The 110,713-nt window shown below is 52.2% G+C and overlaps 4 protein-coding genes and 1 long non-coding RNA gene across 38 annotated transcripts in view; 1 reads left to right on the top strand and 4 right to left on the bottom strand.

The window, feature by feature from the left end:
• Nucleotides 1–1,499: 1,499 nt before the first annotated feature.
• LOC145541196 (uncharacterized) lies at nt 1,500–10,022 on the bottom strand. Its single transcript, XR_014078860.1, has 4 exons — nt 4,942–10,022; nt 3,681–3,790; nt 2,590–2,675; nt 1,500–2,502 (listed from the first exon to the last, which is right to left on the bottom strand). It is a non-coding gene; the product is annotated as an uncharacterized LOC145541196 (long non-coding RNA).
• Nucleotides 7,334–19,426, top strand: SLC16A3 (solute carrier family 16 member 3). Of its 3 annotated transcripts, XM_081576939.1 has the most exons (7): nt 7,334–7,453; nt 11,287–11,540; nt 14,436–14,572; nt 15,620–15,867; nt 16,310–16,453; nt 16,744–17,508; nt 18,408–19,426. In XM_081576939.1, the coding sequence occupies exons 4-7, from the start codon at nt 15,645–15,647 to the stop codon at nt 18,659–18,661; spliced, it is 1,386 nt and encodes a 461-aa protein (XP_081433065.1). In that variant the 5' UTR covers nt 7,334–7,453; nt 11,287–11,540; nt 14,436–14,572; nt 15,620–15,644; the 3' UTR covers nt 18,662–19,426. The 3 variants fall into 3 exon arrangements, with proteins under 3 accessions (XP_081433065.1, XP_081433066.1, XP_081433064.1); XM_081576940.1 differs by lacking the exon at nt 11,287–11,540; XM_081576938.1 differs by lacking the exons at nt 7,334–7,453; nt 11,287–11,540 and adding an exon at nt 7,961–8,015.
• On the bottom strand, nt 18,701–55,258 carry CSNK1D (casein kinase 1 delta). Of its 24 annotated transcripts, none has more exons than XR_014078858.1 (12): nt 54,861–55,258; nt 48,304–48,414; nt 41,287–41,420; nt 40,417–40,585; nt 33,234–33,382; nt 32,735–32,963; nt 32,230–32,400; nt 31,616–31,764; nt 29,510–29,681; nt 28,808–28,947; nt 19,563–19,716; nt 18,701–18,849 (listed from the first exon to the last, which is right to left on the bottom strand). XR_014078858.1 is itself a non-coding variant. In XM_081576956.1 (12 exons), exons 6-12 carry the CDS (start codon nt 33,330–33,332, stop codon nt 24,588–24,590), a joined length of 1,011 nt encoding a protein of 336 aa, XP_081433082.1. In that variant the 5' UTR covers nt 33,333–33,382; nt 34,633–34,880; nt 40,417–40,585; nt 41,287–41,420; nt 48,304–48,414; nt 54,861–55,258; the 3' UTR covers nt 22,503–24,587. The 24 variants fall into 24 exon arrangements, 16 of the variants coding, with proteins under 16 accessions (XP_081433075.1, XP_081433077.1, XP_081433076.1 ...); XM_081576956.1 differs by lacking the exons at nt 18,701–18,849; nt 19,563–19,716 and adding exons at nt 22,503–24,638; nt 34,633–34,880; XR_014078859.1 differs by lacking the exon at nt 40,417–40,585.
• A 40,606-nt stretch (nt 55,259–95,864) lies between these two features.
• Nucleotides 95,865–99,115, bottom strand: CD7 (CD7 molecule). Of its 2 annotated transcripts, XM_081576936.1 has the most exons (5): nt 99,055–99,115; nt 97,715–98,029; nt 97,327–97,460; nt 96,877–97,015; nt 95,865–96,316 (listed from the first exon to the last, which is right to left on the bottom strand). In XM_081576936.1, exons 1-5 carry the CDS (start codon nt 99,104–99,106, stop codon nt 96,288–96,290), a joined length of 669 nt encoding a protein of 222 aa, XP_081433062.1. In that variant the 5' UTR covers nt 99,107–99,115; the 3' UTR covers nt 95,865–96,287. The 2 variants fall into 2 exon arrangements, with proteins under 2 accessions (XP_081433062.1, XP_081433063.1); XM_081576937.1 differs by lacking the exon at nt 96,877–97,015.
• Nucleotides 99,055–110,713, bottom strand: part of SECTM1 (secreted and transmembrane 1) — a 13,828-nt gene continuing 2,169 nt past the window's right edge. Inside the window, exons 2-7 of one of the 8 annotated variants that reach the window (XR_014078850.1) lie at nt 104,635–104,788; nt 104,135–104,449; nt 103,508–103,540; nt 103,096–103,256; nt 102,557–102,697; nt 100,256–100,397 (exon numbers count right to left, since the gene is read on the bottom strand). Coding sequence is in view for 7 of the 8 variants with exons in the window: in XM_081576928.1 (XP_081433054.1) it covers nt 100,224–100,397; nt 103,096–103,256; nt 103,508–103,540; nt 104,135–104,449; nt 104,635–104,722 (771 nt within the window). In the remaining variant the exon portion in view is untranslated. Of the gene's footprint in view, nt 100,398–102,027; nt 102,698–103,095; nt 103,284–103,507; nt 103,541–104,134; nt 104,450–104,634; nt 104,789–110,713 lie in introns of those variants that run through there. The other 7 variants (XM_081576928.1, XM_081576932.1, XM_081576929.1 and 4 more) reach the window with 7 other exon arrangements.

Raw genomic sequence — 110,713 nt, 5'->3', positions numbered from 1 at the left:
AAGCATATATATGATAAGGCTCTAGAACATAAAAAGATTCTTAAGACTCAACCAAAAAAGACAATCCACTTTAAAAAATGGTACAAGACTTGAATAGATATTTCTCTAAAGAAGATATACAAATGGCTAATAAACTCATGAAAAGATGTTCACTGTCATTAGTCATTGTTGTTGTTCAGTGGCTCAGCTGGGTCTGACTCTGCAGCTCCATGGACTGCAGCACGCCAGGCTTCCCTGTCCTTCACTATCTCCCGGAGTTTGCTCACACTCATGTCCATTGAGTCAGTGATGCCATCCAACCACCTCATCCTCTGTCACCCTCTTCTCCTGCCCTCAATCTTTCCCGGCATCAGGGTCTTTTCCAATGAGTCGTCTCTTCAAATCAGGTGGGCAAAGTATTGGATATTCAGCTTCAGCATCAATCCTTCCAATGAATATTTAGGGTTGATTTCCTTTAGGATTGACTGGTTTGATAACCTTGCTGTCTACCGGACTCTCAAGAGTCTTCTCCAGCCCCACAGTTCAAAAGCATCAATTCTTTGGCCCTCAGCCAAAGCTGAGGCCAGCTCTCACATCTGTACATGACTACTGGAAAAACCATACCTTTGACTAGACGGACCTTTGTCAGCAAAGTGATGTCTCTTCTTTTTAATATGCTGTCTAGTTTGTCGTAGCTTTTCTTCCATGGAGCAAGCATCTTTTAATTTCATGGCTGCAGTCACCATCCACAGTGATTTTGGAGTCCAAAAACATAAAGTCTCTCACTATTTTCATTTTCCCTCCTGGGAAAATGAAATGGGACCTGATGCCATGATCTTAGTTTTCTGAATGTTGAATTTGAAGACAGCTTTTTGACTCTCCTCTTTCGCCTTCATCAAGAGGCTCTTTAGTTCCTCTTGGTTTTCTGCCATTAGAGTGGTGTCATCTGCATATCTGAGGTTACTGATATTTCTCCTGGCAATCTTGATTCCAGCTTGTGTTTCCTCCAGCCCAGCATTTCACATGATGTCATTAGTCATAGGGAAATGCAAATCAAAACAATATGACACCACTTCTATAAGATACCACTTCACACTTACTAAGATGACTTTGATTTTTAAAAAATGAAAGTTAACAAGAGTTGGCAAGGATGTAGAAAAATAAGAACTCTTATACATTGCTGGTGGGAATGTAGAATGGTATGGCTAGAAAACAGTTTGGCAGCTCCTTAAATAGTTAAACATAGAATTATCATATGATCCAGCAACTCCACTCCTAGGTGTATGCCTAAGAGAAACGAAAACATAGGTCCACACAGAAACTTTATAGGAAAGTTCATAGTGGCATTACTCACAACCTCCAAAAGCTGGAAATGACTCAAATGTCCATTAACAGATGAATGGACAACTAAATGTAGGTTATTATTCACTCATAAACGGGAATGAAGTTATAAAGACAACAATGTGGATGGACCTTGAAAACACTGTGCCAAATGAAAGAAACCAGACACAAAGGCCACATACCGTGTGATGCTTTTTATGTGACAGACGTGAAACAGGCAAATTCACAGAGACCCAATGCAGGTTAGCAGTTCCCAGAAGACGGAGGAGGAAGAAATAGTAAATGATGACTTAATGAGTACTGGATGGGTTTTTTATGGGGTTTTATGGGTTGATGACCCCTAGAGTAGGAAATGGCACCCCCACTCCAGTATTCCTGCTTGGAAAATTCCACGGGCAGAGGAGCCTGGCAGGCTACAGTCCATGGGGTTGCAAAGAGTTGGACACGACTAAGCGACTGACAGAGAGATGAGCCACAGAATTAAAAGATGCTTGCTGCTTGGAAGTAAAGCTACGACCAACCTAGACAGTGTATTAAAAAGTAGAAACATTACTTTGCTGACAAAGATCTGTATAGTCAAAGCTATGGTTTTTCCAGTAGTCATGAATGGATGTGAGAGTTGGACTATAAAGAAGGCTGAGTGCCAAAGAATCGGTGTCTTCAAACTGTGGGGCTGGAGAAGACTCTTGAGGGTCCCCTTGAACTGCAAGAAGATCAAACTAGTCAATCCTAAAGGAAATCAACCCTGAATATTCATTGGAAGGACTGATGCTGAAACTGAATGTCCAAACGCTTTGGCCCCCTGATTTGAAGAGTTGACTCATTGGAAAAGACCCTGATGCTGGGAAAGATTGAGGGCAGGAGGAGAAGGAGGTGACAGAGGATGAGCTGGTTGGATGGCATCATCAACTCAATGGACGTGAGTGTGAGCAAAGTCTGGGAGATAATGAAGGACAGGGAAGCCTGGCGTGCTGCAGTCCATGGGGTCACAAAGAGTCAGATGCGACTTAGCAACTGAACGACACTAACAACATCTCTCACCTATGGGTAGAGAGGGGACCTCAACACCAGGCTCCTTGTCTTCTCTTGTTGAGATCTACCCCGGAGCTGAGTCTCCATATGTGTATATAGATGTGGGTAGAGGGAGGCAGGGCATTTTGACACCAGTGTTTTGACAGAGTCCTGGAGAAGGGAAGTCATGGCTAAGTACCGGGCACTTTGGGACACCTCAGACCTGACCCCCCCTGGCCAGGATCCTCCCGCACTCACCTGGCCCCTGAGCTCTGGTCCCCAGTCCCACCTGGGGAGGAGCCACATTCCAGGTAACAGATCCGCAACAGGCTCACTGATCTCCCCTGGGAAGAGAGCACAAACAACACATATACAGAGGCCTGGAGGAAAGCCTGGACAGGAGAGTCCTGGGAGCCTCTCAGTCTGGCAGGGTCAGGGTGGGCACTGCTCTACCGCATCCGTGGTCTCCACCTCTCACAGACATGCCATCCACACCTGACCAGGCCGGTGGCCTTGTGCCCACTCCCCATGCCCTGCCTCTGCCTGCCCTGCCTCCTGTCTCCCACATCCAGGCTCAGGTCTGCACTTGATTCCTTCCTCCCCCGGGGCCAAGCCCGTTTCCCCATCTATGATGCGGGAAGGGGAGAGGAGAGCTCCTGAGGGCATCACAGGGTACCACAGGGTGTGGCAGTGGCCCCAAGGCTGAGGCTACTGTCCTCAGAGCCCATGGCCCTAAGAGTTCCCCTGTTTGCCCCCTGAGGGTGCCCCAACCTTGATGCCCTCACTGGCCACCCAAGCAGAGCTCAGTGGAGGACGGGGGTGGGCGTCAGGGGTGCAGGGTGATGGGTGGCTTTGGGAAGAATGGAGGGAGATGCCAGGCTGGGACAGGCCTTGATCTGAAAGCCAGCAGATAGATGTTAGTGTGGGAGGGGGCGGGGCAGGCTTGTCCCTATGGGAGTCCCGGCCTGGACCTAACCAATCCCACTGGACGACAGGCAGGAGGGGGATGTCCCTGACAGGTGAACTGGGAGAGCTTTCAAGCCCTCCCAAGAGTGGTCACTTTACAGGCAGGCACTGAGGCCAGAGCGTGTCAGGGTTGACCTGGGCCACGTGCAAGGCTCCCTCTCTGCTGGGCCCCTTCACCCCACGAGATGAGTCTTGGGCACACCGGCCCAGTGGCCCCACTGACCTTGGGTTCTGAATGCTCTGGGAGCAGCATCTACCCCCATCTCAGTCCTATCTCTTAATGGCATGGGCACTGTGGCCACCGAGGAGAGGGGCCGTTGGCCCACCCAAGCCTCGTACCCCTGCCTGGACCCAGCCCCCCACGATGCGCTGCTGTTTCTCACCTCTCAGGTGATACCCTCCCTTCCGGGCCGTTGAAGGGTCTGGAGAAGTAGGCAACTGGGGCAGCCCCTCTTGGGACTGAGCTTGGCCCAAGGAACAGCACCCAGCCAGGCTGCAGGAGAAAGTCAATGGCTATCAGAGGGATCACCCACCAGGACCCAAGGCAGAGCCCACCTGACCCCCAGTCACAACCCCCACCTCAAATTCCTGCTACAGGCACCCCTATTTCCCCATAGAACCCCACTTCAGACATTCCCACCCCACCTGTTGTGGTTCAGTCGCTAAGTCATGTCTGACTCTCTGCGACCCCGTGGACTGCAGCATGCCAGGCTCTCCTGTCCCTCACTATCTCCCAGAGTTTGCCCAAGTTCATGTCCATTGAGTCGGTGATGCTATCCAACCATCTCATCCTCTGTTGCCCTCTTCTCCTTTTGCCTTCTGTCTTTTCCACCATCAGGGTCTTTTCCAGTGAGTTGGCTGTTCCCACCCCCACAGACACCTCCAAACCCTACCCATACCCTCACCCCCCATGCCCAACACTGGGTGGGGAGGGCAGGTGAGTCAGGCTGGACTGGGCAGGGGTCTGCCCTCTGCAGCCTGTTTCTATCTCTGCCCACAGCCTGGGCCAGCCAAGTGGTCAATAGGTTAATTTTTCAGGGCTCTTGTTCGGAGAAAAAGCCAAAGGGCAAGCAAGGAGGAAGGGGAATGGCCTGCCTTAAGGAGGGGCCCGTGCACCACTGGGCTCGAGTCTTCTGGAAAGGCGGGCTTCCCACCCTGCACTGTGGAAGGTGTGGCCCAGGGGTGCTCTCAGTGAGGACCGGCTGTGACAGTCCTGTCTCCAGGTCCTTAAGGACTGTGGGGTACAGGAGCTAGACCCCACAGCAGGTGGCCCTGGCTCAGGCATCAAGCCTGTCCCGTGACTTGGCTTTCCTCAACTGACCCAGCCTGCGCTGGCCCCAATCCTGACCACAGGGTGGTGGCAGCCAGTTCTGGGTGGCACAGGCAGGCCTGGGGCAGGACAAATGGACTAGGTGGGGCCTGGAGTCAGGTGGGGTGTGCCCAGGGCTCAAGGATGGGCCATCTGCATGGCCCCATCAGGCCCAGGAAGGCTCCCTCTTGCCTGCAGTCAGGCTCTGTGTAGGAGCAGGAGGCCTGTCCCACACCCTCCCTGGGGGTGCTACTGCTAAGACCATCAGAAGTCTCTCCAGGTTTCAAAGATCATTTTCGGAGACAGTGGCACAGTGGAGCCTGGTTCCCACCTACCATGTGGGTGGGAACTGGAGCTCAGACACCGGGAAGAGGATGGGCCTGGCAGACTTCTTCTCCCCTTGGGGACAGTGGAGTGCAGCCCACCCCCCAGGAGCTGCAGCAGCTGGGGAGGGGGTGCAGGCAGCCCTGGATGCTCTTCAGTGCACGTTCCAGGGCCTGATGGGACCTGCAGCTGTGATTTGGAACAACTGGAAGAATTAGAATCCAGGAGATGGGGCAGGTGGGGGCACTGGCAGGGGCGTGGTGGGCCACGGGGAAGGACAGGACCAGGAGCAGTTTGGGTCATGAGGCAGAGCGTCCCCCAATCTAGCCAGGGGTGGCTGCACCTCCCCAGGTCACCTCCCCTCTTCCCTTTCCACCCACTCCTTTCTCAGAGAGGGGCAGCCTAGGGTGAGGGGCTAGCCCAGGGTGACTATGGGGGACCAGGCACTGGAGCTAGCCCTGGGATGGGTTGCCACTGGCCTTTTCTGCTCCTCCCCTGCACTGCAGAATGGCACCCATTCCTTCCCTCCTGTGCTTAGGGCTCCTGGTCCTGGAAAGAAGACTGAAGCACTCAGGGGGAGGTCGGGGCTTGGAAGGCCGAGGGTCTCAGGTGGCAGAGGTTCCTGGCCCTCCGTTGCAGGGCCCTGGTCCAAGGGAGGGCCTGGGGGGAATCTGCTCTGCCCTTCCGCTGACTGGCAGCAGGTTGGTTTCCCATGCAGAGCCACACACAGCAGCCATGACTCTGCCACCCCGCTTTGGTCTTCTTTCGCATCCCCAGTCAAAGCTAGGGGGACTTTCAACCTCTGGGTGAAACAGTCCCTCTACTGCTGGGGGGAGGGGGTGGGGTCTGGTAAGCAGGTGCCTGATCAGCCTGCCCCCTCCTTCCCCTCTGGTCTCCCATGGGAGACCATGTCTGAGGGGCCCTGGGTCTGGGAAACTGTTCTCTCCCTCCTTGGGGCTCCTGCAGGGCCACAGTGTCCCCGGATAACCATCCCCAGCCCTCCCAGATGGACCCTTGAGGTCTCTCTCCTTCTGCAGGAGCAAGGGTGGACCCCAGGGACTCTCTCAGATCACTGGGTGGGGGACCTCCCCGGTCTCAGAGTTCAGAGAAGACCCAGCCCTAGTCTAAGGGGCGCTGGGAGCAGTCAGGAAGACCCCAGCCACCCCACATCTGTCTCCCCTCGTTGGCCACTCTGAGCTCTTCCATTTGGGAGCAGGAGTCGGGGGTTGGGGGCTGTAGGCCTGGGGCTCTGGTCCCTGTGGTGGTGGTGGGGCACCAGCTCCCAAGTCTTACGAAGATGGGGTAGGGCATCCCCGGGATGGCAGGAGGGGCCCACGCAGGGCAGGGTGTGGGTCTAAATGATCTGAGGCAGAGCAGGGAGATGCCCCACCCCAGAGGCTGGAAGTCTCAGTACAGGGGTGGGATTCTCTTCTGTAGCTCCGCCCTGCACCCCCACGGATGCCCTCCCAGGTTGGTGTACCTTCTACTTCCAGCTGTGAGGAAGCCAGCGATCATTGTTGGTGCAGGCAAGTGGGGGTATCACCTGAGACCCTATGGGGACCCCCTTCCTTCCCAAGGGCCCCTACAGACACACAAGGTCCAGGCCAACTCAGTGGGGCTTCTCCTGGGAGGGCTAGGCAGAGTTGCTGTGGGAGGACTTGGGCTGGGCTCCCTGCTGTCTTGTATATGCATGCCTGTGTGGCAACCCCTCTAGCATGTGGGAGTGAAGGTGGTTGGGCCCCAGGCCAGGGTGGCAGCGACACCTGGCCCAGCCTCTGTGATTGCCAGGACTGTTTGGACAGGGGATGGTGGTGGGGTGGTCTCCCAGCATTAGGAAGAAAAAAAAAGATCAGAAGTCCTCAGTGGACTTGGTGTCTCCGAAGGGGTGGTTGGATGGTGAACTCTGGGCTAGAAGGCCCACATCACCCTTCTGCCCACCCCTCTTTACTGTGCCAAGGGGGGTGGGCCACCCGACTGGCCTCTGGAGGGGGTTAATCCTCCAGAGGATGGCACCCAGGGATGCTCATTCTGTCACCCTGTCTGGGATGAACAGGAATCTTTGAGATAAACCCCAGAGACACCATTTCTTGGCCTCCTGAAGTCCCCGAACACTTGGGTGTCTGGGTGGAAAGTGTCCTGTGACTTGAGACCGGCCACCAGTGGCCACACTCTGTGGTTCCTCTTTAAACCTTAGTTGTTTCCATGTTGCAGATCAGAAAAACCGGGTTTGAAGCACCTTGCGTAGGACCAGCTGCGATTAAATCTCCCCTTAGGGGAGGCTCTGCAGAGTATGGGGTTGGGGAACGCGGCTTGGGGCCTCACCATCCCCCAGCACAGCCACGTTCTGGGAGCTCGAGAGGAGGGGCAGCGGTTGTATTTGGCTCCACAGGGGAAACGGAAGTCAGAGAGGATGACATCTTTGCCCAAGATCACCCAGGCGGGGTGGGGGGACGGGCCACGTTCGCCTTCTCCCTCCTCCCCAGCCCAGGAAAAGGGGCGCCGCCTGCCCTGGAGAAAGCAGAGGTTTGGGCGGGGGCGCAGATCCCAGGGGGCTTGGCTAGGGTGGCCTGCAAAGTCCCAGAGCTGAGTTGAGAGGCGAGAGTCCCACGGGTTCCGAGTACACTTGGTGGCGTGGGGTGTGGCTGGGTGCGCGCTCACTTGTCAGAGTGCGCGGCCCCGGGCGCGGGGGGCGACAGGGGTCGGTGCCTCGGAGAACCTGGACCCAGTCGAGCTCGGTACCAGCCCGGGCAGAGAGAGGCGAGAGCGCAGAGAGTGGGAGATGAAGGGGCGGGAGGGGATGCGGGCCAGGACTCCCAGCTCAGCGCCAGGGGTTGGCGAGGCTGGGGGGCCGGTCTGAGGGCGCGGGGCAGCGGGACTGATCTGGCGAGAAGGCTCAGCCCGCGCCGCTGTCTGCGCCGTCGGGGAGCACTGGGTCGCCCCTCCCGCGGGGTCCCGGCGGGGCGGCGCCAGGCGGCGGTGACGTGCATTGGGGAAGTGCCGCGCGAGCGGCCGGAGCACTGAATCGCCCCCGGCGCGGCGCCTGGCAGCGAGGCGGGCAGAGGCGCGCGGCGACCAGCGGCAGCAGGTAGGCATGGCCCGATGCTCCGCGGCTTCGGGACCGGGACTCTCCCAGCCGCCCCGGCGCTGAGTCTGCGTCCGGCCTGGGGCGACCTGAGGGTCCGCGCTTTTTGCCTTTCACTCTCCTGGTTCGGGGGCACGCCAGGCACATACGAGCCCCCCACCTCCGGCGGCCCTCACTGAGGAGCCCAGGGAGCCAGCCGTACCCCTTTGAGCCCTCGGACCTGGGTGGCGCGACCTCGACTTCCCCGGCTCCTCCGGGCGCCCCTCCGTCGAGCGACCCTCGGGAGCTGGGCACCGCCAGGAGGCGGCTCTGTGGGGCAGATGAGCCGGTTCCGGGTATAAATAGCTGATTTCGCTGCGTATGGCCCGGGCGCGCCGGCTATATTTGGTGGAGTTAACGCCTGGCTCGGGCCCCCTTCCCAGGGCGGCGGGGGGGAGGGGGGGAGACAGGGAGCATTATTCTCCTGGCCGGGGGTGCCGGGGGTGGGGTGGGGTGGTGGTGCCCGAGGGCTCACCTCCTTCCTGTTCTCGCTGCCGCCCTAAACACTCACCAACCCACACCTGCCCTCAAGCAATGGGTTCTGATCGAGAACCTGGGTAGAGAGATGGGGAACCCGCTCCCGGATCAGACTGGACTTCCCGAGCTCACTTCACCCTCCTCCCAGGCCTCGAGCTCTGGGAAAACCAGGTGGGGCCTCAGGGGCCTTGGTTTATCTGAAAAGTGGGTTGACAACTCACCTACCTGGATGCTGGCCCAGGCCAGTGGCTGGCAGGCCTGTGAATGGGAGGGAGGCAGTGGGGGTCATGGCTGCGGAGCGGGGGTAGGGGGTGCTGTCTGGATTCTGGGTGAGGGGCAGGCACAGCCCCTGGGGCCAAAGTGCTTCTCTGTCCCAGAGGCACTAGGCTGCACATCCAGAGGTGCTTGGGACGACAGGATCGCTCTGTGTGATGATCATGGCCAGGCTAAGTGGTCTGTGGGACAGCAGATGGCACCCCGGATGCAACCCAAGTCAGAGAGGCTTGTCCGAAGTCAAGAGGAGGAGTGAGTGCGGTGAGGGTTGGAGGGTTCTGGGGTCCAGCGCCTAGTTCTGAAGGCCCAGGAAGTCTTCAGCTGTCAGATGGGTGCTGGGAGGGACAAGGGTAGTTGGAGTGTGTCCTGGAGGATGGACTCAGCCCCTTGACTGATGGACTGAGGCTTGGGCTCAGCTTAAGGAGTTGCTCCCATGGTGGGAGGTCTGAGGATGGCAGTGGCAGTGCCCAGACAGGTGTGGCACCTTCCTGCCCAGTCTGTGGTATAGTCAGTGCCTGGGGTGGACATTGGGAGGCCCGATCCCAAGGCAGGCTCTGTAATGACCCCATGTGACCTTGGGCAGGGCCTGATACCCAGAAGGCAACTCAGTTTTCACTCACTACAGCTGGACACCTCTGCTTGAAGGGCAGCAAGGAGGGGCAGGCATTCATGCTCCTCAGGAAAATGACCAGGGAGAGCGTGTGGAGCAGGGTCTGTGGGGTCCCACTCACTGGTTGGTGGTGTCCGCGGGACAAGACTGGCTTGCTCCAGGGCAGGACTCGCAGGGACCTAGCAGGTGTGGAGGGGGCCAGTGCCGCCCCTTCGAGGTCAGGAGCCCAGTAGAGCGACCCCAGGGCCCCCCGCGGCCCTTCTGGGAGGAAGCCAGTGGAGAAGAAAGCCACACAGAGCCATCAGTCCATTGGACGCGCCTCCGGATCAGGCGGGATCAGGCCTCGGCCCGGACGCAGGGGCGGGGCGGGGCGGGAGCGGACAAGGCCTGGGGCTCCTGCTGGCGTCGTCTCGGCGAGCGCAGACCTCCCGGCTTCAGTCTCCATCTGTGCGATGGGCCTTTTGAGGAAGCCGGTTACGGAGACCCAGCGTTCTCAGTCAATGTTTCGAGCGCCGAGCCGCGCCCACTTGGCCCACCTCCAACGCGGGGACAGTGAAGCGTGCCCCGCCCGGGGGGAACCACAGGGTCCCCTTTGGCGCGCTGGGATGCCCAGTGCGGCTCAGGGGTTCGTTAACCCTGGTAGCCTTACGTGTTGGCCCTCCGCTCTGGCCAATACGGTAGCTGACAGGGAGGGCGTCTACACCAGGCAATACGGCGGCGGCTCCTCCCTTGGCGCGGTCACGTCCCCCACGTCCAGCGCGCGGCCTGGCAGCGGGGCTTGGGCGGGGCCGCCCCCGGGGCATCCTCCCTTCCCACCCTCACCCGCCCCCGGCGCCCCCCAGGGTCGGCCGGATTCCCACCTGCCCAGCCAGAAGCTGGAATAGGAAAGAGCATCCATCCTGCTCCCAGGGGTGGGGGTCGGGGGGACGGCCAGGGTTCCGCTTCCCCCTCCCCAACCGTTCTGACCTCCTCAGCCAACTCCTCCACCTTCTACTTGCTCCAAAGCCCCCAGGTTGTGGTGGTGGGAGCTAGGAACGCAGTTTTGGTGGAAGGGTCCCTTCCTGGCTGGTGGGGCTTGCTGACACAGAGATCACCTTCTGGGCCTTGGTCTTATGTGACAGTTTAGGGCTGGGGGGCTGCAAGGAGTTGAATGGGACAAGGTGGCCACGTGGATGGGCAGGCCAGGCAGGGTCAGGCTGGGCACGGTTGGGTCCAGGCCTGAGGGGGTTAGCTTGGGCCTGCTCAGCTACCTTCAGGCCCCTCCCCATTGCCCTCTGAGCTTCCTAGAGGAGGGGGCCCCCCAACAAGGTAAACAAAAAAACATCCCCAGGGCCACTCTCGAATGGCCTTCTTGTCATAACTGGGTGATGGAGGTGGAGAATGACTCAGAGCTAGGGGCTGGCCTGGGCGGCAGTGTCCAGTCTGGTGAATGAGACCATTGTTTCCACCCCACGGGCCCCTACAAGACGTGAGCCCACAGGAGAGCTTGTGGGAGCACTGGGCATGTGCGTGGTCAGTGAAGGTGGGGTGGAGGGCCCAGGCCAGGCTCAGGAGGCCTGGATCAGACTTTCACCCACTGCCCAGCTCCCACCTCCCCAGAAGAAGCCCCAGGCACTTCCCTCCAGTCACAGCTCCAAACACCGATGAGGGCAGGGCTGAGATGGGTCCTCTCCCCCGTCTTGGAAAGGAGACAGGCACTCTGATCAGAGTGTCCTGAATCCTCTGGTTACCTGTTTGCACAACAGAGGCTGCAGGCAAAAAAAGAAGGGGAGCCCCTCCCTCCTTCTGAGGGTGCAGCCACCCCTATGGGCTTCAGGGGCCTTGAGGCCTGAGGAGCCAGGAGCTAGCCTCATGGGCTGTTTCCCTGTTGCTCAGGCATGTCTTCCAAGCCTCCTGGTGTGGGAAGAGTCAGGAAGGAATGTAATTGCCCCTTTCTTGCCCCGCCCACCTGGAGCTGGTCTCCAAGGACTAGAAGTCCCGTTAGGTAACTAGCCAGGCTGGAAAGTGCACCGACTAAGGACGTGGGACAGGCCACAGGCTCTGGGGCTGGAGGCCCCCTGCACTGAATGCCCCTTCCCTGGTTCATGGCCTGCCCTGGAGACTGACAGGCCACCGACCCAGGACCCGAGGTGGGTGAGGGAATTGCCAATATAGAGGCCTAGGGGCAGCAAGCCTGTGGCTGGAATGGAGTGGCAGAAGGGGCCCGGGAGGTGATGAGGCCACCAGGATGTGGTCAGAGCTGGCTCTAAGGTGGGGGTGTGGGGTCAGGTTGGGAACACGCTGGTATGAGGTTTGCATTAGCTCTTTGGGCGGAGATGTAGGGCTTGGGGTGAGGCTGGGCACTCTCGCCACCAAGGACATTCGAAGCCGGTGAATGCAGGCAGAGAAGGGGGCCACGGGAAGAGTGGTGATGCAGAAGTTTGGAGCCTCACCCCAGCTAGGACCCTCACCCAGATAGCCAGTGGGCCCCTGAGGCAGCAGCTGGCAGGGGCCCCTGATGTGGGAGGGCATGAGGGACGGGTCATTCCGAGGGATCTCTGTACATGCGCCTCTTTGGGCCAGGACCTGGGGTCAGCCCCTGGAGCCTCACCTGACCCAAAAGTGGGCACCCACCTGGGAGATCGGCTTTCCGAGGCCTGGAGGGTGGGTTATTTCTGGGCTGGGAAAGTGGTTTGCGTGCTTCCCTGTGAGAGTAAATGTCACTGAAAGGACAGCCAGCCGGCATGTGCTAACAGATGTGCTGGTGCTACCTCCCTCTGCGTTGCACTGAGGGTCCCTGACCAGTCCCCAAGGGGGCCGCTCCTCCCACCCTAGGTTTCCCTTGGAGTTATCAGCCAGCCTGTGCCCCAGCCTGCCTCCTCCACAGGACGGGCTGGGCTGAGGCCATTTTACACTTGGAAATCTTAGCTTCCCCACACCGCCCCGCCATAAATACACAGAGCACTTCTGAGTGAAATCCCTTTGCCCCCAACCTAGAGACCCCTGCTCTCCATCATCTTCCCCTGCTTGCCCACCCTCCCCCATTGCAAATTGAAGTTCACTAGAAATCTCCCTTTGAGAACCATCTGGTGTGGGGAACAGGGTGAGAGTCATCTCAGTGTGGCTGCAACCTGGGCTGGGGGGTTAGCCCGGAGAAAGCAGTGTCTGAAGAAGAACTTCTGGGGTGTTCAGGGGATGGTGGGAGAGATGACCATACAGGACCTTGATCCAGGCATACGAGATGGCCCCCTCCTCGTGTGAGCCTTCCCCCCTACAGATCCTGGAACACGGTGTACTCGCCTGCCTCTGGGCCTTGTCACTTGTCCCTCCGTCTCCTCACCCTCCCCGATGCTCTTTCTCCTCAAGATCCTGGAGGCCTCCAGGGAGGACCCAGCCCTGGCAGGCAGAGAATGGGGCTTCAAAGGTTGTGGTGCCCATGATTCCCTTGGTGCCCCATGTCTGGCTGGTGGAACCAGGGAGATCTTAGAGGGAGGCCCTGTCTTATAACCATGGGTTTATAAGTGTCTGGCTATTCCTAATTGCTCACCCCAGACACACTCTCCTCTTTGGCCTCCGCATCACCCATTTGATTTACTTTACAAAGCTCACAACCCCAAACAAGCTGGGATACTGAGGACAACCAATCCCTCAGTGTCCCCATGACCACAGTCACGACCACTGTCTGGGGTCCTGCGTCAGGGATTCCTGTGTTTTCTGCCTTAGTGTCACTGCATCGCAGAGCATTCATATTCCTAAGAATATACTTAGTTGTTTTTTCTTTGTTTTAACATCACTCAGCTGCACGTACCTTAGAGACCCTTTAAACTTAGTGCTAACAAGGGGAAGGACAGAGGTTCAGTGCCCCCACGGCACCCAGTGAGTTTGGGATGACATTTGTCCACTTGTCCCATACCAGGCTCAGGCATGTGGCTATGTGATCCAAGGCAGGGCTCTGGAGAACCTGGGGGTGGGCCACTCTGAAGCTGTGCTCCGACTGTCCAGGCACAGAGGCCCTTGTCTTTCCTCCAGTCCTGTCCCGGGTTCTGTGTGGCCTCAGAGGCAGAGGTGGCCACCCAGGGGGCTGCGCCGGGTCATGGGGCTGTGCCTGTGTCTGCAGGAGGACAAGGGCTCCCTTGACTGGGGTGCCCCCGTGCACCTTTCGGCTGTGTCCCCAGATGGCTGCATGGCTCTTGGCCTCAGACACACCCTCCATCCTGCTCACTGAAGTCCAGGTGTCTTCCGAGCAGCAGGGTCTGAGTTCAGGGAGAGGTGAGGGCTTCTCTTGGGTTTCCCAGTGGCGCCTGTGGCTCTAGCCCAGCTGAGAACCAGCGCAGGCTCTGAAGGTGGACCTCTGGCCCAGTCTGGGGGTGACGGCAGGGCTGCTGTTCTGCTCCAGTGGGCTGTGTCTGCCTTGTCATCACCCTGATAGCCAGCTGGCTCCTGGGGTCCAACTATCAAAGGGTGGTGCTCAGACAGCAGCTCCTGCTTGCAACCATCTACAAAGCCCCTAACCCCGCCCCCGCCCAGATACCCTCCGAATCAAAGCCCAAGATCCCCCCTCCACTGCTGGATCACAACCTGGACACCCCTTCCCCACACTGAATCAGAGTCCGGATCCCTCCAGACTACTGAATCAGGGACCCCGGAGGGCACAGCCCCTGTGGCCAGGGTGCTGGGGGGCAGGCTGGAGGTGGAGGGGGGTGGGTCTTATTCCCCACATTTCTTTGCTCTGCACACTGAAGCTGTGCTCAGACAGGCCGGGCACAGAGGCCCTTGTCCTCACTCCAGAGTCCTGTCCCAGGTTCTGTGGAGCCTCAGAGGCAGGACTGGCCACCTGGAGGGCTGTGCCAGGTCAAGAAGGATCCGAGGAAAAGGGGCAAGGGGTAGAGCCAGGGCAGATGACGAAACACAGGCGCGCAGGCTGACAGGAGGGTGGCAGTGCTGCTTGTGCAGCTCCCTGGTCAGGAGGTCCTTGGGCGTCGCACAGGTGGAGTCTTTACATCATGGAATCGGCAGATACTACCTATCAGGGCTTTCTCCACCAGGGAGCTGGCTTATAGTTCACTGCAAGTGGGGAGACACAGAGCTTCAGTGGGCAGCAAGTGGCTGGATCCAGCAAGCCCTCCCCTCCCCACGCCCGCAGCAAGGAGGCCTACTCTGTCCTTGGAACAGCTTCTGCCAGGTAAGGCTGATCTCTGGGATTTGGGGATTTCTGGAGGGAGGATCAGGGAAGGGTGGGGGATGAAAACGGGTGGGGAGGGGAGGATCTCCAGGTGGAAATCAAGTTCCTGGGCCTCAAATGAGCTAAGTTCCTGGGGTTTAAAAGAGGGAAGTTGACCCCAGGCTTCTGTGGGTTTGGGGCTGACAGTGGGTTTGGCCAGGTTCCACTGGGCAGCCTGGGGGCTGGAATGGTTTGCTTCAGTGGGCTGGATGGAAGCGTGTTCTTCCCACCGTTCCCTCACCAGAGGAGTTAAACTCCAGCGGCCAGACAGGCACCTTCTACCTTGGGCTCCCGAGGTAGGTGGATGATAACAAGATGGGACAAGTCGGGGCCAGCACAGTGACCCCCACCCTCCCCGTCTGCTCCCCCACTCAGTCCCTGCACAGCACAGTCTTGTGTGTGCCTCCTCCTCAGACTTTCACTTCTGGTGCAGTGTGATCAGAGTGGGAAGGACAGGGAAGCCCTGTCCCCCTGGGAGTGGGAGAGCAAGGCTGGCCACATCTAGACTGAGGTCTCAAGGGACAGCACTCTAGACCGGGCCCCAGGTCCCCACCAGGCCTGGCTTCACTGCCCGAGGCGCTGGTGGCTAGAACCACGGCTTCCCGACACAAGGTCAGGCGGGAGGCCGGAGCATGGCTGATTTCCCCACTGGGGTCTGCCCTCCTCAGGAGGTAACCTGAGACCTGGCTGAGCCCAAAAAAGCCACTGCCCTTTAGAGCCAGTTGTGTGGGAGCAGGCCAGGCCTGCGCGGGGGAGGGAGGAGGAGCCGCAGCTCTGGTCACCCCACACCCTGCTGCCCTGCACCCAGCACAGGTGAGGGGCAGAGGCAGGGCTCTCAGGTAACATCAGGCGCTGGCCCAGCCCAGAGCTGAGCTCCTGCTGGGGGATAGGGCCTGAGGGGAGGGGTGGCCCGTCCGGGTGCCTGCCCTCAGCTACATCATGTCCCCACGCTGCTGGGCTGCATCTGGGTGACTGACAACTGAGTCAGCCTGGCTTCCTCTTTCTCAGGGACGCGGAATCAGCCCTCCTGGCCATGGGAGGGGCAGTGATTGACGAGGGCCTGACTGGCATCAAGGCCCCGGATGGGGGCTGGGGCTGGGCCGTCCTTTGGGGCTGTTTCGTCATCACCGGCTTCTCCTACGCCTTCCCCAAGGCGGTCAGCGTCTTCTTCAAGGAACTCATGCGAGAGTTTGGGATAGGCTACAGTGACACGGCCTGGATCTCCTCCATCCTGCTGGCCATGCTGTACGGGACAGGTGAGCAGGGGCTGTCATGCCGGGTGACCACCTCTGTGTGTTCACCAAGTTCACCTCTGGGCAAAACGGCCTGGGGGTTGGGGGCTGGGTGGTGCATCCAAGCGTCTGCAGCCCTGGTCCCCAGAGGCAGCTGGTGGGAAGCCCTCGAGGGTGCCATGGGCAGGTCAGCACGGCCAAAGCTGTCTGAGACCCTGTCCAGAGGGCCGTATCTGCACAGCTGTGCTGGATCCCAGAGCCGTCCTCGCTGCCTGCACAGACCAATCAGGAGAGATGCCCCCAGTGGGGACCGTTCCTCATGAGCCATGCTTTACTTAGGAAGACACGCGAATGTGGTGCCCCTGTGTCTCCTGCGCCGGGCTGAAGGGGCATCGGGGAGGGGCAGGTCTCCCTGGGCATGGACAGCCTCGGTCCCGCACCTTAGCCACCACCCCTCACCCTCCAGGCCCACTCTGCAGTGTGTGTGTGAATCGCTTTGGCTGCCGGCCAGTCATGCTTGCAGGTGGCCTCTTGGCGTCCCTGGGCATGGTGTCCGCGTCCTTCTGTGGAAGCATCATCCAGCTCTACCTCACCACAGGGGTCCTTACTGGTGAGTGAGGCCCCGCCAGGAGTGGAGTGGTCGGGTGGCGGTGGTTCCTGTTGACAGAAGAGATAGGGCCTCCTGGGGGAGGCCAGCTGTGGGGTGTCCCTGCCAGGCACCCGTCTGTCCCTTGTTCCCCATCTCTCCTGGACATGTGGGCTGGTGACGGAGGCTCTGGACACACACTGAGTCCCCTCACTTGGATGCCTCAGGTCCACACATGAATCATTCAGGCGGGTGCCCGTGCCTGGGAGAACCTGGGCCGGGACACCTGCACTCACCTGCCTGCTCCCCTCCAGGCTTGGGTTTGGCGCTCAACTTCCAGCCCTCACTCATCATGCTCAACCGCTACTTCAACAAGCGGCGCCCCATGGCCAACGGGCTGGCAGCAGCAGGCAGCCCGGTGTTCCTGTGTGCCCTGTCCCCGCTGGGGCAGGTGCTGCAGGACCACTACGGCTGGCGGGGCGGCTTCCTCATCCTGGGTGGCCTGCTGCTGAATTGCTGCGTGTGTGCCGCACTCATGCGACCCCTGGAGGCGCCCCGGCAGAGTTCGGGTTCGGGGCCTGCACCCCAGCGGCCGCCTCGGCGGCTGTTGGACCTGAGCGTCTTCAGGGACCGTGGCTTCGTCATCTATGCCCTGGCCGCCTCCATCATGGTACTGGGGCTTTTTGTACCACCTGTGTTCGTGGTGAGCTACGCCAAGGACCTGGGGGTGCCCGACACCCAGGCGGCCTTCCTGCTCACCATCCTGGGCTTCGTCGACATCTTTGCTAGGCCCACTGCTGGCTTCATCACGGGGCTCAAGAAGGTTCGGCCCTACTCTGTCTACCTCTTCAGCTTTGCCATGTTCTTCAACGGCTTCACCGACCTCACGGGATCCACGGCCAGCAACTATGGTGGGCTGGTGGTCTTCTGCATCTTCTTCGGCATCTCCTACGGCATGGTGGGGGCTCTGCAGTTTGAGGTGCTCATGGCCATCGTGGGCACCCAGAAGTTCTCCAGTGCCATTGGCCTCGTGCTGCTGCTGGAGGCCATAGCGGTGCTCATTGGGCCGCCATCTGGAGGTGAGTGCTGGGCGAGGCAGGTGGGGCGTGAGCGGGCTCCCCTCCCTGGGCCTGGCTCGGCCCTTGGGCAGTTTCCACACCTGCTCTTCCTGGGGAGGGGACTCACCATGGGGAGCTTTTAGCTGGAAAGGCTTCCACCACCACTCCCAGCCTTGTCTAGCCAGGTCACCATGTACCTCTGCACATGGGCAGCTGACCTCAGTGGGGGAACACGGCCTCTTACACGGCCCTCTTACACGGGTCCTCTTACCAGGACCCGCTTGGTTTCATTGTGGGAGGAAGTCCATGGGCCTGAGCCATGGCGATGGCTCTAGGGTGGAGTCCTGGTTCTCCTTTCTGGCGGTCCCCACACCCCAGGGACAGTCAGAGCTGCCAGGGTCGGCTTTTGTTACACTGGGCTTTTGCTTTATTTTTTGATAGCTGAGAAGATAATGGTGGGGACGTGGGAGCAGTGTGGCCAAGGCCCTGCCAAGCCTCTGCACCCGGGTTTGGGTCTCTCCAGACAACCCTGTAGGCCCTCTACCTCCCACTTGACTGTGGGCCTTTCACTCTTCCTGCCTGGGGTGGAGGAGCGGGGTTCTGGTGTGAGGAAGTGCCTGAACTGGGGTCCCAGGGTCTTTCCGGGGTCCAGGTGGTTCCTGTGAGGGCCATTGCGGCAACAGGCAGCAGGGTTGGACCCCTCAGGAGGCCTTGGATGAGGCCCCTACTCAAGGCTCTGATCTAAACCCTTGTCAGATCCACTCTGCTTTAGCCTCTGGTCTCTGCTGCCTGGGGCGGGGTTGGGGGGTGGTGGGTGGTGAGGGTGGCTGCTTTAAGGGTCCCAGGCTGTCCTGGTGACTGGGGGTGGGGTTTCGGTAGAAGCTTCAGCCCTGGGCTGACCCTGTCTCCCTGCACTGCAGGCAAGCTCCTGGACGCGACGCACGTCTACCAGTATGTGTTTATCCTGGCGGGGGCCGAGGTGCTGACCTCCTCCCTCGTGCTGGTGCTGGGTAACTTCTTCTGCATTAGGAAGAGGCCCGAGATGGCCACGGAGGAGGAGCCCCACAAGCCCCCGGAGGATGTGAGGGTGGACTCCCGGGAGGTGGAGCAGTTCCTGAAGACGGAGCCTGAGAAGAACGGGGAGGTCGTTCACACCCCGGAAACAAGCGTCTGAGCCCAGGGAGGACAGCAGGGGTGCAGGGAACTGGACAGAGGCCATCAACGCTCGTATTTATTTCACAAACAGGACCAGCTTGGGCGGGGCCTTCGGCTCCGCGCCGGCTGCCCGGGCAGTGGATCATCACCCGATCAGTGTTTTTCAGGGAAAGTGGCGGGGTGGGAACGTGTCATTCCGAGGCGGATCTGCGGTGAAGCCAAGCCGCGAGGTTATGAGCCATCTGCACCAGGGATCCCACCTGCTGACCCCAGGAAGCCCAGTGCCCACCGCTGGGCTCAAGGACCCAGAGACCCACGCTTTGGAGACAACATGACTTTAATCAGGAGGCGAGGCTGGGGACAGCTACGGAGTGGGCACTGCCACAACAGGCCTCCCCATGTGCCCGTGAGCGCCCTGACCTACCAGGTCTCCCGTGTGCCCCAGCCCACCCCTCTTTTGAGCGTCTTAGTGGACAAAGCTCCCTCCTTCACCTCTGAAAGGTTTTGAGATAAACCTGCTCTCACTTAGGGACAGCGGTCTAACCATTGACCCCAAATCTTTTTCTCAAAAAACAGCCTGCTTATTTTTACAAAGTGGTTACGGCCCTCGTCAGCCTTCTACGTACTGCTTGTTCTGGACTCTGTCCTGTTGGACCTCAAACGGCTCAGCATGTTCACACAGCACCCTGGTGGTCGGCAGGGAAGGGGCCACACTGCAGGGATGTGGACACTTAGGCTGGGATGTACATGTGGTTTCTGTTCACTGGTGTGTGTTTCAAGAAAATGATCTGCCTGCTTTTGTTTATTCACCCCTTGGTTAGCTGACAGTCATCTCACGTGGTCAGCGCCCAGGGCTGGTATCTGGTCCCTGTCCTCTTTGAACAGTCCTGCTTCAGCCTTGCCCTGGGTACCTCACCCACCTGCCCTCGTGGCCAGTGGCGGCCTGTGTGGCTGGGAGCCCGGTCAGAGGCCGCTGGGGCCGCCTCAGTAGGTGGTGCGTCGAGGGCGCTGGGGACGGCAACGGGCACCCTGGCGGGCCGCGTGCAGCCGGAGAGACGCCACATCCCTGCTCCTCTGAAACGAAAAGCAAGCAAGAGCTCACGTCCTGGGCCCCCTCCAGAAGAGGTGTTGCCCTAAGGGGGCTGCTGGCTCCCTCCTCCATCTGCCCCTTGAGCTCTATGAGGGAGCCAGGCACCTGCCTGTAGCACCCTGCCCCATCTCATCCTTTCTGTCCTTCCCTTCTGCCAGGGGCCTGGGCTGTGGGCAGTGCTAGCAGTTGCAGGGGTCAGGTGGTAGCCCTGCATCCACTGACCTCACCCTGTGCAAGGTGGGCCAGGCAGGGGCTGGCCCCTGGGAAAGCTGAGCCACCAGCACCAACTCGTCAGCCCCACCTGTGGTCTCTGAACTGGAGTGGGGCAGGGAAAAGGGCATGAGTGGGCAGCCTGCTTGTGCCCCTCCCCCACCCCCCTCCCAGCCCTCATCACGACACCCCCTTCTTTCCTGGCAAGAGCTTGGCCTGGCTGCCGCCAGTCATTCAGTTTTCTTGGGTCTCTTGGAACCAGCTGTGGGGGTGACCAAGGCCTCCGTATTCCACACCACCCCCACTTCACTCTCACCCAAAGCTGCCTCACTCATCCCCGCTCTCTACTGGGACCCTCTACAGCCACACTGGGTATACCGTTCAGTGATTGAGATGGTGTGGGAGTCCCTCCCCTGGGGGTGGGACCCACGGCTAATCTGGTGCTGGATCCATGCACCCCAGGGTGCACCTGAGGCCCCCTGCCCCCACGTCAGCTGGTTAAAGCATGCAGGGGCTCTGCCCAGATTGGAGATTGACCTGCAGTCTAACCCTAACACTGGGGAGAGGGTGACCAGATGGTCTGGTCTGCCTGGTTTTCTGGTTCCAGATGTTTCCAGCTGTGCCCAAGACACAGAAAGAAAACTTCCTGTCCTCTGGAAGCTGTGGCTGCCAAGGGCCAATGGCCCTAAGAGCAGTTAGGAGAGTGGTCAGTGCCCTGGAATAGACAGGGCTCTCCCTAGTCCTCCAGATGTCCCACCGGAGGAGGCTCACACTCAGCTTCCCAGGAAGACACAGATGCCTGTGCTAAGCCCACTCTCACAGGCCCGTAGCAGCTCCTTGGAGGACACATACTGCTGCTGCTGCTAAGTCGCTTCAGTCGTGTCCGACTCTGTGCGACCCCATAGACGGCAGCCCACCAGGCTCCGCCATCCCTGGGATTCTCCAGGCAAGAGTGCTGGAGTGGGGTGCCATTGCCTTCTCCGGGAGGACACATACATATCAGTCTAAATCAAAAGCGGGGGGTACATGAGCCAGGCGCCCTGGGGCACTACCCAGACCTGCCAGAACTTGGGGGCACCTGCCACCCTGTGTGGAGAACACCCTGGTACACACGTGCAGGCCCACACTGGGAGAGCCTGGCAGGAAGGCAGACCCCGCTGCAAGGGTTCTGCCAATGGCAGTCTAGGAGGCAGCTGCCTAGACCTGCAGGGCCCCCTCATGGTTCCACAAGGGACACTCCCCTGTAACCCTAAACACCCTTGCAAACAATGGTGTCAAGGGGTGTGCTGCTTTCATAGCTCCCAACCGATGGGGGTGGGCATGGTCCCCTCCTCCAACACGGGTTTCTAGGAGCTCCAAGCACCCCATTCAGAGGTGACAGGGCCCGGGCGCAGGTGGGAGGTGGAGGCTTGGACCCAGAGCTTGCTCTCTTGAGCACGGAACCTGCCAGGCAGGTCAAGGGGTAGAGTTCTCCATGTTGGGAAGACAGAGGTGGTGAGGGGGCTGGGGAGCAGGGCAGGCAGGCTCTGAGTGAAAGGGGCCAGGGTCCCTGTTCTGCCTGTGACCTCCCTTCTGGCAGGAGAACAAGAGGTGGTTCAGGGTTCACCTCATCACCATTCTAGCTGAGTCCAAGTGTCAGCAGGCTGAGGGGAGGAGGGGGAACCCATAAGGAAGAGCTCAGGCTCTCACATCCTCAGGGACCATCTGGCACAAGCCTGGCACACCTGGCTTGTGAGGAGTAAACACAAACCAGTGGCGGGTGGGAGATCCACCCGCCCCACTTGTTTCCCATGCATGAGGGTGGCATCACCAAGAACTTCCCTGTAGTACATGCAAGGCTGGCATACTCAGCTCCAGGACAAGTGGGTGTGGACCAGAAGGTGCTTAGTTACCACACCTATGCAAACACATCTGTGGTCCCAGTTCAATAGGGAGGGACTTTCCTGCGGGGCCACACCTTCTCACTCGGCTCCATCTGGAGCTCCCAGGGGTAGGGGTGTCTTGGGCTCCAACAAATCCAGGAGCAGAGGGAAGCGGAGGCCATGAGCCCAACAGCTGGAGAGACGATGCCCCCTTCTGACACTGCCTGACTAGAAGGGACAGCACCTGGGGCGTGAGGAATGCAGGCTGGTGCTCACACTGGGATGGTGACTGCCAGGCCCAAGCCCCTGGGTCCCAGCAGGTGCCCCCCTGGGAGCCCCTTCATGGGTACCATGAGCACCCCCCCATGGGCAGTAGGAACATGGCTACGGGCCAACTACCATGCTCTTCACTCCCCAGAGAACCCAAGGTGAGTGGCAGCACTTCCTTCCCACAGAGGTGATTAAAGAAGGGGACTGGTGTGTGCGCACGGCCTACACCGGCAGCAGCTCAGCCACATCCCTGTCACGCCCCACAGGCTCATCCCACCTGTTCCCGATCAGCTTACAAAAGTACACCAACAGGCTTCCAAAGGACAGACACGAATGCCCAGTCTCAGAAAATTTGTTTCACATCGTTATTCTACACAAATCAAAACTCAAAACTGATGAAATAAAGACCACATGGCAGGGGCAGGGAAGAAAGGCAGAAGTCATCATGAATTTATTATTTACATGGTGGTTAAGGACACAAATACAGTGGTCATACAAAAGCGCAGTTCAGAGACTGGCCACTGATACACAGGTTGATACAGACATTCCAACTATGTTTCCTGCAAGTAAGGATGGGGAGTTAAATATGGGGGGATGGGGGGGACACAACTGTCCACAACCACACTGCTGAGGACTCAGTTGGAGTCCACTTCTAAAATGCCATCTGGCAATTTCAGGTGAAAACCTGGATGCAGAACATCGGGGCCGCAGCTGCTAACAGCTCTCCAGGAGGGGGACGCCCACCTCTGAGGAAGGCACTGGGCCACGATGAAAGCCCCCAACTCACTGACCAACCTGAGCTCCCTCTACACTCCCAGAAACACAGCCCCACCTGGCCAAGTGTCCACACCCCGAAAAAAAAGAGTAGCCAGCTCAGGATTCAGAAAGAAGCAACCAGCTGCATTCTGCGCCATTAACACAGCAGTCAGGGCATCCTAGGACCAGCATCCCTGTGCTGGGACTTTGGGGGCAGGAAGGGAAAACACAGACATGGACACCTTTCAGGTCCCTAGCTTCCTACCAGTGCCTGTTTCTAAACAGAACACACTGCAGGGCAATGATGGGAAGAAATGTGAAAGTACCTATGAACATATATATTGCACCTCATTTCCAGAGACAGAGGCTCCTGTCTACCGGCCGCCACTACCAGCTGGTGCCTCTGTTACTGCTACTGCAAAGCGAGGGGGAGCGTCTCAGGACCCCACCTGGAGCCTGGTTGCCCCAGAGGGTCTTTATGGGGGAGACTCGGCCCTGCTCTGCCTCTTGGCCTCTGTGGGGTCACTACGTCCCAGGGAAGGTCACAAAAGCGCGTGATCTTTCACTCTCCTGGACATCAGGTCATCAGTCACCTGTTTCTTGGCACTTCAGAGTGGATTCCCTTGGGCCCTCTGGCCTTTCTGGGCAATGCTGGCACACAGGGCGGACACCACGGCCCTTGGTTTTGAGCAGAGATCTTAACACAGACTGGGGGCCAAACTGCACTGGTAATATTGACAGCCTATTTAGAAAATCTCCCAAGTTCAAAAGCACTGAGGCAACCACCACCAACATAACCAAACATGACTCCATGGAGGGGCCCAAGTCTGTTTGAAATCCTCTCCCGAGGGATCAGCAACATGACGTGAAGCCGTGGCTTTTGCAGTCTTCAGGCTCGGCTTCCTTCTCGTCACATCTGGGAAGGTCAGATTGATGGGCCGCTCTGTCGGAAAGCAGCCGCTGCGCCTTTGCATGTGGCCAGCACTTTCTAACTGCCCTGATGATTCAAGAATCCCAGCGGGTCTGCAGTGAGCGGGCATTTCATTTTACAGTGGGGAAGGGAGTGTGACAGCCAAAACTAGATTAATGAAGTCACGAGACACACGGCACACAGACACACACGTTACTTACACACGCATATATACGTGATAGAATTTCTGATGAGAAAATCCCTTCTCCACAGTGGACGACATAACAAACCACGAGACGCAGACCACAGAAACCCACGTGTGCTCTGCTCCCTGCCTCACTCCTACACAAACTCCACACCAGCACCTGCTTCAGAATTCTTTAAGTCAGCATCTTTAAGACCGCAAAAACAGACATGAAAGAAACAATAAAAAGACAGATTTCTTTACACAGATTTAAGCCAATAATTTTTAGCAAAATGATACAAAACTGTCTTAACCAAGTAGAAGATCGGTAGTTACAGTAGACTCGGCAGGGACATGGGTGCGCCACCACGGAGGGGACTGAAAGGCTCTTGGATGGGAGTTTGATTCTCTCTGCAACCGTCTCACTGCTTTCTTCCCAGCCCCGCTAGAACCGAGTTCACGGGGGCTCAGTGCAGCCCCTGGCGATGGCAGCGCTTGGAGTCTGTCCGGTTGGGTTTGTGTTTTGTTTCCCCCATGGGCGTCGCTGGGTGGGTGGCCTGGAGAGCTCCCGGTGTTAACATTTCGGTTCTAGACCGGGGGCGTGTCACTAGTAACAGAGTAGATCAGCCATGCATTGTCTGCCCTCAGCAAAAAGGAGAGTTCTCATCGGTGCACGACAGACTGCAGACCACTGGACGCCACCCGACCGGGAATCTGTCGGAGCCAAAGCACAGGAGAAGGTCAGCGTGAGGCCAGAGGAGTAGAGCCGGTTAGGCTTGAGCACAAAACACCAGTGACAGCGCCCGGGGAGGAGGAAGGGACAGATGCCGCCTAGCCCCTTTGGACATGTGCCCCCCAGCTGCTCTGGAAGGTCCCTCGAGGCCAGGACACGTGCAGCAGAAAGAGTGACAGGAAGACGGGGAAGGAAGAAGAGCCATGCAGGCAAGGAGGCCGCGGGGCCGCGAGCTCATGATCAGTCAGGCCGGACGGAGTCCAAGCAGGCAAGAGATGCCCAGCAACCCCTTCCTAGAAAGTAGCCTGGTGTTCCGAAATAGAGGACCAGGCCCCGAGTGGGCACTGGGACTCCACTTGGGGCAAGACGTGAAAGCACTTCCCATCAAGATGTCCCCCAAGAGTGCAGTCACGTTACAACTGCAGCCGGTCTGCCCCGCGGCGCCAAGTGGACAGAAGCTGCAAGCCCTCAGCTGGGAGGAGCCACAAGAATCGCCACCGAGAGGGGAGCTGGGCTTGGAGGCCCAGCCATGCACCAACGGCAGGGAGCAGGCGGCTGTGGCTGATGGGTTAATACAGACGAGAGCGTGGACAAGATGCTAGGCAGAGACCAAGTTCAAAAAGAAAAGCAAACCAGGAGGACAGAAATCAATGCTAAAGGAAGAGAGATGACAAAGCCAGGACAGCAGAGATCATCAGGAGTGTCTCACGCAGCAAGAGCGCAAGAGCCCCCACCAAGCGCGGCCCCCACAGCCAGCACAATACAATACACGTCCGGCGACCAACCTGGGACCACAAGGCCCCAAGCCTTCTGGGGCCACTGGAGCCGAGACTGGGCTCCTGCTCCCCATGCCAGCTCCTGACTAGAGACCACGGCGAGGGCCAAAGGCCAACGGACAGGATTCTGGGGTCATCCCAGACTGGACTGCCCACGGTAGCTGCTCTGGAATCCACGTGAGGAGAGGACCTGGGCCGGGGCCTTGCTCTACCTGGGGCACCTGGCATGCAAGCCCGACCCCCTGCGTGCTCCCTCAGGCTGGCAAGTGGGCGGCAGCTCCCACCCGGCCCGGCACCTGCCAAGGAGCCCCGCCGTGAGCACACTCACCCAGTGCTGCCTTCCGACGGGGAGACGTGCAGCTACTTGCCGTGATGTTCGAAAGGAATGCTATTCTGAGGTGGGGGGAAAAGACAGCTGTTGGTAAGGGTTCCACTGGCTGGACCAGCACGTAAGGCCCTCCTGTTTCCACAAGTGCTGCCTTGCCTTGCCTTGCCTCAACCAGGTCCAGGACCCCTGGCTGGGGCTGCTCGAGGGGATCCCGGGACCACACAAGGAACTGGGTCCCACCTTTCCAGAGTGGCCCCTGCTCCTTGAGGATGGATCCATCGGGGAGGCCAATGAGGGAGATCCTTCCCAACTCCTTAAGCAGTAAGAGAACTGGATGCCCAGACAGCAGCCCCTCCACAGGGTCTCGGCATCAGGAGCTCCTGACACTTGTGCTCAGCAGGTGGAGAGGACACCACCTCCCCATGACACAAGGACTGGATGTATTTTCTCACTGACACGAGGAAAAGGACAGGGCTGCGGACCTTATTTGGAGGGCCGGAATTAAAACAAGTCAGCCCACCCGTAGGAAAAACTGGTGCCATGGGTCAGTATTATGTTCTATTAACAGCGCTGGATGGAGAAGACACTTCTCACAAAGAGAAACCTCACACACAGGTTCAGCCACCAGAAGCCTTTCAGTCTCCGTGACATTCCAGCAACAGAGGCCAGATTCGCAGGCTGGGGTCGGGGGTGTGGGGACTGTAGTCCCTGGAGAAGGACAAGCGGGTGCGGAGGAGTGGCCAGGACAAAGGACATCTGTGTCACGTCCTCCCACCCCCAGCCGAGAGGGTCAGCAGAGCTGTCCCCCAAGCAGGCGGGTGGCTCCAGGCACTCGTATGCTGACGATGCGCTACCTCCTTGGCCTGGGTACACTGGCACAGGATGCAACCTCTCCAGCAAGAGGAAGCTGCTAAAAAGAGGCTGGGGTCTGTGCACACGTGGTGCTGCCCCCTGGATCAGTGTGTCATTGGCCCTATTCCTGCTTGAATCTTTTGGCGGGGGTGGGGGGTAGGGTGTGTGAATGGAGGCCACAGAGTCATAAAAGCTGGAGCAACTCTGATCACACCCTTGGTGGACAGCAGTCTTTCAGAGTCTCTAAGGAAGAGAGCCTGTGGGATGATCAGGAAAACCTGAAGGAGAGAGCTGTCCAGCTGCCCTCAACATGAAGATCATAAGGAAACTCCCAGGGTGACTAGGGTGTTTCTTTTGGAAGGGACAAACACACATTTCGAATCTCTTCAGAGACCGGCCCTCCCACCCCACTGTTCAGGCCCACTTCTTCGTATAGAAAGCAGAGAGAGAACCAGAGGGCAAGGACATGCAATTGTGATGGAAAGACTTTACAGGAAAGGTCTTGAAGCTGTGTATTGTCAATGTTCAGGGGTCACGGGCTGAATGAAGATGGACACAAGGTGGCGAAGAGGCTGGATTGAAACCGTAACTGCCTGGCACTCTCAGGACTCTTCTTCCACTTCCCTCAATGATCGTCAAAGCAAAACACGTTTTCTTGTGTTAAAAAAGAAGTTAAGCCTGCCCCTTCCTTGGTCCTTGCTGGCTGAGGTGTCTGGAGCCCTCTGCCAGGCCCGCTTGGCCAGGCATGGTGAACACCTCCAGGGACCTGCTTCCAACCGCTAGCTCATGCATTCCAGGGTTTGTGGGAAGAAACCTGTTAAGCCCCTTCTGTGCCCTGTGGTGACAGAGGACAGGTGTGGGGCTGGGAGCCCTAAAAGGCCCAATCTCATTACTGACCCACTGAGCCGCACAATTTGAACTACCTGCATCTTCAGTCTCTTAGAGAAAGTTACCATATAAGAAAAACCCATTTCTAGTAGACTTGCTAGTAAATTACTAGTAAATTTGGCAAAAACATTATTTCACTTGATTCAAATGTGCCTGGGCACACCTTGTTCCTCTGCCACAAGACCAGCTGGATGCCACAGGACTGAGGTCTGGGAGTTCTCACAAAATGCTCGACCCACCAAATTCACCAACAATCTACGCCCACTGTGCAGCAAGCACCGAGGAGGGCAGGACACAAAGTGTAACCCTGAGGCATCGTGGTGAAGCAAAGGGCCGCTGCCCCAGCACATGGCCAGGACCCGGGCTTCGGACATTCCTCAACCCGCCACCTGCCCACTGAGTAGACACCAAGGGGTAGTGCCAGTCCCCACAGGACACTGGCTGAAGCAGGAGAAACGGTCCACTTGGGTTGTTCCTGACCCCGTCCACCCCCTACTGCCCTGACTGCAGGAGGAGACTCTGAAGCTACTTGAGGAAAAACGTCCGCATGTTGGCAAAGAGCTGCTCTGCTGAGGGAGGCACGGTAGCAAGCACAGAAGGACAGCGCGGAAAGCCACAGTGGGAAGAGAACATGGGGGGAGGGGGCCCAGAGACCAGGCCCTGCACCTCTGAGCACACCTGCCTCACCAGACACAAGACAAACATCAGAAGGGGCACCAGAAGACAGGAACCCTCGCCCCGAAGCACACTGCCAAGCACTGGGCTCTAGAAGGCCTCTGCCCACGACACTGCACAGGCACGGCCGGCAATACGCCACCCCTGCCACCCCCCCGGCACTCTGCTGGGGGAACACCTGGCCAACAAGACCGAGAACAGAGTCTCCAAGGCTGGATGTGCCCACAACAAATGGTGTGAGCAGGCTGGAAGCACCAGCCTGCCCAGGGAAGATGGCCAAGGCTCCAAGGCTGCCCGGGAGCTGGGAGCCACATGGAGGGCAGCAGGAGAGAGAAGACCCCATGGCACATCCCAGCACAGCCTGAGGGGAGGGGTGTAGAGCCCTTACCCCGCACAGCTCATCAAGGAGGCTCCCAACCAAGGGGCCAAGCTGCATCGAGGGGCACAACATTACCCCATCAGTTAAAACACCCGAAAATAGGAAGAAAGGGAAGGAAGGAAAGAAGGAATGCTTTTGAAACTATGCCCTCACTCTGCTTGGAGCCCACAAGACCAGACCAAACATGGAGAAGTCAGAGGCCCGCAGCACTTGGCCTGGGCGAGCTCAGGTGCCAGCCCACGGGGTGCATACCTGTGAGGTGGACATGCGGGAGGTATCTTGCCGGCCCGTGAGGTCGGATGAGGAGATGTTGACCGGGGCACCGCGGTGCAGCCGCATACTCACTTTCCGCTCTCTTTCCATGCCGGACACGGGCCTAGGAGAGGTGTTCGCTGGAGGAGAGAGAGACAGGGGCAAGCGTGAGGCCTCGGAATGCAGTCCCACATTCCAGCACAGGGTCTCTCCTTGAAAACCACGTCTAACAAGGACCCTCAGCTGCCTCAGTTTCAGGCACAGGACAGCTTATTGCACCCTAAGATTAGGCCGGCACCAGAGGCTGATCCCCGGGAGTAAAGCACCAGGAGTCTAGTGGGAGGGTGGCTGGAGCCTATGCCTACAATGCCTATCTCGACAGGCAAGGAAGAGGCTAAATGTTATGTCATGAGAACAAGAGGCAAAGCAACAGAGCTCACAGGGAACATAATCCTTCAACAGGCCAACTTCTGAGAAAGAGATATTCTGGAAGGCACTATCCCATGTGGCCCTGGCGTGTCTAATTTCGGGAGTAAGAAATGAACAGAACGAGGACGCACATGCTTCACCCAAGAGGCACACCCGCCCAGACCCCATGAGGTCACACACTGGAGTGGTCCAGAGCAAGGACACACAAAACAGAACCCCTACTGCCTGCAGAGTGGGGACCGGGGTGTAAGCTGCAGCCCCGGGACCACTCACCAGTGTGTGAGGTAGGGGTGAGGGGGGTGGGAGGAGCCACCTCCTGTGTCCCCCTCAGCCGGCCCGAGGCCGTGGAAGGGAGGCCGCGGGTGGCTGGATTTCGGGAGTGTCTCAATCGCTCCTCTCGGTCCCGGCGTTCCCGCTCAGCATCGTCAGCTGCCCGGCTGGCTCCCTATGGAGTAAAAAGGGCGACACCAGAACTGAACTGGGTTTGGTGAAAAACCACCTGAGGCCCTTGGCCACCACTTGAAAAAACATGGGGGCGTGTGCAACAGCCCCCCCTGAAAGTCTACAGCCTCACAGCAAGTCAGGTGCTCCTCCCTCCAGGTGCACGCTGGACCCATCCCACACCCGTGGGCGAGTGGAACCGGGCTTGTCTCCTTTTCCAGCACAGCAGAGGAAACCTCCACCCAGTCGCCTCATCACTCCTCAGAACCCAACCATCAACAGCACCTGGTGACCCTCTTCTCTGTGATTATTCACATGGGGATGGGAACCAGCCTAGTTCAGAGGTGGCCCAATGTGGCGACAGCTGGCGGAAGGTGCCTGTGCAACGGGCAGGAAGGACAGCATTCGGTCAGCAGAAGGGGCCAACCAGAGCCCAGACGCCCGGCTCGTGCTGACGTCCTGCAGGTGCGCGTGAGACGAGGCTAACAGCCAGGCTCGTGCCGGACGGCCAGACAGTGGGCACAGCCTCAGCTAAGCTAGCTGCTTCCAGAACAGCTAGTTGACACTTTCAGAGAGTATTAAACCAGGAGCACAGGGACACTGGATTTTAAGTGGTGACGCCAGGATACCTGTCCTAGTAAAGGTTATGTCCTAATCACCAGCGCTGTAAGGCACGAGTCTGCAAACTGCAGCCCACGGGCCAAATGCAGCCACATTCATTTGTGCAAATAGTTTTCTTGGCACAGTCATGCCTGCTCACTGAAGCACTGCTTTGGTGGCTCTACAGTTACACACAACACAGAGTCAAGTGGTCACAATGCCACACAGATGGCAAAGATAAAACCATTTATTGTCTGGCCCTTTATAGAAAAGGTTTGCCGAATCCCTATGAGTGATGACAATGTAAGAACAAAAAATTTGTTAAAGTGGCTCTGGCAGGAAGTGCACCCTGATGTGCAGACTCCAAGTAACCTGCAGCACCACCCCCAAAGGTTGTCCTTAGAAGACCATCCTAATAAAGAGGTCTGGCAGGATGGCACGCGCCAGGTCCAGGGCAGGCCGGCTCTGCAGGCTGGCCCCAGCTTGAGGAGGCTGTGGCTCTCCGCCCCCACCTGGTCCCTGTGTGAGCACCCATGCACCCGTGAGGCCACGGGATAAGGCTTCCTGTTTTGCACTCTGAGGAGGAGGTTCTGTTCCTCCATCAGATTTTGTCACCCTAGAAAAATGCCAATTTTTGTTTTAAGCTCATAGAACACGTTTTTAATGAAAGAGGAAGTGCAAATTAAAAAAACAAACAAACTGGGATTCTGGCTGTAGTGTCAGAGATTAAACAAACTCCTACAACAGACTCAGAGACAGGTGGCCTGTTTTAGAGGAAACAAACTGAAGTCCAAGCTCCCACCCTATCCCACCCCGAGTCCCAACAGTGGGCATGCACACAAACGTAGGCTCATACTTAATGAACAAACTGAGTGACAAAGGAAATCAAATGTTAAGTCTAGCTCCTAACAAGGCCAAACGGAGACCTAACACACAGCACCTCCCAGTCCACCCACCCCCTGGGAGGCTGGGCCTCAGCACAGCCAGGTGAGGGGAGGAGGGGAAAGTCTTCGCCCTACCCGGCGGGAGTCACATCCCCTTGACAAGGAATTCACAGACCAGTGCAGTGACAACATCCTGAGGACCGCAGAGTTCCAATGAGAGCCCTGGTCTGGGCAGACCTGCACTGTGGACTACATCGTGGCCCTCAGGCGCCTCCTTGGCTTGCCCTCTGGCATTTTGCTTCTCAGAACCCCTTGTGCTCCCCATGTAGTAGCCATGCCTCGTGAAGCCCCACCTCGTATAGCTCCCAGAAAGGGATGGTGGCAGCTGGCGGCCTTCTGCTGACAGGCAAGCCCCTTCCACGCTGAGTGGTCAGTGAGCTAGGGGAACACTTACAAATTTGAGCATGTTCCAGTCGAACACGTAGTCATAGGAGAAACCCTGGCGATGGAACAAGTTCCTGAAGAGCTGTCTCAGGTATGAGTAGTCAGGCTTATCGTCAAAACGCAAGGAACGGCAGAAATTTAGGTACGTGGCAAATTCAGCTGTAAACACCAGAAGACTCAGAGGTAACCAGCAGTATTCCTGACTGAGAGCCAGAATGCTGTCTGTCCACAGAACCCATGACCACCCATGGCCACAGAGAGAGGCTGTGAAAGCTGGAGCCTGAAACATCAGGCATGCTTTGAGGAAAGAGGATGAGAAAACTGAGCACCACAGAGCATAACATAGTTTCATCTGAGACATTTACCCCAGGAGAAGTCTCACAAAAACAAAAGGAAACCTCCCTGAGTTACGGCTCAGGAAGGCAGAGGAGCACTAGGGACAGAGGCTGTGGCCATTCGAAGGGCAGGTCACCTGCCCAGTCTTCACCTTCCCAGCTGTGCAGGATGCTGAGGGGGCTTCAGCCAGCCAGAATCTGGGGGGCTTCCCTGGTCCTTCTTCCAGACCTCACAGGCTCCTGCCCTCCCACAGAACTACAGCTGGCTCACTGTCCACCGGACACTCACAAGGGTAGCCTTTACACAACACCTCGATGGGAGTGGACATCTTCTTCTCACTGATCCTCTCATATTTCTGCCTCTTGGTAGCAGCCTTCAGGCCCTGCCAGGGCAGTGAGCCCAGGTTGAAGTACATGAGTACGTAGCCCAGAGACTCCAGGTCATCCCTTCGAGATTGTTCTGCACAGAGAGGAGAGCAGGTCAGGGTGGCATGCCTGAGCATGCACAGCAACACCCCACAGACGCTGCCTGGGGATAAACTCAGAGCCTCAACAAGGACACGTGGAGTCTTTGCTTCCGCAGAAGCAACCCTGCTGTGCTGTTAGGAGATGCACTGCCACCCGTGAGGAAGCCCCAGCACATGTTGTCCCCCACGCCCCACAAGATAAGGTCTCCAGGCCCAGATGCCAGCCTTTGCTACGAAGGTTTGATGCCAGCCTCCATACCCAATGTGCCACAACCAAACCTCAGGGCCCCCAAGAGGCTACAGGACAGCCAGGGCAGGAAGGCTCACCGATGCCAAGGTGTGTGTTGATGGAGGCGTACCGCGCCGTCCCAGTGAGGTTCTTGTTCTCGCGGTAGGGGATGTGCTGGTGGGTGCGGGCATCCCGGTACTTCTTAGCCAGCCCGAAGTCAATGATGTAGACCAGGTTGCCCTTCTTACCCAGCCCCATGAGGAAGTTGTCCGGCTTCACATCTCGGTGGATGAAATTCTTCGAGTGTATGTATTCAATACGACTAATCTGCAGGTGGAGAAGCAGGGGTGACAGGTTGAATCCCAGGCTGCAGCCTGGCAGAAGGAACCAAGGGGAACCCTGGCCCACTTGCAAACACGCCCTGCCCTCCATGGGTCACTATGTCTTGCACAGTTAACAAGCTTCTGTTTTCTCCGTATGAACGCATGGCACAAAAAGGAAGCGAACAACACTGAAGGCCTCATCAGACTGATGAATCAAACCAAGCCTGTGCTGAGCATGTGGGCTGCCCTTCAGTGGAGAAAAATGAAGTCTTACCATCTGGTCAGCAAGGAGTAGGACGGTTTTGAGACTGAACTTCCTAGAGCAAAAGTTGAAGAGGTCTTCCAGGCTGGGTCCCAACAGTTCCATCACCATGACGTTGTAGTCGCCCTCAGCCCCGCACCACCGGATGGTGGGGATGCCCACTGCAAGAGAGTCTGCGTCAGTCCACCTCCCGTGGACCTGCACTGAGGACACCCAGGCCTGTGATGCTGATGGGGGGCGGTTGGGCAGGAGCAGTGAGAAGTGACATGGGGAGAGGCTGGAAGGCCAATTTCACAGTGGGGGTGGAGTGAGGGGCTCAGGAGGAAGAGCCACACTGGCTCCCACAACCGGGTCCCAGTCTCCCTATGACTGACACCCTGCACCAGTGTGGTAAGGTGTCAGAGTTAATGACCCAATGCTGATACACTGTCATTAACTAAAGTGTATACTACTCAGGCTTCCTCAGGTTTAACCTCATGCCCTCTGGCTGCTCCAGGACCTGTCCCGACCTCACATGACGAGTAGTCGTCACGTCTCCTTCAGCTGCTCTTGGCCAGGAGGGTCTCTCAGACTTTTCTGGTCTGAACAACCCCGACAGTTTGGAGGAGGGCGGGGCAGGGATGCACAGATTGTCCCTCTGCTGGCCTGTCTGATGTTTTTCTCATTATTAGTCTGGGCTTGTGGGTTTGGGGAGGAAGACCACAGAGGGAAAATGCCCTTCTCATCACGTCCCGCCAGGGCTGTGCTGTCAACATGACTCCTCACCATGGCTGTACCCTTGGTCACCTGGCTGAGGTGTATCTGTCACGTGTCTCCACTGGGGAGTTTCTCTTTCTTCCCCTATCCATCCCGTTCTCCCTGTGGAGATGGCACTACACATGGGATGGGCCACACTTAAGAGGGGGTTTGGGGCCCCCTTCCCAGAGGGCAGAGCATTCATATATATGACTCAGAATGCTTCCACACAGATGTGTCTCTTCTCCTCATTTACTTATTCGCTATTTTTTCCCAACAGTATGAGCCCACGAGTGTCTGTGTTACACTCTGGTCTGTATTCCAGCACTGTATCACTTATTCTGTTGCTTCAAGCATCCAAGCCTTGCTTGCTTCTCAGCGAGCAGCTCCTGGGGCCCTTTAATACCCCATCACTGCAGGCTGTTTATTTTGAGTACTGCATTCCTTTCTGGCACTATAAGATGCTAAATACTTTTGATTTTGATATCAACAGGGCAACTTTTCATTTTTACAATTAAATATTTTAAAAATACATTTTACACATGACATGAGAACAAACTTAACAAAGTCCATAGGTTATAAGGCATAATGTAACAAAAGCTTGTGGCCTACCACGAACACAGAAGCTCAACAGGGCCCAAGCACAAGAACCATAAAGAACACAACACTGACATACCTGACAGTCAGATTGCTCACTAGTGATAAACAGAACACCTTGAAAGCAGCCAGAGAAAAAAGCACAGTGGAGGAACACCTTCCAAGAACTGAGAAAAAAACTGGCAATCTACTGAAAAACACCTCAGCAGAGACAAAATGAAGATATTTTCAGATATAAAAAGGGTGATGAATCAATCACCTCCACCGTGACATGTTATAGGATGTCCTTCAGGCAGGAGGCAAACGATGCCACATGGAAGTGTGGGGCTACAAAGGAATGAAAATAACAACATAAGTACATAAAAAATTATTTAAATTTAAAAAGTATGACTGTTTATGGGACTTCCTCGGTGGCACAGTGGTTAAGAATCTGCCTGCCAATGCAGGGGATACAGGTTCTATCCCTGCTCCAGGAAGGTTCCACCTGCTGTGGAGCAACTAAGCCTGCACGCCACAACCACTGAGCCCGAGCTCTAGGGCCCACAAGTCGCAACTACCGAGCCTGTATGGCACAACTCCTGAAGCTCAAGTGCCCTAGAACCCACACACCATAACTACTGAGCCCCAAATTCTGCAACTGCTACTGATGCCTGTGTGCCTACAGCCTGTGCTCCACAATAAGGGAAGCACCACAATGAGAAGCCCACACATGGCAATGAAGAGGAGCTCCTGCTAACCTCAACTAGTGAAGCCCAAGCAAAGCAACACAGACTTAGAGCAGCAAAAAATTAATTAAGACATGACTACTTAAATAAAAATACAATGCATTACAGCATTTACAACATGTAAATATAAACATATGACATTATCACACAGGCAGGCAGGCACTAGTCCACGAGGTCAGGTTCCTCTGCATCCTGCTCAAGAGATGATAGACCCTAACTGAACCACTAAAGTAACAACACAAAGATAGTGAAAGAATTCAACAGAGGACGTCATCACAAGAAAAATCATTTAGAAATGTTAAAAAAAAATTCAAAATAAGGTTAAAAAGGAGGGAAACTGAAGCAAAAACCAGATGACACAAAAGTAACAGCAAAACCAATCCTGTCATTAATCACACTGAATGTAAACCCCACAGGTAAGGCACTTTCTCAGACTAGACAGAAAAGAAAGGATCCACACCAAACACTCCTCAGATTATAACTAGGTCACAAGAGACAGTGTACCACACCAACATCGACGAGAAAGCAGAAGGGCTGTGTCAGTATCAGACAAGGTAGACTTGTGCAGAAGAGTATTTCCAGGGATATTATCAGTCATCTCACAGTGATAAAGGCATCAACTGATCAAGAAAACATATATTCTAAGTGTTCCAACAGCTAACAACAGAGCTTCAAAATACATGAAGCAATATTGCAAGGAGAGAGACAAATCCACAACCTGACTAGAGATGTCAATCACCCCTCACAGCAGCAGAACAAGCTTTTTTTCCCCCCAGGTATCACAGGGCATTTATCAAGACACATCACATTCTTGTCAGAAAACAAGCTTCAATAAAGTTAAACGGATTCAAGTTATGCAACATATATTCTCAGAAACAGTGGAATTCATTTAGAAATAAATAACAGTTCTATGGAAAAAAATCCTCAAATATCTGGAAGCTAAATAATACAGTTCAAAATAAGTTATGTATCTAGAAAGAAATCAAAAGGGGAATTAGCATTTTGAACTACAAGAAAAAGAAAACTCATCTGGATTTGAGATGTTGCTATGGTAGGGGAAAACTTTATAGCCACTAAATGCCTATACTACAGAAAATACATCAGTGATCTCAGCTTCCACCTTAAGAAAATACTTAAACCCTAAGCAATCAGAAGTGAAATAAAAGATCACAGCAGAAACTAATGAAACAGAAAACTGAGAAACAACAGAGAAAAGACTGAGACCAAAGCTGGTCCTTTCAGCAGACCGTTGATAAATCTCTAATGAGACTGATCAGGGTAAAAACAGAGAAGACACAAATTACCAACAGCAAGAATGAGGGAATTCCCTGGAGGTTCACTGGTTAGTACTCCGTGCTTTCACTGTTGAGGGGCCAGATTCTATCCCTGGTCCGGGACCTAAGATCTCACAAGCTGCATGGCACAACCAAAAACAAAACAAAATGAAAAACAAACAAAACAAACAGTAATGAGACAACATCACTAGATTCAGGCTTCCCAGGTGGCTCAATAGTAAAGATTCCACCTGCCAATGCAGGAGACACAGGAGACGTGGGTTCAATCCTTAGGTTGGGAAGATCTCCTGGAGGAGGAAATGGCAACCCATTCTAGTATTCTTGCCAGGGTTTCGAAAACCCCATGGACAGAGGAGCCTGGGGGGCTACAGTTCGTGGGGTCACAAAGAGTCAGAAATGACTGAGCAACTGAGCACACACAAACATGGGGAAATATAAACGCTTTATGCCAATACATTCAGTAACTTAGGTGAAACAAACAAGTTATTTGAAAGACACGAACCAACAAAGCCCTTGGATGTTGCTGGTGGGAACATAAGTACAAGCGGTCTGGCAGTTTCTTCAAAGAGAAAAAACATTCACTACTTTTGGTTCAGCCATTCCATTCCTAGTCACTTACCCAGGAGGAAAACGAAATGAACGTCCATATAAATACCTACATGAAAGTTCACAGCAGCTTTGTTTGGAGTGCCTGACACCTGGAACAAATCCATGTGCCCATGAACAGGTGCAGGGATAAAGAAACTAGGCACCCAAGGGAATAATTCTCAGCAATAAAAAGGAGTAACCACTGACACACAAATTCTCAAAATAAAGCACACACAGTACTACTCCTCGCACAGGAAGCTCTAGAAAACGCAAACCAACCTATAGTGACAGAAGCAGATGACAAAAGGCGGGGGTAGAGGAAGCACAAAAGGATCCAACAAACTTTGAAGAGCAATGGGTATGTTTGTCACTTTAATTATGGCAATGGTTTCTTGAGAGGACACGCGTGGTAAAATTCTCAAATCACCACACTCAAAATACATGCAGCTTGATTCCTCTCAATAATGCTGATTTTTTAAAAAAAGGTTTTAGTTTTCTCTTCACACTAAAGTCACCTGAGCCATCTGAAGTGGATTTTGGGGTGAGGGGAGGCAGGACTTTCAGCAACCTCAGCCACGTGTGTTCACAAGGCCTCCCTCACTGACCCTAACACCTCCTCCAGTGAAGTCAGAATCCTGTGCCCATGAGGGTCTTTCTGTACCTGGAGTGTGGGTGACACAGTACTGCAGGTGACACACATGATGCACCACAGACAGACAGAGTCCACATTCACACTGACCCAACTGCAGGTCCCAGTAATGTCCTTCACAGAAGTCCCCTGCCTAGGGTACAATCTAGGACCATGCACTGCCATGAAGTCGTCATGGTCAAGTCTAGAACAGTTTTTTAATCTTCCATCAAAGAGAAATTTTTGTAGATTTCAGGTCAATTCTGAATGTTTCTCAATTTTGGATTTGCCTGATTGCTGGTTTTGATCACCTGACAGATGGAAATCTGCCAGATTTCTCCAACAAAAAGTACTTTCCTCTTTGCTATTGTAAGTTATTTTGGCTGTGCTGCAGGGCATGTGGGATCTTAGTTCCCTCAGCAGGTTCTGAACCTGGGTCCTAGGCAGTGAAAGCGCAGTCTTAACCTGTGGACCACCAGGGAATTCCCCTCTGTATTATTAATATGTAATCTGTGAAGAAAAAAAAGTAATCTGTGGATGAAGCTTTGAGGGTAGTGTCATTACTTGAACTTGTATCAGGTTGGTGTAAAAGTAATTTACACCAGGTGGTTTTGCACTGATGAACTTGGCCGTTTAATGTTGGAATACATTCTTCAATGTGGTTATGCTACACATCACTTTAATGTGCATTTCTCACTTTATGTTTTTTTGCTAATGACTTATTACTTGCTGTTTATTTCACATTTATTTTAGACCATGGAAATGATGCTAGACAAAAAGCAAATTCAAGCAATCTTATTTGAGTTCAAAACAGGTCGGAAAGCAGCGCAGACAACTTGCAACATCATCACATTTGATCCAGGAACTGCTAATGAATATACGAGATGTTTTGCAAAGGAGACAAAGCCTTGAAGATGAGCGTAGTGGCTGGCCATCAGAAGTTGACAATGACAAACTCAGAACATCATCGAAGCTGATCCTCTTAAAAGTACATGAGAAGTTGCCAAAGAACTCAATGTCAACCATTCTATGGTTGTTTGGCATTTGAAGCAAATTGGAAAGGTGAAAAGGCTTGCTAAGTAGGTGCCTCATGAGCTGACTGAAAATTTAAAAAAAATTGTCGTTCTGAAGTGTCACCTTCTCTTATTCTATGTAACAATGAACCACTTCTCAATCGGATTATGACGTGCAACGCAAAGTGGATTTTATACCACAACCAGCGACAACTAGCTCAGTGGTTGGACTGAGAAGAAACAGAAGTTCCAGAGCACTTCCCAAAGCCAAAATTGCACCCAAAAAAGGTCATGGTCACTGTTCGGTGGTCTGCTGCCCATCTAATCCACTACAACTTTCTGAATCCTCGTGAAACCCTTATATCTGAGAAGTATGCTCAGCAAATCGATGAGATGCACCGAAAACTGCAATGACCGTGTTGGTCAACAGAATGGGTCCAATTCTCCACAACTTGCCCAACTGCACCTCGTGCAACCAATTCTTCAAAAGTTGAACAAATTGGGCTACAAAGTTTTGTCTCATCCACCATATTCACCTGATCTCTTGTCAACCAACTACCACTTCTTCAAGCATCTCATCAGCCTTCTTTTGCAAGCAAAATGCTTCCACAACCAGCAGGAGGCAGAAAACACTTCCAAAAGTTGGTCAAATACTGAAGTACAGATTTTTATGCTACAGATTTGAATGAACAAACTTATTTCTTGTTTGCAACAATGTGTTCATTGTAATGGTTCCTGTTTTGATTAATAAAGATGTCTTTGAACCTAGTTATAATGATTTAAAATTCATGGTCGGCAGCAATTTACTTTTGTACCAACCTGATATGTTTGTATCCATCCGATTACCCTTTAAACCAATCAAGTTACAAAACAGTGTCCACAAAGTGGCTAGTTTCCATTTGATTGTTCCTTCCGCCCCTCTGTGGAGCTTAACTTAGCGCATGCGAGTGTGTGTAGAGCACTGTAGACTCATGAACTCTCCCCTCTTCCACGTGTCATATAAATTTTAGGACTGTGTGTGTGTGTCTATGTGTAGAGCATTGTGGACTCATGAACTCTCCCCTCATGTGTCATACAAATCTTAGGATTGTGTGTGTGTGTGTGCTGAGCACTGTGGATTCGTGAATTCTCCCCTCTTCTATGGGTCACATAAATTTTAGGATTATTTGTTCTGGTTCTGTGAAGAATGTCATGGGTAATTTGATAGGGGTCACATCCACTCTGTAGATTGCTTTAAGCAGTATGGCCATTTAAACGCTATTCATTCTTCCAATCCAAAAGCACAGGGTATCTTTCCATTTCTTTAAATCATCTTCAATTTCCTTTATCAACGTTCTATCGTTCTCAGTATATGTCTTTCACCCTCCTCGCTTAGGTTAATTCCTAAGTATTTTATACTACTTGATATAATTTTTAAAAGGACTGTCTTTTTACCTTCCCTTTGTGTTATTTCGTTGTTAGTGTAAAGAAATGAAATAGATTTCTGTATGTTACACTTGTACCCTGCTACCTTGATGAATTCATTATCAGTTCTGGTAGTTTGTGTGTGGAGTTGGTACACTGGGTTTTCTATACATCCATCTGTACATAAAGACAATTTTACCTTTTCCTTACCAATTTGGATACCTTTTCTTTTCTTTTGTCCAAAAGAACTATGGTGAATAGAAGTGTTGAGAGTCTCTTCCACATATTATAATCCGTTATTCGTGCCAAGGCTTTAATTGAACCCACTTCAAGCTCATTCCTGTGTCCTCGGGACTCTTGCCAGAGTACCTGTTAGAGGCTAAACACGTCCTTCTTTTCAGCCACATGCTTCAGACTCACCTTCCCTCTTCCTGCCTCACCCTGGAATCTGGGCTCCTCTTGGTGGGGAGTGATACTAGAAGCTGCCATCTGGGTGCTGGGTGAGTGTGTGGCATTTACGTCTCAGTCAACCTGGCCCTTCACTGCTCTTCAAATCCATCAGCCTGTCCCGTGGGAAGAGGGCCCTGCTGGACTGAGTGGAATTCCCCGAGCCCTCTCTCTGAGCTGCTCTGGGACACATCTTGCTGAGTCATCCTCTCCATGAACAGAATGTCTCTGCTTACTTGAGTCCTCATCAGTATCCTCCAATGCATTTTCTACATACAGGTCACACCTGGCTTAGGATTTATTCCTCTGTACCTTATGGTTTGTCTTTCACTACTGTAAACAGTATTATAAGACAACACTTTGGCCTCTAGACTTCTCTGGAGCCAACAGCAACCTGACCAGGGATCTTGGTTCTCTGTCTAACTAGATGTTTGCAGGTGGCTGTGGCAAGGTGCCAGTGGAGCTACTGTGCAGTACTGGCAATTAAAAGGGGTCACTATGCGCCAGGTTCAGCTTCCCATCCATGACCCCTGGGGTCATACCTGACCTCCAAGTGGATGTCTCTAAGCCTTAAAGTGAGCTGTACACAGAGAGCTTGTGGAACTTGAAGGAGGGCAAAGCAGTGGAGCTGACCTTTTGAGAAGTTCCCCAAGGGCGTGGAGTGTCTCCAGTCTCCAGTCCTGGTAGGTGTTCTGTAGGTGGAGTGAGAGGCACCAGGGAGCTGAAAGCAGCCACAGTAGGTGGGGCTATCTTTTTGCAATCCAAGGCTTGAGGAGCAAAGTGGCAAAAGCAGGGAAAGGGTGGGTAGGGGCACTGCCATGGACCTCAGGCAGGGTCTATGGCATCCCCCTACTTTCTTCTTGGCAGGGGGAGGGGTGAGACAGAGGAAGAAGGCTCTGGGCAAGTGCTTGCGGGCGTGGGGGAAATCCCTCTAGAACCTGCATACCTCTTGGTCTCCACTCCCAAATTCCCAGCTTTTGCAAGTGGCCAGGACATGGAAGTGTTTTCCTGTGGAAGGCTATGTAGTAATAACACTTCCCGTGTCGGAGAAGGCTGAGCACAAGACCACAGGACACGCCACTGCTCTCTGGGACCCCCCCTCTCTCAGGGCTGAGGCAGGGCTTCCCCCGCTGGCCTCCTCCTGACCTGTTCTTGGGATAGGACATGGGACTGAGGACAGGCAGAGACGGCTGGCAACAGCTGCAGACCTGCTAGCCCTCTCCCTCCATCGAAGCCAGCACCACTTGTTTACTGCTCCCTGGGGGCCCACTTTCTCAGGATGCCAAGCTGTACTAGCTATGTGCAAATGAACCATCTGCATTTTGACTTTTTCCTTCATAGAAATGCTCCATTGTGTATTTCATCTCGAGCAGTGCATTGTCTACCATCAATGCTCCACAGAAGACAAGGTTTTAACTGTTGCCCCATGACTTGATGATCTCCTACTCAAAGGATGGAAATCAGTTTGCACAGGAAATGTGGTGTAGACAGGTCAGGAGAGGCAGGGCCAGGTGACAGCACCAAGAGGAAGCCATGGTTGGGTAAGGGCTGTCTCTATGTGTGATGAGGGAGTCCCGTTTCGGACCTCCCATCCCAGGCACAGACTTGCCTCACCTCCCTGAGCCTTCACCAGGGTTCCTGTGTGTCTGTAAAAAGTGGGTTCAAAGGGCACCTCTGCACCCAGCTCGAGCTTCCAGGTGAAGATGAAGCAAAATCATGCTTTAATAATGCTGAGCTTTCTTGCCCTGGCTTCTCAAGGCCACAGGCAAGGGCTTCTTCCTAGTGTCTGGCATCAGCAACCTGCCCCCAGCAGCAGTGGTCAGTGTTGTGGCAGCTGAAGGACAAAGGGCTCAGTTCACAAGCTGGGACTCTCAGTGCTGGAACGGGGTGGGTACACTGGAACACATGGAGGGATGTATGTCTGATGCTGGGTTCTGTCACCCCAGTGTCTGCCCCTCTACTTACTATTTGTGGGGGCTTCACAGGACTTCATGAGTCACTGCTCTGGAAATAACATGAGGTAGCCTAGTTGCCTAGTGTAAATATAAGGCAGTGGCCTTTTCTCATGTTCTTCTGGGGTTTTGTTGTTTATAAGCTTCCTTGTATTCAAAGAAGAGACAGATAAAAGGCTGTGCACCAGGCAAAGGATCTGAGACACAAATTTGGGGGTGCCACACCCCCATCTCAAAACAGGGGTCTTAAGACCTTCTTTCTTTTGTATTCCCTTCCCCTATTTCAGACCAAATCTTCTGTATTAAAAAGTTGACTCCTATTCTACTCCCTTCTCCATCCTCACCAACACACCCGTACCTTTAGTCTGTGGGGTAGCTCCAGAACTCAAAAGGTTTGTGCACAAGTACTGAAGCAGCTAGTAACACTCCATCCCTTGTTCCCAACCCCAAATCAAGTGTTACTTGACATGATTCATTACAAACACACTGCTGAATTTGCATGCATCAAACCTACTTTAATCTCAAATCCTAGGGAAGAGACAAGCAAGGTGGGGCGGGGGGCTTCTTTGTAGAAAGTGAGGTTGGGAGACCACTCAGGGGAAGATGTATGTATCTCCAGGTCACTCAAGAGCTTTTGTGCAAGTCCAAGAAACTTCTATCAAAGTGGCCACATGACTGTTTAACAGGAAACAAATATAACTCCATGTTCACTGCTAGACACCAAAGCTTTGTTTGAAATCTTGAATTTACGAGGAAGGAGTAGTTTGTCTTCTCCTGGTTCCCGTTCCCCTTGCTCTCGAACTACAGGAGACTTCAGCCCTGGGGCCGCAGGGACCTCACCCCCGGAAAGCAAAGACTCGGTGGCTGACTCTGCTGTGCCCCCACTTCCTTTCTTACTCGCCATGTCCTGTCACATGGGCTGGCCCTTTCCCTCTTTTCCCTGTCAAATGTAAACAATAAAGACTCGCTTGCACTGAGGAGAAAAAGATTGTATTTCCTAACTGACTGTTGTTGGTGTAATAAGATAACTAATTTTATACTTTGATCCTCAGTATCTGGCTCACCGCTCTAACTTGTTTTGTTGGTCTCCTATGTAGGAAGTCAGATCATGCACAAGTTTTGTTTGTTTCTTCTCCATCCTTATTCTTTGAAACTTCCCCTTTTGTGCTGGCTGAGACACGCCAAATCACACTGGAGAAGAATGATTAATGGCAAGGTTGAAGATGATGCGGATCTAATAGGAGTCCCCTGAGACTGCCCAGGTGAAGGCAAATGTGGGTAACCACCTGGGAACACATCCCTGTGCCTGAGGTGCCACCCTACAGGCAGAGCACCTGCCTGCTTCACAGAATGCTATTCCACCAACAGGCTCTGCACCAGCGGATGTGGGCGAGGGAGTCACTGTGGCACCATGCTTAAGAGCAAAACCCTAGAAACCAGCCAGGGCTCCTCCTCAACATAGGGAGGTCTGTTAATGGAGACACAAGAGCCTATAAACTGCAACGAAATCCATCGAAGCACAACTGTGTCAACGATGAAGAACCTCAGGAACACAGTAGGTCAATGAGGAAAATTGTAGAATACACACAGTAAGACTGTTATTACTCGTGTTCAGAAGCGTGTGAACTAGGAAGACATGGGGCATGGACTTGCCACTCATCTGCTCTGATGGTCCATTTCACTGGTAGTACCGTCTCTCTTACTGGCGACACCAACACACCTTATCACCCTAAGATAAGTTGCAGTAGAAGCAGGGTGCTCCTCTTCTCAGTTCCCTGGCCAGAAGAGGAAGATGCTATGTAGCCTGCTTCATCCTTAGCAGACTGTCTTGCAAACTAAATGCTGAGGTCCAGGCAGCAATCAACTCTAAAGCCACTCACAAGAATAACCCAGCTCCCTGTGCACAGACAGCTGCTCCATGACCTCAGAGGTGTGGTGCAGCGAGACCAGAAAGCTGAAATGCCCCTGGGATGCCAGCGTGCCACTCCTGGGGCTGGGGCAGGACATGTGAAGCCACAGGTGAGAGACACAGCCACCAGAGTGCTACCCGGTGACCAGCCATGCCAGGGACACTTAGCTGCCCCTGCCCACTCGCCCTTAACATGGAAAATGGGTCACCTGGAATGTTATGTGCAGCTCTGGACACTTGATACTTTTTCCCTCATTCAGTCCAAAGATAACCAAAACATGTCTGGGGGTGAAAAAGGAGGGATACCACCAGGTAAATGCTTTCCATTGCATTTGTGGAAAGTTTCAATATAAACATGGGGACTCAGTATTAATGCAAATACAATTGTTCATTAAGTGTTTGGCAATTCAACCTTAAAACAACTGTAAAGACAATGGCCAAATGTTTCTGGGAAATGTCATTAGATTTTAAAAAACTAACTTCTTGCAGGATAATGGAGGAAAAAAAAATTTAAAAACAAACTAAGCAAGGGCATGGGGAGACAGGCTTTGGGCAGCTGTAGAGAAGTCCTGGGGTGGGCACACAGGTGCCGAAGGCCTTCCTGCTCTCTCTCTCAAGCATATGGGAGTTCTGGGGGTTCATTTTAGTATTCCGATAGCCATGAGCCCTACATGTTCTTAGGTACTGTAAAACCTTTCCTAATAAAAAAGGTCATAACTGTCTTAAATATACTGTGGGAACTGACCAGGCATGTAAAATGAGAGTGAACTTCGGTGAGGCCACCTGTTTCTACTGCCCATGTCACTGGTGGCATTCACCCACCATCAGCGCAGAACTCCCACCCTCAGCCCTGGCCTGAATTCTCAAACAAAGGGCTCACCCTCTCCTACCACACCCACTATGAGCCTCTACTGAGAAGTAGCTGTGAACTAAACAAAAGATCTCCACTTGAAGGTTCCCCAAGGAGAATGTGGTCTAAAGATACTTCGTGGGGTTATCAGGACTGGAAAGTGCAGTCAGCCTCTAGGTTCTGCCTGGCAGTCCACTTTGTTTTGATAAAAACTGGGTGTCCACCCAAGCCCTTCACCAACATAATCAAAATTATTTCTGCTATTTCAAGTTTTTTAATCTATTGCATCAACTCGATCTGGGGCTCATTCCTGATTGCTGACCCTCATGGAGGGCTGCTCTGCAGGAGTGGTCTGGGAGCTACAGTGCTCATGTTCAAACCTGTATTCTTTAGAAACAGCCTCAGTTTCTTCATTCGTTATATGCACATGACCGTGGTGGAGAATGTGCTGGCACGTGTAAAAACACTTTTAACAATACCTGACACTAGTGTGTCTTTTTTTTGCTTTTGCTGAAGTAAAACTGGTATAAAACATATTAGTTTCAAGTGTACAACTTCATCTTTGTATACACTAATAAAAGGTGATCACCACGGTAAGTCTGGTTACCAAATGCTACCATACAACTGAAACTTTTCACCCATCTCATCCACACCCCAAAACATGTTGCTGCTGTTTTTTTTAAATGCCAACCCCTCCCCTAGGCGGCCTGAGCGAGCCAGCACAGCATCTCTCTCTAGCGGAGCACTGCAAGGCCACCGTTACCAGGCAGCAACCCAAGCAACACTGTACTACGAGCTAGAAAGGGCAAAGCAAGCCCTGGGCTTCAAGCTTTCTCCTATGATGCTATCAATATCAATTGTCTGCAAAGAAGCTGAGAGCTCAGCATAAAAAGAAAAAAACCATGATCAGAGATGCACCACCTGAGATGGACACAGAAGGCTGGCCAACAGCAGAGCTATGAGGTTTCCAGGCAGAGGCCTCTATCTCCTCGGCCATCCCAGCTTCATCTCAGCTAGGACAAGCTCACAAAACAGTATCAGCATGGAGCTCTCTGCTCTCCTGGACAGACTCAGGTTTCTAAAACATTTACATCTTGATAGAATTCACCAAGTGTACACCTGAAGCGAGAGTAAAACCCAATCTATATGTGGGTAGGGTCAGATAGGAGAATATCTTTTCTAGAATTCTGGTGGGTTTCCATGATCCTAGAGGAGCGGCGTGGGAAGACTAAAGTAAGTGATCCTTTGCATTCTAAAACAGGGCGTCTAAGCAGGAAGTACATGCAGGGGCATTTAGCAGCGTCTGCAGACATTTCTGATCACCCCAACTTGGGGGAGGGGGTGAGGGCCTACCGGCACCTAGGATGCTGCTCTCTGTCCTCCATGTAGGAGACAGCTTCCACAATAAACAGTAACGCTTCAGAGGAGGAGAGACTCTGTTCTAACCCAAATAAACTCTTTTCTGTGGAGGCAGGATCTTAGTTCTCTGACCAGGGATTGAACCTGTGCCCTTAGTGGAGAAAGCAGAGTCCTAATCACAGGACTGTCAGGGAATTCCCTTTGTTGAGTCTTAAATCTACTCCCTATTAGCTCCTCCCTGGGCATCAGTTTTTCTCCTTCCCTCTGTCCCTGGGTGCCCAGCTTCTGAGTTCCCAGAAATGCTGCTCCTCAAATGCACAGGCTTTTCAGTCAGAAGGTTTCATCCAATCGCCATCACCAAGCTCCTTCCACCATGAAGGCCATATCCCAAGTCACCTCTTCCTATTCATCACCACCTTAAAAGCTGTGTAGACCACACCTGGTACCTGAGAAGCTCACCAAGGGCCTCCAGAGGGCAGACACACTGGCAGGGTCCTCTGTCAACCTCTCCTGGGCACTGGAGGGGCCAGGGTGTCTCCTCTCTATGTGCCATCCAAGAACCTACAGCCTCTCCTGGTCTCATAATACCAGGGACGAGAGGCACTGGACACCCCCTCTGCAATCATCTCACAGGACCCTGAATGTTGCTTTAAGATGTATCTGCTGCTAAAGAGACACCTTGTGCTATGTCAACAGAGATACGGTGGCTTCTGGCAGTAGTAGCACAGATTAAACTGCTCTGTGAAGCAAAGATGTCAAGAAGTCACCTCACCAGCCCTCCCTTTCCACCTGACAAAAGTGCCAACACAGACTTTGAAGACAAGCCTTCCTTTGGCAAAATGCCAAGAGCTCACCCCCATCCCCAACTCTGAAAGTATGGGGGCTTCTGCCTTGAAGGGTTTCCAAGAGGGACTAACACAGCTATTCTTCACACACAAAGCCCTGTCCCCAGGGAAATTCAAGACATTCAGGGTTGTGCCTAGACTTCCCAAGCTCCTTGGGGAGCAGCACAGGCACACCCTTCAAAATGCTGCAGTGTCCTCAGGACTGAGACCCCCCCCCCCGTAAGCCCCTTCCTGCTCTATTAGCCAAACAATTTCAAAGTCTAGAGAATTCTAAAAAGTAGATTCTAAAATCAGGATGGGTGCTCTCTGGTATCAGGTACCCTCAGGCCCAAGGGGAAGTTTCACAGAAGGGGGACAGTAACTGAGCTGGAAGGGGTCTCACTCAGAAGGAAGAGTCCGCAGACCGTCCCAAAGCTGCAGGCATGACTGAGACAGCACAGGAGGATCAGCAGCAAGCTTCATGTCAGTGCTGACATAAGGTTGTGTTCAAAGATACCAGTACGTAACATTCCCTAAGGAAGGGAATATTCATGCAAAGAGCATACAGTGATGTTTCTTTTGTCAAGTGAGGCCCTTTGCAAGCCTCTCAGATAGTATCTGAAGGAAGCCACAGGATTGGAGTCAAGGGTATGAACGTTCCTGCCCCCTTTCCAAATCAACCAGACTGTGATTCATGACATCTGCATCTCCCTTATCAATCACCACCTTGGTTTTCTTAACAGGTAAAAACCATACCTCCTCCTTGCATCATTTTGTAGATTTTGCTCTCAATGTGGAGCTGAGGGTGTTTGGTTTTGACACATTCAAGCTTGATGGCAACTTCTTCTCCTGCAGCAATGTCCGTACCTTGGCAAAGAAAGAAAACCACAAATGTCAATCATCTATTATCTCCCACCTAACCCGACGTTACAATACACTGGAGAAACGAGTGCTATCAGAATCTTCTGAGGACGACTAGCTGATGGATGTACTCCACTTTCTACTACAAAATGGTGTCAGAGGTAGATAAATCCTTGTGGGAAAATAACCTTATTTTCACTTTTTAAAATAGGAGTATGTAATATGTATAGAAAAATCTTACATGGCATTATATCACCCACTTCCATATGGCCCCACTCTGATCACCAGGAGAACCAGAGACAGGCTGTACAGTTCTCTCCACAGGATCCCTACCTGGTCTGAACCTTCTCATCCATCCTGCTGGTCAGCCCTGCATTCACCCACCCAAGGCTAGACCATGGGGAGTCCCAGGGCAACACATTCCACGTCAACCCCATTTCTCCATGCTTCCTTGATAGGCCTCAAGTGTGTACAATCCTCTCTCCAGAGGGAAAGCTGGGTTTCCACTGAACAACCACATGGCCTAAACCCATCTCAGACCATGTGGCCCAAGTACCAAGCCACAAACAGCAGGGTGCTTCTCAAGGGGGCTCGGTTCCCACAACATGGCAGGAGCCATCATTCACCCAACACAGGCCAGGCCCAGGGAGACCCAGCACATCCCTTCCCTCCCAGGAACCAGGACATTGCTCTGTGTCTCCTATGGACACTGGATCAGGACTGGGTTCTGTTCTCAAACCCCTAATCACACCTAAGCAACACGTACTTGTCACTCATCTTTTGCCACTTTTGTGCTAAAACTAGCAATATATCTGCTCACACCTCCTGATCACCAGCCCATGACTGAAGATCAGAAGTTTAACCTCACGATGCCATTCTCTTCTTTACTACAATGTGGACCTACATACGTGACAACCACTACCCATGCAGGCTTATCACACAAATGTTTCTGAATGCCAGTCTGACTCAAAGCTATGCTACAAGACCCCCTCCCCCTCCCAAGGCACATTCACTAGAGAGAATAGGAAAAGCAGTCTTAGAAAGCACATACGTAGGTCTCCCCTTGCTTTCCTCACCAGTTTTAAGTTAAAGCACTCTAATCCTTCCCAGAAGTACGGTTGTTTGTGAAGGAATTAACACTGGCTCCAGCAGCCCAGACGAAACCTAGACCCACGCTGGGCAAAGCAATGTTGCCAGTCCCTGGCAACTCAAGTTTCTCTCACCATCTGAATTCAGAGGGGAGACCAACAGTCTGTTTCTTGGAGTTGTGGGCATGAATGGGTTACTGGTTACAAAGCACACTGAGACTCCTGGACAAAAGGCAGAGTAAGGTCAGCAAGCATTAGAACAATGAAGACCTGCGGAGAGTTGTCTGCTTGATATTCACGAACCCAGTAAATGCCCAAGAAAGAGAAACCTTCTCCTCTAGTCTGCTCAGATAGCTGCTTGAAATGCATCCATTTCTAGTGGCCCTAGGTACAAAGCTGGTCACTAATGGTGGGGTTCCATGGGAATAACCACCATTTGATCACTGTTAGTGACCACCCTGAATTAAAGAACTCCATTTACCATGCCACAAAAACTCCTGGGCACTCAGAAGATAGGTAATACATTTTGTCCTTCCTGCCTCAGATTGGGATAATTTACCTAATCACAAGAGAAATGACTTCATTTTAAAATGTACTGTGCAAATGGAAAATGAACTCGGAGTTCCTGTGAGGACCTGGAACTCTGAACTGAACTTGCCAGCCCATAAGGAAAGGATGACTCATCTTACTAGTTACGTCAGCAACTCCCCCACCCCAAAGCAGGAGCAGCGAAGTCTCTGATGATGGCACTCTTGCTCCTTCAACTATGTCTGTTCGGTCACCTTGCCAAGAGGCAGGTTCTCAATGACAACACAGCCTGGGCCTGCACAGGCTACCTACTGAACTTGCACCTTCAAGAAGGCTGAGAACACTTCTAGCTCCACTGTATCATGGTTGATAAAGCTAACATCTGAGTCACCCTGCAATACTGATAGTCTTGGGGACAAATGACCACAGGCAACTCTGAAACACAACTGAATTCCAGCCTCCCCCAACATCACACCAGCAACAAAGCCAGCCTCCCCCAAGACCACACAGAGCGAGGGAGTCAGCTTCACCTAAGATTACACCAGGAAACAGCTCACCTCCTCCATGATTACAACAGTGATCAGTCAGCCTGCCCTAAGATTATTATACCAGGACACAGAGCCCACCTCCTCCAGGATCATATCAGCAACAGAGCCAGCCCTCTACAGCATCACAGATGTGGAAGGTGCCCTGAGTCTGATGACTGAAAGAGGAAAGGCCTGGACATGGGTTCTCTGCCAAACAGACTTGAGGGCAGCACCCACTCCAGGCTGTCTCCTCTGAGAGGTCTTCATCGCTGGGTGAAGCAGCAGAGCTTCAAGTTCTGTATGTTCCATGGGAACTAAACGTGAGAGACCCCCGAGCAAAACTGAGGTGCACCACTCTGTGGCCCTGCAGTCCTATCCCAACTCCCCTGGCTGACAGCATCCCCTGCACTCTACCACCAGTGCTCCCCAAGTCCTGTCCTCAAACTGCCACCAGTCCACAAAGGGAAAATACAGGATAGCGCGGAAGCACCCAACAGCTCTGACGGCAACATGACACTGCTGCATTCTAATCTTACTTAACAAAAGTGCTGGTCTGCCACAACTGGAAATTACAAAACTTGGTCCTTCACAACAGGTAACTTTTAGAAGTACTTCTAGATGGGGAACAAAAAAATCTGAAAGGTATTACTGAGCTCTGGGTTCCAGATTCAGAGCAAGTCAAAACCAAACGGCACATCATGATTACTCTTGGTGTCTGTTTATAGTGAGATGTTTTATCCCCCAACAACCTCAGCTCTTTTGTGCAGTTCCACTGGCAGTCAGACAAGAGTTCCCTCTCACTAGGTAAAGATGTTAGTCTATGCTTAGACACAGGTTAATGCTAGTCCTAGGAAAGCAAAATTATGTCCCTCAAGTTGAGCAAAGGCAGAGGATAAATGAAGTGAACTTAACCCTAAGCTTGGCCCTTTCCTGGAACAGAAAGGTTAACTCCCATTGATGGTTGTCTTATCTTAAGAAATAGGGAGAGGCCTCTCAACAGCAGGTCAAAAGTTACTCTTGCAGGACAACCACTGACAAAGCAGCTGACTTGGTATCTAGAAACACTCAAGCCACCACTGTATAGGACACAGGCATATGACTACAAGAGCTGTGTACTGGCAACTGCTTTCCTCTCCTGGCCAGTCAGCCACCATTTTGGACCTTCTACCGCGTGCCAGATACCCCACTGAAGAGAAACAAAAGTCACAGAGGGGAAAACCATGAAAATCAAGTATGAAGAGATTACTAAGCTTTAGCTCCCCCAAAGCGTTTGTGTGCATGATAAAAGTCAAACCGCAAAGTCCATCTGGGTAAAGACTGGACAGATGAGGCCATCCTCTGACAAACTGAATGTCAGGATCAAGTACAAATGCCAACCGCTGGTAGCAAGAAAACCACCTCCATTCCACCAATCATGAAGGGTGGTGGGTCCAAGGTACTGTAACCACCTCTACAAGCAAACATGGACAAGAATAGAGCTCCATGAGAACAGGGGGCTCACACAGTTTGGGAAAGACTGGAATAAACTGCAGGGCACAGTGCCGAGTGCTCATGGCAGCACAGCAGGCTGCTGGAAAGGGAGGCCAGCTCTGGGCCTTCTTGGTCCGTAAGGCATTTAGCAAGCTGAAGGATAGCTCTTAACCCTCAGCTTCAAACATCTAAAAGCGCTAGGAAGTCCAAGAAGACCCCAAACCCCAAAGTCAAAGCAAGGTGGAGGAGGAGTCATCCAGAGTGATCTGACCTATAGCAAAGTGGCAGCAGTTGGAACAACTTAAATCGTCGTCATACTATAATTTGTAGGACGTAATTTTAAGATGAGAACCAAATTCCTCATTCCTCAACTAATGACTAATTAATTGCCTGAAAAATGGAAAAAAAAACAACAACAACCCACAAACAACAGTGGTACAGATGACTCAATCCATCACATGGTCTTTGGACCATAAAAAAGGCTGAGCGCTAAAGAATTGATGCTTTCGAGGTGGTGCTAGAGAAGACTCTCGAGAGTTCCTTAGACTGCAAGGAAATCAAACCAGTCAATCCTAAAGGAAATCAACCCCGAATATTCATTGGAAGGACTGATGCTGAAGCTCCAATACTTTGGCCGCTTGATGTGAAGATCCAACTCACTGGAAAAGACCCTGATGCTGGGAAAGACTGAAGGCAAAAGAAGAAGGGGGTGCAGCAGAGGATGAGATGGTTGGATGGCATCACCAATTCAATGGACATGATTCTGAGCAAACTCTGGGAGATAGTGGAGGACAGAGAAGCCTAGTGCTGCAATCCATGGGGTCACAAAGAGTCAGACACAATTTAGCGACTGAACCACCTGTGACCCACTTTTCCAGTCACATCTCAATCTAACAAAACCATGTCACATTTTCTCAGTGGAGTAGCATGTAGCCTGAAGCCACCACTACATGGGCCAAGAGCCAAGGCTGATGAAAATAAACGGTTGTATCCAACCACACACAAGTAACTCTAAGTGTACTCCAATGGCGGGGCCATGTGGGTACTCATAAGGAGCACTCAAGAGCCACAGTCTATCCATCTTAGGATAAATGTGAAGGACAAATGTGAGGACAGATCCCTCTGGGACCAGTCAGCCTGATGATCTGTATCAAGCACCACTGGTGTGCCCAGAACAAGGTGATGCCCAAGGGACATACTTGTGAATAAGCCTACAGGATCTCCCACAAAACTCCCAACTTCTCTGTGAATGACTTGTTGACAGTGTCAACACTCTGACTGTCTGAACAAAGTTTTGGAAACTCGAGAGCTGTCTGGCAAGGTTTCAGACCAGAGAACAAAAAGTTTCAAAACATCGACTTTTTTGTATCAGTGTAAGGGTAGCTAATGGATTGGCTTTTCCGTACGGCTCCTAGATTCTACTTTAAAACTTTCGCCAAAATCTATTGTTCTATAAATAAGGCAAACAGCATGCATTTACCCAGCACTTTGCCTCCCAAAACACTGCTGAGAAGGCAACTGCTGACTACTGGACATAAATATTGAAACAGCAGAATACAAGTGTCTCTAAAGTGTATCCTACTCAGCAGGGCAGTAAAGCACATACTGATGTGACAGGTTTCCCTGTAGGGTAAGGGTACCAAAAATAGTTAGGAACTACCCTAAGTGTGGACTCCTCTTAGACTGTCAGCCCAGTAGGTCGTGCATCCTTTTGGGAACTATAGCCAAGGATGGGGCGGTGAGCACACAGACTTGGGACCATCTGAAAGGCATAACCAGAAGCATTAACTGACAAATGAAGCTATTCCTGACCCTCCCTGACACCAGCCAAACAAAAACACCAGAGCGGGCTGCGCAAGCACAGAGCATGTTTACCCCCAAACTTGCGCAATGACAGTCCCTCTGCACACGCACCGAGTGCCAGGCTGGAGGTCCCCAAATGTGGGGGTAGGAATAACTTATACACAATTATTCCTTTGGGAAAACCCAATAAGCTATTCTTAAACTTCCAACTGTAAGACTCAAGCCAACCTTTTATTACACACGTGTATATGCGCTTCCTTCCACTGGAAATCTGAAGCCATCCGGAACGTTCTAATCTTTTCCCCCCGTCTACCTGGAAGAATTTTCATAGCAAAAGGGCAAGCTAATGAGTAGAGCTTTGCCACTTTATTTGCCTCTAAGTCTGCCAACACCCTAACGCTGACTTTGTACCGAATCACCTGAATGTCATTCTCGTTTAAGCCAAGGTACCTAGTACGGAACTTGGATGCGCAACATGTTCTCAACGACCACTCGACTGGCCCCCAGGCGACCCTGTGCGCCACCTGCGGTCCACGGCCCAGGCTCCGGGTCAGAGGGGCTGGTCAGCTGAGGCTGCACCGTCACGAGGAGAGCCGAGGAAGCCTCGGCCAGTCCCGGACTCTTCTCGTGCCCGCCGCACGAGCGCAGGACGTGGGAGCCGCACTCGCCGACGGCCTTTGTCTGCCTGGGGGGGACACTGGGAGCGGACACCAGGCGGGGCGGGCAGAGCGGGCAGCGAGGGCCTAACCGAGGCTCCCGGCCGCTGCCCAGAGGCCGCGAGCTCAGGTTAAGCAGGTGCCCTCGGGGTGGGGTGGTGGGGTGGAGGGGCGCGGGTCAAAAAGGCCAAAAGTTCCTGCCTGGGGAGCTGGGAGATCCGAACCAGGGGGGACCCGGCTCACCGCCACGGGCGAAGAGGGTCGGGCCTGGGGTTCGAGCCGCTGGGGGCGGGGTCGCCGGGGCGGAGGCCGGAGCGGAACCGGGGCCGGCGGACGCCGGTTTGGGGTGGCCCGCGCCGGGGGGGAGGGGGACGCCTCACCAAGATAGATGTCTCCGAAGGAGCCGCTGCCGATCTTCCGGCCCAGCCGGTACCTGTTCCCCACTCTAAGCTCCATAGCGGCGGCGGCGGGACCGGTTTACTCCTGCCCTCCCGGCCGCTTCCTGGGTCTGAGCTCGGGGAGGCGGCGCCGCCGCTGCCGCTACTGCGGGTCCGGCTGCCGGCTCCGCCCCCTCACGGCCCCGCTTTCACCATCGTTTTCCGATCGCCCCGCCGCTCCCAGCGCCTCAATACGGGGCGGATGGGACAGTTCGAGGGCCGCCGCCCCTGTTCCGGCCCCCGCCGGCCCCTCTCGCCCTCTCCCCGCCGCGGATGGACTCGGATCTCCCGGGCCTAAATCTCACTTCAGCTGCCTGAAGGAGCCGCCGCCATCGCGCTGTGACGTCACTTCCCCTAGCAACCCGGTGGGGCGGGGCTGCTCTGGCCGAGGGGCGGGGCCGCGGCTTCCGGCGGAGGGCAGGCGGCGGGGCCGCGCAGCCTAGGGGCAGGGCTGGGGGCGGGGTTAGGGGCGCGGCCGGGGCTTCGGGAGACAGCCTGGGTTAGGGCTGGGCCTGGGGTCAGTGCTGTGTCGGGTACTCGCGACCTACTGGTGTCTCGGCCAGTCCTCCTCTTTCCTTGCCCCCAGCCCACCCCAACCCAGCAGTCCCTGGCTGAGAGCCCCCTGCCTGGCCCCTTTCCGCATGCAGGATCCGAGTGCTCTCGCAGGGACTTCGTTTGTCCCCGCATGTGTCTGGGAAGCCAGCGTCTCCTCGCGACAGGCATGGGACAGACTTCCAGGCAGTGCCCTTTGCCGGAGGGAGAGAGGGGACAGCCTGTCTCTCCAGGCCCCAGACCCACGCATTCGGGACTCTCGGCGGCTAGGGTGGTGGGAGTGGGGACGCCCTTCCCTGCACAGGTGCCTGCAGGAAGTGACACAGGCCGGGACACAAGTGTGCACAGGTTTCTCGGGCTGGCCAGGGCGTGCACTGTGCAGTTCCCCTCCCACCCTATGAGCCAAGCCCCGGGCCTACAGCAAGCTCAGCCTCTGCTGGAAGGAGGAGCAGTCCTAGGACCTCTGGTGTCAGACTGAAAGGTGAGGCTGACGCTACCGCAGTTCAGAGGGTGAGGCCTGCATCACCTGCCTCTCCAGTTCCGTCTCCTGGAAACTGGATCTCTGTTTTCATTTAGTCTGCCTTGGCTCTTCAGAGAGGCCCCTGAACCAAAAGGAAATGAGTTTCACCTGGATTCTTCTTTTGGCCTATCTCCTACCCAGCCAAAAAGAAGGAACTATGAACAAGCTGTTAATGCATATTTTTAGGCGGCCAACAGACATACTACTCTGAGCACAGGGGTTACATAGAGGTGTGGCTGAGATAGCTGCCTAGGCTGTTGATTCAGTATCATCTTCCCTAGTTGCAGAGGAGGAAAATGCCTGGTCTCTCCATTCTCAAGTCTTCCCTCTCCACCACTCTGCCACAGTAGTGCAGCTCCTGTTTGGAAACTGTTGGTGGTCAGGTTGGAGGAGCAAGCGTCAGTTCCTGAGCGTTACATAGCAGTGCCTGAAGACAGAATGAAAGGCTTCAAGGCAAACCGGGATCAACCACTAAAGAGTGATGGGTAATCAGGACCACCTCATATCCATGCACAGTGGTGAACCTAGTTTCTCAGTCAGGGGGTTGGAAGATTTTTGGCAAACTAGTAAAAAATAGCCTTGCTGGCAGAATATGCTGTTGAGATGCCCAGTACCCCTATCAGAGAAACCATGAGTGCAGGCTAGAAACAGAAACGAGCCTGGCCCCAGCTTCCTGGAAATACTGAACTGGCCACTCCCTTAGCTGCCCTGGGGCTGATTGCTGGTCTGCAGTCCCCTACTGGGGCCTCAGTTTCCTTTCTCAACAAGAAGCTGCAGCTCTTTGGGCTCCTCTCATGCCCCAGGATTCTGCCTGCTTCTCCTTTCCCCTCCGTCCCCAGAATTGGTCAAGGTAATCCCATGGCCATCGTCTGTGTGTGCCTCAGTTTCCCATTTGTGAAGCACCCTTCCAAGGGCTAGGGCTTGCAGAGGCTGTGCAATGAGAACTGCTTCCCCACTTCTGGCCTCCGGGGATGGGGCCTAATACACCTTCCAGATTCACATTTTTCCTGTTCTGCCCTCTATCCCTGCTCTTGTGTGACCCTGAGAAGGTCAAAGTCAGTGCCCTAGACCCTCCCTTGGAGCATGGTGTCAGGACCAGGAATAACACGGCCAGAAGGCTGGCATGTGGCCTGGAGTCTGCCACATAGGTGAATGTTCTTTTTGTTGGAAATGGCCTCATTAGCATCCCAGCTCAGGCTGATTCCAAGCTGACACCCAGGCTGCACCTGGCACATAGTAGGCACTCAGTAAACCCTGACTTCATGAATGACTCATACGGATGAACTCCCAGCTCCTAGGCCAGGCCATTTCCAAGCAGAACTGCCAGGTTCAGACCCCACCTTCGCAGCCAGGGTGGGTTTCACTGCCCCCCTCCAAGACTCATGATTCTGCACTGACTTGTACCAGCATTTCCCCGCAAAAACTCACTCACACTCAGGTTGCCCCAGGTGTGTTCCCCAATGGGCTGGGGGCCCGTCTGCCTCTGCCCGGGGCCTTTTTATTTTAATCTAAAACTGCAGAAGCAAAGTCTCATCCAAAAGGCTGGGGAGTGGGGGCTGAAGGACTGGAGGCCTTTCACCTGATCCTCTCCCTCCTGGCCCCTCTCCGCTGCCCAGATTTCCCCACGAGTCCCTGACATCGCTTTCCATCCCCTGTGTGTTGCTGTCAGAGCCCTGCGTCTCTCTCTGCAGACCATCCCCACTCCAGACCATCCCCACTCCACCTGGCACTGCAGTTTTAATGCACTTCAAACACATGGTCCCCTTTGCTTTAACCCAAACTCCCGGTGACTTCCTGGGTAGGTGAAGAAGCTTCTGAGGGAAGGGGCTGCCCAGCCTGTCCCCTGCCCCCATGTGAAAGCAGAGTGCAAAGGAAGCAAGCTGAGACCATGTGTGTCCTGGTACGCAGAGGGTTCCTGGGCTTCTGCTGGGTACGACTGTGTGCCTCTGTGAGTGGCTTTATCAAGATTGAGTTGATAAACCACATTTCACCCTTTCAGAGTATACAATTCGTGTACAGTTCAACGGTTTTTAGTATATAGCAACCATCGTCATAGTCAATTTTACATTTTCATCACCCTCAAAAGAAGCCCATACCCCACACCTATGCCTGCACGTCCCATGCATGAATGAAGCCATTGTGTTCTCTGAGGTCAGACCAGGGCTGACATCAGGCTGCAAAGGTCTGCATTTTCCTGTCCCCTGAGAGCACACACCTCCCTTATCCCACCCTGGCCTCATGCTATGGGTTGTCAGACCCTTCGGGGGAGAGGGATAGATACACACTCCAGTCTGCAGAGATACGAGGCATATGAATATGCCTGTGTCCTTGGAAGGACACCTGACCTGGGCCTGGGCAGGATCTGGGAGATGCTCTGGGTCCTCTGGCTGCATTATTTCACTGTAGCCCCACACCTCCCAGCCACTACCTCTGTTCTCCCTCCTCCTCTGGCTGGCTGCTCTGGCTTCAGGTAGTTTCTGTCCCTGAGTCTCCTGACCTCCCTGCTGTTCCTCCTTCAGCTGACTGGCTGGTCTTGGTCCCTGGTTCTTTTTCTGCCCCAGGTCACAGGTCACTGGCAAGAGGCAATTGATGGGTCAAGTGAGAGAGTCAATTCCTAGGTAGGTTGATAAGAAGTCCAGGGTCCCCAAGGAGGAGAAAGGGGTCTGGAGCTCTCAAGGAGAAAAAGACAAATGTTTTATTCTATATTGCTTTGTTTTCAGTTCAGTCGCTCAGTCATGTCTGACTCTTTGCCACCCCATGGACTGCAGCATGCCACGCCTCCCTGTCTATCACCAACTTTCAGAGTCCACCCAAACCCATATCCATTGCGTCGGTGATGCCTTCCAACCATCTTATCCTCTGTCGTCCCCTTCTCCTCCTGCCCTCAATCTTTCTCAGCATCAGGGTCTTTTCCAATGAGTCAGCTCTTTGCATCAGGTGGCCAAAGTATTGGAGTTTCAGCTTCAACATCAGTCCTTCCAGTGAACACCCAGGACTGATCTCCCTTTAGGATGGACTGGTTGGGTCTCCTTGCAGTCCAAGGGACTCTCAAGAGTCTCCTCCAACACCATAGTTCAAAAGCATCAATTCTTCGGCGCTCAGCTTTCTTTATAGTCCAACTCTCACATCCATACATGACCACTGAAAAAACCATAGCCTTGACTAGATGGACCTTTGTTGACAAAGTAATGTCTCTGCTTTTTAATATGCTATCTAGGTTGGTCATAACTTTCTTTCCAAGGAGTAAGCGTCTTTTAATTTCATGGCTGCAATCACCATCAGCAGTGATTTGGGAGCCCAGAAAAATAAAGTCAGCCACTGTTTCCCCATCTATTTGCCATGAAGTGATGGGACCGGATGCCATGATCTTAGTTTTCTGAATGTTGAGCTTTAAGCCAACTTTTTCACTCTCCTCTTTCACTTTCATCAAGAGGCTCTTTAGTTCTTCTTCACTTTCTGCCATAAGGGTGGTGTCATCTGCATATCTGAGGTTATTGATATTTCTCCTGGCAACCTTAATTCCGGCTTGTGCTTCCTCCAGCCCAGTGTTTCTCATGATGTACTCTGCATATAAGTTAAATAAGCAGGGTGACAATATACAGCCTTGACGTACTCCTTTTCCTATTTGGAACCAGTCTGTTGTTCCATGTCCAGTTCTAATTGTTGCTTCCTGACCTGCATACAGATTTCTCAAGAGGCAGGTCAGGTGGTCTGGTATTCCCATCTCTTTCAGAATTTTTCACAGCTTCATCATTACATCATTTCAAGATGCAGAAACAGGCCCAGAGAGTCTATCTGACTAAAATTATGAGATTTTCCAGGGTACCTGCAATTTCACCTTCTCTATGATTTTAACAAAAGCGAACAAAAAGAGAGGTTCAAGAGAGGATGGGATAACCAAAAGGTGAAAGCAACCCAAGATGGATAAAGGGATAAACAAAATGTAGCATAGACAGGCAGGACACCTGGGAGATATTTCAGGTTCAGGTCCAGGCTATCAAAACAAAACAAATGTCACAGTAAAGTCAGTCACCTGAGTTTTTGGGTTTCCTAGTGCATATGAAGAAGGCTGAGCGCCAAAGAATTGATGCTTTTGAACTATGGTGCTGGAGAAGACAGTTGAGAATCCCTTGGACAGCAAGGAGATCCAATCAGTCAATCCTGAAGGATATCAACCCTGAGTATTCATTGGAAGGACTGAGGCTGAAACAGAAGCTCCGATACTTTCGCCACCTAATGTGAAGAGCCAACTCATTGGAAAAGACCCTGATGCTGGGAAAGATTGAGGGCAGGATGAGAAGGGGGTGACAGAGGATGAGATGGTTGTGTGGCATCACTGACTCATTGGTCATGAGTTTGAGCAAACTCCGGGAGATAGTGCGGGACAGGGAAGCCTGGGGTGCTGCAGTCCATGGGGTTGCAAAGAGTCAGACATGACTTAGCAACTGAACAACAGCAACAGTGCACATGAAAGTTGTGTTTACGCTTTTTCCAGAGAGGAAATGTAGATGGCCAACAAGCGAGAAGGTGTTCAACATCGCTAATCATCAGGGAAATGCAAGCAAAACCACAGTAAGATACCACCTCACACCTGTCAGAATGGCTATCATCAAAAAGAATACAAATAACAAATGTTGGTGAGGATGTGGAGAAAAGGGAACCCCTGTACACTGTTGATGGGAATATAAATTGGTGCAATCACTGTAGAAAACGGTATGGAAATTTCTCTAAAATCTAAAAATAGAGCTACCATGTGACCCAGTAATTTCACTTCTGGGTGTAGAATATAAAGAATATAAAAACACGAATTCAAAAAGATACATGGACCCCAATGTTCATAGCATTATTTACAGTTGCCAAGATATGGAAGCAACCTAAGCGTCCATCAACAGATGAATGGATAAAGAAGATGCGGAGTATATATATATAACGGACTATTACTCAGCTGTAAAGAAAGAATTAAATCTTCCCATTTGCAACAACATGGATGACTTGGAGGATATTATGCTAAGTGAAATAAGTTAGAGAAAGACAAATACTGTGTGATATCACCTATATGTGGAATCTAAAAAATATAACAAACTAGTGAATATAACAAAAAAGAAACAGAGCTACAGATATAGAGAACAAACTAGTGGTTACCAGTGGGGAGAGGAAAGGGAGAAGAAAAATATAGGGATAGGGGACTAAGAAGTACAAACTATTATGTATAAAGTAAGAAATATGGATATATTGCACAACACAGGGAATGTAGCCAATTATTTTATAATGTAAAATAATAGCCATTTATTTTACAATAACTACCAATGGGATATAACTTTTAAAAATTGTGAAACACTGTATTGTACACTTGTACCATATAACATTGTACAACTATACTTCAGTAAAAATTATGTTTACACTATTCTATGGTCTTATTAATTGTGCAAAAGCATTATGGCTAAAAATACCCCAATTTTATTTTTAAATTTTATTTATCTTTTGGCCACACCATACAGCATGTGGGATCTTAGTTTCCAAACCAGAGATGGAACCAGCGCTCCCTGCATTGGAAGCGCAAGGGGAAGGTTAAATGAAATAAGCCGGTCACAAAAGGACAAGGACAGTCTGATTCCATGTACATGAGGGCCCTAGAGCAGGCAAATTCATAGAGACAGTCAAGTAGAGATTACCAGAGGAGGGAGAGGGAAACGGGAAGTTAGTGTTTAATGGAGACAAAGTTTCAGTTTAGGAAGGTGAAAAAGAGTCTGGAGATGGACGGTGGTAAAGGTTACACAACAGCATGAATGTACTTATTGTACTTAATGTCACTGAACTGTACACTTGTGGTTAAAATGGTGAGTGTATGTTATGTATATTTAACACATTTTTTAAAAAATCCATGGATTGAAAAAGAGACAGAGAGAGGGGAAGAGGAGCAGAGGAGTGGCTGGTGTAAACAGCTTTCTGTCCTAAAAGGTTCCACAGCAGGGGACTTTGGACCCTTCATCCTAGAAGACTTGCCCCCTTCAGCACCTGCTCTTTCTTACCCCTCCCCTGCACACACATCCCTTCCCCTGCCCTCCATGACTCTGATGGCTCCAGTCTTTCTTGCTTTCCTAACTTGGGTGCCAAGAGCTTCACACAGCTGCAACAGTATTGTGCTGTCTGCCTGAGTCTTGCTTGTTTGTTTGTGTTTTAACTCTGCACCTGAGACTGTGGATGAGGCCATAGGTGCCATGGAGATGGTGCCAGGAAGGGGGCAAGTGGGCCAGCCCATGGCAGCAGCCACCAGGGCAGCCACCAATCCAGGACAGGATGATGGCTTTGTCCTCATCGCCGGTGGGACCACAGATGCTGAGACCAGCATCCTCTTCCATCAGACCCGGAACCAATGAGGCAACAATGCAGGGGGACACGGACCTGAGCCCAGGAGTCAAAGAGGGAGATCTGCCAGTGCAGGCAGTGCAAACATCCCACCCTTCTGCCCCAAAAGAGAAAACCCATGTGCATACATTTGAACACACACATACACACACACACATGTGCTCACATGCAGAGAGGACTCCCTGCAATTGAACTAGAAAAATGTCAGCCAGTGGACTGAAGGAGAGGTGGCCGTCAAAGAACACCTGGATGTCCAGGTAGAAGGAACACCTCACATCACAGAGGGAAAATGTAAGGAGAGGCAAAGCACACAAGAAAAGGTGAAAGGCTTAGACCTCAGTTGTGGATGGAGTCCCAGAGGGGCAAAAGCAACAGGGGGTCAGTGCAACCAGGAGCACTGGATAGATAACAGAATATATCCCAGAAGATCCAAGGCTGTAGGCATGCTAGTCCCAGCGAGGTCCAGGCAGGAGGCCAAGATAGGCTCCGCCAAGCCCCATCGTGATTAAACTCCTAAACCCCACGGATAAAGAAGAGATTTTCAAAGCTTCATTGAGAAAGAGGTTGCTGATAAAGGAGAGACAGTCAGACTAGCATTGGGCTCCTTGTGTGACCAGAAGCCTGCAGAGGTGGGGGATGAGCATCTTTGGACAGCCTGGACCACTCCCAGGACTCATGTGCTGGCACCTGACCACCTGAGCCCAACCAGGAAGGGGCCCAGAGAGGCCTCCTGGTAAACAAGAATGAGACAGAGTCAGATCTCTGGCCGGACACATAAAGGAACCAGGAGAGCTGTGCTGAACTGTCTTTCCCGTAGCCCCATACCTGTACATATGCATGCCTGCACAGACAGACGTACACATTGTGCATGCCTGCATGTGTGCACCTGTACATAGGTATGTGTGCACTCACATGTGTGTATATGCACACCACAATCATGGATGCACTTGGGAGTTCATGTGTATACCTGCATGCATACCTGTGCACAGACATACATGCAGATATGTGCACAGATACACATGTGCACATATATGTGGTTTGCGTGCATATACTCGCATGCATGCTGACATATAGTGGAAAATAGGTAGTGGTCATATCTGGGGAACTGGGGGAAGTAAGTTTTAAAAATAAAGATCCTTGATACATAGAGGTGGCTGCCAAGAAGTCTATCAGCAGACTGAAAGTGAAAGTTAGTCACTTAGTCCTGTCTGACTCTTTATGACCCCAGGGACTGCAACCCACCAGGCTCCTCTGTCCATGGAATTCTCCAGGCAAGAATACCGGAGTGGGTAACCATTCCCTTCTCCAGGGGATCTTCCTGACCCAGGATTGAACCCAGGCCTCCCGCATTACAGGCAGGCTCTTTACCGACTGAGCCACCGCGGAAGCCACTCTCAGTAGGCTAGCACTACCAAATCTGAAGTTGGGGGAAAGGAGTCAGGGAATAGACTCCTTCCCGGGTCTCATGATAGGTGATCAGGAGAGGGGAAAACAGGAAAGATTGTTACACAGATTTCATCTTGTTATGGGGCAGAGGGTGAGGAAAATAGTTGGTGTCTTCCTTTCAAATAACAGCAGAAAAAAAACTCTGCTTATTAACATCAGGAAGGGGAAGGAATGTCAGGGATGAATGGAAAGTACTGCGAGGCTTCCAGGGCAGCAGCAGAGTGCAGGGGAGCCCATGTGGGGAGAGGAAGGAGCAGGGAGGGCCAGGCATGGCCGGGTACCAGGACAGGGAGCAGCTATGACTTCCTGAGCTCCCCACTGTCCCAAGCCTGCTCTGAGAAAACTGCTTTTCCAGGCCAGATGGGTTTCCTGGGCAGATTCGTGGTTTCTGGCCTCTTCATTTATTAAAACCCAAGTCCCAGGGGGCTTCCCTGATGGCTCGGTGGTAAAGAATATGCCTGCCAATGTAGGAGACGTGTTTGATCCCTGGTCCGGGAAGATCCTGCAGGCCTCTGAGCAACTAGGCCCATGTGCCACAACTACTAAGCCTGTGCTCTAGAGGCTGCAATTACTGAAGCCCTTAAGCTCTAGAGCCCGTGCTCCCCAACAAGAGAAGCCACTCCAGTAAGAAGCCTGGGCACCACAACTAGAATCTAGCACTCGTTCGCCACAGCTAGAGAAAAGCCCAAGCAGCAACGAAGACCCAGCACAACCAAAAATAAAAAGTAAATAAATTAAAATAAAAAAACAACCCCAAGGTAGTTAGCCTTCCAGAGATCCCAGGTCCAGTCTCTCGCTGGCCCAGGTCGCCTACAGCTCTGGGTACTGGAGGGGACAGTCCCTTCATCTCCTGTGTCTGCTTTTTTACCCTGGTGGTTGGAGCTGGAGAATTGATGGTTTCAAACTGTGGTGTTGGAGAAGACTCTTGAAAGTCCTTGGACTGAAAGGAGATCAAACCAGTCCATCCTAAAGGAAATCAGTCCTGAATATTCATTGGAAGGACTGATGCTGAAGCTGAACCTCCAATACTTTGGCCACCTGATGCGAAGAACTGACTCATTGGAAAAGACCCTGATGCTGGGAAAGATTGAGGGCAGGAGGAGAAAGGGATGACAGAGGATGAAATGGGTTGGATGGCATCACTGACTCAATGGACATGGGTTTGAGCAAGCTCCGGGAGTTGGTGATGGATAGGGAAGCCTGGTGTGCTGCAGTCCATGGGGTCGCAAAGAGTTGGACACAACTGAGCAACTGAACTGAACTGAACTGGAGCTGGAGGAAGGACAAGGAAAGTGGGCAAACTTCTGGACCCTCAATGCCCTCTGTGGTGCTGGGTATGCCACCCCCCAACACCTGCTCTCTGACTGACCTTCTCCTGGGTCCCCACATTGAGCCAGTGCTTCTTGCCTGAGTTGGGGGGGCGGGGTGTGGTGCTCCTAAGTCCCCAGCTGCACGCCTCACAGGTAGTCACCTTCCAGCCCCCAGCCCTGAATACTTTGGGATCAAATAGGTACAGACTGTCTCAGTCAGGCCTGGATGGGTAAGCCGAGTAACAAACAGCCCCCAGACCTTAGGGACCAAAAGCAAGAGTTTCTTGCTTATCCCTCATCATGGCTGAGAGGAGACTCTGCTTGTCAGTTATTCACAGGCCCAGAGAGATGAAGCAACTGGCGTCTCAGACGTTGAAGGAAGGGAGAGCACATGAAGGGACTTCTGTGGGTCGGCGGGGGTGGGAGTACCACTGTTGCACCCAATTCACTGCAGCCCCTCCCCATCCAGGGTCCTGGTGTGCAGTCCGAGAGCTGAAACTCTCTCTTTGGGCCCTCATCTGAGCACTGGGAAGAGCTGTCTGAGAGCTGCTCTTCTTGGCCTTCCTAGTGGGGAGGAAAGCTCCCCTTGGGCTGACTGGGGGCATAATGGGTCCAGGGTTCCCCTGCCACCAGGACAAACACAACCAACCTTCCTTTTCCTCCCAGAGTAGAGGGGGAGGGGAAGATCAGCGCACAAGAAGTGCTCACTCCCCCACTCCTCCCTGACACCAAGGTGAAGCTCTGCTTCCTTCATGGGGAGCACACACCTTGGCTGATGGAAACCACATTTGACCTTTAAACAGTAGGCCTACACATCAGCCCTCTCACTCTCTGTCTGCTCCAAGCTCCCACTCTCCCCGGGGTGCGGCCCAGAGCCTGGACTGTCCCCGTCACCCTGGGGTCACCATGCAGCCTTCTCTCAGCCTCTCCCCTTCCCCTACTTTAAGAACTTTGCTCCCTGTTACTGAAAGTCACGTCTTTTCCGCGAACAGTTTCTCTCTGGAAGCAGGAGGAGACTCTGGGGTTAGGGCATGATTCTAGGGCTAGCACGGGGATTGTGGGGACCACAGCAGGGCCTGCCTCAGGGGCCACAGACCAGGCCCAGAGTGCAACCACTCTGCCTGCGCTTTGAGCCTGGCTTCTCCAGCTGCATCCTTGACTCCCAACCTCCAGGGGCATCTCAGGCAGCAGAATGCCCTCCAGGTAGGGATGCTTTCCTCATCTCAGTCCAGGGCCAGGCCCTCCTCGGGAGCCTCCTGCTCAGATCCTGGTGCAGGTTCCGTGCCCGCCCCTTGCCACCAGTTCATATGATCACCCCCACGTAATTAACCAAACTTGCCCAGTGAGTCCCTGTCTGGGGGACCAAACCCACTTCGGGAAGTGAACTGTGGAGCTCCCAGACAGGCTCCAGGCTGGCACAGGGGGGCATGGGGCTGTGGTCTGTGGCTTCTAGCAGCTTGTGTGTGTGTGCGTGTGTGTATGTGTGAGTGTTTCCCAAACAGCTAGCATGCAGCCACCGGCCAAGGAAAACTCCACAAAATACTGGGGTCATCCAGGGTCCCTGGCCTGACAGAGCACCCCTGGGATCGCGCAGAACAGACTTCCAGACTCTGGGTGATCCATGCCAGTCTCATGACTCATCGGGTAGAAGTGTGCAGCCCCAACCCACACCAGGAAGGAAACGGAAGTGAGTTCATGCCGCCAACCAAACTCCCACAGTCAGCCCAGGCCCAGTCCAGACTGGGGTGGAGGCCAGAGCTGGGCTAGGACTGAGGGATGTTTGCTATAGAGGCAGCCAATAGCCATGCATGGCTATTTAGCTTCATTAAAATGAAGTAAAATAAAGACCCAGTTCCGTAGTCTCACTAGCCATGTTCCATGTGCTTGGTGATGCCTGGATTGGACAGCACAGAACAAAGTATTTCCATCGTTCCAGAAAGCTCTCTTGGGCAGGGCTGCTGGAGACCAGGGGCCTCAACTGGCACGGGGACGGGGTAGAGGGGGTGGCGTTTGGCAATGTTGGGTTATCACAGTCAGGGCCACTGGGACCTCATGGGTAGAAGACACTCTCAACAACCCACAGTGTAGTGTACCGCCCCCCACAACGAGAATGATCTGGCCCCAAGCATCACGGGGGCCAAGGTGGAGAGCTCCCTGCCCTAGACGGAGCCCAGCGCCTGATTAGCATCTCTGCCCACTGGACCTTGGTGAGCCTGACTCCCATGTGGGTCCTTAACCTGGGTCAGGTGAGGGTGGGAGCTTGGAGGCGGCCTAGTGGATGGATGGCTCTACTGTGCCAGCCTCTGGCGGGGGTGGGGGGCGTGCTCAAGGACATCCACGAGTGTGAGTGTTGCCCTTCTCTCTGTAAGGCAGGGGACTGGACATTTGGAGTTCTGAGCCTCAAATCTGGGGGGGCATGGGGAGAGGCACACTCAAGAGGCGACCAGTCACTTGGGTTGGGTACAGGTCGGGTCTTCTGTCTTTGTGTTAGCAGGCCCAGCTCAGGAGCGCCCCAACCCCGTCCCAGCCTCTCTTCAGGGCAGAGACTTGGCTTTACAGCCTCAGCAGGTCCTCAGCACTTGGACGGGACAGACAGAGGGCCAGCAGGCGCTGAGGCAGCAACCTCGCTCTGAAAGCAAATCAACACTGACCTTTGAGCCCACGCTCCCCACCCCCTCTTTATGGTTCCCTGTTTACTTTTTAGCCTCAGGGAGCTGGTTTCCAGCCTCAGGGAGCTGGTTTCCAGCCTGGATCCTTGGCTCAGGCGGGCCTGTAAAGAGCAGGTACTTCCCAGAGCTTGCCCTGCTGTCACCCATGGTCAGCGGATACAAGAGGGTCCCCCCAAAGTGGTCCCCAGCCCTATTCCTGGATAGGAAGCAGGTCTCTACAGCCTCTCTGGCCCCCAACCCTACCCCAGCACAAATAGAAGGATTTGTAGCCCCTTCTGGAGGTAGCCCCTTCTGCAGGAGGCCTTTCTCCTGGGTTCTCGCCTCTACCCTTGGCCCAGAGCCTGACCCCACCACTCTCTATCCTCTGTCATCTCCTGTAGGCAGATCGGGGGTGTCCTCTAGTTGGGGTCTAGACCTGCTCCTGTCCCTACTTTCCCACACAGCTCCCTCAAGAGCCCCCTCCTCCTCACCCTGGGGATGGGCAGGGTTGTAGATGCTGTCCCAGCTGCCAGAGATGGCGGCCTATGGGCAGGGAGTGATGCCCACACGGCTGAGGCACCTGTGGTTTTAGCCCGGACAGAAGGAAGTTGGGGTGACCCTCAAATCCCTTCTCTGATGGGCTGCAGCTGCTGGCTTTTCTCTGGCCTCGGGTGGTCTCCCCTTTCTTGTGGCCACTCTGTGTGCCCCGTGGACAAGCCAGCTGGTAGAGCCCAGACCCCTCGCCTGCCAACTTCTGCATCTCCAGCTGTGCTATGTGACTGGGCAGTGAGTCACTGGGCCGAGATTCTGCCCCAGGTGGGCAAAGCCTCTATGGGTGCCACCAGTGAGCTGGCGACCACAAGCACTTCGATAACACCCCTTCCCCTGGGGCCTCACACACCGGGAAGGTCCCATGGCACAGTCCCTGACAGGGTAGGGGCTGGGGCCCCTGACATCAGAGGGGCCCTTCAGCCAGAACACCTCACCACCTCAGTTGGCAGAAGGTGTTTGGTTGAGTGACCCAACCCTGGCCAGCTTGAAGCCTGTTCCCTTGGGAGGCCTACCAGAGGGGTGTCCTGGGAACTGGGACAAGAGCTGAGGGTTCCAGGGTTAAATCAAGGCTAGACCTGGAATGCTCTCAAATGAGGCTCAGGACACCTGCCTAGGAGTGCAGGGCAGGGGTGGAGGAGGATGTGGTGCATGGTCTTGCAGTGCGCAGGATGCACAAACCCCAGGATAGGGCAGCGGTCACGACTGTTGGAAATAATCTTTGTGACATTGAGAGAGGGAAGGGGTGGGAAAGGCAGCTGACTCAGGACCAGCTCTGCTCCAACTAAGCATGGATTCCAGAAATGAAGTTTAACTCATGGCAAACCCAAAGAAACAAGGAGAAAACACAAAAAGAAATTTAAAATGACAGAGATCAATGGAGGAGGGAGAGAGAAGGAAGAGCAGAGATAAACAAAACCCTAAGCTGGTTCACTGGAAGAACAATCACATGAAAACACTCTGGCAAGAAAGAAGGGGAGAACATGACACTGAGAATAAACTATACAAAGAAAAAATAAATGCAGACACAACACAGATTTTAAAATAATAGAATTAGGAATACTCATAAACTAATAAAGTTGAAAACCTAAATGAAGTAGATAAATTCTTAGAAAAAAATATAAAATCACAAAAAGAAGGGCAAACAGCAGTGGACTGAAAAGTGATGGTCCAAGCCCTCCTCTCTCCCAGTCTGGAGCCCAGGCTGCTTTGTGAGTTGAGTCCCACCCTGATTCCAGGGACCAGTTAATTTCTGCTTTGGACAAAATGTTCCAGAAAGTGGAAGAGTGTGGGATGCATCCAGCTCACTGTGTCTGGCTCTGAACCAGACAAATGGGAAGAGAAAATGAGAGGCCCATTCACTCAGGAACTTGGGTACAAAACCTCTGAAATAAAATATTAGGCCCAATTATAGGGGGCTTCCCTGGCAGTCTGCTGATTAAAAACCTGTGCTTCCATCGTAAGGGGAGTGGGTTCCATCCCTGGAACTAGGGGAACTAGGATCCCACATGCTGCGAGGTGCGGCCAATGAAAAAAGTTCATGATTATAAGTGAGAAATAGACCTTGTGGTCTGTGTTTCTCTAATTTAACACCAAAGACATCAATCCAAATTCATCCCATAAATAAAGGAGAAAGATCCTATGAATAAGTCGATAGGGACAGAAAAGCACTTGACATATGTCTTGAATACAATAGATTTAGTCTATTTTGTTACTGATTAAAAAGCTGTCAGCACAGTAGAAACAGAACACCGGTGGGAATCATGCCCCCAAGCCTATAGTACTGGTGGTTGCAGTGGAGAATGTGCGGTGGCTCAGACCAAGACCATCCCAGAGACGACAACACCCAGCAGTCATGCCCTGTTATTGAATGAATGTTGTCCCCCGCCCCCGTCATTTCCTATGTTGCAATCCTAGCCCCCAGTGTGATGGTGTGAGGAGGTGGGGCCTTGAGGGGGGAGAGAGTAGGTCAAGACTGAAGGTAAAAGGAGAAGGGGCGGCAGAGGATAAGATGGTTAGATGGCATCATCAATTCAATGGACATGAACTCGGGTGAGCTCTGGGAGATGGTGAGGGACAGGAAGGTCTGGCATGCTGCACTCCAGGGATTACAAAGAGTTGGACATGACTTAGTAACGAAACAACAACAGGTCACAAGAGCAGAACTACTGATGAGATTAATGCTCTTCTAAGAAGAGGCCTGAGAGCTCACTCTCTCTGCTTTCTGCCAAGTGAGGACACAAGAAGAAGACGTCTTTGCTAGTCAGGAAGCAGCTTCCATCAGACGCCAGGTCTGCCAGCACCTTGATCTTGGCCATCCATCTTCCAGGCTGTGAGAAATAAATGTTTAATTTTTAAGACACCCAGTCTATGTGTTCTGTCATAGTAGACTGAACCAAGGCATGCTGCTAGGTATTTACCCAACAGTTAAAAACTTACATCCATACAAAATCCTTTTTGCAAATATTTGTAACAAGTTTGTTTATAATTGCCCCAAACTGGAAATAACCAAGATATCCTTCACTATATGAATGGATAGCAAACTGGAACATCCACACAATGGAATATTATTTAGCAAAACAAGCTGTCAAGTCACACAAAGCATGGATAAATCATAAATGGACGTTACATTGAAAGAAGTCCATGTGAAAAGGCTTTATACTGTATATTGCTTTTATATGACATTCTGGAAAAAGCAAAAAGATTAATGATTACCAAGGGTAGGGGTGGGGGGAGGGGGAGGGAAGAATAGCTGAAGCACAGAGGATTTTTAGGGCAGTGAAACTACTCTGTATGGTAATGTAATGGTGGATACATGAAAGTACACGTTTGTTAAAATCCAGAGACTATATGAGACTTAATGTATGCAAATTTAAGAGAATAGTTTAGGAGATGGGTATCTCCAGATGGAATGACAGAAGAATCCAACTGCATTACAAGTTGTTGTTGTTCAGTTGCTGAGTCATGTCCAGCTCTTTGGGACCCCATGGACTGCAGCACGCCAGGCTTCCCTGTCCTTCACGATCTCCTGGAGTTTGCTCAGACTCCTGTTCATTGAGTCAGTGATGTCATCCTACCATCTCATCCTCTGTCACCACCTCCTCCTCCTGCCCTCAATCTTTCCCAGCATCGTGAGTTAGCTCTTCGAATCAGGTGGCCAAAGTATTAGAGCTTCAGCTTCAGCATCAGTCCTTCCACTGAATATTCAGGGTTGATTTCCTTTAGGATTGACTGGTTTGGTCTCCTTGCTGTCCAATGTACTCTCAAGAGTCTTCTCTAGCACCACAGTTTGTAGCTGAGACCATCTCACTGAAAGGGGATGGACATGAGCACCCCGCGTGCTCATGAGGGAAGGTGCTGACCTAAGTAACTTTGGGAATGAGTGGGTCTCTAAGACTAAAAGTCAAAGAACAGTACATAGACCTGTACTGTAGTTGGTAATATTGTTTCCCAATGGGACCCATTTAATTCGGAAACCACCATGCAGGCACACTGCAATTGAACTATTGCGTGTATGGTGGTAGATGCTGTGAGCCACTTCTCTCTGTTGGAGTGGGAGTTTACAGATACAGCAGGGAAAAGGCTAGGAGGAGGTAATAGAATTAGAGACATCAATAGGAATTCATGCTTATTATGGATACTTGTGGGAACACGTAGACATATTTATAGATATGTGTATATATACAGGTTAGTACACTGAACTGTGGCCAAAAATCTACCCCCTCCACCTCGCCACAAAATTCATAGATTGCAGCCCTAACTCCCCATGTGATTGTATTTGGAGATGGGGTCTTTAAAGAGGTAATTAAGGTTAGATTGGGCTTCTGAGGTGGCTCTAGTGGTAAAGAACCTGCCTGCCTATTCAGGAGACATAAGAGATTAGGGTTTGATCCCTGGGTCAGGAAGATCCCCTGGAGGAGGGTGTGGCAACCCACTCCAGTATTCTTGCCTGGAGTCCACAGGGTCACAAACAGTCGGACATGACTGAAGCAACATAGCATGCACATAAGGTTAAATCAGGTCATAAGGGTGGGGCCCTGATCCAACAGAACTGGTGTCCTTACAAGAAGAGAAAGAGACATCAGGAGTGAGTGAGTAAATAAAGGAAGGGCTGTGTGAGGACACAGGGAGGAGATGGCCATCTAAGTGCCAAGGAGAAAGGCCTCAAGAGAAAGCAAACTGCAAGCTCCTTGATCTTGAACTTTCAGTCTCCATATCGGTGAGAAAACAAACTTCTGTTGTTTAAGCCTCCCAGTCTGTGGTGCTTTGTTGTGGTATCCCTAGCAGGCAAATACAGCTAGAAAGGAAAGAAGTGCTCAAAAACAAAATGAAACAACAACCCACAACAAAGGGGCTCTGTTAAAAGGGATATAAAGTAAAGGAGTTCCCAAGACTAAGGCTGGAATAGCTTGAGCAACAAAATAAACAACAGGGAAGCCCTCAGATTAAAACACAAAGTGTAAACATAGGTATCCATGAGTCCATACTGATATAAAAATGGCTGAATAAATACAGGAATGAGGAGAAGAGACAAATTTGTGTGAAAGAATCTGAAGGTACATATTTAGATGCTCTGCTCTCTGGGAGGGAGAACAAACCCTCCTTACGTGTGGGCCACAAGTGTGGGTCCCCTCTCCAGGTAGAACGGGATGGGTAGGGGGAGAAGGAGGAACTCCTCAGTGGAGATACCTGACAGACACACTTCAGTCAGGTGACCAAGGGCACAGGAGGAGTCATGTTGAGAGCACAGCCCTGACAGGATGTGATGAGAAGGGCAATTTCCCTCTGTGGTCTTCCTCCTACAAACCCACAAGCCCAGACAAACAACAAGAAAGCATCCGACAAACCAGCAGAGGGACAGTGTGCACATCCCTGCCCAGCCCTCCTCCAAATCATTGGGGTTATTCAAACCAGGAAAGTCTGAATGACCCTCCCGGCCAAGAGCATCTGGAGGAGACGTGATGACTACGTGTCATGTGAGGTTGGGACAGGTCCTGGAGCAGCCAGAAGGCATGAGGTTAAACCTGAGGAAGCCTGAATAGTGTACACGCATGCTAAGTCACTTCAGTCGTGTCTGACTCTTTGCGACCTGATGGACTGTAGCCCTCCAGGCTCCTCTGTCCATGGGATTCTCCATGCAAGAATACTGGAATGGGTTGCCCTTTCCTCCTCAAGGGAATCTTCCCGACCCAGGGATCGAACCCTGGTCTTTTAACTCTCCCACACTGGCAGGCGGGTTCTTTACCACTAGCGCCACCTGAATAGTGTGGACCTTAGTTAATAATAATGTATCAATACTCACTCATGAATTATGAGAGATGTATCATACTCATTCATGTAAGATAATAATAGATGAAAACTGGATGTGGGGTATATGGGAACTCCATAGTCTCTTCACAGCTTTTCTATAAACATGTTGCTGTTTAGTTGCTAAGTCATGTCTGACTCTTTCACAACCACGTGCACCGTAGCCCACCAGGCTCCTCTGTCCATGGGGTTTCCCAGGAAAGTATACTGGAGTGGGTTGCCATTTCCTTCTTGAGGGGATCTTCCCAACCCAGGGATTGAACCAATGTCTCCTGGTTGGCAGGGGGGTTCTCTACCCCTGAGCCATCAGGGAAGCCCTTTCTATAAACATACATGTGTACTATAATAAAATAGTTTATGGAATTCCCTGGTTGCCTAGTGGTTAGAATTCTGGTCTTTCACTGCCATGGCCTGAGTTCATCCCTGGTTACGGAACTGAGATCCCACAAGCCACACAGTGCAGCCAAATAAACAGTTTATTTTAAAGTTAGAAAAAAAAAAGGATATTTGCTGTAGGCTTCTCGTTGTTACCATAGCAAGTTAAAGATCTTTATTATTCCTAGCTTGCTCATAATTGTAGTAAGAGTTAGTGTTTAAATCTATCATCTCTTGAGATAAAAAAAAATACAGGTGCACATACCTCTGAAGGGCTGCCTATGAGGTCAGGCATATGAGAGCAGAGAATGAATGAGTAAAATATAAATAGATGAAACAAGAGAGGGCCTTGCAAGCACTTAGGAAACATGATCATCTTCCATGACCTGAGACGTGTGATGAACACGACCTCAGAGAAAGAAGAAAACTGGCTGTGAAATTGGAAGGCTAGCCTGCAAGTCATAGAGCCCCCCTTACTTTCTGGTGAGCTTGGTAGGGCCTCCCAGTCTGTTTACTCTGCTGTGAAGGAGGGCAGGGAGGGGAGGCACCAGACTCAATCCCCATCAGCAGGACCATCTAAGTGAAAGGAAGGGTCATTGAGCAGCTCAGAGACCAGTGCTACATCATGAAATTGTGGGAAATAGTCAAAAACAGCAAAATTGAAATGTGATTTAAGAAGCATACTGACTTCAGCCATGAAATTAAACGATGCTTATTCCTTGGAAGAAAAGCTATGACAAACCTAGGCAGCGTATTGAAAAGCAGAGACATCACTTTGCCAACAAAGTTGCATATAGACAAAGCTATGGTTTCTTCAGTAGTTATGTAGAGATGTGAGAGTTGGACCATAAAGAAGGCTAAGTGCCAAAGAATTGATGCTTTTGAACAATGGTGCTGGAGAAGACTCTTGAGAGTCTCTTGAACTGCAAGGTGATCAAACCAGTCAATCCTAAAGGAAATCAACCCTGAATATTCACTGGAAGGTCTGATGCTGAAGCTGAAGCTCCAATACTTTGGCCACCTGATGTGAAGAACTGCCTCATTAGAAAAAACCCTGACGCTGGGAAAGATTGAGGGCAGGAGAAGAGGGTGACAGGGGATGAGATGGTAGAATGGCATCATCCACTCATTGGACAGGAGTTTGAGCAAACTCTGGAAGATAGTGAAGGACAGGGAAGTCTGACATGCTGCAGTCCATGGGGTTACAAAGAGTCAGACAAGACTGAGCGACTGAACAACAACAAATAGGACTATTTTTAAATATAAAGAGAACTAGAAAATATGGAAGCAGGATCATTGCAGAAAAAAATACATTCATGGAAGGCCTTCAGGGTCTGTGAGACCTGAAGTTGCCCTCACTACCTGCTCCTCTCCATGAGCTCCTGTACCTTCTTCCATGGAGGGTATTCCAGGGATAGTCCCAGAGGACCCATGCACAGCCAGAAATTGCTGGATGTCTGCCTCTTTGCAGTTCCATTTTCTTGGAAACTATACCCTGTGGAAGTATGTCCTATGGGCAGATCTCACACTCCAGTCAATGCCTTGGACCTCCTCCTCAAGCCAGAGTGCTTGAATACTCCCCTTTGAGGGGGCCAAATTTAGCCAACAAAAATACAAGATACCCTGTTAAACTTGTACTTCAAATATACAAGGAATAATTCTTTAGCATGTGCAATATAGGTAAATCTATATGAACCAAAAATAGATTTGTAGTTACCTATGGCTGGAGGGACTGGGAGGAAAATGGCTGCTAAGAAGCTCAAGTTTTTTTCCATCTGAAATGATGAAAATAGAAATTCAACTCTGAACCTGACAACCACTAAACCGCACACTTTATTTATTATTGATAATATTGTTACCTCTACTAAAAGCCTAGACATTTTTCAGGAGACTGTGTGTGTTCTCACACTTTCTCAAACCACAACTGCACTCTATCTTAACACCCTCAACCCTCACAGACAAGTCTTGCAGCATAACTAGAGAAATGCAAATTCTAGAAAGTGATCATGGAAAGGAAGCTGGGTCAAAAGCGCACACTTTAAATAAGTGAAGTTTACAGTAAGTGTATTGTCTGTCAATAAACGTCCGGCATTTAATCCGGAGCCCCCTGTGCTCCTTCCAGGGGCGCGTTCTTGTCACGTTGAGGGGGCCAAGGGGCGGTGGGATTGCGAGAGAGGCCTGATGTCTGCATCGCCTGTCTCTGGGCGGGTCCCCTGGGCCGGGCTTTCTCGGGACTGGCGACTCAGGACCTCAGAACCACCACGCCAAAGAACCTGCTCCGACCCCGCGTGCTCATTAGGGAGATATCCCAAGTCGTCCTCTGGGAAATGCAGCAAGGGCCGCGTAGTCCAAGCGGGCGCCTCTCGCATCTCGGCAACTCTCTAGATTCCCCAGCGTCCCGCCGGGTCGCCGCCAATGAAAGAACGCACTTCCAAGAATTACAGACCTCCAGCGGCCGGGTTGAGAATGTGAGGCCGGCTCGAGAATGTGAGGCCGGCTCAGCCTTAAATGGGCCTCCCTGGGCTCTGATTGTTTGTGTAGGATCACGTGTCAACCTCTGGCCCAATCGCAAAGGCCGCAGCTTGTGGTACGGTGATTGGTCAGGTCCGGTCAGGTGCCTAGGAGGCGGTGCTGGGCCGCGGTGGGTAGTTGTGGCTACTGCGGGCCTGGAGGCCCAGTCGGATGGGATGGGTCCGCCCTAGGGATCCGGGTCACGGGGCTGGCGTCGGGGTTCCCAGCAGCCTCCGGAGACTCGGTCAGGCAGGCCAGCTCTGAGCGCTCGAATCCCCGCCTCCTCTCCTCCCGGCAAAGCGCTCGTCCAGGGTGGACAGCCTAGAGATCAGAGCACTGCCTCACTCCAACCTGCCCTTCAGGGTTTTGTTCAGTGGATAATTTCAGACTCAGCAAAGTCTGTTTTCCAGTGAACACCACCACGTTACTATTTACATCCACAAGCCCACCTACTGTTAGGCATCTAAATCCGATCAGTTCAGTTCAGTCGCTCAGTCGTGTCCGACTCTTTGCGACCCCATGAATCCCAGCACGCCAGGCCTCCCTGTCCATCACCAACTCCCGGAGTCTACCCAAACCCATGTCCATCGAGTGGATGATGCCATCCAAACATCTCATCCTCTGTCGTTCTTCTTCCTGCCTTCAATCTTTCCCAGCACCTAGGTCTTTTCTAATGAGTCAGCTCTTCCCATCAGGTGGCCAAAGTATTGGAGCTTCAGCTTAACTTAAACCTCAGTCCTTCCAATGAATATTCAGGACTGATTTCCTTTAGGATTGACTGGTTAGATCTCCTTGCTGTCCAAGGGACTCTCAAGAGTCTTCTCCAACACCACAGTTCAAAAGCATCAATTCTGCACTCAGCTTTCTTTATGATCCCACTCTCACATCCATACATGACTACTGGAAAAACCATAGCTTTGACTAGAGGGGCCTTTGTTGGCAAAGTAATGTCTCTGCTTTTTAATATGCTGTCTAAGTTGGTCATAGCTTTTCTTCCAAGGAGCAAGCATCTTTAAATTTCATGGCTGCAGTCACCGTGTGCAGTGATTTTGGAGCCCAAGAAAGTGAAGTCTCTCACTGTCTCCATTGTTTCCTTATCTATTTGCCATGAAGTGATTGGACCGGATGCCATGATCTTAGTTTTTTGAATGTTGAGTTTTAAGACACTTTTTTTCACTCTCTTCTTTCACGTTCATCAAGAGGCTCTTTAGCTCCTCTTCGCTTTCTGCCATAAGGGTGGTGTCATCTGCATATCTGAGGTTATTGATATTTGTCCCAGCAATCTTGATTCCAGCTTCATCCAGCCTGGCATTTCACATGATGTACTTGGCATATAAGTTAAATAAGCAGGGTGACAACATATAGCCTTGACATACTCCTTTCCTGATTTTTAACCAGTCTGTTGTTCCATGTTTGATTCTAACTGTTGCTTCTTGACCTGCACACAGATTTCTCAGGAGGCGGGTCAGATGGTCTGGTATTCCCATCTCTTTAAGAATTTTCCACAGTTTACTGTGATCCATACAGTCAAAGGCTTTGGCATAGTCAATAAAGCAGAAGTAGAAGGCAATGGCAACCCACTCCAGTACTCTCGCCTGGAGAGTCCCATGGATGGAGGAGCCTGGTAGGCTGCAGTCTATGGGGTCGCTGGGAGTCGGACACGACTGAGCAGCTTCATTTTCACTTTCATGCATTGGAGAAGGAAATGGCAACCCACTCCAGTGTCCTTACCTGGAGAATCCCAGGGACAGCAGGGCCTGGTGGGCTGCTGTCTATGGGGTCGCATAGAGTCGGACACGACTGAAGCGACTTAGCAGCAGCAGCAGCAGCAGATGTTTTTCTGGAATTCTCTTGATTTTTCTATGATCCAGTGATGTTGGCAGTTTGATCTCTGGTTCCTCTGCCTTTTCTAAATCCAGCTTGAACATCTGCAAGTTCTCGGTTAACATGCTGTTGAAGCCTATCTTGGAGAATTTTGAGCATTACTTTGCCAATGTGTGAGATGAGTGCAATTGTGTGGTAATTTGAATTTTCTTAGGCATTGCCTTTCTTTGGGATTGGAATGAAAACTGACCTTTTCCAGTCCTGTGGCCACTGCTGAGTTTTCCAAATTTGCTGGCATATTCACTGTAGCACTTTCACAGCATCATCTTTTAGGAGTTCAAATAGCTCAGCTGAAATTCCATTGCCTCCACTAACTTTGTTCATAGTGATGCTTCCTAAGGCCCATTTGACTTCACACTCCAGGATGTCTGGTTCTTTTTTTTTTTTTTGGATGTCTGGTTCTTGGTGAGCGATCACACCATCGTGGTTATCTGGGTAATGAAGATCTTTTTTGGTATAGTTCTTCCGTGTATTCTTGTCCCCTCTTCTTAATATCTTCTGCTTCTGTTAGGTCCATACTGTTTCTGTCATTTTTTGTGCCCATGTTTGCATGAAATGTTCCCCTGGTAGCTCTAATTTTCTTGAAGAGATGTCTAGTCTTTCCCGTTCTATTGTTTTCCTCTATTTCTTTGCATTGATCACTTAGGAAGGCTCGGGGGGAACCCTTTAAAGCAAGAAAATGCTAAACATCTTGGGGAGAGGGATGGGGAGAAGTTCACCAATAGACTCAAGTTTCTGGAAATGCTCCAGTTTTGGTGCTGGCAGTAGATTTGCAGGTGCTCATTATTAAACCATTAACATAAAACTATATATTTCTAATATTATTAAATTGCAAATATAAGCACATGTCCCCCCAAATACTTTAGCATGTGTAGCATTAGCATGTAGTATTTGTTTATAGATTTTTAATGTTAAATTTACAATGAAGTACATAAATCGTAACCATAGTTTTACTGAGCTTTAGCAAATACAAACTACTATGTGACCCAAGACGCAGTCAGGACAAACAACATGCTCATCACCCCAGAAAGTTCCTTCTTGCCCTTCCCATTCCATTTCCACCCCTACTGTACAGAGACATCCACTGTTCTGATTATTTCCACTGTACTTTTGCCTGTTTTAGGAGTCATATAAGTGAAGCACAGAGTACACACTCTTGTGTAAGGTTTCTTCACTTAGTATTATGTTTTCGCAACCCACCTTTGTTTCCTGCATTGATAGTTTGCCATTTGGTTGCCCCGTTGTAAACTCCCTGTTGATGGATGCTTGGACTGGCTCGTTTTTTGGCGATTGTAAATTAAGCTTCTGCAAACATTCTTTTTGAAGCCTTCCAGTGGACATAGGTTTTTATTTCTCGGGGCAGATATCCAGGACTGGGTCAAAGGATAGGAGTGTGTTTGTTTCACCAGAAGCTGACAGATCTTCCTCCATCATGGCTTTCAATTTTCAGGCCACTAACAGTGTATGAGGGTTCTAGTTTCTCTATATCCTCATCAGTACTTTTAAAAACGTGGTAGCCATTCTAATAGAAGTGAAGTGGTATCTCATTGTGGTTTTAATTTTCATTGTTCTGATGATAAATGATACTAAAGCACTTTTTTCTTCTTTTTAAAATAAAAAATCTTTTGTCTATTAAAAAAAACTGGGTTATTTAACTTAAATTTGTTTTTCAACAGTGGCATTTTATTAATTTTAGAAACATACTATCACAGGTAACTTCCAGGAGGGCATTTAAAAGGGATTTTTACACAGAAAAGGAATTTTCAAATACCCCTCCCAGTGTGCAAGCCCTTGTTTTAGGTAGCAAAAGTGTAGTTAGTCTAATGGGACCACCTAAACTTCTGTGCTGCAAAAGAGGATTTTCAGGCTTCTGGTAATTTCTGAGCAGTGCACCTCCCTCTGACAGCTTTAGTCATGTTGCAGGGAGGGTATTTGATAATTGAAGAGTAAGTAGGTAGTGTATATTTTATGTAAATTTCTATCATGTAGGCAATTAAGTTATTACATCTGAGGACTTCCCTGGTTGTCCAGTGATTGAGACTTCACCTTCCAATGCAGTGGGTGCAGGTTCGATCCTTGGTCAGAGAAGTAAGAATCCACTTGCCTTGTGGCTAAAAGACCAAAAACATAGAGCAGAAACAATATTGTTACAACTCAATAGAGACTTTAAAAATGGTCCACATAAAAAAAATCTAAAAAAATATTGTTACATCTCTAAAAAAGCGCATGTTCCAATTTCTGACATTAGCTTACATCTGGGTGCTTTTGCTTTGTGTCCTTCAGTTGATGACAGCTCCCAATTTACTTTCTTGTGCTGGTTGGCTCTCCCCGTCGAGGTGCAAAGGAAATAACCCCCAAACCATGGACTTTGTTCCATAAAAGACAGTTGCATTCAGGTCCATGCTTTGGCTGACCCTTTTTCAAATGTGGTCAAAAAAGCAAAAGTGAGATGGGATGGAGTTTTCCAAGTGGGTAGTCTGATTTTTCATTTAGAGCAGTGGGAGTTATTTATATAGTCTGGAGACCATTCTTTGTCAGATATTAGTTTTGCAAATATTTTCTCCCATCCTCTGGATTGCTGATTGATTGTCTTAACAGTGGATTTTCTTGAACAGAAATTTTTTTTGAATTTCAATGAAGTCAAATTTCTCCATTTTCTCAGAACTAAGAAGCCTTTCCCTAAGTCAAAAGATATTTTCCTCTAAAACTTTAGGGTTTCAGTTTTCATTTTTAAATCTACGGTGCATTGTAAATTAATTTTTGTACACAATGTTGAAACTGTTGCGTGTCATTTTGGGGGGAGTTCTGAAGAGCTATAATACTATAGTCCTTTATGTCTCAGCCCAGAAAGAATTCAGCGAAAGGCAAAGTGACATATAAGTGATTTATTAGAATCGGATGCTTATGAGGCCTACACACAGGCGGGCAAGGGGGTACCATATCCTGAGAACTTACCGGGCTACGGTTTTATAATCAAAGGAAAAGTGGGGAGGGGGAGAAGTTCTTCTTGTCTTTCTTGAGTAGACATCATGCTTCCATCATCAGTTCCTCTTCCAGGTTGAGCAGGGGAGTTTTCTTGTCCCTATATGGTCAAGCTGGGTCCATAGATTATTGTTTTTTACGTGTTCAGAGAGCATGTCCTAACTTACTGAGTTCACTGGGCAAAATGTAGGCCTCATTGTTTTATTGTTTGGGGGCATGTCTCATGCTTCTGTTGTATGGTTTTGTTGCTAAGCAAAACTGCTTTCTTGAGTAATCGTTAACTTACAAGAGTCTCATGTATTTCTTCTGCTTATAATCCTCTAATGGGGTTAACTATTTAATCACCTATTTTGTCCCTTTTGGGGCTTCCCTGGTTGGCTCAAACAATAAAGAATCCACCTGCAATGCAGGAGACCTGGATTCAATCCCTGGTTTGTTTTGGAAAGATCCCCTGGAGAAGGGAATGGCAACCCACTCCAGTATTCTTGCCTGGAGAATTCCATGACAGAGGAGCTTGGGGAGCTACAGTCCATGGGGTCACAGAGTCCAACACAACTGAGTGACTTTCACACTTTTCACTTTGTGCCTTTACTCTGTCATTATCAGTGTAACATAGAATTCATTTTTTGCCACATGCATGTCTGGTTATTGTAGCATCATATGTTAAAAGACTTACCTTTGTTTGCTGGGTGCTTTGACACCTTTGCAAAAAGTCAGATGGCGTATAAGGTGAGTAGTTGAGTTGCACCTCTCCTGGAGAAAACAGCATTGGCACTGACCCTCAGTGTGTGTGTGGGAGGGTTGGCATTGGGCCCTGTAAGGAGCCCCTTCACTCCTGGGCTGACTCCTGGGCTCTGGTCGGAGGGTCGGTGCCACGGCTCGGGTCCCCTGAGGCTCTGCATTCTGACGAAGACATGGAGGGGGATCTCCTCCCGGTGTGCCCAGCTTTTGGGTCTCTGTCCACCAGGTGCTGTGCTCACAAACCCTTCTGGAGAGTCTGGTCTGGTCCCAAGCCAGCCTCCTGGCCCTCCCTTGATCCTCAGTGGTCCCTGCAGGGCAGAGGGGGCAACCCCCAGCTCAGCAGGCTCCTCTACTTCAGGGGTGCCTCCAAAATAGTCTGGTCTGGAGCAGCCTGGACGCCTAGCTTCCCCCATTCCCTCCCCACCTTCAGCGCCTGCAGGTGGGTGGGTGTTGGGCTTTGAGCCTGCACGCCCTCCCTTTTCTGCACCCACCTTCTTCCTCCCTACCCTGCTCCTTGTCCCTTCCCGTGATGTTTCTCCCCCCTTCCCGGCCTGTAGTGACCCCCACCCTGCCCTCCTCCCCTTCCTGCATCCTCTCTCCGCCCTTACAGGTGGCGCCCCCACACACCCCAGCTGCACCTTCTGGGGGCCAGGTGCAACACAGTGCCTCTTTAGCACCTCAGGTAGTGGGCAGTTCTAACTCCTGTGAGACTTTAATTTTTACAGGTTTTCAAACCACAAGGGGAACACAAGGTTACTTTTGTTTCTAGATAGAATAAATCATCTCCTGGCTTGCAATTACCACTGTGGTCCACTGACCTTGGTCTTACTTTTCCTGTATCTTGAGGCATTTCATCATCCTAGGAATATTTGTTACCCAGCCCAACTTGGGTCTGCTGCAGTCAAGCCAATCTGCTGACACCCAGTGGTGAAGGCAAGTGCAGCACTTATTGTCAGAAGCCTTAAAACGGGGCTTTCCCAGGTGGCGCTAGTGGTAAAGAACTGACTTGTCAATGCATTAGATGTAAGAGACAAGGGTTCGATCCCTGGGTGGGAAAGATCCCCTGGAGAAGGGCTTGGCAGCCCACTCCAGTGTTCTTGCCTGGAGAATCCTATGGACAAAGGAGCCTGGCGGGCTACAGTCCATAGGGTTGCAAAGAGTAGGACGTGACTGAAGCAAATTAGCACGCACACCATAAACAGAATCTGGGATAGCTAGTGCTGGGAGAGCCCGGACTCCTGATAGATTTCAGGAAAGCCTTTTTAAAGGCCGGGTGCGGGAGGGGCATCCCAGGGTGCCCCTTAGAGATCAGCTCAGGCATAGTTCTCTGATTGGCTGATGGTGAGGTAACCGGGAGGTGTCTCCAGAGGGCCTGGGGGCTATGGGCTCATGGATGTGAATGTCTGCCTTTTGGTGGGGGGTTTAGTGTCTGTAAAACTGCTCTGCTCAGTTACAGGAATAATTTCATCATTACTCATCAACTATTACCAACTGTGCCCACAATGACTAAACGAGCAAGAAAACAAGAGTGATGATGTCACCTGAGAGGATGATACTGCTTCCTTCAGTTTCCCACGGGGCCTCGGAAGTACGGTCCTCTTTCTGCAAACACCCGCTCTGTGGCTGCAGTTTGTTCTACCGAATGCAGTGGAGGGTCTGGAATCTCCCATCTGCTGCCCTCAACGCAAAGAGAAGAAACCTGACATGAGAAGTAAGGGCATCAGAAGATGAAAAGGAACAGAGCAGCCCCAGGCCACAGTGATGGTTGGAGCCGATCCCAGTGTCTTGCCACCAGCTCCTGTGCCATCTCGCATGACAGAACCCAGGACAGTATTCTTTCATCTTTAGTGATGTCTGTGCTTTAAACCACTTGATGAAAGTATAGAGGCTATGTTTAGATTCTTATTAAAATTTCTAATGCAATTTTTCTTCTTAAAAAATAAAACCCGGAGCCTGGTCTAGGGCTGACTTGGGCCCCTGCAGGATTTCGGTTAAATGTACAATTAGTGATGCCTGTGTCCCATACCCCCACGGCCCCAAACCTCCACATCTGCTGAGGTCGAATTGTCCAGCCAGTTTGAGGGGTGAGGTGTCCTACACCTACCTGGCTCTATCAGCACACCTCTCCTGGTTGGCAGTGAGGGCCACAGGTCCTGTGTTTACAACCATAGCTCTCAGCTGCTGGGAGCTGAGGGCTCCTTTGGCCTGTGTTTCTTGCTGAGTTCATCTCTGTAAACAAGATGTTGTATGTGAGGGGTCTGATCCTCACAGCATTGCCAATCCTGTATTTCTGAGATTTCTGAGACTTTTGCTCAGTTGCGGGTGAAAATTGCATTTGGCAGCTGCCCGTTGCTTTTCTTTAATTGGGGATGAGAATTTTTTTCGCGCATCTACATCAGCTGTTACCTTGTTTGAGACCTTCCTGCTCCTTCCTCTCACTCTTATCCATTTCCAGAGAGCTTTTTCCCAGGAAGAAAATTGGATCCTTGCCCTCTGTCCTCTCCTGCTCCCCGAATCTTGACTTTGGGGTGTGAGCCTTGCTGGTCCTCATAACCCCAGCCTGTCAGGTTGATTGTTAAAGTTCCCAAACCCAAGACCCTCAAACCATCAGAAATGTTGTGGGGATGCTCATTTCTTGGGGACAAGGTGACAGTCTGGTGAGACCCTCTTACTGGTCCATAATCAGCATCTAGCCCACTGGGAAAGTCATCTCGAGGCTGAGGGTACTTTATCTCCTGTCAAAGGCCCATGATGTGCCTGGACCTCAGTTTCCCCACCTGTCAATGAGGGGCTGCACTCCAGGAACTTGGTGTTCCCCTTCTGGCCTGATGTGTCAAATCAGGAACACTAGCAGGGCCGGCTCCCTGACTTATCCTGGTCCTGCCGCCAGAGGGCAGGAGGCTCTGTGCTTCACATCACTCTGAGGGGAGGCAGCTGCCGCTGCATAGACGTGAATTGGTTAAGGCTCCTTGGGCTCCACAGCACCCACAGGGACTGGGGGACCTGGTTCAGACCCCGCCTGGCCACCACGCTGTACCAGGCTGGGTGCTGGGACACCATCTGGGAGCTCAACATCTGTGAGCGCTGAAGGCCCTTGAAGGCAGCTAGGGGCCAGGTCTGAGGATTCCAGCAGACAGAGAAGAGAGTGGGTCACAGGCAAGCCAGGGGAAAGAAAAGATGGGGGCATGTGTGTGCAGGCTGTGTGTGTGCAGCACAGCCACTCCTCAGGGCACCGTTCCTTGTTCAAACCTTTCCCATGGCTCCAGAGGAAGTGGGTGGAGAAGGCTTCAGTCCCACAAAACCAGCCAGGGGTTCTGGGGGCAACGGGAGGATAGCCGGCTGAGATATTGGGAAGGGAGAGGCTATGACATGTGGGCCCAACTGGACCTCCTAGTCACAAGTGCCCAGAATGGACTGGGTGGGGCCATCAGGGTTTGGCCTAGACATGAGAGGGCAGAAATGGAGGCATCTTGGGGGCAGATCTGAGCTCAGAGCAGGCTCTCTGGGTGAAGAGTGGGGAGGTGACAACAGCAGGGAACCAGAAGAGAAATGGGTGAGTAGGGAGGGGCAGCACATGATGGCAGGAGCCCGGGCCCTGGAACAGAGAAGAGGGTCCAGGCAGGAGTCCAGCATGCTTGAGGTTGACCTGGAGGGCATATAATGTCCTGGGAAGGGATGAGAAAGGTAGTCCCACTTCTAAGTGGCCTGGCTACAGGCAAGATGCTATGATGGGCCATGTCACAAGAGATCCCATTCAAGACCAGCTATCCTTTCTGATGATGCCGATGAGGCCCAAGTGAGGGTCATCAGTGTGTCCCCAGGATGCCATGGCTGGAGGATGATAGGAGGACAGCTAAATGGGGATTTGACCACTGTTTTCCACCCCTGTAGTTTGGCAAGTGACAGCCCCTTGGCAGGGGGAGGTCAGGACCCAAGGAGTTGCAAGAGTGGGCAGGGGATCTTTCCAGCTTCTGCCTAGTCCCCCAGGAGACTGCCCACCTCTGGCATGTGAAGGCCAAAGCCTTGGGCCTAGGTGAAGTGAGACACTCAGGCAGAAGGTGTGTGTGGGGGGGAAGGTAGGTAGAAAAAGGTTAAGGTGGTTGTTCTTGGATGTGCCAAGTATAGCTTGGAACTTCTTGCCATATATTGTGTTCAGGAGAGAAAGTGGGGTTGCCCAGAACACCCTGCACCCATGGTTTGGCTCTCTGCTCTTTCCCCAGGAATCCCTCTTTCCAGAGATCACACAACTCACACCCATGCCTGAGGCAGAGCTAAGGGTCCCTGCTGAGAGTCCCATGACTTGTTACTCAAATTATATATGATAAAATCACAAAATATGCAATTTGGGGTCCCTCTTGAAGAGATCTGAGGTCACCTATCAGGTGGGGACCAAGGTGGCCTTGAGCAGGTAGGACATCCCTGGGCCTCACGCTCCTGGCCTGACTGTGGGGGAAGGCAGTTGGGTGCCTGAACCTTTAGGAGAGGCAGAGAGTGCCATCCCACCATGAGTGGGGTCTTACAGGGTGGGGATCCTCGAATGATGGAGGGTGGTCCAGGCTGGAGAGTCCCATCCTACTATGATGGGTGGGGTCTTACAGGGTGGAGATCCTGGAGGGGAGAACTGTGTTCCTGCTCTGGAGGCACCCGGTGGAAGCCCCAGGAGAGGGGAGACGATGGTTGGGAATGGAGAGAACACTGCCTTGGAGCAGAGAATGTTCAGAGAAGTGCACCCCTAGGAGAGGCAGGATGTGGGCTCCCTGCCCATCTGTGAAAAACAGGAAGCCTGGCCTCCACGGCATCAACCTGTAGGCCCTGCTGGGTGAACTTGGCCTGCAGGAGCTGTGGGTCTGGGCTGGCTCCCCATGGCGATGCCCCAGTATCATGAAGTCCTGGCAGGTTCACAGACAAGGTGGGCTATCTCCTCTAGCCTCTGGGAGTTGTTCCCAGATCCTGAGTGGCATTCCCACATCTGTGGGTGAGGAAGAGCTGGGTGGCCAGAGTGGGCTTGGAGCTTATGACATAGGGGACAGGTACCTCTTGGACTCAACTCAGCTGTAGCCCAGGAGGCTTCTCAAAGACCTCTGGGCACCCCAGGGTACCACATCTTTCTCAGAGTCAATCTCTTATAAATAGAAACTATTCCCCCACCCTGGTGGCCACTGTGGGTATTGTGATGACTGACAGGAGTCCAGGATGGGGTCCGTCAGCTTTCTGGGGTCTTTCTCCATGATATCTAGGCAGGTTTGCTCTGACTCAGGAAGCCCCAAGACCATGCTGAGCTGTAAGCACAGAGAGGGGTGCAGGCTGCTGCTCCCAGGAGCTGTGGGGAAGGGCCTTGGGCTATTGGGTGCCTGAGCTTTAGGAGAGCCGGAAAGTCCCATCCCACCATGATGGGTGGGGTCTTACAGGATAGGGATCCTGGAGGGGTGAACTGTGTTTCAGGCTATGGAGCTGTAGGGAAGGGCCACATTGAGATATGGGGGGACTGAGGCCCAATGCTGTGCCAAATGTCAAGTGGGGAGATTCCCCCCTTTGCAGGTCTTTCAGTGAAGCAGAGTCGCCTCCCTTTCATTTCCTGGGGCTGCTGTGTCTGAATGGGGTGGGGGTGGGGCAGCAGTGGTTTTGATGCAGCTCCTGAAATGCAACCACAGGACTTGGTGGTGACCCCTTACCTTCAAGGAGGTGTGGGGTCTCTCCTTGGAACCAAGCAGAACCCTGAAGACCCCCCTCCCCAAGTATAAATCTAAATGGTTAATGATCAGTACAACAGAGTCACAGACAAAGAGTCTGATAACACATTTTGAGTTGTTTTTACAGATGCTGTAACTGTCACCAGAGGGAAAAAGCTAACTGTGTGATGACCAGACCACAGCCATGAAAGAGGCTGCTCCAACTAGAGCCATACGGAATCTATGTGTGTGTGTTAGTTGTTTAGTTGTGGCCGATTCTTTGCAATCCCATGGACTGTAGCCTGCCAGGCTCCTCTGTCCATGGAATTCTCCAGGCAAGAATACTGGAGTGGGTTGCCATTCCCTTCTCCAGGGCATCTTCCTGACCCATGTATTGAACCTGGGTCTCCTGCATTGCAGGCAGATACTTTACCCTCTGAGCCACCAGGGAAACCCACTGAATCTATGGCTATCACAATTCCAAGAACTGGCCTCGAGAGAATGGGATTAACATTTTTTCTCATAATAATCTATAACTTTTGTGGGCATCAAAATAATTGTAGCTTGCTCTGCCCATATATGTAAGCGGGCAACTAAAATTGTCAGCAAAAGGATGCTATAGGCCCAAGCTGACATCTACCACTCTTAGGAATATGATGCCTTATATCAGCATGAAGTTACAGAAGATGGAACTTCACCCATGATCCCATAGAAATGGAATGATGTTTGACAGTGGGGGATTGAAAGCAGCTCTTTTGCCCCATTTCCTATTTGCCCATTTCTGTTCCCCTCCAACCTTAAAAGATTCTAATTCTAGGAACTTAAGCTAACTCCTGGCTTATGCTCTCCTGAATGCACACCATGCCTTGCCTGATCTGTTGATTTGTTTCCTAGATAAAAAGAAGTAAGAACGAAGAACTGAGGAGTTAAAAAATGACTAGCTCTCACAATCCTGCAGGCAGATCACGAAGGCAAGATAACATCGGAAGAGAGAGCCAGCCAATGCACGCAAAGGAGAATGATGTAGCACCCAACTTCCTGCCTCAGTGATTCACTGAGATTCTTTCCCTATTTTCCCCTTTAAAAACTGTCATGGCTGATCGGCTATACCCCAGTACAAAATATTTTTGGTGTTAAAAAAATAAAATAATAAAAAATAAAAACTGTCTTGTCTGAGCGGAATCTTCAGAGTTGGTCTCCGTACATGAGTCCACCTTCTCCCCAGATTGCCGGGTTTTGTGAGTAAAGCAACTTTCCTCTGTACTGATACTTGCCTCTTGAATTATTGGCTTTTGAGTGGTGAGCCACAGAACCTGAGTTTTGTAACAACATGCAGGGAGCCCTCCTTCCTGGGCCATCTGTCAGAAGTGGGGGCTGAAGGGGGGGCAGTCACCGACCCTGACTTGGTTTTGTCACTTATGGGGAGACAGACTGCAGCCTTTTGAGGACTGAAATGCTTGAAGCCCAGGGCTTGAGCCTGAGAGAAGCAGAGGCCATGCATGTGTTGGGGGGCAGGTCTGAGGATCTGTGGGAGCCCCAGCCTGAGAAGACAGGCCACCTGCCCACTGTCATCCATCCCCAGGGAGACCAGGGAGGCTCAGGAGGCCCTGGATGCCATCCACCAGAGAACAAAGTGGTCAGAATCTGAAGAGGGGGAGGAGGAAGAGGGGAGGGAGGAGGGAGACAGGGAAGGGGAGGAGGCAGAAGGGAGGAGGCAGAGGGGAGGGCAGAGAGTGAAAGAAGCACCCAGAAGTGAGACAGGTGGAGAGGGCTGGCCAAGGGCTCCAGAGGAGGTGGGGGCAGGTGAGGGGGTGTGGGGGTCGGGCGTGGGCCCACCAGGACTGTGGCTGCACCAGTGGCTAGGTGGGGGCAGGGGGACAGGACAGGGTGCCCAAGGGTCCCTGGACCATGTTGAGGCTGTGAGTTTTCATTTGCCAAGGTGGTGGGGGCAGGAGTCATTTTATTAGTTGCAGGTTCCTGGGTTTAGGTGTGAAAGAGAGTTGCCAGGATACAGGCACCAGACACCACTTGTGCTATTACCCTAGTGGGGGTTGCGGGCTGGGGAGGATGGGGGGGCTGCAGGACTGAGGAGGGTTGGGGGCGGATGTGAGGCCTGCGGTGTGGGGAGGGTGAGAATTTGGTGAGGGGAACTGCAGGACTTGCCTCTCCTTCCTGTCCCCTGAGAGAAGCCCCCTCATGGCAACCACAGCCTCTGCTGATGCAGCTGACAGGCACCTGTGGGTAGACTGACATTTCGGTGGCTGCTCATCTCTATGCCTGGCTCCTCATGTTTACCCCTCCCCCTTGCTCAGGCCTGTAGAGACCTGAGTTCTCCACGGGGATAGTGAGAACAGCAGATGGACTTCTCTGTAGCCCTGACCCTCAACCTGCAGTCAGGCTGAGGCCCTCCTGTCCCTCTTGTGGCATGGTCCCCGGGTGTCCCCAAGCTGGTCCCATGAAGCCTTGCAGCCCTCCCCTGGCCCTGGCTCCCTGAAGCCCCTCAAGCTGTTTTTCTCATCAGCACCCAAGTGCTTCTTTCCAGATCTCTCTCCTGGTTCACGGCTCCTTGGGGGTTAGGCCCCTGGTTTACCGCTGTACCCACAGGGCCTAGATCTGCACCTCGTGCAGAATGGCCACTCGGTCAGTATTTGTTGCATGGACATGAAAATTGTTCGGTGAGAAGAACAAAACTGCTTTGGCTCTGCCTTTGGACCCCAATGTGGTTACATCACTCAGGCATCCATAGGGCACAGCCCGGTGTGTTCTTCAGGCCGAGCACCCACTGACCCTGAATTGGGTGTCCCCTCCTCAGAGAGCCCGGAGCTGACCCCACAGCAATGTGGTATGTGGCAGGGCTGGAAAATTCCACAGTGGGATAAGGGCTTGTGATGGTCTCAGCCCTAACGGTGGAGAGGCCCACAGCAGACCCTCAAGGAAGCTTCAGGGTGTGGGGCTGAGGTGGGTCTTTGACCTGGGATCCGTGCTGCCCTTCAAGTATCTAGGCCCCATCTCACCTGCCGTACAGAAATGACCATCCACTCCATGGTGTCTAGAAGTTGTGCGTAGGTAGTTTGAGCTGGAACTCAGGATGGACACCATCTCCTGGAAACATACTAGCCAGTGGGCTCAGGCAGGTTTACTATGTGGTTCTGACAATCCGGCCTCAGATGCTCCCAAGGCCTGGAGCATCAGGTATGATGTAAAACTTGGTAAAGGTGTGTAACCGCAGTGGTCCAGACCCCTGTCTCCCTCCAGTCTGCTTGCGTGTCAGGTGGCCTCAGTCTGGCCCAGAGCGTCTCTGAGGCCTGGCTAAGAGTAAACTGAGCTGAGAATACATTTCGTTGGTTTGGTAGGTCTATTTATGGGTGTGCAGTGGCTCTAAGATCGATGCAGGTTTTGCTGTCTATCTGGGAGAGGAATGGTGAACTGAGGGTGAACACGTGTGTGCTAAGTCACTTCAGTTGGGTCTACTCTTTGCAACCCCATGGACTGTAGCCCACCAAGTTCCTCTGTCCATGGGATTCTCCAGGCAAGAATACTGGAGTGGGCTGCCGTGCTCTCTTCCAGGGGATCTTCCTGACCTAGGGATCGAACCCACGTCTCTTGCAGCTCCAGCACTGCAGGCAGGTTCTTTACGGCTGAGCCACCAGGGAAGCCCAAGGGTGAATGGTACTCCCCCAAATTCATGTCCACCCGGGACCTGTGAATGGAATCTTATTTTGAGACAGGGTCTTTGAAGATGTAGTCAAGTTAAGATGAGACCATCCTGTCTGGCCTTAATCCCGATATGACTGACGTCCTTATAAGGAGAGACAGTTTTCGATACAGGGAAAAGGCTATGTGCTGACAGGGCAGAGAGTGTAGAGATGTGGCCACAAGCCCAGGAAGCACACATCTCTAGCACCACCAGGAGCTGGAAGAAGCCTGGGGCAGATTCTCCCTCGGAACCTCCAGGAAGAACCAACCCTATCTTGGTTTTGAACTTCTGGCCTCCAGAATTGTGAAAAAAATAATTGCTGTTGTTTTAAACCACCAGTATTGTAATTCATTATGGCCTCCATGTACAGATTTCTTCCCTGCACGCCCCCTGCTCTGGGCGGGCTCTCTGGCCTCATGACAGGAAGGTGTGAGGTGTGTGGTTCAAGGGGTGGACAAAAGGGACCCGTGTCCTTCGGTGCCTGGCAGCGTCAGGTGAAGTGTATGAAATGTGAGATTGTTGGCAGAGGCCGTGGTACTCGTCCATGCTGGTCAACACACATTTTGCTTCCAGGACTGCTCTCCATGATGCAGTCAGACACAATTATAATTGCACCTTCTACCCCCTGCCCCCATCCGTTTTTCTTTTTGTGTGAGACTCTTGAAAAATAGAATTTTCTGAAATCCCTGTGTATGTAGGGAGCCAAGGCACTTGTTTCACATCCCCAGCTGGCCAAGCACATCCTGGTCCATCATGAACATCTTGTCCCGGCAAGGCTTGTGCTTTCATAAGAAGGATATTTCTTTGTGTTCTTTTGTGGTCATCTGAAGAGGCCACCAAAGAGGAGGCAGTGAAATTATACAGCCAAAAAAAAAAAAAGAATGGTCAGCGGTGTCAGTTAATTTTAAAATATTGTCACTTCCTGGATATTTTGGATGCTTTATAAAATTTGTGATTTCTTTTCTCGTTCCAAATAACCATTTGCTTCTGCCCCTGGTTTTGTACTGGTGATTTCATGCTGATTTGCTTAGAGAGCCCCTCTTGGTGCACATGAGGTCTGGCTCCCCTGGGCTGCACATCCTGCCCGCACCTTGGAGTGAGCCTCCCTGCCACACTCTAGGGCGAGCCTGGGTGGAGCTGGGGGCTGGCCACACAGCCTTTAGGCTGGGTGCCTGTCAGAGGCCCCTGCATATTATCCAGGATAACTCACAAGCTGCCCCCTGCTCCCCCTCAGAAGCTCAGGGCTGACTTCTCATGGGAATGTCTAGTTAGGATAAAACATGTGTTGCTATTTTGTGTGGTTATGTTTGTAGCTCATGTCAACAGCGTCGAGTCTGCAGACTTCATTCTGTTTCTGCTTTTGCTCAGCTCCTCTTGACAGTAAATGATCATTTTTAAAAGTTTTTCATATGCCGTGGCGTCATGTCTGTTTTCTGTTTGATGAGCGTGGAATTTTACATTAACTAACAGCGTAATTAACATCTGAAGGGGCATGTTGAAATCTCAGGTTTAAGTGGTTGATTTATCTATTTCTGCCAGCGGTTGTGTCCTTCCTGTTCATACCTATTTTGCTAATTTTAGATACATGGGTACACATTGGTTATATGTTTTTGTTCTGTTGTTGCTTTGCCAGCAGTACTGTTTTGTCAGAAAGTAGAATTGATAACTCTGGCTTTCTTGTAGTTCATGTTTGCTTTTTATATGTTTTCCATACTTTTTGTCCCAAAGGTGTCCTGTTGCTCTTTGAAGAAAATAGAGTGTTGAGTCTTTTCTTTTAAATCCAATTTGAGACTTTTTTTAATTTGAGAGTTTAGCCCAGGGTTTTTGGGCAGGCCAACCTGGAGTGGAAGGAGGGCATCCCTGGGCTGGCCGAGACCCTCCATGCCAACCCCTCTGCCCACCATGCCAGCCCCTCCCCATTGGCTGCAGTCCCTGGCCAGCCCCTGTGTCGGGAGGGTCAGTGGCCACGCTTGGGCTTTGGGGGCCTGAGAGGAGAGGAGCCAATGCCTAGAGACCTGTGTTTCCATTGCTATCCCCAGTGCTAGGCCAGCCTGGGCCAAGCTGAACTCTGTTTCTCCAATTCTGAAAGCCCCGCATTGGAAGCCCCAAAGCTTCAGTTTGAGGATGGGCGCTGCTGCCTGCAGTCAAGGCCTTTGCCTCCAGCCTCCAGGGGCTCAGCCCACACCTGCACAGGTGGTGGAGCGTTTGCTGTACGGAGGCCACTCTGAGGGCTGACCTGAGGTATCTCAGTCCTCATGGCCCCCCATCCCCAGGTAGAGCAGCCCCTGCCCTCCTTTTTTATTGATTGATTGATTTATTGGCCATGGGTTGATTTATTTATTGTGCAGCTCTCGGGATCCTAGTTCCCTGACTAGGGGTCGAACCTGGGCCTTTGGCAGTGAAAGTACAAAGTTCCAACCACTGGACTGCCAGGGAATTCCTGGCTCCCATTTGACACTGAGGAAATCGAGGCCCAGGGGTAAACGTGGGAGAACCAAGACCCAGAGCGCACCCAGGCTGTCTGTCACAACAGAAACAAAGCCAGCAGTATTTAAATGCCAATGTGCTTATTGTATGTAACATGCCCAGCAAGCATGGGGCTCGATGTGGGGCAGGGGGTACATAGAGGAGGGACTCAGCCCTGCCCTCCCTAAAAGGACAGAGAAGCAGACAATTAAGGGTGATCACATGAGGGGTGGACGGTGGGCAGCATGACCCCCAGCATAGACCACGAGGAAGGGAGGAGGACGGAGGGGGCACGACTGCTGGTCACTGGGGTGGAGTCGGGTAGAGCGATGCATCCGATGACAAGGGCCTCTGGAGGTGGGCTGATGGGCTGAGGGTGCTGTCTGCTTTTGTCTCAGGAGCTGGGAAGAGGCTAAAGCTACGGTGGGAGCTGAGGGTGGGGGCAGTGGAAAGCGCCCTCATTGTAACTGGGAAACCACAGAATCCAGCTCTTTGTAAATTATTATTATTGTTATTATTTATTTGGCTGCGCCAGGTCTTAGTCACAGCACTCAGAATCTTTGATCTTCCTTGCGGCATATGGAATCTTTAGATAGCGGCACGTGGGATCTAGTTCCCTGACCAAGAGTTAAACCTGGGCCTCCTACATAGGAGACATGGAGTCTTAGCCACTGGACCCCCAGGGAAGTCCTGAACCCAGCTCTTGAAGGGAGCATGGGCCCACTCCCCTGATTTACAGATGGGAAAACTGAGTCCCAGAGGGGCAGGACTTGCCCAATGACATGCTGCTGAGTGGTCAAGAGCAGGGACCAGAAGTCAGCAGGTAACAGGTGAACACCTGCTGTACTTGGCTCAGTAGGGCGGCCTGCCTTTCCTAGGGACCCTGGGAATGGGGGTACTGTGTTCCTTGTCTCTGCCTCCCCTTCTGGGTCCCAGCTGCAGGTCCTGATACCCTCCACAAGAGCTGTTGAGATCACATCCCAAGCTGCCCATCCCAAATCCAGTGTGTCCCAGTGACTCCCTGCCCCAGTGACACACACCCCACAGCCAGACAGAACCACGTTTTCTGTTCTCCCATTATTTCATCTGTGTAGACATAATAGTGCTGCCAGGTGTTTAAACAACCACATACACCCATCTGTACTTTATAAATGTGGGGTCACACATATACTCTGCACCAGCTTGTATCCTTATGACATCTTACAAAGTTCCTAGCATGATGTTTCAATCTTCATGGGGTCTTTTTAACGCCTGCTGCGTGTGCACACCGTAATCGATTGAGCAGTTTTCTTATTTGGACATCTAGGTAGTTTCTCAGTGGCTGATTTTGTTATTGAAAGTAACACTGCCATGGCTATCACTGTAATCTTGTTTCTGTGACCAAAGATCATGTCCCCAAGACTCAATTCCAGCTAAAAGGAATGTCATTACTTAAAGACATTTTAATCTTTGCAAACCTAGTGGATGAAGGGCTTTCTCATTTCAGTTGGTGGGCAGCATGGTCTACCAGTTCTTGGCCCCAGATCCAGGAGGATGTAGCTACAGTTCATACCCATGCTGGGTGCACCTGTTTCCCCAAGGTCAGTTCCCCAATTCCCACCACACCCCAACATGAGCGCACACTGGGAGCAGCCCAGTTAAGAGCCCAGCAGCTCTGTTAAGACTCTCAGATCATTGCTCCCCTTCCTCCGTCCCCAGCTCACCCTGTGGTGGAGGCCAGGGAGGCTGGGAGGACTCCGATTGATTTTCACCTTCTCAGCCATAATAGGAACTGGAGTGAGTTTGTGTCTCCTGGCCCCTCCCTCCTTCCTGAAAGTTTCACACAGAATCCTTTAGGCTGCAGAAATCCTCAGCGGCGCCAGAGAACGTGTCGGGCAAGCCTCCCCGCCTCGACTCTGAACTGGCTGAGAAATAGACACTGGAGTTGGAAAGGGGAGAAGAGAAGTCCTTTATTTCTGGCAAGGCTTGACTGGAGTCAGAGTTCAGCTCCCAGCCCCCCAGCTGACCTCTGCCCCAAGGCAAGTCCATCCATCAGAGCAGCCTCTTCTGCCATGCAAGGGCCAGGGTAGCCGTAGGACAGAGAAGTTTCCTTCCCAGTGGTTCCAAGGTGCCAGGAGCAGCCTCAAGGGTGGGAGGCAGGCAAGGAGGGCTTCCTGGAGGAGGCTATGGGAGCCTGACTGCTGTGGGGAGCTGCCTGTGTGTTTGCTCTGGGTGGATGGTTGGCCCAGAGATCTGCTGGACAGAGGGAGGCCTGGGGTCCTGCTGGGCTCACTGGTACTGGTTGGGGACGGACATGGTGTTACAGCGGCTGTGGGACATGTCCTCATAGATCACGTACACTGGGCTCTTATCCTTCACACAGCAGAGTTTCTGGATCTGAAAGAAAGCCTGCTGTCTCCCACTGGGGCAACTCGCTCAGGAGCACCCTCTGTCTTCAAGGCATTTCCCCTCAGGAAGCTTTCATAATAGATTTGGGGGCCTGCATGAAGCTGTTCCAGGAGAGTCCTCGGCCAGCCCCCCGTTTCTCCAGAGCTGCCCAGGCCTGGGTGAGGTAGGCAGAGGCAGGGCCCCGGGGGCAGCAGTAGGGAGGTGGAAGGTGGAATTGACCTTATACCCTGTCCCTGGACAGGGATGGGGGGCCTGGCTGTCTCAGGGGATGCAGAGCAGGAGGTGCTAGGTGAAGGCAGGGGCGAAAGCTGAAGGACCAGGGGTGAGTTGACCACTTCCTGGCCCCCGTTTCTGTTGGCCCCTCCTCTCCCACCTCCAGCACATGATTGCATGTGGTTTTCACATGCTCACAGGCCTCACTCATGTATGCATGCACATATGAGTACATGTGTGCACACTTTCACAGTCACATGCAGCATGCCCATGTTCTCTGAGAGGATCTCTCTGGAACCCTCTGTGAAAAGTATTAGTCGCTCAGTCATGCCCACCTCTTTGCAACCATAGGGACTGTAGCCCACCAGGCTCCACTGTCCATGGAGATTCTCCAGGCAAGAATACTGGAGTGGGTAGCCATTCCCTTCTCTGGGTGATCTTCCTGATCCAGGGATCAAACCCGGCTCTGCTGCACTGCAGGCAGATTTTTTACCCTCTGAGCCACCCTGAACCTCGCTAACCTCCCTTAAATAGCTGACCAGGACCTGTGTTCCTGGCACCACAATCATCCCTGCAGGTGGTTCCAGTTCTTGGGCTTCCTCTCACCTTGAACCCCACCATCCAAACCCTCTAAGCTCCCAGGGCCCCTGACAGAAGGAGTGAGTGAGTGCTGGGGTTTCCCATGTGGCCAGATCCCTGAGGCTTACCCACTCTCCTTCCCGTCATGCTCTCTAAGAGGAGCGGGCTTCTAGGGACACCGGTGACACCCGAGGGTCCATACTGACCTGTGTTCTTTTCAGCACAAACACTGCTCCCAGTCCCAGCCCGACAAGGAAGAAGCCCACACCCAAGGCCGTGGGGAGGGCAAAGTGTATCAGCCGAGACTCCTGGCATGTGTTCGCTGCCTGGGGCAGTTGGTCTGGGAAGAAGGAACGGAGAGAGGCATTCGGCAGGTGAGGGAGTCCCTGGGAACCTCTGCAGTTCAGGGCAGGGTAGGGCTTTGGAGTGTGTGGGGGGGTGGGGGGGAATCCAGGAGGCTTCCTAGAGGAGTTGGGCTCATGTTAGAAGGAGTAACTCAAGCAAGCTTAGAGGGAAGATTCCCAGACAGGGGCAGATGGAGCCCAGGCTGGCGAGTGGCAGGTGGAGAGGTCCTAGGGCTGGCACACTGCCTACCTGTCACCATGATCAAGGTGCCGGGACCAAAGATCTCATCATCCATGATGGCCACGCAAGTGTAGCCACCGGTGTCGGCCAACTGCAGCTGGTACAAGCTGATGGTCAGGTTGCGTTGCAGCCCCGAGAAGGCAATGCGGCCCTGGAACCGTGGGTCCACGGTGGGCTCCAACCCATCTTCATAGTAAATCACATCGCTTTTGCTCGGCCAAGTTTGTCTCAGGTAGATGCCATGCAGAGTCCCCAGGGTGGAGCAGGTGATGTTGACGGAGTCCCCCTCTAAAGCGATCGTTTTGCGAGGGGACTGCCACACCTCTGCAAGGAGGACCCGCCATCATCACCACTGGCCTAGCCAGAAGGGCAGGGACCCATCTCTGTGCAGGGGATGGTGGCAGGGCAGAGGTGCCCAGGGACACTCCACTGTTGACATGTCACCAAGGAAGAGGCAACTTTTGGAAGTCTTGGAGCAAGCAACACATGATGCCAGCACCCTGGGCTGTCCTCAAGTTCCAGAGGGATCCCAGAGGGCCAGGCCACCTGTGACCTCTCCCTACCCCGAGGGTCAGGGGAAGTCGGAGGTGAGGCCTCTTCCTTCCAAAGCACTCAGACTTCCAACCACTCTCCCCGGTTCTACACCTTCTCCCCCTCTTAAATGGCAGTTCCCGCAAGAGCCAGGGGCACTGTCTTCTCTCCCTGTTTCTTTTAACACTGACTGACTCAGTTTCCCCACCATTTCCAGGCACCTGAAGCCAGTGGCTCCATGGGGTGGGCACATCCTCGCTTGTCCCTGAGACACCCCAAAATTTCCCTTGTCTGCCTAGTGGGGCCCAGCAGGGCCCAGCTTCCAGGTGCAAACATAATCCAAACATCAACTTCTACAGAAACTAAATTCTGCAGCTGTTTTTGGGCGGAGGGGGCACAAGAATTGTGGCCGCCAAGTTCCCCATCCCACTTTGTGGAACTAAGGTCTCTTTCTCACTGCAGAACTTTGCGCAAAAGGCAAGCAGAAGGACGATGTTTTCTCAGGACAAAGACAGCCTTGATGGTTGTAGGAGAAAATTCAGATAAAGAGAAAGAAGAGTTTCAACCACAGAGACTCTGCACCCATACATCAGCAACATCTTGATGCACATGGTTTTGGGTCCAAGTGTCCAAGGCTGGACCTGACCCCCGGCAGGGACTGCCGGGGCCCCAAGGGAAAGTCTCCCTCAAAGTCACCAGAGATCACCCCCTTCCCCGGAAAGAGAGTCTGAGGTGGGGAGGGGAGGGCTGAGTGGAAGCGCTAAGCCTGCTTGGGAGTATGGTGGGGGATGGGGTAATGGAGAGTCGGGAAGCCTTACCTCCGGAGGCCTGGAGCAAGGGGAACAGCAGGAGCCCCAGGAGCCCAACCATGCTCACTGCAGGAGGAAGAGCAGGGGCCCCTCTCACTGGGCTGTCACGGTTCTTCCTGTCTGTAGCACCCAACTGCGTGCCACCACCACTTCCCAGGTGCCACTTTCAGGCGCGGAGGGAGCAAGATGGAGCAGGAGGTAGGCAGGGGGGCTGCACAGAGTGACGGGTGGTTGAGCCCTCCAGGAAGGCTTGCTGGAGGTGGTACCATGAGCGAGGGGACGTGCTGTAGGCTGGGAGGGGCAGCGCTCCTCCCCAACTCTTAAGTCTGAGCGCTCACATGTAGAGCTAAGATCCTGGCCCTCTGCCCCAGTTGCACACCAGGGAGAGGAGAAAGGAGGGCAAGAATAGGCAGGGACAGGACAAAGAGAAAGATAAGGGGGTCCCCGGGTGGGGTTGGGGGTCAGGTTCCGGATGCCCCAGTCTTCTGGTTCACTTTCTACTGGGACCTGATTTATGTCCAGAAACTTGGAGTATCCTGTCTGTCAGCCCTGCAGCCTGGGCTGAGTGTGGTCCTAGGGAAGGGCCCGGGGCATGTGCCCAGGTTGTGGCTGCCTGAGTGGCTTGCAATTCTCTTTCCTGTGGGTGCAAGGGCTGGAGACCGCTCAGCTGGGCTACCATCCAGTATGTTGGTGCACCAGGGTCCTGGGGAGCAGCCCCCAGGGCAGAGGGAGACCCCGGCCTGGACCCTGACCCCGAGGGCTTGGAGGTCCTTGAAGAAGAGACAGACTCTGGGCAACCAGGAGGAGGAAGACATTTCTCTGTCCTGGCAGTCTTGGGCTAGAGGTCCAAGCTTCCAGTGTTGGCCCCAAAGCCACATGTGCATGTGCCAGGTGTGTGGACGTGGCTCACGCATGGCCAGACAGCCCTAAGATATTTCCTCCTTGGAAACCCCCTCCTCTGACTGGATGCTCCTGTGCTGATGGCTCGGGGTCCTGGGTGGGGTTTGAGGTCGGGGCAGATTAGGTTTGCTGGGCCGATGGCCCCTGGCGGGGGCTGTCTACCTACCTACAGACACTCCTTGCACGAGAGGGTATCTATTTCTGGGGCAGAATCTTGCCAAAGGCCCAGAGGATCCTAGCAAAATTGTTGGCAAGAAGCAATAAAAGCGTCAGACTTGTCAGAACACGCCCCATTCCAACCTCATCCTACCTTTGTTGGTCACCAGCGCTCCCTGGGCGTCCACACATGCCAGTGCCAGTGCCAAGGGCAGAGGGTGAAATGGACTAGAGGCCCGTGGCCTGGAGACGGCTCCAGGGATGGACGAGCAGACCTGCGGCAGGACACACAGCGCCTGTTGGGAGAGGGGTGCCAAACCTCAAGGGGCCATAGGCATAAAGGACTGAGGAGGTGAGAGAGGGTCAGGTAGTACATCTGGGAACAGGGTTCCAAGCAGAGGCATCAGCACACACATGGTCCCCAAGGCCAGAGAGTGCCTGGGCTTTCTGAGGGCCTGCAAGAGGGCCAGCGTGGCTGAGGAGGAGCAAGGGGGGCCTGGGGGGAAGGGTCTCTAGACCACCGCAAGGACTCAGAGCTAAACTTCCTTTAGAGAAATCCTTGAACATACAGATAAGTAACAAGTAGAAAGTTAAAATTAGTCAAAGACCCAGACACAGTATTTCTTTCTAGGTTTCCTCCCTTGGGTATGCAGGGGCTGAATGACTTGATGTGAGCCCGTCCCACCGTAATAGCAATATTAAAATGACCTTTGAATGACTTTCAAAGAGTCAACACCTTTGGTCTGTTTCAGGCAAAATGGAACAGATTTCCACGGCCCCCAAAGCATGGGGGTCCCACGTGCCTTGCCCACTGTGTCTTAGGGGCCTGGCCCAGTGGGTGGAACACACCCAGCATTTCTGGCATGAACCTTTCTTTAACCTGGGAGATATACAGTCAGTTCTAGACCTGGACTCTGGGTGCCAGTGAAGCTGTTCTGGGATCGTTATTACCCTCCTGTGAGGACACAGTCACCAGGCACCATGCATTGTGTCCAATCTGAGATTCTTCATGGTGAGTGAGGACTCCCAGATATCTGGCCTTTTGGATGTATCTGGACTTTCTTTTTTTTTTTTAATTTATTTATTTGACTGTGTCGAGTCTCATGGGCTCTCTAGTTGTGGCATGTAGGCTTAACTTCCCCACAGCACTTGGGATCTTAATTCCCTCACCAGGGATTGAACCCACGTCCCCTGCATTGCAAGGCAAATTCTTCACAACTGGACCACCAGGGGAGCCCTCATTGGGACTTTTCAGCTTTTAAGACTCACAGTAGCTTCTTTCAGATTTTTATTTTCTTCACTTAAAGATATATTTCTCAGCTCATTCGATGATTTGCTAGTAGGTTTAGTGTATTCATCTTGAGGATTAGCAATGTGGATGTTTGCTTTGCAAAGTACTGAATGTGGTACTTCTAGAAAAACCTTCTTTTATCACCTTATATGTGCCTTTTAAGAATACACTCAATGAACCATCAAACCAGCTCTATCTTTAAAGGAACTTCTCTACGCTGAAAAGAAAAGGCCACAACGAGAAACAAGAAAAGGATGAAATGGGAGGGCTCACTGGTAAAGGCAAACATACAGTAAAAGTAGGAAACCATCCACACACTCAAATATGATATCAAAACCAGTAACCATGAGAAGAGGAGAGTACACATGCAGGACATTTGAAATGCATTGGAAAAGAAGAGATCAGCAACTTAAAACAATCATGCATGTATATATAGACTGCTGTATCAGAATCTCATGGTTACGGCAAACCAAAAATCTATTAATATCATAGATATACACACACAAAAGAAAAAGGAATTCAAGCACAGCACTAAAGATAGTCATCAAATCATAAGAGAACAAAAGAGAAAAGAAAGAAAAAAAGACCTACTGCCACCCACTCCCCCCCCAAAAAAAAACAATGGATACACTCAGTGGAGTTATACAGTTTTTCTTATAAAGACATCTGGCGTATACAGTTTGGGATATGGTTTGATATACATTTGGGAACAGGAAGGGGCAGCAGGTAGGGCAGGTGGCAGAGAGGGGAGCCCCGGGGCTGGGGGAGACCGGGGAGGTTGGACACAGATCCCACCAGAAGCCACCTGTCCAGCCTCCCATCCAGAGGGGCTGCTCTACCCCTTGGGGGTGGTGGAGGAGGCCCCATGCATCATCTCAGGCCACTGATATCCTCATTTCGGTTCCACAACTGCTGACAGGAAGGTGCCTCAAACTGGTTCTTATTCATGTTCCAAAGACAAGAGGGTCCAAGAGGGTCTTATTCATGGTCCAAAGACATGATCAGCTGAGGACCCCAGACTGGGGCATCTCCCAGGTGACAGCAGCGTGGCACTCCTGCCCAGGGTAGGAGCCCAGGCCTGGGTTGGGGAGGGGTGGGGGAGGATCCTGTTAGGTCAAGTGCTTTGGAACTTGAGATTTTTGTACTTTGGGCCCCAGGACCTACTAAAGAGCCCTCTTTGGCGTGTGTGTTAGGGAGAGGCCAGGAGGTTGCCAAGCTTCCTAGTCCTCGGCCTGGTCTTCCCCGCAGCGCTTCCGCTCTGTGTAGTGCGATACGCTGGGTACTCCGGACTCAGAGGCTCCTTACCTGGGGAGAGAGGGAGGGAGGGAGGGAGATGAAAGCCATGTGCAGACACCACTCTGTCTGCAGGTACATCTGCAGACACACCCACTGCCCACACATCTTAGGTCTCCTGGAAGGACCAGGAAGTCTAGCCCCCATGCCATCCTCCAGGGTGTCCTAGGGACAGTGTGGACTCAGTGGCCTGTCTGGGAGTGGGGCATCTGCGTTCTGGGCCTGGGACTGTATTTGCTGGCTGGGGTCCTCTGGGGGAGGGGCACTGCTCTCTGGACATCAAATGCTCCCCACTCTCTCACTTGTCTTGGTGGGTACAAAGCCATGGGGAAGAGTGTCTATGCCAGGTCTGAGATGACACCACGCAAGATCCCCTCCCCAGCCCACTAACCAGGCACAGTGGATCATACCTGCTGGACCCTGGAGAGTGGGGAACCACGCCTTCGGCACCAGGCCAGCGTGCAGATCACCAGGATGGAGAGGACGATCAGGGCGAGGATGGGGAAGACCACCTGGATCTGGCTCTTGTCCTTGGGATCAGTCTTGAGACTGTGCAGCTTCATCTCCGGGCCTGCAGGGAGAGGGCAGGACCACCCTCCTTTATTCACCTGTGCAGGAACCCCTGACCACCTTGGGGGCACCCTCGAGGGGGACATCGCCTGTGGTTGGGGAGCCCATGGGTGGGAGAGTGGCAGGGGGATGGGTGCATGGGATGGGCAGGGCTCCAGGCACAGAGGGTGAGGGTGTCTGAGGAGGGAAGATCCAAGGAGGCTTTCTGGGGGCTCCCCTCCTATAGCCCAGGATGAACATAGAAACACCTACCCACTGAAGGTATGAAGAGCAGGTCTTGCGGCTCTGCCAAAGAGACACAGGGCAGGTTGGTGGGGGGCCTGCCCAGGGCAAGACTGACGGAGCCCCTCTGCCCAAGGTATCAGATGAGCCCTGGATACAGGAGTTCATGAAGGCCTCACTGGGTTCCCCCCCCAGGGCCCGGCTGGGTTGGGGGGTGCCTTCTCAGCCCCTCCCACTGTTCCTGGTCCGGGGCAAAGCTGAACCCCTACTTCCTGTCCCCAGTGCTCAGGGTGACTATGACTGCGTTAGAACAGGTGAAGGGGGTGGGAGGAAGTGATGCTGACTTGGGGAGTTTTGCAGCAAAGGAAAGGGTGGGGGTCGGGGGATAGGAGGTGTTTAGGGAGGGAAGGCACCAGCTCCCTGAGCAGACGGGGACAGTGACCAGGCTAACGTGCAGGGACTGCCCTGAGGAGAAGCTCAGAGAGGGCACAGATGTGGGGTGGGTGGGGCAGGGTGGAAGAACTCTTCAGGCCTCATCTCCGTGGTTCTGGGCACCTCCGGTGGGCAGGAATCACTCCTCCCTAGTTGCTTTCGCCTCCCTCCAGTTAGAGAAGCTCTTGGGGGTCAACTCCCCCCTGCCAACCCCGCCCTGCTCACTTGAGACGTTCAGGGTGGTAGTTCTGAAGCTTCTCTGGAGCCCCATCAGACTCCACTTGTACTGCCCTGCCTGGATGTCCTGGGCTTCTTCAATTACTAGGTGCGCCTTGCCCTCTTGAACCCAGAGCTGCCATCCATCCTGGCAGAAGTTTCCTGGGGCCTCTACACTGAAGATGAGCTTCCAGGGTGCCGTGTGGTTCGCTTGCAGGGAGATGTTGATGCGGGAGAAGGCATTGGAGATGCTGCAGGTCATCATGGCTGGCTTGCCCCTGAGCACAGAAACCACACCCTTGGTGCAGTTGGGGTGGTCCCAATCTGTGTGGGGGGACAGTCACACATGTGGGTTATGGCTGGACCTCAGGACATCCACTGACTGCCCTTCCTGGGGTCACTGACATTACCTGGAGCCTGGGCCCCTCCTGGCCTGATCTAGGTCTCCTCCCACACCTGTCTTGCCCCTGTTGGGGTCCCCCTAGCAGAGCTGGGACCATGCAACTTACTTCCACTCTGAGCAATCCTGAGGGCAGCCAAGAACAAGAGGACCCAGAGCATCCTGGGAGCGAGGAGAGTGGATGCTGAGGTCACCATGGCCAGCAGGACGGGGAGGAGTTTTAAGGGGCCCCTCGGCCTCCTTACTGGTTTTTGGGACACTCCCTGGAGGAAGGAAAGCTGATGAGTCAGAGTCCCCTTAGGCTCCTTTGGAAGCCAGTGAGAGGGGCTACACCCTGGCCAGGGTGGGCGAGGGTCCCTAAGCTCCTCCTTGACCACTGTGTCCTGACCCTCCTTTATACCTTTATAATGTCTGCAGTGGGACCACTGCCAGATAGATGAGAAACACAGATGAGACAGGAAACAAGTCCCTGGGAGACAAGTCCATTTATATTGCAGAGGTTATCTTGAATTTTATATAAAACATGCAAAACTCCCTGAGCCGTGTGTCCTGTAGAGACTGGTCGTGACACACAGAATCTTGAGTAACCACTTGAACCTGACACCAACCTAAGACCACCTTGGATGCTGCCAGCCCCTCTTCCACTCTTGCATTCTGAGGCTTGGCATTTGGGGACCCTTGGTGAACTCTCCAGATTTGCTTTTATCAACAAAAAGAGTCTTCCTGTAGAACTCGTGAGTTACAGTCCAGAAAGCTGAACTTCCACTTCCTCTGAAACAAATGCTCATCTCAGGCTTTGGCATCCAGTAAAACTGACATTTGGGCTTCCCAGATGGCCCAGCGGTAAAGAATCTGCCTGCCAATGCAGGAGACACAAGAGATGAGGGTTCAATCTCTGGGTCAGGAAGGTCCTCTGGAGTAGAAAATGGCAACCAACTCCAGTAGTCTTTCCTGGGAAATTCCATGGACAGACTCAGAAATGACTGAGCAACTAACACTTTCACTTTTCATAATGACATATAGCTATCATTCGGTATTACGCAAAGGATGAGATGGTTAGATAATATCACCAACTCAATGGACATGAATTTGAGCAAACTCAGGAGATAGTGGAGGACAGAGGAGCTTGGCAGGTAACAGTCCATGGGGTTACAAAGAGTTGGATGCGACTTAACAACTGAACAACAAAAAGTAGCTTCACTGCCCTAAAAATCCTCTGTGTTCCATCTATTCACCCCTCCTTCCCCCCAACTCCTGACAACCATTGATCGTGTTACCATGTCCAGATTTTGCCTTTTCCAGAATCCCGTGGAGTTGGTACCCTTTGGTTTTGAATTCAGTGTCTCTGATTTTTGTTTTCCACTTTGAGGGGAACTGGGCAGAAGGGCCAGGAGCAAAGGGAACTGTGGATGTAATCGCTTCCAGGAGCTGGGGGCCATTGGTGACCAGCCCCAGTCCTGACTCCAGGAGACTCTGGGTCAAACAAGGAGAATGACATGGGGAGGGACAATCTCAGCCCCCAGATCCCTGTGACTGGTGCTGCTGTCTCCCGCTTCCCTTGATTTTCTAAACTTGCTTCTATTCCTTATTTATCGTCAGAAGGACAGCCTTCTTTTCTCACATATGTACAACATTTGTAGTTGAGGAAGAAAGACGTCACCTGAGAGACATGTGTTGTTGTGCACACACGTGTATGTGATTTTACATATGTGGAATCAGGTTAGACAACCCACTACTTGTCTCTTTCTTCTCTCCCTCTGTACTGTATGTACTAGGGTGAATGTTGTTCTTGTTTAGTCACTAAGCTGTGTCTGACTCCTTGCAACCCCATGTACTATAGCCCACCAGGCTCTTCTGTCCATGGGATTTCCCTTGCAAGAATATTGGAGTGGGTTGCCATTTCCTTCTCTAGGGGATCTTCCCGACTCAGGGATCAAACTCACATCTCCTGCATTGGCAGGCAGTTTCTTTACTACTGAGCCATCAGGGAAGGGTGAAAGGTGGCCCCAAAACACATGTGCACTCGGAACCTGTGAAGGTGACCTTACTTGGAAGTAGAGCCTTTGCAGCCATAAATAAAGAGGAGGTCGTATTAGAGCAGCGTGGGCCCCAGCCTAATGTGACTGGCTTTCTTATAAGAAGAGAGAACTTTGTAAGAAAGAGACACAGGGAGAGGCCAGGAGCTGACAGAGGCACAGATTGGAGGGACGTGGCCACAAGCCAAGGGACGCCAGAGCCACCAGAAGCTGGAAGAGACAAGGAAGGATTTTCCCTGCAGCCGTGCTGACACCTTGATTTTGGACTTCTGGCCTCCAAACTGGAGGAGGGCAAACTTTGGTTCTTTTGATCCCGTCCGTTTGTGGTCCTTGGTCACGGCCGCCCCAGGACACTCACACTGTCCCCTCCCTCTTTCCCCAGACCTCAGCTTTCTCCTCACTGGAATAATCAGGCACAAACCCCAGACACTAGAAGGAGTGTTCTGGGGTCGTGTTCTGTCCATTTCTCTGCGTCTGGTTCTCACTTTTTAGTGTGTTGCTGGTGAGATCTGCCTCCCCGGATCCTTGACTTCAGTGGCTGCAAGGATTCCCTTTGTCTTAGCTTGTGAGCTGCCCGGTCCCCTTGGCTCCCAGCTCTGCCTCTTCCAGGTAACACCTGGTGCTGTGGGAGGCTGACCAGCTCATCCCGTTTCTGGCCCTTTGGGTTTCCATATTGTCACTGCCTTTGCAAACCCTTTGCTCATCTTCCTGGGAGTGTCTGTCTTCTCCTTACAGGTTTATAAGACTTTCACCCCTTAAAGAAACAAACTGCCTTCCAGGGTAAGTACATTTCCATCACCATTTCTCCCCTGATCCTCTCTGGAGTAAAGACTCCACGTTTATGTTGTCCTGTCTGTCTTTTCCTTGAACGCTTCAGAGTTTTGTTTTAAAGCAGTTTTTGTTTGTTTGTTTAAAGTATCCTTTTAAAAAGGCTTCCCAGATGGTGGAATATCCATCATGGTCAAATTTTGTCTACTTTTATGCTCAAATCTTGAATATTCCTAAGGTCTATTTGCAACTGGCATGTCACAGGTCTAATTTTGCTTCCTTCCCAGGAGGACAAGTGGTGCCCGAGGCACTGAAGAGTGAAGCTCCCTGTCCCCCTGGCCAAGGCACCCCCACCATGTGGGGCTGTTCAGGCCCTGCCAAGCCACGTGATACAAGCCACTATGCTGTCCATCGTGTGTTTTCACCCCTGGGAGGGCAGGTTCTCTCTGTGGCTCTGTTTACCTTTCCTTGGACGTTTGTTTTGCACAAGAACATTAACATAGTTTTAATCAATTTCTTTTTTTTTTTTTAAAGAACCAAGAATTTGGTGATTGAGTGAAGAGAGACAGCTGCCCTGATCCTCCCCAACCTGCGCAGCGTAATGCAAAAGAGGCTGAGATTTCACAGGTGGACACAATCCAGTAGCTGCCTTTCAGCAATTGCCAGGATGGGTCATAAATAGCTCATCACTATTACTTGCTGCTGAGAACCTCATGTGATGGAAGGTTCTAGAAAGAGGTGTTGCAACTTCCTGTGCTGGGGCTTTTCCTGGCACCTCAGATAAGATCTGCTCAATTCTTTTCCTGAGTATTTTTTACAAAATAACTTTTCTTAGATTGGAAGTTTCTCATACACAGATTGGCACCCAGTGAACCACAGGGCCCAAAGGCATCCCTGCTGGTGGTGGACAGCGACTCCTGGCTCCCTAGCCAGAGCCCTCGGGGCTGCCTGGAGGGAGACCCTTGCCCAGCGATGTCCTACCCTGAGCCTGCCTGAGCAGGCAGGAGAGCCATCTTGTGTGCTCATCTCTGGCCACTGACCTGTCCTGGAGGAAGCCTTGGGCAGTACCCCCAGCGTCTCCAGTCTCCTCAAGGTCTCCCCGCGGACCCCAGCCACTCTGCTGCTTCCACTGACAACAGAACAGCCTTTGGCCCCCATGTTCTCCACCGAACGTGGGCCTGGGTGTCCCATCGACAGGGAGGCAGTCCAAGTCTCCCCAGGCTGAAGAATACGTTCCCAGGGAGGCCTGCCCACTGGCCCCCAAGGCTGGAGCAGGCAGGTGTCCTCAGGGTCACATGGAGGGTTCACCCCCCCAGGGAACCAAAACAGCAGTGTCACCTCAGCCTGTGCTCTGAGAGCAGTGATCCCTCAGCTGTGTGAGAGGGGGAGCCTCCTGCTGGTGACCTGGCATCATTACCCAATGCCCAGCACGACCAGGAGACTTAGTGGGAAGGGCAGGTGTGTTCTTTCTGGGAGAGAGATAGCCAGGTCTGTAGTATCCAGAAGGAAATCCACCCCCTCAAAACCTTTCCTCATCACCTATTCCTGGCCATTGTCCAGCTTTTATCCTTTCCATAAATTTAGGAGTCATGTTTCAAGTTCCTCGTGCACTTTCTGGGATGTTGAGTGAAAAGTGAAAGTGAAAGTCACTCAGTCCTGTTTGACTGTTTGTGACCCCATGGACTATAGTCTGCCAGGGTCCTCTGTCCATGGGACTTTCCAGGCAAGGATACTGGAGTAAGTTGCCCTTCCCTTCTCCAGGGGATGTTCCCAACCCAGAGATTGAACCTGAGTCTCCCGCCTTGGAGGCAGATTCTCTGAGCCACCAGGATGTTGACTGAAAATAAATGAATGAGTGGGTTCATTCACAATCCTGAACCATGCAGGGTCTCACTCCATGCAGAGCCAGGACAAGCTAGTCTGATGAAGACACCCCCTTTACAGAAGCTTCCAGGATCCTACTCCCACTCCCTGCAAGAACACCCTGTCATATGCACACAGGCACACACACACACACACACACACACACACACACACACACACAGTGCTGGGGGGAGGGCCCCTAGGACCTCCCACATGCTCTGCCTATAATAGGTGCTCAATTCCTGCAGACCTGCTCAGAATTCCCTGCAGGGCCAATCCCACACCAAGGGTGTGGTCAGTCCCCTCCAATGAGCTCTGGGCAGGTGCCTCAGAAGAACTGAATGAGTGACCTCAGCAAAAGGGTGTTTTTGTAATACACGCTGGCTGGCCAGACTGGACTCTGGGAGGGAGCGTGTGTGTTGACCAGTAAAAGGAAAGCAAAAGGACGCAGCAGGTTGAAGTCCAGAGATCGGCTGGGAGGGCAGCAGGTGTCTTCCAACAGCGAGGGAATGCCCCCCTGAGAAAGGTGTGTGGGGCTCTTTGAGCCTAAGTCAGGCCCACCAAACCAACCTCTGCTCTCAGTATCTCATAGTTTGTCTACCTGCCAGGGAAACACCCCAGAGAGCCTCTCTCACCAGCCTCCCCGCCCTGCCAGCCTCCCTGCCCCAACCTCTGTGGTTTTCACAACACTACATATCCCTATGTCCTAAAAATTCATTCTTCCCTGGTAGCTCAGCTGGTAAAGAATTTGCCTGCAATGCAGGAGACCCCAGTTTGATTCCTGAGTTGGGAAGATCCCCTGGAGAAGGGATAGGCTACCCATTCCAGTATTCTTGGGCTTCCCTGATGGCCTAGATGGTAAAGAATCTGCCTGCAATGTGGGAGACCTGGGTTTGAACCCTAGGGCAGGAAGATCCCTTGGAGGAGGGCATGGCAACCCACTCCAGTATTCTTGCCTGGAGAATCCCATGGATGCCGAAGCCTGGTGGGCTACAGTCCATGGGATCACAAAGAATCAGACATGATTGAGCGACTAACACTTTCACTTTGCACATACCCCTATGTCCTAAAAATTATTTTACATTGACTCATTTTTTAAACATTAGTATCTGTTTTAGCTTCACCTTAAATACCCATTTGTAGTCACGAGATGTGCTATTTATAGGTATGTGTTCACAGATAATGAAATGACCAGAAGACTATGAAACCAGGAAGTGTCACAGACTCTCTACCACCACCTGGAGTCCTCCTGAGGGAGTATGGCCTGTGCAAAGGGGACCCCTGGCCATCTTCTGTCATGTTGTCCAAGGTTGCTGAAGGTGTGGGCTCCCAGACGGGCCCTGGTTGGGACTCCCTGCTGCTCTTCCCGGTAACCCAAAACCTCCAGTCTTCTCTGAGCCTTCCCCAGGCCATGGCGGGACTCTGCCCTCACACACATGAGCCTCTCAGTCCAGCTTCATGCGTTCCCTGAGGTTCTCCTCACTGGGAAAGCCCCTGGAGGCTTCCAGAATCTGGATAAGG

Source organism: Giraffa tippelskirchi, chromosome 3, assembly GCF_054371585.1.
Source record: "Giraffa tippelskirchi isolate mGirTip1 chromosome 3, T2T-mGirTip1v1.2.pri, whole genome shotgun sequence".
Classification (NCBI taxonomy): domain Eukaryota; kingdom Metazoa; phylum Chordata; class Mammalia; order Artiodactyla; family Giraffidae; genus Giraffa; species Giraffa tippelskirchi.
This window is presented reverse-complemented; position numbering and strand designations above follow the sequence as displayed.

What these genes read in the sequence shown, in the direction of transcription:
- SLC16A3 (XM_081576940.1), top strand. Translation starts at nt 15,645, where the DNA reads ATGGGAGGGGCAGTGATTGACGAGGGCCTGACTGGCATCAAGGCCCCG. An exon ending in GGCCATGCTGTACGGGACAG is followed by an intron (nt 15,868 to 16,309) that starts GTGAGCAGGGGC and finishes CTCACCCTCCAG; the next exon opens with GCCCACTCTGCAGTGTGTGT. An exon ending in CACCACAGGGGTCCTTACTG is followed by an intron (nt 16,454 to 16,743) that starts GTGAGTGAGGCC and finishes GCTCCCCTCCAG; the next exon opens with GCTTGGGTTTGGCGCTCAAC.
- CSNK1D (XM_081576941.1), bottom strand. Translation starts at nt 54,936, where the DNA reads ATGGAGCTTAGAGTGGGGAACAGGTACCGGCTGGGCCGGAAGATCGGC. An exon ending in CAAAATGATGCAAGGAGGAG is followed by an intron (nt 33,383 to 48,303) that starts GTATGGTTTTTA and finishes ACTCTCTTGCAG; the next exon opens with TGGGCATCCCCACCATCCGG. An exon ending in CCCGCATGTCCACCTCACAG is followed by an intron (nt 19,717 to 28,807) that starts GTATGCACCCCG and finishes TTTTCGTTTCAG; the next exon opens with AGGAGCAGGGATGTGGCGTC.
- CD7 (XM_081576936.1), bottom strand. Translation starts at nt 99,106, where the DNA reads ATGGTTGGGCTCCTGGGGCTCCTGCTGTTCCCCTTGCTCCAGGCCTCC. An exon ending in CTTGCTCCAGGCCTCCGGAG is followed by an intron (nt 98,030 to 99,054) that starts GTAAGGCTTCCC and finishes TCCTCCTTGCAG; the next exon opens with AGGTGTGGCAGTCCCCTCGC. An exon ending in TTGTGCTGAAAAGAACACAG is followed by an intron (nt 97,016 to 97,326) that starts GTCAGTATGGAC and finishes ATCTGCCTGCAG; the next exon opens with TGCAGCAGAGCCGGGTTTGA.